Genomic DNA, 144,179 nt, shown 5'->3' on the forward strand with positions numbered 1-144,179 from the left:
CTCCTTTCACGTACTGTTTTCGCCTATATAGTAGGAAAGTAGGCATATTCGAACGCACTATAAGTATACGTATGTCCGAATCTCGCGATAATTAGTACATCACCCAGGTAATTCTCGCCTACTCTTTTATGATTCGTACATACTTTTCGCTCGCCTACTCTTTTCCCATACTATATAGTAGGGAAGTATGCGGTTTCGGACGCAGCCCCTGTTTATTTATAGCCCTTGTGTTTCACTTGTTACTTTGTCAGTTGTTGTACATGTATGGTTGCTTCTAGTTCGGTCCTTCTCGTGCTTTTATTTCTTTGTCCTTGGAGTTCTTTATTACTTGTTCTATGTGTTATTTCATTAAAAACCCTGATGATAGATCCTCGCCTTCGCCTGCTTTCTCCAGCAACGTTACAAATATAACACAATAAAAATAATTTAATGAGAAGGCTTATATTGACCGATTTAGATTTTGTTTTAGTTAGATTTACCTTGTAAATATGCTTTTTGCTATTTTATTAAAAAGGTTACAATTACAACAACAATTACAATTTTAACAATATTTCAAGTGTAATCTTTCTTTGTAAGAAGTATACATTTTATCATACATATTTCAAAGTTAAGGATTCATTAGTTTGAATATTGGAACAAACACTATAATAACATCTTAGTTGATAATTCAATTTACCTACTTTATTATTGACAAAACATCCCATACTATATATTTAACATATGAGCAGAAATTGGCGAACAAAAGCTTATTTGATGTGGCAGTAGTCTTTTTTACAGTAAAAACCTTATAATCTATCCAAAACTAATCAACGAAATCTTGTCTAAACATTCATATTTCGTCTGTAACATATCGTTTTTATGATATATTAGCATATAAATGTTAATTTTCAGTTTAATACATTGCTTATACAAAGACATTTTATTTCAAGATATTTCAGTCTATTTTTACTCATCTCAGTATAGCAATATACAGTAGTTTGGTAAAAGCTAAACTAGTAGATGTGTTCATGTAAAAATAACATGTTTACTAATGTAAGTGTCAGTGTGAATGAGCGGCACAGATGCGCGCTGTTGTTTACTACAGCTAAAGTAAACAACAGTGCGCATCTGTGCTGTTTATTCATTCACACACAGACATGCGATTCATATTTAAACAGTCTTTTTGTGGTTTACAGACACTATTCCATATTGTGATTAGAACAAAGCACTTAAGAATAAAGAACTTACTATTCAATCCTCAGCTGGATCAGTTGCTCCTCGAAGTGAAACTAAACCGGCACTTCTGAGTTAAATTCCCCAGGATTATTATTACGATAGTATTATTCCTCACAGCGTAGCAAGATGACGTAGAGTACATTAAGCTGATTAAACTTGATGTGTTTTATCGAGTTGATGTGGGCGTTCACAGGTTTGCATGGATTGCCTCAGATAATTTGTGTTTGAATAGCGTGGCGTGTTTACATTAGCAAACTTAATAAGCCATAATGAGCTGAAATGAGAACGACTGACATCTCTCTATTTTCATACATATTACATCAACTGAGAATATTTGTTTTTTATATAAATCACTTAATTTAAAAGAAGATAATTCAAGCTTTATTAAGACATATCTTTTGTGCCTTTCAGAATGGACTTCACTGACAGAGAGAAGGCAAAACTCGCATCGTGTCTATTTTTCTTTATTTGGAGAAAAGCACAACTTTGTTTTTATTGTGAGTATACACAAACAAATAGACACTTAACAGGATCGAATGATTTACAACACTTTATATGTAAGTATATGTAAGATCAAAATTAACAGAGTATTTTGAGTATTTTGAAAAGCGATTTTAAGTGGTACAAAAAATCCAGGGATAATAGAAACGAATAGTCAAAAAGCCCACATACCACAGCCATAGAAAAACAGTTTAGAGGAACTGTATAAGAAGCACGCACAGGCTCATGAGAAGACCTGTAAAGACAGACGAGAACGTCCTGGAGGGAACGGAGGACGTAGTCGACGTCGACCGAAATGGGATCAAGCCAGGGAGCCAGTCATTTTTGAGTACTATTGAACAAGCCAATGGAATTGGCGTGCGTGACTCACATCACACACTCCGCCCCCGCGGCGCGGGTATAAATACGGAAGTGGATGCATGCACTAGTTCCTTTTCGCTGAGGAGCCGAGCTTAACTCGGCGTCAGAGGTGGTCCAGCGGTAGTGGCAAGGGGACTACGTCCGCCGTTCCCTCCTTGATGGAACGGTGGGTTGCATACGCAACCAGGACGTTCCTTTTCAGTCGTGAACGTCAGACGTAGTCGACGTCGACTGAAATGGGATCAACCATTGAAAACGCCACTAAAGCTGCCACCTTCCAGTGCCTAGACAAAAGCCACCTGATCCCCCCGCAATTTAAGGCGGAAAGGGGACAGGGCTTAGGCCAGGGAAGTCACTGCTGTTCCTACAGGACCACTGGGAAAGCGTTCCCTGTACATGGAAGGAAGGAACGCTGCGGAAGCCACATCCTGCCCAAAGGGAGGTAACATGTGGAAATACACATATGAACTGGGCGGATAACCGGGCAGTACAACATATGGAATGTCACTGGGGTGGCTCCAGCCTAAGACAGGGGGAGACTCAACCGGCAGTGACGGCAGAGCAGGCTCTGCCAAGGGAAGACACGGGCTCGCCGCAGGGAGCCGTACAGTGGAAGAATACACATATGGGATCGCCGTAGGGATCACAGCATATGCACAGGTTCCACCAGTGCATACGAGTGATAGGCCTGGCTTCGGACGTACCACCACGTCCGTTGCCGAAGGGTATGGAGGAACTCGACAGGGTTTGGCTAAAAAAGGGGAACTCAACTGGAGCAAGAATTGTGCACGTATCCAGTCGAATGGAGGGGAATGGCGCAGCAAGCCGACACAACGAACCGGGCTTACAGTGAAACTAGCTTCATGTGAAGGGAGCCCACAGGAAGCAGTGGTTCGAAAAGGTGTCGCCCAGGCCCCAACTCTAGAATATCTGTCAGCGAAGCACTCTGTGACAACACCTAAGCGGGAGCACACACTCATTTAAGAGGAGCTCACCACCTAAGTGGACATGTGCATCTCGGGATATCACAAAGATGAAGGCAGCCACATTTCAGTGGGCCAACCTCGCTTGGAAACAGCCTTCCCTCTCTGCTGATTTCCTTAACAGATAAGAGCTGGTCTGAGGTCCTAAGGCTTGCGTTCTGCACATATAACCGCAACGAAGCGGACGGACAGAGAAGCCAGGGCTGGGTCTGCCTCCTCCAGGCAGCGCTTGCAGGCTCACCACCTGGTCCCAGTTTAAGGGAAAGGTAGGAACCTTGGGCACATATCCAGGCCGGGGTCTCAGCTCCGTGAGAGTAGCCGGCCCGAATTCCAGGCACAAGTCATTGACCGAAAGCGAGCAAGTCCCTACCCTCTAGTAGAGACCATGCGAGCAGGAGAACTGTAAAAACAGAATTTTTACCTCACTGCCTGCAGTGGTCTCGGGGGCAGTCTCTGCAGTAGCACCAGAGATAGGCCCAAGAGGATAAAGAGGGGCGCAGGGATGACCCTTGCTCCCTCAGGAACCTGACGATCAGGACGTGCTTCCATGCTTCTGCATATGATGTTTGTATAATAATGAGGGTGGAGGACAGCCTACTCACCCATTACTTGCAGGAAAAAGAGCACTGAAATGACCGAACGCTCTTAGGATCTCCTCACGGAGAGAAGACTCATTCAACGAATAGGTTCACTTCTACTTAACAAAGCACAACTGCCTTATTCTTAAGGGGGTGCTACAGAAGTTATGGTCACTACCACATACACTCACCTAAAGGATTATTAGGAACACCTGTTCAATTTCTCATTAATGCAATTATCTAATCAACCAATCACATGGCAGTTGCTTCAATGCATTTAGGGGTGTGGTCCTGGTCAAGACAATCTCCTGAACTCCAAACTGAATGGGAAGGAAAGGTGATTTAAGCAATTTTGAGCGTGGCATGGTTGTTGGTGCCAGACGGGCCAGTCTGAGTATTTCACAATCTGCTCAGTTACTGGGATTTTCACGCACAACCATTTCTAGGGTTTACAAAGAATGGTGTGAAAAGGGAAAAACATCCAGTGTGCGGCAGTCCTGTGGGTGAAAATGCCTTGTTGATGCTAGAGGTCAGAGGAGAATGGGCCAACTGATTCAAGCTGATAGAAGAGCAGCTTTGACTGAAATAACCACTCGTTACAACCGAGGTATGCAGCAAAGCATTTGTGAAGCCACAACACGCACAACCTTGAGGCGGATGGGCTACAACAGCAGAAGACCACACCGGGTACCACTCATCTCCATTACAAATAGGAAAAAGAGGCTACAATTTGCAAGAGCTCACCAAAATAGGACAGTTGAAGACTGGAAAAATGTTGCCTGGTCTAATGAGTCTCGATTTCTGTTGAGACATTCAGATGGTAGAGTCAGAATTTGGTGTAAACAGAATGAGAACATGGATCCATCATGCCTTGTTACCACTGTGCAGGCTGGTGGTGGTGGTGTAATGGTGTGGGGCAGTGCCGCTGCTAGCCATTTTGGTGCCCTAAGCATAATTCCTTTATGATGCCCCCCCCCCCCCCCCCCCCGCCCTGTCACGGTATACAAGTTCATTGCTTCCTTCTCGTCTCGTGTTTATGTTGTTGTATGAGAGCACGTGTGTAGTGGGCGTGAATGTGTGTCATTCCTTGATCCGCTCCAGCTGATCATCATTTCATCACCAGCTGCAGCCGATCTCATCACACTACGTATTCTCACAGTTTTCTCATCCCCGTTGTCAGATCGTTGGTTGATGTTTCCCCGTGTGGTGTTCCAGTCCAGTTTCCTTGCCTGTTCCTGTGTTCGTGTTCCTGTGGGTTCGTTGTCTCGGTGTTGGATTGTCGTTTGGGTCTCCACTTCACTTCACGGGTTTGTCTTCGACCATCGAAGTCCCTGCGTCATCTGTCCACACCCGTGTCCCTGCTTTGTGTTCTCTGACCAGCAATAAAGAACTGAGTTTTACCTGCAACTGCTTCTGTCCTATATTGACGACCATGACACGCCCCCCCCTAAAAAAAAAACATTTTCCTTTAGGATTTTCATTTAGGGGGGCTAAGCCCCCAATGAGGGTATGATTTATAAAAAAATTAAAAAGCTAAAAAGTAACACTTTAGATTAGGGTTTAATGCTTACTATTAACTAGTTTCATTACCATGCAATGGCATGGTTTTATAATCACTTGGATCCCGAATTTGAGGCAGGTTAGTTAGGGGTGTTCGGGGGAAATTTTGGATTTTTCTGAACTACAGATGTGCATTTTAAGATGTTGTGAAGGCAAAAAAAAAAAAATCGATAACAACAGCTTTAAAACCATGTCAGTGGGCAGCTGATTATTTTTCTCTCCTCATCAGCATCACACTCTTTTTCTCTTTGTTTTTATCTTGCCCTGTCTCTTCCCCTCCTAAAGTTGGCTTTTTTAATTTACTAAAGGTTACAATTTGTATTTTATTCTCAATATGTACACATTCATTATAAATCCTGTGCCTAACATGATGAAAACGGCTTTGTTCATGTTTCTTGTCCCCTCACAATGACAGTAGCCTAAACTATTACACTAGGCTACATGTTACATAGGCCTATTTTCAGTTCAAAATGGCGAAATTAGACAAAACTATATTAGTTTGCCTAATTATTTTTTGTCATTCGTTTAACATTTATGACCTAAAAAAAACTGTCAAATAAAGTTAAGTTTAGCTACTTACATCTTATTTCGCACTTGACCGTACACTGAAGCGTCGAGTTGCACTGTTAAAATTCGCGCTCAGCGTCTGTGAACATAAAGCCCGCCTACTTTGATTTGATTGGTCATCTCAAATATTCTGACATTGACGAGCAGTGACAGACCAATGATGCTCAGATGAACACACACATGAACACACACACACACACACACACACCCTGTCCTGTGTTTCTGACGTGCTCTCTGTCTCTGCTCGGCGCCGCTGCGGAATGAAGAGGAAGAACGCGCTGAATCTGATTATAACAAGAAGTTTGATGATTGGTTTTTCATTAGGCTATTTTTGGTGCCCCCTCAGCACTTGGTGCCCTACGCACAGCGCGTGATGCGCGTGGTGGGAGCGGCGGCGCTGGTGTGGGGGATGTTTTCATGGCACACTTTAGGCACCTTAGTGCCAATTGGGCATCGTTTAAATGCCACGGCCTACCTGAGCATTGTTTCTGACCATGTCCATCCCTTTATGGCCACCATGTACCCATCCTCTGATGGCTACTTCCAGCAGGATAATGCACCATGTCACAAAGCTCGAATCATTTCAAATTGGTTTCTTGAACATGACAATGAGTTCACTGTACTAAAATGGCCCCCACAGTCACCAGATCTCAACCCAATAGAGCATCTTTGGGATGTGGTGGAACGGGAGCTTCGTGCCCTGGATGTGCATCCCACAAATCTCCATCAACTGCAAGATGCTATCCTATCAATATGGGCCAACATTTCTAAAGAATGCTTTCAGCACCTTGTTGTATCAACGCCACGTAGAATTAAGGCAGTTCTGAAGGCGAAAGGGGGTCAAACACAGTATTAGTATGGTGTTCCTAATAATCCTTTAGGTGAGTGTATACTTGTGGTAGCCACCTGAACCTCCCGTCCATTTTTTTTTTTACGTGGGTGCCATCATGCCCCGTCCCTGAAACGTATTCAGGGGAAATCAGGAAGGCTGTCAAGGGAACTAGATCTGGTTGGGCCAATAAGGGGCAATTATCAAGACCTGTTCCACTCCTGACTTAGCACAGTAGGTGCCAGCGACATGCGCACACAAGACAGGAGCATTGCTCAACACTTAGATGTGAGGATCACTGAGCTTCAGGAGCATCTCTGCTCAACACTTGAGTGTGATAAGTTCACTGAGCCCAGGAGCAACTCTGCTCAACACCTAAGTGTGATAATTCACTGAGCCTCAGGAGCATTTCTCCTCAACACCTGAGTGTGATGAAATTCACTGAGCTTCAGGAGCATTTCTGCTCAACACCTGAGTGTGATGAAATCACTGAACTTGAGCAGTGCCAAGCGATAATGAATCGCATAGCCGCTTTTCTTAGAAGGCTCACTGGGGAACGCATTTCTGCGGGGCCCCGGGGTCTGCTGAGAGCCAGTGTCTGTCCAAGGGATGTCCGCTTTGACAGAAACAACTGGCAGAGGGACGAGTCCAGAGAGGCAACAGATGTAACTGTGCGGCCGCGAAGTGGTCCCTGCCCAGCTGGGCCACCAGGGGATGGAGTCTCCAAAATAGACTTAAAATACTCCGTCATTTTTGGTCATACAGACTTAAGAAATATATATATTAAAAAAAAAACTGTTAAATGTCTTCTTTTTTATGTGTCCACTTACAATCGAAATAAAACATTGTGCTTTTGTAAAATAAAGAAAATAAACAGGGGTTAAAACAAAAAGACTGTTTGAATATGAATCGCATTTTTGTGTGTGAATGAATGAACAGCTTTTACCAAACTATATTGCTATACTGAGATGAGTAAAAATCGACTGAAATATGTTGAAATACAATATTTTTGTATAAGCAACGTATTAAACTGCAAATTAACATGTATGCCCTAATATATCATAAAACGATATGTTACATATGAAAGACAAGATGTCGTTTTTACTGTAAAATACTGCCACATCAAATAAGCTTGTTTGCTAATTTCTGCTCATATTATATATATATATATATATATATATATATATATATATTGTTTTGTCAAAATAAAGTCATCAACTAAGATGTTATTATAGTGTTTGTTTTATTGTATGCTATATTCAAACTAATTAATCCGTAACTGTGAAATATATATGATAAAATGTATACTTTATTTTATACAAAGTAAGATTACACTTGAAATATAGTTAAAATTGTAATTGTTGTTGTAATTGTAACCTTTTTAATAAAATAGCAAAAATATATGTACATATAAATAAATCCTATGTAAATCTTAAAAGGTTAATATAAGCCTTCTCTTTAAATTATTTGTATTGTGTTTTATTAGTGACACATTTGGGATATATTCCAAAACTTTCTGTAAATACAGTATGAGAACTAACTGTACAATTACTAGAAATGTTTACCTTGGATATTATACAATTTGCAAGCACAATTTGAAGAAAAAAATTTGGAACTGTGAACCAATTTTGTATTATATATATATATATATATATATATATATATATATATATATATATATATATACACACCTGAATGAAAGGGTCATTAGTATGCAGCCTGTGAGGGACCGAGAGGTCAGGAACAAGGAACACAAGCCTTATAATGAAAAATGGGTCTTTATTTGAACCCAAAAACAAACAACTTTACAAACTCATAAACTTCTTACAACAAAAATGAAATAAACTAAACAAACAGAAAGTGAAGTCAGAAACAATTAGACAAAAACAACCAAACAAACTAAAAACTGACCTGCTCAAATGAACAAAGCAACCGCTTATAAAGGAAAGGATGGGCCCATTACAAATCAAGAGGGAAAACAATTTAACTACACATTCAACATACAACCTTACATAAATCAAAATCAAGTCAAAAATAGAGATATATAATAAATAAAGATAAGGAAAGCAACATGAAGTCAAATACCATAAATGTATAACTAAAGAAATCAATTAATAAAGATATTAACATTTCTTCCTCCCCCGGACCACTCCCAGCAATGGTATGTCCGGGCGGAACCAACAACACTTAACCTCTTAACCGTCTCCAGAGCGTCGGCGCACTGAAGCGTTTTTTTTTTTATTTAGTTCAAATATACTATCAGATTTAATGTTATACCTTGACAAACTATACATCATTAAAAAGATATAAGACTCAAGATTCAGTATTTGACCACTATTGTATTCTGAGAAACTTATAGTGACAGTTATGTCTTAATTTGTGTCAGGAGTTATGAAATTAAAAAATGAGTCGTTACCTTTAATATGAATTATGAGCGTCAGCCGGTCTCATTCAGAAAAAAACTCCCGTGCGATCGTCATGACAGCGCTTGACAAAACAACGTCCCTCAGGGCTTTTAGCTCAAACATGTGCAGATTTGGAGAAATATTGATAGATTCTCATAGCTTTACATCAGACTTCTATAGACAGGAATAATATTTATTGAATTTATACCCAAATGCGTCGATGTAATCATTTTGAGCGCTGTATACTCTGTACTGTGTTATCAATTCATCCTGAAAGTGAGGGCGCTGTTTGCACAGAAGTCCATATATGGATCACATGAAGAAGAGCCATAATCATGTGACATTCAGGAAGTCCTGCCACAACAAAGCTATCCGAGATCGCTGTAAAGTGCAGATAAAGATGTTTTGAAGACAATAAACATGATTGCAATGATATTTGATTTACCTGTGTTCTTCGAGTCATGTCAGGTATTTTCATAATAATTGATTATATGTATAATGTAATGCTAATCGAGATAGACTTTCAAATTGTGCAGAATACAATAAAATAATATATTTTCTATCTGATTTTTTTATCTGAAGCCAAATCAGATTACAGAAAGTTATTTAAAACACTCGACTTGCGCTATAAAGTAAGTTTGGAGAACAAACATAGTTTTATTCTCATAAATTGTCGTGTATTGATGGTGTGCTAAGCTAACATGCTAGCTAGTACTGAGCACCTGCTACCTTACTTCGGTGTAATTTTTATGATTTTTTTCTAAATAAGAATGCTTACTGAAATGTTTCGTTTTTCAAAAAGGGCATTTGATACAGTTTCACTGTGAAGTGAGAACTTTTATAAAATAAATGAGGGATTGAAACAGTGTGAATTGCTAGTCGTTAGTGATTATAATGCAGACAAAAGAAAAGCATATTTAGAGCAATAAACTGGCTGGAGAGGTGTGAATATGTGCAGGGGAGCCTGAGACTGAATGGGACTCGTTTTTGCATCACAAAACAATAGAGGCAATAGACTGAATAGATGCTTATAAGAAAACAATAAACACCAGTCTAATCAAAATAAAGTCATATGACATGATCTTGAAAAACATTGAACTAAATACAGAGTTTTAGACTTATCATCTTCAGATTTTAAATATAACATGGTTAGACATGTGGCTTTAGCTGCAGTGCATTTCTAGATTGCTACAATGCCAACTTCAATTTTATTTTCATGAAGATGTTTCATAAAAATAAATGTATAATAACTTTACAAAACTTTGAAGCTATTTATAACTATTTTTTTTCATTATGATAATAATTAATTCTACATTTACAATAAACTTCCAGGTGTCAGCTTTCAAATGAGATCTTACTTGTGCTTTTAGTACAAAGGGTTCATGAACTGTATCTGTTTAAGTTTGGGAATGCCATATCTGGGGATTTTTCAAAAATGGGCTTGAAGCTTAACAGGTTAAAATCTCCGTTCCTGCCCGGACTCTAATTCTCATCGCGCCAGGATGCGGCCGTCGCTTTTCCCACGCCAGGATGCGGCTGCAGTGGACCATGCCTGAAGGTCACCGGTAAACTCAAAATAGAAACAAATATAAGTGACAGGTACAATGTAACTAATTTGCGTGCACTTCAAATCAGTAACAAAGTAAAACAAATGTGTTGTAAATGTAAACTTAACAATAAAGAATAAATAGATGTTTGTTTGTTCCCTGTGGTTATTGTCCCATTATACTAAACAAATAAATGTGTATGACAAAATAAGGAAAGAAACTTAATAATTCTTAAATGAATGCATGAATGTCGGTGTAAATGAATGTGTGCGTGTGAGAGCTGACACAACATTACCGCTCTTGTGCGGACTCCACTTGGGCCGTCACACAGCCCCATTATGCGCTCATTATTTGGGCCATTGTCTTCTCAGGTGTGAATCACAGCAGGTCACGCCCCTACGAATATTGCCTTTCCAAACAAAAAGTGTCATACAAAATTTAAATAATTGTATTGTTTTATGTGAATGATTAGGCAGGATGATTTTCAGATCATTTTGAAGAAAAAAATCTAGGCGACAACATCCATTAGTCAAAAGTCTTGTGGACACATATTTAGTATGTGTTTTGTGGTCTTATTTCAGAAACTTTAAGTTTTAGTTTTTTCAATAACCACGCATAAACAATATTCTCTCAAAAATACAAACATGTACATACATGTTGCTCACATATTATGGTAGCCCTGTTTGTGCTAAATAGAGTGTAATTACACCTTTGCCAGTAATTTGTTTATAAGCAACTGAAAAAAGCACAAATGTCAGGGCATGTCCAAACATCTCAAGGACCCCAAAAACACCTCAGACCCCAGAGGGTTAAAGCATGCCCTTTGTACATGGCCCCTCATTTCGGTGTAAGTGGACCTGAAGGTCTGAACACGAGCTGAGAGTTTGGCGGCAGGCCGGGGTGATCTTTTATCACACCTTTCTCACTTCTAGCACTAGCCTAACACACTCTTCCTGAAGAGACGTGTTGGACCGAGTCCTTCTCCTGAACTGAAAAAGAGATACTTAGTCCGTGGGCGAGATTACTCTCTCCTAGTTGACCTGAAGACCCAACTGGCTATGGAGCACTCGAAGGGTAGGACTTGTACTGATACTTCATACCCTCGACGCAAGAACATGGAATGGTCTGTGGAGCGGAAGGATATAGATCTGAAGTTCTGTCCTTCAGGTCAAATGCTGCAGGCCAACCTTGGGGACGGAGCATTTGAAAATGAATTTCTGTGTAGGAATTGAACGGAGGCTTTCGAAAAAGGGCCAGTTTCAATTGACACAGGTCCAAGATGGCCAAAACCCACCACATATCTAGGGTACAATGAAGTACGGGTTTATAGAAACCGGTCTTCATATCGGCTGGAGGAGAGGCTACATCGCGTCCTTCGCCAGTAGGACTGCGACGTGCGCACACAGGACAGGAGCAGCATTCAACACGTAGGTGTGATAGATATCACTAATCTTAGGAGCATCTCAGCTCAACACCTAGGTATGATGAATATCACTGAGCCAGGGCGAAGCCATGCGAAATGAATCGCAAGCCGAGTCTGCTGGTAGTTTCGGGGCCAGCTGGAGCGGTAGGAAGCATCTACACACACCGTGCCAGTGGCCAGGGAGCCACCGACGTACCCGAGGGTGCAAGGCTTTACAGGGTCGCACACCGCCAGACTTGCCCTCTTGGGACCCAGGAACAGAGGAATTTGCTCTTTCTTTAAAGTGTGGGTACCGCTTGCTCCACTTCTTTTGGGAGCAACGGTGGAACAGACACACACACAAACAAAGACTCCACCTGGCCCTCACCCGGGGGGAAGGAGTGGATCGGTGACCAACTCCAAGAGCATCCTCCTCCATCCCTGAGCGGCCCGCTCCGGAATGCTTTCGTTGTCGCCTGCCACCTGGCTTGGCAGCGCCTGGAGCAGGCTGGGCGTCCCTACTGCGGCCGGCTCCATGCTGAGGCCTGGCTGGAGGCTGCTGCGGAGGCCCAGCGGGAGCGGCGGCAGGGGAACACCCTCGGCGACGAGCAGGTGGAGGAAATGCCACCGGCGGCGGGTGGAGACAGCAGCGGGCCGCCGGGGCAGGATGTGCCGGATGGCCTCCGTCTGCGCTTGGGTGGCAGAGAACTGTTGGACGCAGTTCTCCGCCGCGTCGCCAACCAGCCCAACCTGGGAAATTGGGGAGACCAGGAACCGAACCTTGTCCGTATCCGCCATATCAACCAGGCTGAGCCAACGATGGTGCTCCTGGACCACTAAGGTGGACATCGCCAGACCGATCGCGCACGCCACGACACTCGTGCCCCGGAGGGCGAGGTTGGAAGCACTGCGGTGCTCACCTATGAGCGCACGGTCTGGGCTACCCTCGTGCATGTCCATGGGTGCCCTGGCCTGACAGACCTGTAGCAACGCCATGGCACGCAAGAGGCGGCTTGCCCACACGCTTTGTAAGCTCTGCCCGTCGGAACGGACGAGAACTCACAGGCCTTAGGGGGGAGACGAGGATCCCTCCAAAAAGAAGCGGCTGCCGGACACAGGTGCACCTATGTCGCGACAGACCGCTCCACTGGAGGGATAGCCTCGCAACCCTTCACCGCTCCACCATCAAGGGTAGTGAGGGGGAAAAGCTATTCAGGCAGTTTCTGGCAGAGAAAGGTGCCGTCCACAACCTGATAAACTCTCCATGCAGTTCGGGAAAGAAAAGCACTGGGGCGGCGAGCTGAGAACCAGCGCGGCCCGCACCGAGATACCAATCCTCCAACCGAGACTGAACGGGACACGGTGGAGTGTTCCATTCGAGCCCGGCAGCCTGAGTGGCCCATTTCAGCATAGCTGACATTTCTGGATCTGGCTCGGGCAACATTACACTCCCAGAGGGAGATAACACAGCCGAGTCGTCATTTCCAGAGGTTAGCTCACCCTCCGATGCTGCTATCGACATCTTATCCTCTGGGGGAACCCCAATTGAAACGGCTGATCGGTGCATTACAGAGGGACCAGCACGTCTAACAGGAATTCCATCGGCTGCGGTGTGATGGAGGAGTGAGGAGCCCACAGGGAATGGTTACCGGGCGAATGACCGCGGCAACACTGAAAAGTGAACTGAAACAGTAAAGCACTCACTTTTCCGTCCTCTAACCAGCCGTTAACACATACAAACCCTTAGAAATTTGTTGCTGTTAAAACAGCAGTTGAGAGCTCAAAGCTCGCGATCACCGCTGCACTCGCGCTGTAGAAACCACCAGCACTGGGAGAGTCTTCCAGAAAAACACAGACACACTCGCTCGTTGTAAACAACAGCACTCTTCAGAGACATCAATCGATCGGCTCCGAAGCAAAAGGCAACTAGTGCGTGCATCCACTTCCGTATGGCGGAGTGTGTGATGTAAGTCAAGCACGCCAATTCCATTGGCTCGTTCAATAGTACTCGAAGATGACTGGCTCCCTGGAGTGATCCCATTTCAGTCGACGTCGACTACATCTGACATTCACGACTGAAAGGGAACTCAAAGTCCCTCAGTGGAGGGTGAGTTAGTCTAAAAATGTAAACCGGTTTAAAGTGAAAACTGAAACGTGATGCCTGTGAGCAGAAATGAGTTGCGAAGTTGCCTCTTTTTGAATTTGACATACAATTCATACCTGGCCCAAACAATGTGGTGGCTGATGTCTTGAGCCGGGAACCTTTTGCCACTTTAAAAATTTTTGCACAGACTTACCAGAATACCATATGACATCTCGAAGCATGAAGCGGAGACTGGGTATGCTTAAAGTTGTGTGCGTCCAGAGAGAAAGTGAGTATTGTAAATTTCACTATGTTACTCGAGCTGAGTTGATTGTTGTTTACTGAATAGAGATGTTAAAAGAGTGATGACACAAAATGGATGCTAATGTGAAGTATAGCAGTATTTGAGTTCTCTTCCAGTACAGTGTAATCATGTAAGCTGTGCATTTTGTTTAATGTTCTGCTGCATTCAAAGGCAACATTGTGTTGATGTTTGGGGGAAGCCAGTAGTTTTAATGCCATTTATATTATTATGAGTGTGATTGTGATAAGAAAGAAGCATTGTTTGTTAGAGCATATCTTTTATTTGTTTGTTACAGACCACACATATGCTGACACACTTCTAAGGACATAAAGCACAAGACAATGCAACTCAGCGCCAGTATTCATGCTTATCTTTGATACGTGCACAGAGAGCACTGTTTAATTCAACCCACTATGATCTGGGTCCCCTCTGCATATGCTTGTACAAATAAATCGGTTGAACTGGATTCCTTCTCCGACTTTGGTGTTCTAACCCACACACCCGGACCAGCTCCACCTCATTAGCAACAGCTAGCACCTTACAGTCCTTAGCCCCTCAGCTACATTGTGCACAATCTTCTGTCTGTGTATCTACTGGTGTGTGTGTGCGGAGTGCACAGGAACCACCATAAAGAGAATCAACTAATTTGCATTGTCACATGAACTATTTCTATTGTTCCCAAAGTTTTCTAATTAACTTTACTCACGTTTGTCACCGCAATTGAGTCTTCCATTTATCTGATCTCGTTGACAGATTGGGGATTAGCTACCCTTGATTTATCTGAATATTTAACAAGATGGCTTTAAAGCTGTCAAACCTAAGGTGGTTTATATGAAATGGCATCACTGATATGTCAAGATGTTGGTCTGTCCAATAATCTAGTGTAAAACAGTGGGGGTGGATGTGACGAGTATATGTTGTTACACTAGATTATTGAAAGAATTGTTAACTAATGGTATTCATTTAAAGGCATTTTATTTTGAAATAATTTGTCATGGAAGAAATTACAATCGAGTAATCTATGGTCATGTGACCATTGCAAAATATGTTGATATTTTGTTGATATTTAAAAATATGACAAAATATGTTGATATATGTTGATATTTTGAATTGATGTATAATATGTATTTTGTAAATTTATGTAGTGTATTTGTTGTTTAGTGGTTGCTTTGTGTCTTTTGTTGTTGTTTTGTCTACCTGCCCAGGGACAACAGATGCAAATTAGCTAACTCTGGTGCAATTGTATAAATTGTGCGCTGTCCCTGTCAAATAAACAGTAAATGAAATTAAATTAAATGTTGTTAATTTAGTTCGTTTTATATATATATATACACTCACCGGCCACTTTATTAGGTACCCCATGCTAGTAACGGGTTGGACCCCCTTTTGCCTTCAGAACTGCCTCAATTCTTCGTGGCATAGATTCAACAAGGTGCTGGAAGCATTCCTCAGGGAGTTTGGTCCATATTGACATGATGGCATCACACAGTTGCCGCAGATTTGTCGGCTGCACATCCATGATGCGAATCTCCCGTTCCACCACATCCCAAAGATGCTCTATTGGGTTGAGATCTGGTGACTGTGGAGGCCATTTTAGTACAGTGAACTCATTGTCATGTTCAAGAAACCAATTTGAAATGATTAGAGCTTTGTGACATGGTGGAAGTAGCCATCAGAGGATGGGTACATGGTGGCCATAAAGGGATGGACATGGTCAGAAACAATGCTCAGGTAGGCCGTGGCATTTAAACGATGCCCAATTGGCACTAAGGGGCCTAAAGTGTGCCAGGAAAACATCCCCCACACCATTACACCACCACCACCAGCCTGCACAGTGGTAACAAGGCATGATGGTTCCATGTTCTCATTCTGTTTACGCCAAATTCTGACTCTAACATCTGAATGTCTCAACAGAAATCGAGACTCATCAGACCAGGCAACATTTTTCCAGTCTTCAACTGTTCAATTTTGGTGAGCTCTTGCAAATTGTAGCCTCTTTTTCCTATTTGTAGTGGAGATGAGTGGTACCCGGTGGAGTCTTCTGCTGTTGTAGCCCATCCGCCTCAAGGTTGTGCGTGTTGTGGCTTCACAAATGCTTTGCTGCATACCTCGGTTGTAACGAGTGGTTATTTCAGTCACTGTTGCCCTTCTATCAGCTCGAACCAGTCTGGCCATTCTCCTCTGACCTCTGGCATCAACAAGGCATTTCCGCCCACAGAACTGCCGCTCACTGGATGTTTTTTCTTTTTCGGACCATTCTCTGTAAACCCTAGAGATGGTTGTGCGTGAAAATCCCAGTAGATTAGCAGTTTCTGAAATACTCAGACCAGCCCTTCTGGCACCAACAATCATGCCACGTTCAAAGTCACTCAAATCAACTTTCTTCCCCATACTGATGCTCGGTTTGAACTGCAGGAGATTGTCTTGACCATGTCTACATGCCTAAATGCACTGAGTTGCCGCCATGTGATTGGCTGCTTAAAAATTAAGTGTTAACGAGCAGTTGGACAGGTGTACCTAATAAAGTGGCCGGTGAGTGTATATATATATATATATATATTGTATTTCCGTGTTATTGTCTTTGTTTTACCCTTTTTATAAATGTGTTATTCTGTATAAAATGTTAAGGAAGCACCATTGCATAAGTTACGAAGTGTAAGCGTGAGTGTAAAGCTGATGTAATTTCCGGGCGCCCTCTCTCTTTCGCAGGATGTCATGGCGATGAGAGGCACGGACCAGAGATTCTCCCTGTTAGAAGTGTCTGATGGGGTCTGGTATATTTTGATACAGAAACTGAGAGAAGCCGAGAGTAAATCACATCACAACTGCATCATCGTGTGGGATCTCTTTTATTAAGAAGAAAACACAACGCAGACGGAAACCCACTACACTTGGAGTGAGGAAGCTGCTTTACAGATTTGCAGACACATGTTTTTCACACATCACTCAAACACAGAACCAGGAAACAGGAAACTCTTCAGTTCAGAGAAACTGAAACTGAAGTGCAGTTGAGCTGTTGTGTGTTTGTGTCTCTGTATTCAAGCAGTAAAATGGCAGAAGCCAGAATTTCTCAGGATGAGTTCCAGTGTTCAGTGTGTCTGGATCTCCTGAAGGATCCAGTGACCACTTCCTGTGGACACAGTTTCTGTAAGATCTGTATTACAGGCTGCTGGGATCAGGAGGATGAGAAGAGAGTCTACAGCTGCCCTCAGTGCAGACAGACCTTCAGTCCAAGACCTGTTTTAATTAAAAACACCATGCTGGCTGAAGTGGTGGAGAAACTGAAGACTAAACTTCCTGATGACTGTTACGCTGGAGCTGGAGATGTGCAGTGTGACATCTGTGATGGAAGAAAACGCAAAGCCATCAAGTCCTGTCTGGAGTGTCTGGAGTCTTATTGTGAGAATCACCTTGAACAACATGAGAGTTTCTTTAAAAGAAAGAGACACAATCTGACTGATGCCACTGGACGACTGCAGGAGATGATCTGCCAAACACATGATAAACTCCTTGAGGTTTTCTGCCGCACTGATCAGAAGTTTATATGTTTGCTGTGTACGATGGATGAACATAAAAACCACGACACTGTATCAGCTGCAGCACAGAGGACAGAGAATCAGGTATGAACTTTAAACTAGACACTGATGAAATAATGTTGACACTATTTATATTGGCACTCATATGATCAGGTAACATCATTCACACTGCAGACTTCAGCAGAAGTGAACAGAAGCTGCAAGTGGACTTTCACTGCTGAGCGTATTTGTGCTCCACACTGAAATTAAAAGAAAAAATAGTGAAATGTACTGTAAACATATTTACTAGGGGTGGCTCGATACCACTTTTTCATGTCCGATACCGATACCACCGACTTGAGTATCTGCCGATAACGATACAATACTATATTTTTCTCCCTCTTAATTAAGCTGTTAATAACACATTTGTCAGGAGGATGCACGGTGCTTAACCTAGTCATCTAAAAAGCATCATGCTCAAACAGTGCAATAAATGTTCTACTCCCCTAAAGGAAGAAATACGTAGTCCACAACATGACTCAGTAGTGCAATACCGCTGCTGAATTTTTATTAAAACAATTTTTAAACAGAACTTGTAGCAGCATTTTTAATTATTCAGCACCATTCAATTAATGAAATTTAAAGTGCAACTGTGCAAATTAAAAAAAATTATAATTCCAGTGCCAAATACTGGATGTAACACAAAACTCTATGTAGTCATAACTTAAATAAGTATAACCTACCATAAAAATAATGGTATCTCCATTATAAAATGTACAATAGAACAGAATAGTACAATAAGGCACTGACAAATTAAACTCTAGCCCACACCTGATAAAGGAAAAAAATAAAAAATCTAGGGTAGACAGTCCAAGCTCTAAAGTTTTTCACATGTAACATCTGGGGTTCATAGGTGTAATTTGCTGGTGGGACGGGTGGGACATGTCCCCGCCACTTTTTCTCAGGATCGATATTGCCCCCACCACTTTTGAAACATTATGAGGCACAGATGTAATACAAATAAATAAAACATCTCCATTTAACAGAGCATTAATTAACATAGTTAGACGATCTAGCGCTAAAATCTGTTGTTTTTGAAATCAAGCTGAACGCTCGTTGCCGCTGCTATCAGTTGCATGGATACAGTGCACAGTGGCTTGTGCACAGTCTTCACTCGGACGCGCTCCAAACTATCGCCGTTGTGGAGACTCACAAAACAAAATGCACACTTTTTTAAAAATAACTCCACACACCAACTGTAATTGCAAAATTATTCACTTAAACAAACATCAATGCGTAAGAGACAGTCTGAGAATTAAAATGATTTATTTCTTATAAGAAAGGTTCAATTGGCCCACACAGTGTACAGCCCTGTGAGGCAAGTGAGACCCGGAGAGGAGGGAGAGAGCGGTTTTTATACAACTATCTCAAGGTCTGTTCTTCTGCCCATAGATAGACTAAAGTTCAGTTCTCTACTGTCAGGAAATAATAATAATAACCTGAACGTTAGGGTTTGGTCATGCTCTCTTGCTTGCTCTAAAACAGGACTGTCCTTTGACCTTTGGGGTCAAAGTCCATCCTTCTCTTCCCGTCCACCCAGCTCACCTGCTCACATCAATCAGTAGCAGCAGCAATTATTGGTTTGAAAGAGAAAGGATAAAAAATCCCATAACAGCTGAGATGATAATTGCTGACAGGTCTCACTTCACTCTTCTTCTTCTTCTATTCCTTTCCAGCAGACTAGGCACTGTTAGTGCATTGCTGCCTCCCACTGGTGATAAAGACATTTAGGCTCCCCCTTAGCCTATATTTTCCAATATAGGCCCATAGCCTTTAGGAAGTGAAATAGTTCCAATGCTCTTTCTGTTTGATTAGGACCATCACCCATCAAAGTTTTAACAGAGAATAGATCAACTCCCAGAACATTTAGACCAATGAATAACTTTCTCCTTTCCTCAGCATATCTCGGACAGAACGTGATGACATGCTTGACAGACTCCTGGACTCCACAGACTGGACACTTGCCGACCCAGTCTTAATCGGGCCAACTTAATCTGATCCATCCGAGGCAGGATAATTATATTCCCAGGGTTGACTACTGTCTATGACACTGTCTTACATGAAAATGTGGAACATAAAATCCAAAGCCCACTTTATTACTCTCAGGGTCTCTAGATCCATTTGTATAAATATCTATGAAACTATTCCATAATTTCCTAAGATGCTCCTGTACATAGTTAGCAACATTTCCTACACTTCCTTCCTTTATTAAAATTTTAATAGATATCTCTACATCAGCCTCAGGCAATAACCAATGAGGGATAGATGGCCAGTAGACAGAAGGCACCATTTTCCTTTCATTAAGCTTAAGCTCCTCTGCGTATGTCTTAACAGAATGTAAAACACTATATCTATTAATTCTACTCTCACCCTTCCTAAACTCCCAACACTCTGCTAACAAAGAAACTGAAGGAAGAGCTGACCCAAAGCTTTTAATTTTTACGAAATAATTTAATGCCAATTTTGCACGTCGCAGCCTTAGCATCATGCTTCCACTAGCAGCAACAGAATCAGCGTTGTTCGGAATGCCCCAGTACATATCCTCAAAGCCCTAGATTGAACCACATCTAACTTATTAAGCGTGGACCTAGCTGATGATCCATATACAAGACACCCATCAGCATAAGATTCCTGTCTGCACCCCAAGAGCACCCTGCCAAACACCTCAAAATATTAATAACCTTTCCACATTTATTCACCATTCTACATACATGTTCTTTATACGTTAGCTTTTCATCTACCCAGACCCCAAGAAATTTAAAGGTCTTAACTCCCCCAAGAGGCTCCCCATACAACTTAAGACCTAGACTGTTTAAATTCCTTTTCCTACCATATACTTTGTTTTTGTCAATGATAGTCTAAAGCCCCACTTATCACTCCAAGCCTGCACCTTATTCAAAGCACACTGCATTTGTTTAAATAAATACCCAGTATTACGGCCTCTTTTCCACAATGCTCCATCATCTGCAAACAAAGATCGCTGAAATCCACTTCCTACCTCATCAAACATATTATTAACCATCATATTGAACAGGACTGGACTGATTACACTACCCTGCGGAGTCCCATTATCTACAGACACAGAGTCAGAAAAGCTCCCTCCTACTCTTACCTGAATACACCGTGACCTCAGAAAGTCCTTAATCCAATTAATCATTCTGCCCCGAATCACTGCATCATACAGCTTAATGATTACTCCTTCTTTCCACAGCATATCATAAGCCTTCTCGATGTCAAAAAACACACCTACCACCACCTCTTTATTTACAAGGGCTTTCTTGATATCATCATCCAACACTAAAACTGAATCCATAGTCCCACGACCAAGTCTGAAACCATTCTGATATGTAGAGAAAAAAATCTTTCTTTTCCAATCTATATACCAACCTGTCAGTAACCATCCTTTCCATAATCGTACAGATGACAGCTGTAAGAGCAATTGGTCTATATGATCCAGGGCTTTTAGCTTCCTTACCAGGTTTTAAAATCGCCACAATTACTGCATGTTTCCATTCAGCTGGAATTGATCCTTCCTCCAACACTGTACTAATCAATGCCAAAACCTCCTCCAATGCAAAGTCATCCATATGCTGAAAGATCTCATATCTCGCCTCACTCAGTCACGGCTCGTTCTAGCTACCGTTCACATGATGCCAGTGTTGCCAAGTCCGCAGTCCCTCTCACACCCCGAAATGCGTTGGCTATTTTTTTAATTCAATTGGCGGGTTTTGTTGTGAAAATCTGGCGACCCTGCATGACGCATGTTGCTCATCTCTCTTTACAGCATGTCTCTCAGGTGTTGTTAAGAATTTGTATGACAGTTTAGGACTAAGGTCCGTGATCGTATCGGATCGGATTATACTCCCGCGATTCATACAATATCCGATCCAGTGATTTTGGCCAGTATAGGACTAATACCGATACCGAATATCGGATCGGCGCACCGCTAATATTTACCACCACAAACTTTTGTAAAACAGGCTTTGATGAAGCAACATAAAATAATAGAAAATATTCACAGATTGTTTGACAAAATATATCTCTGTAAAGAATAACGCAAGTTAAATGCAGCGACAGACAAAAACACATTTTATTTTCAGTAAATCTGTCTCAGTCCATATGAACTCAGTCGTTTATAGCTTCATTTCAGGCTTTGGCTTCTGTTCTGTTTTCAAAATCCATTTTTGATGGAAATGGGATGCCCATCTTCATGTAAATTATGACTGATTCCTGATCAACATTTTATAACTGATGGCAGTTATTAACAGAAATACTGTTATGCAGCAGAAACACTGTCAGTGTGAAGCTTTACATCTGTGTCAGTTTCACTTTTATGATACTTATGCTTGCAATGTGAAAGAAGGCTTTTTTCAACTTTTGTCAGTGTGAAATATTTGTAAATGTAAATTTTATAACCATTTCATTTATATACTTTTAAAGATGTTTTTTTTTTTTCAACTCTAGTCAGTGTAAAATATATGAGATATATATTCTCCTCACTTCCACTGTCCCAGCAATGAGCTCAGGAATGCGAAGGCTATCATTCGTCTCACACACACACATACACACACACACACACACACACGGAACATGCCTGTGGGTGCGCGATAGAGAGAGAGAATCACTCCTTTTTCAACTCCCTAAAATCTTTTAATTCTTCATCTCTCTAAAACATGTCGGTCGATTTTTTATTTGAAAAAATTGGCTCAGTAAGATATTTATTTTTAAGAACTGATTGCTTTTTTCAACTTTAGGAAGATATTATTTTATATACTTTTAAATGAACTGAATGGCTTCAACTTTAGTCAGTGTGAAATATACAACATTATTAGAAAAATCTCTTTTTCTCACTACCCCAGCAATGCGGAGGAAGGGGGATTCCGTAAAACTGGCTGTCAAACCATTGATCACCACTACATGACACATTATATCCCAGGCTTTTCTAACCATCCGGCAAAAACTAAAATGTTGCCGCTACATGACATATAATAACCCCGGATCAAAGCCAACCGACAAAATGACGTATCATGTCCAGATCAACAGGTCAAAACTAACTGTCAATTTGACGTATCATACCCCAGATCAAAACCAACTGACAAAATGATGTATCATGTCCCGGTTCTCAATCCATCAAGTCAAAAACGAACTGTCAACTTGACGTATCATACCTCGGATCAAAGCCAACTGACAAAATGGCGTATCATAGGAAGTTCAGTAGGTCAAAACTAACTGTCAACTTGATCGATCGCTAACAAGGGCAAAGGTTAATCCCTGACCCCCTACACCGGTAGGTCAACCCCCGGGGGGGAAGGGGTGGGGCTAGGTCAAAGGTCACCATCAATCATCTCGACACAAGGTGCCGGGTAATAACTACTATCAGGTAACAAAATGGGCGCATGCTGCTCAGCATAAGACACAACATAACATGACAAGTTGATGGAAACACGAATTGCATGCAAAACAGAACAAAACACCACACGCGGACAGAAGAGCGTATGGCCAGAGTAAACTCACATAACAAGTAGTCCATGGGCCCAGGCCACAATTTTCACTAATTGGTACCACCCAAGATGGCAAATTCTAGTTTGATTTTTTTTTCAGTCCATATCTCTAGATGATATTTCAACATGATAACCTTTTGTAAGTGGTAGCTTTGTCACAGAAATTAGCCTTCAATGACCGTTGAGCCAAAGAACTGTTGAGCCAAAGAATGAAAAAATCTTGTACCTTTATTTGAACAGAACATGTCATACAAAGAAAAACTAAATAATTATACCTTATTCATGAACTTATTTGGCCATTGCAAAATGTTTCTGTTTATTCATCATCGTCATCATCATCATCATCATCATATTCAAACAGTTTCATGACATCAGTATTCTCCTCCTCCTCCTCCCTCTGATTGCTGCAGGTTTGTAGCTTGCACTTTAATTTATTGGCAAGACGGGAACAGTCGGGAAGCTTGCAGGTCCGTGAACACTTGCAGGCCATTAGCTCCAGAACAGCCATTGGTGCTGGGGGTCCCCGCATTCAGTCTAACATGAGCATACCTGAACAAATAAGTGGGAGATATTTCTCATCCATTTCGGTGAGGTGTCCAAATGTCAAGATATTACTTATAGATATTTATATAAGACATAAGACATCCAGAAGGCAGACAGGGGACCATTGTTATCTCTAAGGTAGCTGAGGAACTCATTGAATCGTGTCAGAATGCGTTGACATGAATCTTGCTCGAGGGTTCCCTCAAATCTTGTCTTAGATATTTCTTCACACAGGTTATGGACTGCTTGCAGAGTTGCTTCCAAATGAATAAGATCTTCCTGACCATGGATTCTGTTCTAACCATGGATGAAAACCTTTCCATGCTAGTCTCAGGAAAGCCTCATAGAGCAGCTTGTGGAGCCTTACTCCTCGATTATACCTGTGACCATCAGTAACCCCTGAGATTGAGGCTACGTTTACACATAGCCGGGTATTTAGAGAAACGAATATTTTCCCCCTCTCCGTTTTCAAAAATAACATCGTGCAAACACCCGAATAATAACGCCGTCGAGCGCCATCATAACTATGCCAAACCTATGGGCGGCAGTGTAGGGAGAAGGATAAAGCCATGCAAGCCAATCAAAATCCTCAGAATCGACAAGAGAGAACCTAAAACCCCGTTTCTCCCAGTTTACACGGCAACACATAACTGGCGTTTTCAGAAATCTCCACTTTGCCCGGAGTTTTTAGAAATAATCATTTTCTGTGATAAAAACGGCATTTTCGTGTAAATGAGAGGGCAGAACGCAGAGAAATATCTGCGTTTTCCCATCGTGTAAACGGGGCCTGAGCCATCAGCTATCACTCCTGCCTCTACACAAAGGTCTCTTAAACCAGCTCCTGCAAACCGTTTTCCAATTGTTGCCATGAAAGTACAGGTGGTATGGAAGACCCCCATTCTAAGGATGATGTTCTTGAATACCTCCTGGTGTTTTCATGTAATTTCTGCAGCTTTGGCATATAATGCCTGGTCAAAAACAACAACAATGTTGTTGAGCTGCAGAGACTTCATGATGCTTATTGGTTAAGTACCTCATGTACTGTTGATAACTGTGTAGCAGGAGCATTGATTGTGGGCAAATAGCCTATACTATATTCTTGTACAATTGTATCATTGTGGGTGAGGATGTTTAACCCAGTCCAGCTGCAAACATCTTTGTTGGAAAGACGAGCCATTAGCCACACGTGGTTTCTGTCTGCTGCATCCTGTAGAAAGGAGGCATGATTAGTCTCAACTGTCTGTATAACAGGAGGATTGGCACGTTCTCCTGCATTGTAAATGGGAAGTACCATCTCTACTGCTTCAATGCTTCTCTTCTTGGTTTTGGGGATGCAAGGCAAAGCTCTGGTCCCAGCATTATGATCAGCAATAGGCTTTGTTTGCACAGCAATTCCGTTCACTCCAAGTGATTTCCCTTCACCACTGATTGTCTCCTCTAGTCTGTCTATATCCACTTCCTTCCAAGCACCTCCACTTGCTGCTTGCTTCTGAAGGCAAAGGTCTGTGTCAATTTCTTCTACCTGAGAATATGAAACACCATGGCCAAGTCTATTCAGTATCTTCATCAGTTCCACATTTCCGATGAGTGACTTGACAGCTCTGGGATGGGTTATTACCTACTTTGGATAAACCTGTTAGGAGTGTCTGGAGAAACTCCACTAGAGATGTAGGAGTGCTGTTCATCATCTCAAGATCTGACGCATGTGGTGGCCATGCTTGACTAATATCTTGGTTCCGAATATCACCTGTGATCTTCAGTGCCACTTGCGATATGATGTCTTCGCTAATGCTTGAAATTTCAACCGTCTTAAACTACTTCGCATCTCCACACACTCATCAATCTATTTTTAATTACTCACAAAGTTCTTATTTTATAAAATAGGTATCAAATGAAAAAGTGGACCTTCTGCTTCACAGTGATGCTAGTAGATTGCTGGTAGAACAAAGATGGTCTGAGTAATCTTGATTTGAAAAATCTAATTAAAATAAAACAAAGTTGCAATCATCGGTCATTTCTTCACTCATTTTCCCACTGCAGAGTCATAGCTGAATAAGTTGAGAAGTGCTTGTAGCCTCCAAGGGTAACGCATATCAAAATAAACAGCAGGACTCACCTTTTCAGATGAACATAGTGGCTTATCTGTACAACGAGGTATGGAGGAGTAATCTGAAACTTTTGAAACTAGCACCAGTCGTTGTTGTTGTTGCATAATATTATTTCATATACAGTACATACATATTTTTTCAAATTGCTAGGTCATGGATTGTCCCACCATCATGGTTCTGATATCACCAGATTACAGACAGTCTTGTCTATCCATATCTGAAAAGATACCCCCCTTAACATCAATATCTTTTGAGATAGATTTACAAATATAATAATTTAGTAGATGCAAAAATATTTTTCTTTAATATGAAGGCTAATACAAAACGTATACCACATATATCATGTCAAATGATGGCAGATCTGGATAGCCCTGACTGTGCTGAAAAAATAAACATATAGCATGTATGGCTACCTCTTATAATAGACTTCATAGAACCTGCGGGGCAGATACTGTAGGACGATAATGGCAATAATAATGATTGTCCCAAAATATTAGTAAAGCTACTCATTTGAAAAGGTTATCATGTTTCAAAGTACTTATATGGACTCAACAAACAAACTGGTACCAAAGAGATTTTGCCACCTTAGGTGGTACCAAATTCTGGCTTGGCCCATGGACTAAAGACAGAGTGCATGAGAACAAGCGAATGCTCATCCGGTGCACTCACAACAGAATAATAACACACAGAGCATTAATGTCTGAATCCCAACACAGAACCAAAACCAAACTAGACATGAGTGCTGTTATCTGAACACCACGCTTTGAACATGAAACAAGGCACACAGACAAGAGAACGCACGCTCACACAAATACAAGACAATACCGAAGTGTCAGGGCTCTGGCACAAAACCAAGAATAAACTAGACCAAAGTGACAGAACCCTGACAGATATGTGACAGCATTATAAACTGACATCTCTGTTATTGATTTGTGGTGCAGAAGCAGCTGAAGGAGACGCAGAGGTCGTTCCAGCAGAGGATCCAGCAGAGAGAGAAAGATCTTCAGCAGCTGAGAGAGGCTGTGGCGTCTCATAAGGTGAGTCTGGAGAAGAAGAGAAGTTTGAGAAGTCTCATTCAGGACTCACTGAAGCTCACTGTGTGATTGTGATGTGTGTCCTAACAGCGCTCTGCACAGACAGCAGTGGAGGACAGTGAGAGGATCTTCACTGAGCTTATCCGCTCCATTGAGAGAAGCCGCTCTGAGGCGACACAGCGGGAAAAGACTGCAGTGAGTCGAGCTGAAGGACGACTGGAGCGACTCGAGCAGGAGATCAATGATCTGAGGAGGAGAGACGCTGAGCTGGAGCAGCTTTCACACACACAGGATCATATCCAGTTCCTGCAGGTAACAGAGATCTAGAAGAACAGGATCATAGTGGACTTGAGCAAGAGACTCTCAGAGAAACATTTCATGAGAGCAGAATGAGCTGTGGACTGCAATGTTTCCAGGAATTCTATTTGTTGTGTTATATAATATCAAGGTAGATTCTAATCTGATCATCTTGATTTAAAATAGACTGCAATGTTGCCAAGAATTCTGTTTGTTGTATTATATAATAATATGGTAGATTATCATCTGATTATCTTGCTTGAAAATAGACGACACTTGTGAATGCATTTCAGCCCTGGAAATCTCTTAGGAAACATTTTCTGAGCTCTTTCTTCTGGGAGATATATTTAGCTGCCAAACTCCACTAATGCAACAGTTAAAAACGTCTAGAACATATTTTTAAAACCTTTTTAAAAACAAATTTTCCCTTCTGAAATCTTACATAATGGTGAAATTGATGGTACCAATTTTGAGTAATGTTCACCAAAGTTTCTTCAGGTGATCTTCAAATCTGATGGATGTGCAGTTTCATAATTGTTTGACCGTTCCCTTGAGGATCGCACCCATGAGTATCTCAATCTAGATCGCATGGTACACTACCCTGATTCCTTATATTATGCCGGGCTCAAAGAGCGGACAGAGGGGTCTTTGCCTGTGGTTCCCCCTGCACAGTGGGTGAAGAGGAGGAGGATCCCTAATACGGTGGTCCCGGTGCTAGCACTCATTGACCTACATATTCTAGAATGGACTCCTACCCATGCTCCCACCCTTGAGGTCTTTTCTTCTCCACCGGTCCCACCAGGCCAAATTAACTTTCTGGTTCCCAATAATTCCCTGGCCTTTCCTCTGCTGGTCCCACCCAGCCTCCTGGCTCCTGCGTTCCAACCATGGAGTGTCACGGTTGATGAATTCACTGACTGTTCCTTGCGCTGTGTTTATGTGTGTGTATGTGCACGTGTGTGGGCGTGGTCGCTGATTATCCTCCCGGAGAATCAGCGACAGGTGATACTCGTTTCCAGTGCCTATTTATACTCACCTCATGCGTCTTGTGTTTGTCAGATCGTTGTTTGTGGATTGTCTAGCCTGTTCCTGTTCCTTGGGTCCCAGTCTGTTCTTGTTGGATGTTCGCCTCGTCTCTTCGTCATCGTGTCTCGTCTTCACGGAGGATTCGCTACACACTGACCGTGCACCTCTGAGTTACTCACACAAGCCTGCGTTGCCAACGCTTCTGTTCCTGCTCTGTTTCCATTGGATTCCGTGAGTTCGTGAGATCGACTACATCAGACTGAGACTCTGTTCCGGTTATCTTCCTTCCTGTGTCTGAGGCTGGCTATCTTACTGTTCAATAAAGACCAGTTTTACTTGCACTTGTCTCCTCTGTTCACTACCCGTAACAGAACGATCTGACCGTCATGGAGGCAGCAAGTACATCCGAACTCGCGGATTATCTCTCTCACAACTCGGCACGGATGGATCAGCAGGAGGAGAATCTCACCACCACAAGTCGCGCAGTTCAGCCGTTGGTAACGCAGGTGTCTGGGCTCACCCAGCAAATCCAACAACTAGCCATGCCCGCTGCGCCAAACCCACCGCCGCCCCCACCCCCCGCTCCTCCCGCACCTAACCGTCCACAAGAGCCCCGTTTACCGACGCCGGAGAACTATTCGGGTGAGCCTAACTACTGCAGAGCCTTTTTAATCAAATGCTCTATGTTTTTTGCCCTACAGCCCCAGACATTTTGTATGGAACAGTCGAAGGTGGCGTTCGTACTTACCCTGCTGTCCGGGCGTGCGGCTCTGTGGGGGACGGCGGTGTGGGAGAGTCAACGAACATGCTGTTCCTCGTTCGCGGCACTCTCGGAAGAAATGAGGAGGGTATTCGACCGAGCAGTCGCAGGGAGAGAAGCGTCTCGTCGGCTCGTGGACCTCACTCAGGGAGAAGGATCTGTCGCGGAGTACTCCATTGAGTTTCGTACCCTTGCCGCAGAGTGTCGCTGGAACGAGGAGGCGCAGTGGGATGTCTTCCTGCATGGGCTGGCTGACCGCATCCAACGCGAGATTTACTCCCTGGATCTACCAGCAAGTCTCAACGGATTGATTGACCTGGCTCTGCAAGTGGACGCTCGCCTGCATCGTCTGGAGCAGCGCAACCGTTCCATTCCGATTCCCAGAGATTATGGATTCCACCAAACAAGTGGTCGTGATGCGGTCAGCCCCGTCATCAATCATTCCGAAGAATTGTCTTTTCTGCTCCTTGACTCCCCCACCATCCCCATTGTCCTCGGTCATCCCTGGCTCGTGCAGCATAACCCCAGGGTTAACTGGGGACATAATTCCATTTCTGCCTGGAGTACTGAGTGTTATGGGTCTTGTTTAATGTCTGCTGGTTCGTCTCTGTCCAGTTCTGTCTTGCAGGAGGAGCCGGTGAATTTGTCAAACGTGCCCGCTGAGTACCTCGACCTGAAGGAAGTGTTCAGTAAGTCCAGAGCTACTTCTCTTCCTCCGCATCGTCCCTATGACTGTGCTATAGATCTTCTGCCAGGTACGTCTCCGCCTAAGGGCAAGTTATACTCTCTTTCTATTCCCGAGAGGGAGGCCATGGAGAAATACATTTCTGATTCTCTGACATCCAAGTTCATTCGACCTTCCTCTTCTCCAGCGGGGGCGGGGTTCTTTTTTGTGGGGAAGAAGGACGGTTCCCTGCGACCGTGTATTGATTACCGGGGGCTGAACAACACCACGGTAAAGAATACCTATCCTTTGCCGTTGATGTCTTCAGCCTTCGAGCGGTTGCAGGGAGCCGCGGTCTTCACCAAATTGGATCTACGTAATGCTTATCATTTGGTCCGCATCAGGAAGGGAGATGAATGGAAAACCGCTTTTAATACCCCCAGGGGGCATTTTGAATATTTGGTCATGCCTTTCGGGCTGTCCAACTCCCCAGCGGTTTTTCAGGCACTCGTCAATGATGTGCTGAGAGACATGGTAGACCAGTTCATATATGTCTACCTGGATGACATATTGATTTTTTCTTCGTCTCTCCAGGAACACGTTCAGCACGTCAGACGAGTGCTTCAGAGGTTGTTAGAGAATGGGCTTTTTGTCAAGGCGGAGAAATGTGCTTTTCATGCACAGTCTGTTCCTTTCCTAGGTCACATCGTCTCGTCTGAGGGAATGCGTATGGACCCCGACAAGATTAAGGCCGTGGTGGATTGGCCAAGTCCAGATTCCCGTAAGGCCCTACTGAGGTTTCTGGGGTTTGCCAATTTTTACCGACGTTTTATTCGTAATTTTGGCCAACTAGCCGCGCCTCTGACAGCCTTGACCTCCCCCAGGACGACGTTCAGGTGGTCCGATGCAGCCGAGGCTGCATTCGCTAACCTAAAGAGCCGCTTTGTTTCCGCTCCTATTTTGATAGCCCCTGATCCATCACGTCAGTTCGTGGTGGAGGTCGATGCGTCAGAGGTGGGGGTAGGTGCGGTACTCTCCCAACGCTCTCCCTCAGACGACAAGGTGCACCCTTGCGCGTTTTTTTCTCATCGCTTGTCGCCTACCGAACGTAACTATGACATTGGTAACAGGGAGTTGTTGGCGGTCAAGCTTGCGTTAGAGGAATGGCGACACTGATTAGAGGGGTCGGGGGTACCTTTCATAGTCTGGACTGACCACAAGAATCTGGAATACATTCAATCCGCTAAAAGACTCAATTCCAGGCAGGCTCGGTTGGCCCTTTTTTTCGGTCGTTTTGATTTTACTCTCTCGTACCGCCCGGGTTCTAAAAACATCAAACCCGATTCTTTATCTCGTATTTTTTATCCATCCGCACGCCCGTCTACTCCCGAGTGCATTTATTCATCCGAGACTCTATTCATCTCCACACTCTCATGGGAGGTCGAATCGAAGGTCAAGACGGCCTTAGAAGGGGTAACGCCTCCACCCGGAGGCCCACCGAATCGATTATTTGTGCCGGAGGGGTTGCGGTCCGACGTTATCCGGTGGGGTCATTGTTCTAACGTAGCATGCCACCCAGGAGTAAACCGCACTAACTTTCTGGTCAAGCAACGATTCTGGTGGCCGTTGATGGCTCGCGACATTCGAGATTTTGTTTTGGCTTGTTCGGTCTGTGCCATTGGTAAGACTTCCAATCGACCCCCAGATGGGTTACTCCAACCGTTGTCTGTCCCTTCGAGACCCTGGTCCCATATTTCGCTAGATTTTATCACCGCCCTCCCGCCCTCTCAAGGTAAGACGGTTGTTTTGACCGTAGTGGACCGGTTCTCGAAGGCGGCTCATTTCATTCCCTTGGCCAAATTACCATCTGCCAAGGAGACAGCGGTGACTGTCATTGATCACGTCTTTCGTCTACATGGCCTCCCGACGGACGTGGTCTCTGACAGGGGGCCCCAATTTGTGTCCAAATTCTGGCAGGAATTTTGTAAATTACTGGGGGCCACTGTCAGTCTGTCCTCGGGTTACCACCCCCAGAGCAATGGTCAGACCGAGAGAGCCAACCAAGATTTGGAGAGAATGTTGCGATGTGTGGTATCCAAGAATCCTTCCTCCTGGGGTCAACAGCTTTCTATGGTGGAGTACGCACACAACTCGTTGCCAGTGTCATCTACGGGCCTATCACCGTTTGAGTGTAGTTTAGGGTACCAGCCACCTATTTTTCCCAGCCTGGAATCCGAGGTCGCGGTTCCCTCCGCTCACGCCTTCGTCCAGAGGTGTCACCGTACATGGACCAGAGCCCGTGAGACTCTGCTCCAGGTAAGGGCACGCACCAAGGTTAAGGCCGATCGCCACCGGTCAAGACCTCCCGTCTACGTCGTCGGTTCCAAAGTGTGGCTTTCTACCAAGAATATTCCTCTCCGTTCCGTGTCGAATAAATTAGCTCCTAAATTCATTGGCCCGTTTCCTGTCACCAAAGTCATTAGTCCGGTGACAGTCCGACTCAAACTGTATCCTGCGTACAGGAGAATTCATCCCGTGTTCCATGTATCCAAATTAAAGCCCGTAATTTAATCTCCCATTAATCCGCCGGTCCCGGTTCCCCCACCGCCGCGACTCGTAGATGGGGAACCTACTTATTCGGTAAGTCGTATTCTGGACTCAAGGCGGAGGGGACGCGGATTTCAGTATCTGGTGGACTGGGAAGGTTACGGTCCAGAGGAGAGAAGTTGGGTCCCTGCTAGGAACATCCTGGATCAGTCCCTTATTGATGATTACAATCAACAGGTAGGTTCTCCTGGGAGCTCCAGGAGGTGCTCCTAGGGGGAGGGGTACTGTCACGGTTGATGAATTCACTGACTGTTCCTTGCGCTGTGTTTATGTGTGTGTATGTGCACGTGTGTGGGCGTGGTCGCTGATTATCCTCCCGGAGAATCAGCGACAGGTGATACTCGTTTCCAGTGCCTATTTATACTCACCTCATGCGTCTTGTGTTTGTCAGATCGTTGTTTGTGGATTGTCTAGCCTGTTCCTGTTCCTTGGGTCCCAGTCTGTTCTTGTTGGATGTTCGCCTCGTCTCTTCGTCATCGTGTCTCGTCTTCACGGAGGATTCGCTACACACTGACCGTGCACCTCTGAGTTGCTCACGCAAGCCTGCGTTGCCAACGCTTCTGTTCCTGCTCTGTTTCCATTGGATTCCGTGAGTTCGTGAGATCGACTACATCAGACTGAGACTCTGTTCCGGTTATCTTCCTTCCTGTGTCTGAGGCTGGCTATCTTACTGTTCAATAAAGACCAGTTTTACTTGCACTTGTCTCCTCTGTTCACTACCCGTAACATGGAGGTCATCCAAAAGCCGCGCAAGTTCTGTCCAGCTCCTTCCTTTCCGCTGGCTTCATCCAGCTTCCATCCAGGATTCACCACAGACTTCCGGACCTCCGGCTGTGCCTCAGCCCTCCACCCCTTTGGCTCCACGGGGCTCCCACCGGATCTGCCTCTGTCTTTTCTATAATTCTATAATTTCAATTTACGCAATAGAGCTATGACTTATGCATATGATTTAGTTCATGGGTAACACTTTATAATAACATTCAATTATAAGTCATTTTTAAGTTATTAATTTTGTTTATTTAGTTTATTTAATTTTAGTATTTAGTTAATGATGAACTAATCATTTTCAAAACATGACTATACTTCTTTATACTGATTAATAAAAGATAAATATGTTGTAAATTATCTTAAAAAATAGTAAATCATGAAATAATCAAACATCAATAGTAGATGATTAAAGGGTGGGTTCAGAATTTTGGACATCGGGCCTAATTTACAAGTTAGCCTGAGTGTTATTTATCCGTGGAGTCAGTTTAAAAAAAAATCATCCCGTCCTTCTAATTGCATAGTTTGCCGGTGCTAGGCTAGCGCGAGTCAACGGTATCTGTTAGCCTGCCATTAAAAACAGTTTTACCCACTCCACAGTCCACCAAAAGCAAATAAATTATAACGCCAGACTGTCGATGTACATGTCTGTTGAGAGAATAATGTTAGAAATCAAAGTACCCTGTCATCTCATTGCAATAGTTATACTTTGTTCCCTTTATTTATTAGCACAGTCTACAGCAGCGGCGGAATGATATGTAGTTACCTAGGCAACCTAGAGAGGTAGTGAGAGAGAGAGGTAGAAAGAGGTAGTACAGGTAGTCCCGACTGTAGTGCGCTTCGGTTCTGTCTTTACTTTTCGGCGTAGTACTACTAACCGGAGCAAAGTTAAATTCCGCTGCTGCCGAGAAACTAGTTCCTGTAAATGTAATGGGATCATTCAGATGCAAGAGTACTTTGATTTCTAACATTATTCTCTCAACAGACATGTACATCGACAGTCTGGCGTTATAATTTATTTGCTTTTGGTATACTGTGGAGTGGGTAAAACTGTTTTTAATGACAGGCTAACAGATACCGTTGACTCGCGCTAGCCTAGCACCAGCAAACTATGCAATTAGAAGGACGGGATGAATTTTTTTAAAACTGACTCCACGGATAAATAACACTCAGGCTAACTTGTAAATGAGGCCCGATGTCCAAAATTCGGAACCCACCCTTTAATGTTATAAAGATGGTATTAGTTGATTTAATAATCACTTACAAATTATTTAAATATTTATGTTAAAATTGTTTTAGTATCATTATCTCAATAAACAATGGGTAATCATGAACAAATGATGAAAAAAACATCAGTAAATGATCAGTATATTACGGTGACCAGGTGGGGACATGTTCGGTTCATTTAGTTTTGTTGTAGCCACATCATATTAACTTGTGGGAACGTGTATAGTGTAAAGCCTTCTTCATCCCTTTCGGTCAATTTTGTTGTTGGCAACATGTGGAGTGCCTCAGTAGTCCTATCCTTGCATGGCAGTCTCTGCCGCAATTCAGGCAGACAAAGCTGGATGGCAGGTTGGAGTCATGGCTTGGTTTTCTCTCCTTCCTGTGACTTCTTTTGTCCTTCAACTGCTGGAGTCTCTTCACTTCTCCCCTTTGGATTCCATCACTTACGCAGTTTGACAAAATAAGAGGGATTGTACTGAGCCCCCCTAGTCCCACTTTGTCAAAAAAATGTATTATAACTATCTCGTGGCCTCAAGATAAGTAACTCGTGGCCTCAAGATAGTAACTCGTGGCCTCAAGATAGTAACTCGTGGCCTCAAGATAGTATCTCGTGGCCTCAAGATAGTATCTCGTGGCCTCAAGATAGTAACTCGTGGCCTCAAGATAGTAACTCGTGGCCTCAAGATAGTATCTCGTGGCCTCAAGATAGTATCTCTATCTTGAGGCCACGAGATAGAATCTTGAGGCCACAAGTTACTTATCTTGAGGCCACGAGATAGTTAAAATAATTTTTTTTTACAAAGTGGGACTAGGGGGGCTCCGTAGGATTGTACAAAATGCATGTTATTTTTTATATAGTACTGTCCTAAATAAGATACTGTATTTTACATTTCATTTTCCTTTATTTTATGTGTTCTCTTTTCATGGTAATGCAACTGTCACGCTGTGTGTGGGTTGAAGAAGGACTCACAGGCAAAAGCTCCAATTGCAACAATTTACTCAAAAATAATAACAGGCAGGTACAAACAGAAGGGTTCAGGCAGGCAGATAACACACTAACACGACTATATAAGACTAACAACCGACAAAGACTGAATGAACTGAGGGAACTAAATACAGATACAAATCAAACATAACAAGGTGAAGACAGGTGACACAGATGATGATAACGATGAACAGGTGGATGATTGAGGGAGTGAGTTCAGGTGTGGAGACAAGAAGGATTCTGGGAAGTGTAGTGCAGACAAGGACAGACAGGTGCAGACGAGGACTGTGACATTACTCCCCCCTCCCGGTAGGCGTGTCCTCACGCCATAGAACAGGGGTGGGAGGGTGGGCATCCTGGAGTCCGTGACGGGAAGGCGGACCGGGTGCAGGAGGATGGACTCCAGGATGGACCAGGCGGCCATGGCGGAGCAGGACGTGGGCGTGGCCAGGGCGGAGCAGGACGTGGCCAGGGCGGAGCAGGACATGGGCGTGGCCAGGGCGGTGAGGACCCTTCGGGCGGCCACGGCGGAGACGAACCCTCGGGCGGCCACGGCGGAGACGAACCCTCGGGCGGCCACGGCGGTGAAGCCCCTTCGGGTGGCCACGGTGGAGAAGCCTCTTCGGCTTCGGGTGGCCACAGCGGAGAAGCCCCTTCGGGTGGCAATGGGTCCTTGGGGCACCCACGGCGAGGGCCTATGCCCCCCCCCCAAAAATTAATGGGGAGAGTGACAGAGTCATTACTAGTCTCTGGACTGGACGGAACCAGCGGTGAAGGGGTCTCTGGGCTGGACGGAACCAGCGGTGAAGGGGTCTCTGGGCTGGACGGAACCAGCGGTGAAGGGGTCTCTGGGCTGGACGGAACCAGCGGTGAAGGGGTCTCTGGGCTGGACGGGACGTGAACAGACTCTGGCTGGGCCGGCGTGTCGTGAAGCTCTGGCTGGACGGTCTCTGGCTGGACGGTCTCTGGCTGGACGGTCTCTGGCTGGACGGTCTCGGGCTGGACGGTCTCGTCTCGGGCTGGACGGTCTCGGGCTGGACGGTCTCGGGCTGGACGGTCTCCGGCTGGACGGTCTCCGGCTGGACGGTCTCCGGCTGGACGTGGAGCGGCGAAGAGGGCCTTGAGCTGGGCGGAACCAGCGGTGCAGGAAGCTCTGGACTGGACGGGACCAGTGGCAAAGGAAGCTCTGGGCTGGACGGGATCAGTGGTGGAAGCTCTGGATCTATGCTGGACGGGACCAGCGGTGAAGAAGTCTCAGCAGGATGAGACTCACGATTATGCTTCAACGCCCACTGCACATACTTCACAAAGTTCCCCCGAGGCCCATCTCCGGGCAGGCGTGCCTTGGTCTCAGCATTGAGACCTGCCCGGAAGAACACACTGAGGCTGGTGTCATCATAATGAACATATGGTACTAAGTACAAATACCTCAGTGTGTGGGCCTCGAGGGATAGATCCTCCTGGGAGAGAAGCAGAATCTCTACTGCTGCAAAATCCATTCTCTTTTCTTTTTCTTGGTCGGTTGTTCTGTCACGCTGTGTGTGGGTTGAAGAAGGACTCACAGGCAAAAGCTCCAATTGCAACAATTTACTCAAAAATAATAACAGGCAGGTACAAACAGAAGGGTTCAGGCAGGCAGATAACACACTAACACGACTATATAAGACTAACAACCGACAAAGACTGAATGAACTGAGGGAACTAAATACAGATACAAATCAAACATAACAAGGTGAAGACAGGTGACACAGATGATGATAACGATGAACAGGTGGATGATTGAGGGAGTGAGTTCAGGTGTTCAAGAAGGATTCTGGGAAGTGTAGTGCAGACAAGGACAGACAGGTGCAGACGAGGACTGTGACAGCAACACGAAATGCCACAACAACAATTTAACAAATCCAACAAACACGACAAAAAATACATTCCATGACAAGAAGAACAGGAGTAGGATGAAGAAAAAAAATCTTAGAAACTCCTACCCCATTCTTATAATAAAAAAGTTACAAATTAGATGGCCTTACCGACATGACAAAAGATAACAACAACAAAAAATAACAAAATAGCCCAGACCAGATATAATCTACTTTCAATTTTAACATTTTTTTTTAATCCTTTTTTATTATTATTATTAATTCTGCTTACACAACACTAAACAAACAAAAACAACAATGATGCAATGATGACAACTCTGGCAATGAAAACAACAACTAGACCATCATTGTTGTTATAATTTTAACAATTTTCACATTCATCTTTATAACAATTAAGTATCTTCTGTTCATACTTGTATTTAAATTGTAGAATATTTGAACAACATTTAAGATAATTTTCTAGAAAATTTCATCTTTTCATACCAGAAACTGAAACACACATTTGTTTGAGGGTATTTACAGCAAAAGGTTGTTTAAAGTCATTATTTCTTCTGCTTGTCTCACTTTACAGTAAAAAGGGTTTGCAGTCCATGCGGTAACAGGCAGTGTTTTGCTTTATAAACAACTAATAAAGATTGTAAATCAACCAAATCCTTCAATTTGAGTAGGCCTGACTCTAGAAACAGTCCTGTAGTATGTTCTCTTGGAGCATAACATAAAATATGTTTACAAATAGTCCACAAGAAAAATAGCTGACTTTATAAAAATGACTCAAAAGTTGTATGTACCCTTGATTCTTCATACTGTGTGTCGTTACCTGGATGATCTACGACTGTTTTTTTTTTTTGTGATGGTTGTTCTTGAGTCCCTTATTTGTCCCGAGCAGTTAAACTGCCCAACATTCTTCAGCAATATCTTGCACATTATTTGGTTTTCCAGCATCTTTAACATATTTGAACCCTTTCCAACAGTGACTGTATGATTTAGAGATCCATCTTTTCACACTGAGGACGATTGAGGGACTCAAACACAACTATCAAAAACTTTTTGAATTTGAAGATCAAGGTAAATTGTACTTAATTTGTATTCCGCGAAGCATGTACGTATCTTCTGTTGCTTCTGAAGGGCAGTACTAAATGAAAAAAAAATTAAATAAATAAAAAAATAGGAAAATTTGGATATCTTCATCCGGATCAAAAGTTTTCACCCCCCATATGTGAGGTGATTGACGTTACCTCGACAAAATGATCTTGTGGCCACAACTTATTACCATGTTCCCACAAGTTAATATGACTTTCCCACGAATTAATAACCCGTGGCCACGACAAAACGAAGTGAACCAAACATGTCACCTCCCGGTCACCATAGTTTATAATTTATTGATGTATCATGAATTTGTAAGACAAACATGCAGGTCTGCTAAAGCACTATTTTTAAGATAAATAATTTATTTGATTTCAAGTGAATAAACATTTTTGAATGACTTACAGTCAGGAGATTATTTCATGATTTAGTGAAGTTCACAACGTAATTTCGGTAGGAGTGAACCCATCTAATCTTTCAATTAACTGCCGGGGCATATAAGCAGCCGCTCACCTTGCTCTGGCATCAGCTGTTTTGGAATCCCTTTACCTCTCTAAATCCACCAACATATTTTAGGCATCTTGCTACCATACTCATAATCTAAGCATTAGTAGTCCCACTGGGGGGTATATTTAAGTTCAAGTTGAAACTGCTTCCTCGAGCCCCTCCACTGCGGAGAGCAAGCCAAATATGCTTAACCTTATTACACTGAACAAAATTATAAACGCAACACTTTTGTTTTTTCCCCCATTTTTCATGAGCTGAACTCAAAGATCTAAGACTTTTTCTATTTACACAAAAGGCCTATTTCTCTCAAATATTGTTCACAAATCTGTCTAAATCTGTGTTAGTGAGCACCTCTCCTTTGCCGGGATAATCCATCCACCTCACAGGTGTGGCATATCAAGATGCTGATTAGACAGCATGATTATTGCACAGGTGTGCCTTAGGCTGGCCACAGTAAAAGGCCACTCTAAAATGTGCAGTTTTATCACACAGCACAATGCCACAGATGTCGCAAGTTTTGAGAGACCATGCAATTGGCATGCTTACTGCAGGAATGTCCACCAGAGCTGTTGCCCGTGAATTGAATGTTCATTTCTCTGCCATAAGCCGTCTCCAAAGGCGTTTCAGAGAATTTAGCAGTAAATCCAACCGGCCTAGTGTCGGAACTCGTATTATATGGGTAAAGGAACTTGTGAACTAATTTTTAAAGATAATTTACATCACATTTGTAGATTGATAGCATACCACTTATTAATCATTTATGAATATATAGTCATGTTTTGTAAATGATTAGTTCATCAATAACTAAAAACATTTAACTGAACATTATTGTAAAGTGTTAGCAGATTAAGGTTATTATTATTTAAAATATTTCATATAAGATAGATGTTGGTTATTTTACTGTTACAGTTACAGTTACATGTTACAGTTTATACAGTTTATATTACTGACCTTTAGATTTTATTTATATATATAATTTCAATATACACTAAATATTTGGATTCATGATAGAAGTCTTTCTAAAATTGTTTAAAAATGATATATTTCTGATGCTAATATGTGTCTTATGCTTAAATGTTCTTAGCACATGGTGATTTTCTGCTAAAATGCAGTGTCATTATGTTAACTATTTCACCTGTGTCTAGAAACAACCCTCAATGTGACACCACTGATGCGCTTGATCTGTTACATTTATGTTATTGGTAGATGCTTTATCATCCAAATGATTTCCTAGAAAGTTCACACATAGTGTAAATGGCAAACGCTAGAATTTGTAGCTCTAATGTCATACAATGAATATGAGAAGGGCTGGATTGAGGAGAGTTACTAAAGATTAACAAGAGCCGCACAAATCTGACCGTAGAGCAGGTTATTGGCTGAAGTGTGGAGGTGATGAGCTATGATTTCTTTTTTCTTTAGAGTTTCCAGTCTCTCTCAGCTCCTCCTGAATCTACAGACATAAATGACAATCACTTCAGTTCTCTCTCTTCTTTTGATGGCGTGAGAGAATCTGTCCGTCAGCTGAGAGACAAACTGGAGAATTTCTGCAAAGAGGACATCAAGAAGATCTCTGACAGAGGTAAAGTCCTGGAGATTCTGCTCTCAGAAATGATCCTCCATCATCTCAGATCAAATTAGAAATGTCTTATGAACAGATGCAAGGATCATTTTCTCTTGACATGATAATCACACTCTTCATGTCTGTTGATTTCCACAGTCACTTTCACCAACATTGTTCCCAAGACCAGGAACGATTTCCTACAATGTAAGTCACTAAGAAAACAAGCAGAAAAACTCACTGAATGTGTTCATGTTCTTCCCGTTGAAGGTGAAAGAAAACATGACAGAAAAGTTTTAGAGTTGTTCATGTAAATGATGATTTGCACAGGATATCTGGTAAACTGTACTAAGACACTGCTGATATATTGAACATAAAGCTTCAAGAGCATCGACCATGCTCTAAGCAATAACAGAGAGGCTTCAGAGGAGCCTGCAGCATGATGTTACTCTAGGAAGCTAGGACACTGATTTAGCTAAAAGTGCTAAAAACCTAGCTTGACCCGGAGGATCCCCTTCAAGGTGGCCTGCTTGAGGGCCAACTACTCGGTAACGAATCTAGAGGCAGCAATTGAATGGATATAAACTAGAAGAAAGTTAAAAAGTACAGGACAAGCGGTCAGTCTGTGGACGCGGCAAGAGCGTGCAAGTGGTTTTTCTCTTAATATCCAGTTCTCCTGTTACTCAGTTTTGTATTTGCCACAAGGTAAGGCTATCTTCGATTCTCTGCTTATTTTTAAATTTTAGAATCGCAAAAATCTGTATTTTACAGTTTTTCTCGATTGCTAAGACACATTTCTTGAAAGCTGCTCTCCTTTTCTCTAAACTGTGAACACAAAACCCAATTTTCAAGCTATATTCACAAAACCTCAGACTCTTCTTGCAAAACCAAACTTTCACCTCAAAACAGTTCAATCTGTGCTCAAAACTGAACTATGTTGTCAAATCGTGCCCCAAGTCAATCAAAATTAAAAACACTACTGAACAGTCACTAAACACTTCGTAGAAAAATAGAAAACACAATGCTCAGGACATGAAGCTGGAGAAATAAATGTTTAGTGTTCACGGCTAAATGCATGTTGCAAAACAAAAAAAACTGTGCATTTAGCACTTGTACAAAAAGACAAAACAGAAATCTTGTGCATTTACACGTAGCACTTGTAAAAACAAACAAAAATCTTATGCGTTTGCCACTTGTGTACAGTAAGCCCATGTAAAAATAAAGTACAAAAAAATACAAATAAGTGCATTACTCAGCCACAGCATCATGTCTCCGTACTGGGTCAGGCCACAGGACTTCATCCACATCACAGGCCACTTTTGTCTGGCCAGGCAACGGGGAAAACCCCTGGCATTCCGTATCCAGGCTTGGCATGCCTCCACACCTGTGTCTCCACAGGCAAGTCCCATGGCTTGCAGGAGATTAATCCTGGTGTAAGGTTGGCGTTCATATACCTTCCACCGCCATGAGGAGAAGAATTCCTCAATGGGGTTTAGGAAAGGGGAGTACGGTGGAAGGCAAATATTACTGTACAGTAATACTGTAAAACCTTGGTTCATATTGAACCAGTCTCTAACCTGGAGGGCTCTGTGAAAACTCTCTCAGAATCCTCTCAGATTTATATCCATTGTAGGGCCTCACAAACCAGTGCCCTCTGAACTGGCTTACTGTATATGTTCCCTCACATAATTAGCCACAAGTGTGATCAATTTTGAGTTGTTGTGTTCAAGTGGTGACAACTGTGCTTTAATTGTGTTTGACTTTTGTCACCTGTGCTCACCATTATGCAGCACGGGTGCATCACAATGAAAATGTGTTGGCAAGTTGTGTCTAAACAGGTGAAAAGTGCTTATGGTTTTGCCAAAAGAGTGATTGATTCAATCAGTGGGTTCAGGCAACTGAGCATTTGGTTCAGACAATAGGGTTTAGTGTTTTAGCAATTGAGAAAAACTGTAATAAAAATAATAGCCGCGTCTGATAAGTGTTGCAATTTGAACTTTATTGCACTTAAGTGTAGCGCTGTCAATAAGCTAGTTTCGATTAATTGAGAGGGCAGAGGCAGCTGTCCTCACTCAAGTGATTTAAAGCATTATATCTTTGTAGTGTGCGCGCTGTCGCGGAAGTGTTACTCGACTCAAGGTCCAAGACAGGTTGATGTCTGAGATAAGTTTGTGAGGAGTAGAGGCCTCAGCAGGAAGAGATTCCATGGAAGAGGACTAACCACTCAACCCCACGACTTGATGGTCAAAATCAAGAAGCTTTCACAGGAGAGTCTGTTCTTAAGGCCACAGGCTAGATAATGCTACTACCAAAGCTCTAGAGAGAGTGGCGGCTTCAGCATAGTGCTTGTCACTCTCTAAGCGAGAGGAACCTGACAACACCCAGGTGACAACCACAGGGGACGCTTTCCAAAGAAATAGCCTGCAACACCTGGCTATTTGTCTGTGCCAAACACCGCTATGGAACTGTAGCTCAGCATATCGCTTCTACTCTAGTATAAAGAGGAGTCAGCTCAACCTAGGCAGTTAGAGGAGGCCACAGGATCTGCGACTCGCATTATTAGCCTAATACAGAAGGCGGCCCCTGGCTGGGTTACTCCCACAGTGAGTGGAGGCGTACCAGCATCACTAGCTGCCAATCTTAGGCTGGAGAGTCCTATTCTGAGATACTGCAGGCTAAGAGGTTTCGTTAAGGTGCGAGGGGATAATGCTAGGCCGAACGGAAGAACACAATATTGGTACGCTTTTCCCCCAAAGGCGAACCTCAGGAACTTCATGTGTTGAGGAAGGATGGATATATGGAAGTAAGCGTCCTTGATATCTATCCTGACAAACCAGTACTCGGACCTTATTTGACTCACGGTGGTAGGGATAGTTAACATTTTCAACCTGAATCTCCTTAGAGAACGATTCAATATCCTGAGATCTATAATGGGATGCACCCCCCATCCTTTTTGGCTATATGAAGTACCGGCTGTAGAACCTGTACAGTACATTTGGCTTGTATTGTTCAAATGAGGAGTTCTTTTCCAAAACGCTATAAATCCATTTCAGTAGTTTTCAGGAAAATGACATTTTTTACCTAAACCCACACATTTTGTGAATATTCATTTTATTCTGCTAAAATATGTTTTTAGGCTCAGTCTGAACATGTTGAACAATGATTATTAAATCAAACAACAATATTGTTTATGATCAATTCAAAGTTAATTTTATTTTTTTCCAAAACGCTATAAATCCATCAATTTTTCCCAAAAACGCTATAAATCCATCAATCTTTTTTCCCAAAATTGTATGGTTTGTCTTTAAAAAAAAAAAAAGAAAAAAAAAAAAAATAGAACATGCAACATATTATCAGGGACTCATATAAATTAATATGAATAAAATTTTGTAACACATTTAGGCTAATAGTCAATTAGTCAAGCCAACATGACACGAGTACTGTATAGTTGTACAAGCCTACTGATAGATAAACTGCCCTTTTATTGACCATGATAAGGTGCTATGGCTTGTTGCTTGAGAGAGAGAGAGAGAGAAGGGCTAGGGGAGCAGAGAGAGAGAGAGAGAGAGAGAGAGAGAGAGAGAGAGAGAGAGAGAGAGAGAGAGAGAGAGAAGGGCTAGGGGAGCAGAGAGAGAGAGAGAGAGAGAGAGAGAAGGGCTAGGGGAGCAGAGAGAGAGAGAGAGAGAGAGAGAGAAGGGCTAGGGGAGCAGAGAGAGAGAGAGAGAGAGAGAGAGAGAGAGAAGGGCTAGGGGAGCAGAGAGAGAGAGAGAGAGAGTTGAGTTTTAAACACTTTATTAAAAAACCATTATTTCAAAACAAAAAGAAAAAACAACAACAACAACAACAAAACGAAAATACAAAAAACAACAACAACAACACTACATGACTTAACTACCTTAATTCACATATGAAAACCAACTCATTATTAAGTATAGAATACATACCAACATCACAACACCATTCAATCTCAAAAACATTGATTGCATTCATCATCTTGTAATAATTAAAATCAACAAGAATTCTTGATTTAAACATATTCTTAAAAACTGATACAATGTGTTGTCCATTTCTCTGTTCTATTTCATTTCTTCTGGAAATGTAAACCGCTAATTTGGCTTGACCAACAATAAAGTTCATTAATTGACACTTATATTTCTGTAGTCTACTATACTTGAAGCCAAGTATAAAACATTGCTTTGTAAAAAAAATCCCTAATAAAGAAAACAAAAATTCTAAAAGATCAAAAAGTGGAGAAAGTCTGTCACAATTCATAAAACAATGGAATATTGTTTCTCTCTCTGAACAAAAAGGACAATTGTCATCTACAGTGGGATTCAATTTCGTCACGAAAGCGTTAACGGCGATTGCACCGTGCAGGATTCTCCACTGCAGATCACCTGCCCTTTTAGTCAATGGTGGTTTGTAGAGTACTCTCCACTCTGGTTTTATTTCCTCTACTACTCCCAGCTTATCCCTCCATACTGTGTCAACTCTGTCTTTTAACGTATGTTTATTTATTATCTTCACAATACATTTGTACAAGATCTTTCCTTTAATTGTACAAAAATCTACATTTTCATTTTTATTCAAACACAAAAGAGGACTATTATATGAGGATTCTTCAAGATCAGGTATAATTCTGAAGTCTGGTAAAAAGTCATCAACGTCAGGGAAAATATCACCCCTACTATATCTCTCAAGTAGAGTTTTTTCTCTGGAGTTTAAAACCCCCTCCAGTTTGTTCAGAAAACTTCTAACAAATCTCACTGATCTTATACCCAGATGTATAGCAGCAGTTTCTGCGTTTTTTAGTCCAGGTCCGGCTTTGTCAACAATATCTTTCAATTGCAGTACTTTCTTTGACACAAGCAAGTTTTTTAGTCCTGGAAAATCATCACCTGACACATCAAGGCGACTTCCAAACACCACAGGCTCCTCAAGCAACCAGAAAAGAGATGTAGCTAGCTCTGTCCACTTGTGTTTGAAAAGACTCCACACTTTAAAAAGACTTTTATAAAATGAAGGTAATCTAGTCAAATCCAGAAGAGTATGATCCATCAAAAAAAGTGCAGCATGAAGTCCCATTCCATTCACCCCAGATAAAATGGTTTGTGCTAATGGTCTCCACACTAGGTTCTGGGGTCCCATCAGCAGTCGCTGGATGAACTGTAGCCGATAAGTCGCTCCTCTGCTGACCAGATTTACCAAGCCTTGACCTCCTTCATCCCTTGGCAGGAAAAGAACACTTTGAGGTGTCCAGTGCAAATTGTCCCAGAAAAAGTTAACCATTTCTGCTTGAAGCTTTGGTAACAGTCCAACAGGCGGATCAACACACGCAAGTTTATGCCATAACGAGGAGCCCACCAGATTGTTAATTATGAGTGTACGCCCTCGATAAGACAATTTGGGGAGTAGCCATTTCCATTTCTGTAATCGTCCTTTAATTTTTTCTAGCATACAATCCCAATTTTGTGTAACAAAATCATCATTACCTAGAAAAATTCCAAGATATTTTAGTCCACCTTTTTTCCAGATTAAACCTCCAGGTAAACTGGGAGGACCTCTATTCCAATCGCCCATTAAAAGGGCCTCACTTTTCCCCCAGTTAACCTTTGCAGAAGAAATTTTTTTAAAACTGTTAACAATAATCTTCAACTTTTCAACATCATCAGCACCAGATATAAAAACAACTACATCGTCAGCATAGGCAGAAAGGTGTAGCGTGACATTACAGTGTGGTATAGTAAACCCACTCAACTCAGTTCTTAATTTATGAAGCAGAGGTTCAATAGCCAGGGAATATAGCATACCCGACATAGCACATCCCTGCCTAACTCCCCTCTGAATCCTAAAAGGAGCACTCAAACCACCATTGACTTTGAGTACACTCTCAATGTCACGATACATGGCCTCAATCATATTTTTAAAAACCTGACTAAAACCAAAAGCTTCCAAAACATCTCTCAAATATGCATGTTCTACACGGTCAAAGGCTTTTTCTTGGTCTAACGAAATTAGACCACCATTTACACCAAATAGCCTCGCAACCTCTAAAACATCTCTAACCAATGAGATGTTATCGAAGATCGACCTATCGGGTATGCAATAATTCTGATCGGAATGTATAACTTGACTCAGAACTTGACTTAACCTTGTAGCTAAAGCCTTTGATAGAATTTTATAGTCTGCACATAAAAGAGATATCGGTCTCCAGTTGCTTATGTTCTGGAGATCTCCCTTCTTGGGCAACAGGGTAATAACAGCTCTTCTACAGCTTAACGGTAACAGTCCTTTGTTCAAACTGTCGTTAAGAACTAAAAAGAAATCTTCACCAATCACTGGCCATAAAATTTTATAAAAATCAACAGGAATCCCGTCAATGCCAGGAGTCTTTCCATTTTCCATATTCATCATAGCTGTGTATAATTCATTTTGTGACAGAGTTTGTTCAAGCATAGTGTTAGACTCTTCATCAATCTTTGGAAGATCATTAAGAAAATTAGAATCTTCATTTTGTCTTTGAGACAATTCGCATTTGTATAAGTTTGAGTAGAAACTAACTGCATGTTTGCGTATTTCGCTAGGCTCAGTAAACTCTTCCCCTGTGTCAGAGCGTAGTGAATGAATAATACGACTTTGGCCGTTTTTTCTTTCTAAATTGAAAAAAAATTTAGATGGCGCGTCCATTTGTGAGATATTTTGAAAACGCGAACGAATTAACGCCCCTTGAGCTTTCGTACCCAATAAATCTGCAAGCAATTCTTTTTTGGATTTACTGCTTTCAAAACACTCACCATCACCTGTAGAAGCTGTAGTATTTAAAAGTTCTATAATTTCATTTTCTAAAAACTTCATTGATTGGGCCATATCTTTAGTGGCATTAAGAGTGTACTCCTGACATAACTGTTTAATGTGAGCTTTGCCACAATCCCACCATTGCTGTAAGGAAATATAAAACTGCTTTTGTTTCTTAAAATTTTCCCAAAACAAATTAAAAATTTCAATAAACTTTTTATCATTTAAAAGGGATGTATTAAAATGCCAATAGGCACTCTTTAAATACACAGAATTAATAAAAATAGTACAAACAACAGAACAGTGATCGGAAAAACCAACTGGAATTATTTTACATTCTCTAGCCAGATTTGCTTTATAATTAGACACATAGAGCCTATCCAGTCTTGCCATAGAAATAAGATTATCTCTACTATGTGCCCAAGTGTATTGTCTATGGTTGCGATGCACATTCCTCCAAACATCACATAGATCAAAAGTTCTTATCAATTGCGTGAGCGCTTTTTGTGAGGCAATATGTGGCTCTAAATGATTTCTGTCTAATTTATCATTTTCAGTACAGTTAAAATCTCCACCGAGGAAAAATAATTCTTCTGAGTTTAGGTCTTTCATAACAACACTAATTGTATCAAAAAAAACAATTCTTTCAGCCCCTTTTGTGGGGGCATAAATATTTAAAAAAGTCATTATAGTGTTTTCAAACTTAGCTTTAACTTTTAAAAAACGGCCTTTAACTATTTCTTCTATTTCACAAGAAATTGGTATGGATTTCTTTGAAAACAGAACAGCCACTCCTCCACTATTAGAAGACAAATGACTCAAAACAATTTGTCCATCCCATTCCTTTTTCCAGTCTACCTCATTTTTTAAGTCACTATGTGATTCCTGAACAAAAGTAACATCAAAATGTTTCTGTTTAATAAATTCAAACAAACACATTCTCTTCTGACTGTCTCTGGCACCATTTAAATTGAGAGTTCCAATTTTAAAGTCTCTCATAAAAAATGATGTTTTAAAAAGACATAGGTAATTAAAAGAAACAGTCAGCAAGGCAAAGACTTCTATCAGAAAAAAGAAATTATACCATATCTCGTTTTTCATCATTAAGATTTTGCTTTCTAAGTTTACTCACAATTTTCCTGAGACGGTAAACTTCTTTATATGCAAAAGCACCTTCTTTCATTAGAATTCTTGCATCATTAATGAAAGTTAAGCAATCAGGGAAGTAATCTTCAACCTGAACTCCAGGTAAGCCCTTAGTTTCTTTCAAAAATTTGCTAATGTCCTCAACTTTATACACTGTAGTTGAATTTTCATTTTCATTTTGCGATGAAAGATAAGAACAATCAGAAATATTGGAATCTGTAGAATCACTGTCATTATCTGAGACTGCACTTTCAGCCTCATTTTGGTCTTTTTTTACTTGTTTAATGACCTTGCTCTGATAGACTTTTTTTCTTTTAATAGGAACTTTGAAGACTGCCTCTGTTTCCATCTCCATTTCAACAACACCCTCACTGACCCGTTTATCAGTAGTTGTCGTTTTATCTGTATTGATTTCACTGTTTGAATTACCCGTCTCATAAACCATGAGATCAGGTACAGAGAACAGACCTGCAGTAACCTCAGCCATAGTGGGTTTATTCCCAACCGGCCCACCAGAACCTGACTCTACAGCAGCAGCAGGGGCCACAGCCTCCTCTGTGACAGACACAGCTTCAGCACGATTACTCTGAGAGTTTGTCTGTACAGGAGCATTTTCGTCCAGTTTGTCAGGACAAGCACGTATCAGATGGCCAATTTTGCCACAGCCAAAGCATTTCATTATACTTTCAGACGTTGCATAAACTGTATAGTTAAAGTCCTCAACTTTAACATTAAAGGACAGGTTCAATTCGTCAGCATTATTTTTCAGAATCATGTAGACCTGCCTCCGAAAAGATACTACGTGTTTCAGCAAGGGTGATTTACAGCTAAGAGCAATTTTCCTAATGGGAGAGACTATCTTACCAAAGGAAGACAATTCTTTAGCAATACTTGCATCAGAAACAAAAGGAGGAATATTTGACACAATAATCTTTCTAGATGGGCTACTAAGAGGCAGTACATGTGTAAGCTCGTCATTAATTACAACTCCCGTTTGAACAACCTCATTGGCTTTTTCGATCGCGTTTAAAAATAAAACAACCGCGTTGTTCATTTTAGATGCAGAAACAATAGAGTTGTAACCAACTACGTTGCCAACCGCTAAAGCACATTCTTCTACACTAAATTTGCACAAAATCTTAATCCCATGACGCCGAGTTAGACCATCACTACTCGTGACACCTGAAGCAGCCATGCTTCCCGGCAAAAAAAGACGCCGGGAGCAGACTCCCACAACTTTCTCTAAAGAAAACTAATCCCCTACACAAAATAACACACGAAAAACATACACAAACAAACAAAACACAAAAAAGTTAGAAAACACACTCAGGCGTCACTCACCACACGCTCTTCTCACTCGCTCCGCAAACGCTCGCACATGCGCACAGAGAGAGAGAGAGAGAGAGAAGAGGTGGTGCACGACACAGTGAGGAGCATGCAAGAAGAAGGCAACTCGTTGTTGAGCACATACAGACTTTCACCTTCAGGGCCAGCCATTATGGCCGGAGAGGAGCAGCAGGCCGCAAGTATCTCCCCAGTGACCTGAGTGCCCATGCTCAAACCAGCTATTTCCTCTTTTATTCAGTGTTTTCAAAGGAATTCAATCTTGGCTTCGGTCACCCAGCTACAGATGCATGTGCTGATTGTGCCAAGTACAAGATCAGGATAACAGACCCAAACCTGACTGACACAGAGAAGAAGATGGAATCAGCATCATTTATCTTGCATCGTCGCAGAGGGCGCTTTTTTTATGACATGTTAGGCAGGGTTGCTGAAGGTCATATTACCCTTTGTTTTGATATGATGCAAAACCTGGTCCTTCCAAAAACCGCAATAGGACAGGCCTATTACTCACGGCAGATGTATATGTACCTGTTTGGTGTGGTTGTGCACCACGGGGAGAACAGCTGTCAGGCAAAAGATGATGTCCATCTGTATTGTGGCAGGAGAATGAGGGTAGCAAAGACAGCAATATGATTACTTCTGCGCTGAATGACTGCCTCAAGGTTCAACTGCAGGACAAAGTCAGCAGATCCAGGGGGCTTCGGCTGTTTAGTGACTCTTGTTTTGGGCAGAACAAGAACGTGAGCATGGTGTCCATGCTGATGGAACTTCGGCAGCTTTTCCCCAACCTCAGCATAGAGCACACATTTCCAGTACGGGGCCACAGTTATCTACCTGCAGACAGAGTCTTTGGTAGAATTGAGCAGAAGGTAAGGAAGATGGACACAATTCTGCTACCACAGGAATACCACGCCATCCTGCAGCAATTCGGCAATGTTCATGTTTATGGCACTGATTGGGAGGCGTTTGATTACAGGTCAGCCTCAAAAGACTGTGGTAAGGCTCAGAGGAGCTTTAAAATCAGTGAAGCACGAATGCTGGACTTGAGTACCAACAAGCTGGGTGTAAAGACGACTTACAATGGGGAGTATTGTTTCCATAGTGTGTTAAAGGGTGGCAAGCGGTGGGCTGACCTGAAACCTGAGGTACTTCCTATTGCGGTTTTTGGAAGGACCAGGTTTTGCATCATATCAAAACAAAGGGTAATATGACCTTCAGCAACCCTGCCTAACATGTCATAAAAAAAGCGCCCTCTGCGACGATGCAAGATAAATGATGCTGATTCCATCTTCTTCTCTGTGTCAGTCAGGTTTGGGTCTGTTATCCTGATCTTGTACTTGGCACAATCAGCACATGCATCTGTAGCTGGGTGACCGAAGCCAAGATTGAATTCCTTTGAAAACACTGAATAAAAGAGGAAATAGCTGGTTTGAGCATGGCTCTGAGCTTCAAAGAGCTCATGCATCTTGCGCACACTCAGGTCACTGGGGAGATACTTGCGGCCTGGTGCTCCTCTCCGGCCATAATGGCTGGCCCTGCAGGTGAAAGTCTGTATGTGCTCAACAACGAGTTGCCTTCTCCTTGCATGCTCCTCACTGTGTCGTGCACCACCTCTTCTCTCTGGGCGAGCCTCAGCAGTCTCAGCATAATTTTGAGCCAGCCGGGACACACGGTCTTTGCTGATGCCTGTGAAAGTAAATTATTTAGATTGTCATATACATTGGAGCCAAAATGAAATAAACAGAATTACACACAACTAACTAGCTATTACTCCCTCCCCCATTCCCCCCCCCCTCTCTCTCTCTCTCTCTCTCTCTCTCTGCTCCCCTAGCCCTGCTCTATAGCAATGACATACCATGTAACAACAAGCACATCATGTCCTCTGTAACAATACGCACAGCTTTTTACAGCACCCACTGTTTACTGCGTAATAAAAATAAATATGTAAATAAATAAAAGAATCCACCGTTAACTGGCCACATTTTGTACTTTTGCACTACCATCACTACACACAATCTACCATAGCACCTTATCATGGTCAATAAAGGCCAGTTTATCTATCAGTAGGCTTGTACAACTATACAGTACTTTTCATGTCACGTTAGCAGGCTTCTTTGCAAGAAAATATATTTTTTCGCGAGGGAGAAACATACAAAACAATATTAAACTCGCCTATTCTGAGGCGAAAGTTGTAACGATTACTCACCAAAAACTTTTATGAAGGTCGCCTTGCAAACGGGCACCTTCTCCGGATGACTGTTGCACAAAAGACTGTACTTAACAGATATGTTCCGGTCTTTTTGTTTGTTTACGTCCTGGACTTTCGGACGCTTTCTTGTCACTTGCGTGATGTCCAGGAGATGAAGTATGGCCTGGTCCTGGTCAACCTTGATTGGTTTTTCGTAAAAATAGTTTACATTTTTTATCAGATCGTCCAGCGACAGCCTCTCGGCCTGACAGAAACCTTTTGCGGCAGCTTTGTGTTGACATCCTATTGTCGGTATTATCGCGGCACCCGAGTGACGAGCCTTCTTTTTTTGTTCTTTTTGGTGATTTTCTTTGTCCAGTCTGCGTTTTCTACCCCCAGGAAAAGGTCTCACTGGCTCATCAAGGCCATCAAAAGTGTTATCACTCATTTTGATGAATGAATGAACATAAACAAACCACTGCTCAGAGCGCCGCCGTGTTGGATTGCGTAGAACGCTCACTGAATTCTGATTGGTCGAGAGGATGTATCGCGTTTAGACTAAAAATAGGTTTGGCGCTTATCGCATTTTGGAAAAGAACTGCATCTTGCAGTACATTTTAAACAAGGAAATATAGCGATTTGTCATGAAACGTTGATGGAGCAGTGAATAGGTTCAGTACACAGCAAAATGATATGACAAACTCATTTTTTTTTTAAATGGCGTTTATCACGTTTTGGAAAAGAGCTCTTCAAATATCATGTCACCTGCTCTGTTGGGGGGTAATTCATGTACGCTATATTCTACAGTAGCAGCATGTCTTACTTGCTCACAGCAGCGTGTCGTGTATGTATTGGCAGTAGCAAGTACTACTTTGTAGTCGTACTTGCTCTGTCGCAGCAGCAGCAATAACCTACAGCACCAGCAACAATAAAAGCAGCAGCAGCAGCGTAGAAGATCTATTCCACCAACACCAAACATATCAACATTGTCATATCTAGGGTAGGTAAAACTGTATCGGTGCCTAAACGGTGTCTGAACCGATGCTTTTAAAAAAAGAGAGCCTCAAAACGATGGTGAATGACATTAAAGAACTTTTTTTTTTTTTTATAAAATAAAAAATTCTTAAAATTGAATATAGTTAATAGTAATAGTAAATATATAAGTATAAGTAGTATAAATACAAAACACAACACATTTACATAACAAATTCACAATAAAACCCAAATACAATAATTTAACACTAAATAACACTACAGTACTTATAACAGCAAAGTAGTCTGTAGCCTATTCGGTATGCTTCAACCCAGATTTAAATTTCAGCAATTCTTTTCACATTTTTTGCCCTCTCTGGCCAAATACGACACCTCTCATGACTTATTGCATGTCCTCCACAAGGTGAGCGTTATTTTAGAATGCATCACCTTAAATGCCGTGACGCGAAACCCATCGTGGAAGAACGCCGTCATGCATCACCAGCCAGATCCGCCATCGCGTATGCCCTGCCATTTCAGCGCGATGTTAGTTTAATAGGCAGGGCCAGAGCAGTGTGTACACATACCCGTGTTCGTGCATCCTCTCAACATCAGCATAGTTTGCTTGCTGATTGCGATGGATGCACGCTAAACACGGGTTCTTCAATGCCTTTTCGATCTCATTGTATAGGCAGGCGGGGCGGACTGGCCATCTGGAGCACCGGGACTTTTCCCGGTGGGCCGCTGGCCAATGTGGGCCGGCCCGGTACACATATAAAAAATATATATATAAAAAAAATGACGGAAATCATAATATTACATTTCTTTTCTACGCAAATGGATGAGGGAATCGATCGCGCGGGCGCGGCCAACAAGGAGTGTGTTTCGTGTGCATGCATGTGAGTGTATTGCCCTCCCTCCCTGTTAAGTTTGGTCTACTCCAGATTGCGTATCTTGAAACACGCCCTCTTTCACGTCCTGGAAACACACCAAGCCAACGCCGATGAACTAGCGCAGAATCAGATGAAAGCCGACTGTGTGTTGTCGCCTCGCGTCGCCTGTGTCGCGGGAAAAAAGTTGCACTTAAACACACCGAGAGAACTACAGCCGACTGTTAGCTAGAATGCGCGTTCTGCGCCTGCGTGTAAATGAGATAACTGTCTATTTCTGCAGATATATTTGTCTATATTCGTCATTCAAAAAGAGAAACCGACGCTGGCGGCTGCAGATACACACCGTAAACAAAGCAGTGCGTGCTTACCGTTCTGAATATCAATCCTGCTAAACACTTTCTTTATTCCCCTCCTCTCATGTTAATATTTAAATATTCGCCAAGGAACACTCAGGTAATATGACTTAAATTAGAACAGCCTTCCATCAATCCCGTTTTGACTTCTTTGCTCTCTGTTTTGCTATTATTCTCGTGCAGTGCACTGACTCATTCACTAAGCTGAACAGCCAATCAGAGCTCCCTCTTTCACTGACATGTCGAATCGGCCGAAAAAAAGCCGGCGAGGACTATGGAAGTAAAATAATGCCAAATGTTTTTGAAACAAAAAGCCTGTTGAATTGTACTACTTGAAAAAAACATGCATTGCATTAACCCTGCTTGTATGTTAATGCATTGTATTTTTAGGGCTTGCATTTTTATAGACTGAAATGTAGCATGGTTGAATATTTAAGCTGTGAATATTTCAAATCAAAACATTTCAAACACATTTTCATTAGTAACATTTCAATAATCCATATTCACCTTTCATATTTCACTTCCAAAATATTCAAACTGATTAAAAATACAACCTATAATATTCAACAAGCGGTTTTCGGTCCATTTTATTTCGCTTCCACAAATTCAGTGGTTCAAATTCAACAGTAAATTCAACGTTGACATCCAGGAGCTGCAGGAAAAGCAGTCGATTACCGAGCATGATCTCTCCATCTGCTGTTAGTCGACCTCACCAGCAGGAGGTGCAAGCGCGTGTTGTTGACGAAGACCAGAGCAACAGTTAGCGCAAGCCATTCATTAAAAACTTATTTACAAAAATTTAAGTGTATTTGTGATTATTATGACGTCTGTTTTATGTGAAATTCAGTGTGTTCACAATTACTTTTCCTGTGTAGCCTACATGCATCTTTCTCTACCATGAACGATATTATAATGTTATTCCCCCGATGCGGATGTACAGATCCAGTGTTACATTTGACATATATTTCTCTTGGTTGTTTAGTTGCCTTAACCTTATATTGCAGCGATGTGCTGCATGCAGTAGTAGGCTAGGGTTTCCCTCAATACGTCAGGATTCCCCTGCTGGACATATAAAACGCTTAACGTAGCTTGATGGACTAATAGAGTGATATAAAAGACCAAACTCACAGGCTAGCAGATGGACTCAGAATATGAATTTAACGCGCAAAGTTTAATGCTGAGCGTTTCCCAGTGATATAGAGCTGGTAAGTCCCGCCCATCCGTAAAACTCCAAGTGGACCTCTAGGTTGAAAAAGCGTCAATGCAAGTGAATGAGAGAAAATAATTATTTTCTGATCCCGTTTGAACTGTGCCATGAATGTGAACATAATTTATGTTGTCTGTGAATTTTTTATATAATTTCTCATGTAACGAGTTTGACAGTATATTGTATGATTCTTTGGCTAGCAGTTGTGGAATAAACATAACGAGAAAGACTACACGTCGCATATGTGACGTCACCGCATAACACATTTTCCCTCCACAAATCACGGTGCGATAATCTAAGGAATTAGATCGAGATGCCTGTGGTTTGTACCCAAATGTCACCATTCAGACAAAACAGGCTGTTTAGCGGGATCCGTGTGCTAGTGGTGGTGACGTATATCAAACGCGTCGAAAGCAGCGAAGAGTTGTAGTCCACAAAGTGCTCTCACACAAAGTCTAACCGTATGAAAATTCTACCCGCTAAATTGTAGCATTCTTTACACGAAAAATTATATAAAAAATTCACAGACAACATGTTCACATTCATTGCAAAATTCGAACGGGATTAGAAAATAATTATTTTCTCTCATTCACTTGCATTGACGATTTTTCAACCTAGAGGTCCAGCGGGGTAAGCGGAAGGGGTGGGACTTACCAGCTTAAAAGTTGGCTTGACATTGGACATTCGCACATTTAGGGACCGTCTCTAAAGTTACATACGACATTGTTTCTAACTACACTATTTGAAGAGAACGACTTACAGTCATAAAACCAACTGTAAAGTGTTCATGTATGTGTCAGGCATAATGCGCAATTTATTCAAATAGATTGAAGTTTGCTATTGAAGTTAGAAACGTTTAGGCCTATAGGATTTGTTACTTTAGAGACGGTCCCTAAATGTGCGAATGTCAACCCAATTTTACATTTAGTCTTTTAGCAAACACTTTTATCCAAAGCGACTTACAGTTAAACTAACAATATAGATTAGAACAACAAGATGAAAGTGCTACTTCCTAGTTTAATCTAATGCAGTACATGTACATGTACAATACATACTTCCCAAATAAGGTGCGAGTTTGGTCTTTTATATCACTGTAGTCCATTAAGCTATGTTAAGCGCTTTGTCCTGACGGAAGGGGAATCTTTGAGTATGATGAGGTATTGAGGGAAACCGATTATAATCCCGTTCATTGTAGAAAAAGCTGATAACATGTAAGGCTACACAGGGAAAGTAACAATGAATGAAACATAAAAACAGCTTTTGTGCCTTTATCATCTTTTCCGCATACTGACAATCGTCACAAAAAACTTAATGCATGCTCAATTGTTGTAAATGAGTTTTTATGAATGAATGGCTTGCTCTAACTGTTGCTCTGGTCTTCGTCAACAACACGCGCTTGCACCCCCTGCTGGTGAGGTGGACTAACAGCAGATGGAGAGATCATGCTCGGTAATCTACTGCTTTTCCTGCAGCTCCTGGATGTCAACGTTGAATTTACTGTCGAATTTGAACCACTGAATTTGTGGAAGCGAATTTGCAAAGCGAAATAAAATGGACCGAAAACCGCCTGTTGAATATTATAGGTTGTATTTTTAATCAGTTTGAATATTTTGGAAGTGAAATATGAAAGGTGAATATGGATTATTGAAATGTTACTAATGAAAATGTGTTTGAAATGTTTTGATTTGAAATATTCACAGCTTAAATATTCAACCATGCTACATTTCAGCCTATAAAAATGCAAGCCCTAAAAATACAATGCATTAACATACAAGCAGGGTCAATGCAATGCATGTTTTTTTCAAGTAGTACAATTCAACAGGCTTTTTGTTTCAAAAACATTTGGCATTATTTTACTTCCATAGAGGACCAATTTCAGCCGACAGTTAAAAAAAAGCATTAGAGGTAGATGCTGTGAAATGCTTCAAATTAACAGATTATACATTTGGCACGAAGAGTAGCAGTTCAACAGGCTCTGATGGCTATACCTAGCTCCCCCTGACTAGCTGATATGCTGTCCTGATAGTTTTATATGTTGTGTTTTTTAATGTTCTTCTGTTTGTTTCCCTTTGGTTTTACAAATATATGTTGTGTTACTTAAAATAAATGTTTAAATAGCATTTATTTTTGTATTGAGTTATGTTTTTATGCTATAAGTGGTGTTAACACATTGGCCCATTAATGTGCAGAATATTTTTTATGATTTGGGATGTGGTGGGCTGCTGTGGGCCAGAAAGTCCAGGGCCACTTTTTAGTCCCAGTCCGCCCCTGTAGGCAGGAATGGAAGGCTCACGGGAGCTGAAGTGGTATGGCTGGAAAGAAACCATTCATAAAGTCTGCCACGAGCAGTCTCTTCCCTCACGCGCTCCTCTGGCAGCAAAGCCTGCTATCTGAATAATTAGCGCGTTACACAACACTCACAACTCATCATACGCGGGGCAGGGTGGCTGTGAGTGTTCGGGTTGTAAATCCTCTTCACCCTCATCAGCCATCTCCTGCCTTCTTGGGCTGATATTAGTGACAACACATCCTCATCCAGCAGCTCAAACTTGTGAGCCTCCGAGGGGGGTGAGAGATAAACAACTCTCTCAAACTCCTCGGCGAGCTCGCTCTGAAACCCCATGATTCTAGTCTCTGCTCTGCCTCAGCTCAAGCGGGACCTGAATCGCCTGGCACAGATGTCTGTCTCTTTTCCCTCAAGAAGAGGGCCAGACGAGAGTGGAGTTTTCTCAAGGGAAAACAGTCCCTGAGGACGAAAAGAGGATGACATGTTCTCTAGGCGCCCCTCTTATACTTCCGGGTCGCACTAGTAGTAACGTCATAGGCTGTCGCCGGTCAATATCGATTGCCGTGATTGGATAGCTTTTCAGACACCGGTACACGTGTTGGGCGTTCCCCATAGTGTCATCGACGCAGTGCAAGTTCCCTTTCGAAAAGGGAACTAAAAATCCACTGTAGAAGTTAATTCAACACTAATTATTCAGATAGTTCAAATGGATTAAGTAAACTTTAATTTTACATATTCAAGTGGATTTTACACAATACAATTAGGTAAAGACAAAATGTTCAGTAATTGTGTGGTTTTAACTAATTTTAATTGTTTAACAAGCACTCAAAAATATTTTTTGCAGTGTACATTAAAAGATCAAATTCATAATTCTGATTCTGATATGTTTTTATCTCCATCAGATTCCCATCAGCTCAATCTGGATCTGAACACAGCACATAAAATCCTCCGTCTGTCTGAGAGGAACAGCGTGATTAAATTCACTAGCAGAGATCAGTTGTATCCTGATCATCCAGACAGATTTGATGTGTATCCTCAGGTGTTGTGTAGAGAGAGTGTGTGTGGACGCTGTTACTGGGAGATTGAGTGGAGTGGGAGAAGTGTGTGTATATCAGTGTCATACAAGAGCATCAGCAGGAAGGGACGGGTTAAGTGTGTGTTTGGAGATAATGATCAGTCCTGGAGTTTGTTCTGCACTCCTAAAAGATTCTCATTCTGGCACAATAACATAGAGACTAAACTCCCTGTAGAGCCCATCAGCAGAAAAATAGGAGTGTATGTGGATCACAGTGCAGGAACTCTGTCTTTCTACAACGTCTCTGATACAACGAGCCTCATACACACAGTCCAGACCACATTCACTGACACACTCTATCCTGGGTTTAGGGTTTATTCTAGATCATCAGTGAAACTATGTTGATGTATCAGAATAGACTGTAGAGAGATTCTACCCAAAATACTTTGAACTGCATGATAAATCAGTGACTGTCACACACTGGCTTGATTAGATAATCCGAGATAAGAGGCTTGATGCTGAAAGACGATGAACACTTATATTTAATAAACATCAGGTATAACACCAGCAAGAAACATTAAAACAAGACAATTAACATATAATGACTGAGGGTTTAACCCTCTGGGGACCAAGGTGTTTTTGGGGCCCTTGGGATGTTTTGACATGCACTGACATTTGTGCTTTTTTCAGTTATTTATAAACATGTTAATGGCAAAGGTGTAAATTCACTCTATATAGCACAAACGGGGCTACCATAATATGTGAGCAACATGTATGTACATGTTTGTATTTTTAAGAGAATAATGTTTATGCATGTTTATTGAAAAAAATTAAAATGAAAGTTGCTGAAATAAGACCACAAAACACATACTAAATATGTGTCCACAAGACTTTTGACTAATGGATGTTGTCGCTTCGAGTTCTGGGGTCAAAATGATGTGAAAATCATCCTGCCTAATCATTCACATAAAACAATAGATTGCTTAAAATTGTGAAAAACATTTTTTTGTTTGGAAAGGCAATATGCGGAGGGGCGTGAATGGCCCAACCCCATCATGAATAATTCAGTGGTTTACACCTGAGAAGACAAAGACCCGTATAATGAGCCTTTCATTCAGGTGTGTCACACAAGAAAGAATGCAAGAATGTTTCCAACACTAGCTTTGAACCAATTCTATAGAATGGCCCATATAACCTATTTGAACAGGATTTGTTTCCAGGTATGACTAAGATTGTGCTTTTGACTTTCATTTATATTTTGATTTTATTTATGTGTGTGTGTGTGTGTGTGTGTGTGTGTGTGTATGTGTATATATATATATACAGGGTGCGATTTGTGAAAAAAAAAACAGAGGGGGGGATGTTTTGAAAAAGTTTTATTCATAAAAATAAATCACGAGAACATGAACTTCATCACTGCATTTGCAGGAATTGTAAAATCTTTTTTCTTATTAACTCATAGCCTAACGCAATATTTTTACTCTAATAGCTTATATGAACTGTGATCACGCACAACGAAAAAACACGCAATAATTAAATCCCCCTCCCAGTACCATGGATAGTGCCACTCGGCTTGACATGTCAAAACACTTATTTATGAATGGCAAAATTAAATGTCACAACGTAGTGTCAACTTAAACATAAATAGGCTATAGTGTAGGCCTTTGCATCATACTAGGAAAACAGTCTTTTTCTGCTTTCCTGTGGGAAAATCCGCAGCTTTCCAGTGGGTGGTCCTTTTCGGATTTTATTGTTCTATCGCACTGACAGTTCACATTACATCGCTTTACTTAGTTTAGGCTAGCCTACTTCTATCAGTCTGCTGAACCATGGATTGATTGCAAAGTTAAACCATCACAGTAGAAACAGTTGTACTGCTGTTAAAGTAACAACGTTAACGTTACATCGCGATGCTGAGCTACAGTGAAATGATAGAAAAGACAGATGCATTATCTGTGTCAATTCGCGTCTACCGCGCCGCGCTAAAAACCTCAGTCTCGCAAGTGTTGATTGGCTATTACTCGTGAGGAGTAACCAATCAGATAGCGCCATGGGCGGGACCATTGAGCAAGTCTGCAGAGAGGTGATTACAGAGAGGCTGCGGCCGCTATACCAGAGCCAGCCGAAGGAGCGCATTTTAAAATAAAATTGACTTTAATCAAACCACGGACCCGTGATAAGTTTTGTGATCCGTCTCGCCACTAGTGTAGTAGCACTGATCACTTTGGGGGGGGGGGGGGGGGGGGGGGGGGGATAAAAATAATTAAGCAGAGGCAGGGATACTTTGACCAGAAAGGGGGAAATCCCACGCATCCCCTCCCCGCAAATCGCACCCTGTATATATATATATATATATATGTGTGTGTGTGTGTGTGTGTATGTGTATATGTATATGTATATGTATATATATGTGTGTGTTTATATATATATATATATATATGTGTGTTTATATATATATATATATATATATATATATATATATATATATATATATATCAGAGGTGGGCATAGATTAATTTTTTTAATCTAGATTAATCTAGATTAATATTGAAATTAATCTAGATTAATCTAGATTAAAATAGCTCATTTGAATTCTCCCGAAGGCATTCAGAATATGTGTGCTACCCAAATAATGACTAAAAGTAAGTCTTTGAGAATAGTTTGCCTCGCGTAGGGATGTGCATTTCTGCCAAAAATGCCATTCGACAATCGAGGAGCAAAAGTTGAATATCGTAAAAAACAAAAAAAAACAAAAAACAAAAAAAAAAACGCAATGACAGAGAGGGAGGCCAATTTCATCTTTAGCGATTTGTCATCAAACAAACTGTTTATTAATTGAACAAGTAACATGTTTTCGTCCTTTTTTTAACATAGTAGGCTAATTGGAAGAAGAAGAAAAAACAATACGCACGACAGTCCGTTTTTGCATCGCCAATGCTCGTTAGATCAAAAAATAATGTCATCATATGTCATAAGAATTTTATGTGAACCTACCTTGTTACTGCAATAGCCTCATTTTTAAACAAATTAGTTTCAATCAATGTAAACTATTCGTGTGATTATGCCACTGCGCAATACACGCGCAATACACACACAATGTATTACCTGAATGAAATGAAATCGAATGTATCGTCCTGTGGAATCATTCATTCACAGACAGCTTACGAAGATGTTCAACTAATAAAGATCTTCATCGCTGGCAAAAATATGATGCATTTGCAGATTTGCATTCACTAGACTAGACTGTAGATCCACTTCATCCAACGCTCTTGATGCTCTTAAATCTTCCTGTTTCGACTCCGAGGGTGCTTCTCAATATCCCTCCTCGTCTCCTCGCTCCTCCGTCCTCCATCCTATGACCCGGAAACCAATCGAGCTCAGCCATCTTGAAGGACATCTCAATTCTCTAATTGCACCGCGAGGAGGCGAGGATCGAGGAGTGAGGAGGCTTCCAGGGGAGCTATGAGCGAGGATACACAGGTGTACCCTTTGCGGAAGAGTTTTATCGACTAAACATGACGCACGTATCAATTCTCCTCCCCCTTCACATCTGTCACAATCATTTGAATTTATACTTTACTTTTGTAGTTTACATAAACCACACAACTCACATATTTCAACAAGGTATCTTGCTTTATTATTATTTATTATGAATGTCTTAAATAAACTAACTTTAACAACATAAGGGCAGATCCTTTGAGCACTGCCGATGACGCAGTGAAGTGACGCTCGAGTGATCAAGTATTCCAATGTATTAAAAAAGCTTTCATTCAATTCCTCCGTCCTCGTTTTTTTCCCTTGCAGCCTTCCCTCGCGTCCTACAGGGGGTGGAGCTGAGACGAGGAAAGGAAGCGAGGAAAGGAAACGAGGATGCACAAATAAGAAATGAGAAGCACCCCTTGTGTCCCTGACAGGAAAATACCCTACTGCGCGATCTGTGACAGTAGGCGCGGCGTCATACTACACATTAGAATTGCGCGAAAATATAACGATATTCGAAAAAGCTATTTATGATCCCAACCCAACTTTGATTAACGGCGATATTTTTTTTTATCGCCCGATAAGAGTCTCACGTTAACGCAGCACGTTAACGCCGATTTCCATTACACGAGAGTAGATGTTAAAACTTCATGCTGATTTGTACTCGGCTTTCGCCAAGATAAGCAAAACTAAGACGTAGCTTTACAGTAAACTATGCTTCTCCATCCATTTACGCTTCTTTCCATAAGGTAGTGTGACTCCCCTTCTGTCCGGCGTTAACGGCAGCAGTGTACTTGGCGCGTTAGCGCACGCGACGGCTGCAACTACAGGACCAGCACGACAACCGTCTGGATTGAACCGAGTAGGGGACATCTCTAGGGTCTTCAAGTGGGCACCTTCCGTCCTCAGTGTTTCGTCGACTAGCCCACGACACCTCAAGAGGGCTCGACAGTGACTCTGGCGTCCCAGAGTCACCCCCCTCCGTCCCCCACTCAACTCAGCTTACTGACCTCTACATCCCTCCTGCTGCTGAGATCTAACCACAATATCACAATCTCTCCGCGACCCAACCATACGCGCCAACCCGTTGACTAAGGCTGTCGAGCCCCACTGGTGCGTTAATATGCAGTTTCAGTGGACAACGGTTCCGTATGGCATACCACCTACCGCAAAACACAATATCTACCCAACCACCCGTCATTCACGCAATATCCACAGGAATGTATACAAACAAACCAACAGACTCTTCAAGTTTTCAAGAACTCTACGAAACCGTAGCGTGGCGGCCTGTACACAGCCAGCTAGAATCTTTCCGTCTCAACCACAGCCAGTTGCTGCTCCTTTCTGCTGCTTCAGATAAGTTCTTTACTGTGCGACGCAACTCTTGGCCACTGAATCCGACGTCTCTGAGGAACCGGGTTGTAGAGTGTGCCACAAAACCTCGACAACCCACTTCCACTGGATAAACCTGGACTCTCCATCCTCGCTGTTCTGCTTCAGTGGCCAGATGAGCATACCGCAGTTTCTTCCTCTCATATGCCTCATCTACCGCTTCCTCCCATGGCACTGTTAACTCTATCAGTTGAACAATGCGTGCTGATCCAGACCACAAAACAATATCTGGTCGTAGGTTAGTGGTGGCAATCTCAGGTGGAAAAATAAGCCGTTGGTCAAGATCAGCCAGCATCTTCCAATCCCTAGCAGCTTCCAGTTGTCCTGGGCGAGAATTGGTGTTAACACCTTTTCTTGGTGGTTGCTCGCCTGGGCGGAGGAATATTGTCTTCTGCGTGTAATGTTTTGCTAGAACAGGTGGCAACTTATTGGTCATGTTACGCTTGCCTTCTAATGCTAAAGCCAAACATCGCAGTACTTGGTCATGGCGCCAAGTAAACCGACCTTGGCTAAGAGCCACCTTACATCCTGTCAAAATGTGCCTTAATGTGGCAGGTGATGAACACAAAGGACAAGAGGGATCCTCTCCTACCCAGAGGTTTAGGTTCTGCGGTGATGGGAGAACATCATATGTTGACCTAATAAGGAAACTGATCCTACTCTCTTCCAATGACCAAAGGTCTTGCCAGCCCATCTTACGTTGTTCCACACTCTCCCATCTCATCCACTCTCCCTGCTTGGCCTGTGAAATGGCCTTTATACACCTCATCCTCTCCTCCTGCTGTCGCACCTCGTTGACTACCAGCTTCCTCCTTTGAGCTGGGCCTGCCTTGTGCCATTTAGGAGGAGCTAAACTGAGCCCAAAACCCCCTCTTCCATGCTGTACCTGTCCCACGATATCCCTAATTTGAAGGGCAGCCTTTGCCTCTACTACAGATTTCTTTGCTGACCACTTTCTACCAGTTTTTAACACAGGGGCTGCCTCCCTTACACATTTGTCGCGTGACTCTACTAAGGTCATTTCCAGTCTGACCTTGGCACACTTGAACTCCTCGGTTAAAGCAGAGACTGGCAGCTGCAATATTCCTTTACTATAAAGTCCTACTCTGCTGAGGCAGCGTGGAACTCCCAACCATTTCCTGATGTATGAACTTACCAACGCTTCCAGCTTATCCACTGTTGTCAAAGAAACCTCGTACACGGTCAGTGGCCACAGCAACCTCGGCAGTAGACCAAACTGAAAGCACCAGAGTTTTAGTTTACCAGGTAGAGCACAGCTGTTTATGCTCTTCAACCCTTCCACTGCTTGTCGTCTAACTTCTCCCACCCGAACTGTGTCCTTTAGATCCCCATCGTACCATCTCCCAAGACTCTTCACTGGCTTCTCAGAAACTGTTGGTATTGCCTCACCATTAATGAAGAATGTTTGATCTACTACCTTTCCTTTAACTATCGAGATGCTCCTTGATTTAGAGGGCTTAAATTTCATTCGTGTCCATTCAATATTATCTGTTAACTTCCCCAATAACCGATTAGTGCAGGCTACTGTTGTAGTCATGGTTGTCATGTCATCCATGTATGCTCTGATTGGTGGTAGTCGCATCCCAGAAGCCAAGTGCTCTCCTCCTACTACCCATCTTGATGCCCTCATGATTACTTCCATCGCCATGGTAAAAGCCAGTGGAGAAATGGTGCATCCTGCCATTATTCCAACCTCTAGGCATTGCCATGCAGTGCTGAATTTTGGAGTTGAGAAACTGAATTGCAAATCTCCAAAATAGGCTTTCACTAAATTTGTTATTGACATTGGTACTCTGAAAAAATCAAATGCTGCCCAAAGAAGCTCGTGTGGCACTGAACCATATGCATTAGCCAAATCCAGGAATGTCACATGGAGCTCCTTCCTCTCCTTTTTAGCTGACTGAATTCGTTGCCAGATAACATTGATGTGTTCTAAGCATCCTGAGAACCCTGGAATACCCGCTTTTTGAACTGAGGTGTCAATGAAGCCATTCTTTAACAGGTAGGTGGACAATCTCTGGGCAATAATGCTGAAGAAAATCTTACCTTCAATGTTTAATAGTGAAATAGGATGAAACTGACTGATGCTTGTAGCATCTTTTTCTTTAGGTATAAAGACTCCACCTGCTCTGCGCCATGCTCTAGGTACAACCTGTTTTTCCCATGCCACTTTTATCAATTTCCACAGAATTCGCAGAACTCCTGAAGCACTCTTGTACACTCTGTACGGAACTCCATTAGGCCCTGGAGATGATGAAGCCCTTGCCTTTCTCACAGCCTGCTCTACCTCTTTCCACTGTGTCCTCCAAATATCTCTCTAGCTCAATCCTAGATGTTTTTACAGTGCCATTCTTCTCACTGGTGAATAACTTCTTTACGAATTTGAATGGGTCTTTATAGAAATTAGCCCTCGCACGTTCCTTCTTTTTGTAGCGTTTCCGTAGGCGCTCAGCTCTGCGTAATGTTGCCAGCTTATCTTTTATGGCCCTTTGTAAGAGATTGAGTCCCTCCTTCTGATTTTGTTCTGCTCTTTTCCATTGCTTCCTCAGCTGTCTCCTTTCTCTAACTAACCCTTCAATTTTCTGCTGCCGTCTAGACATTCCAGGAGTAGTTTGTACTTTTTCCTTCCTTTTTTCCACACCAAACCTCTCACTTCCATATGCGTAAATGATGTCCCCAAATTTATCCAGCTTCTTTTCAACTGTACCAGTTAATCTTTCCAATGCAAAGCATAGATCTGTGTTTACCGTGTCCCATGCAGTTTTCTCACAAGCTCTTGGCCATCTAACTCCAGGCCTATGCCCGTTGAGGTTCTTTTCTCTCTTATGCTGGTTAGCCTGACCGGGTTCACAAGTATGAATATGTTCATCACTAACTGTGCAAGCCCTCCTTTCGTCAATGACAGGGGTGCTGATATCCTGCGAGCTGTGGTTTGCTTCCTGTCGCTGGATTTCATTCGACTGACTTGACTGACTTCGTAAGAAGTACTGATCAATGCGAGGCCCTTGTCCCTTCTCCCTCAAGCATTTCATTTTCCCTTGATGAACCTTCAAACCCCTGACCGTTGTCACCTTGCTCCAGCCACAGACACAAACTTGGAGTTCAATGACGGCCCGATAACGGCCCAGCACTAATATATATATATAAACACACACACACACACACACACACACACACATATATATATATATATATAAATGAAAGCCAAAAGCACATTTTTAGTCACCTGGAAACAAATCCTGTTCAAATATGTTATATAGGCCATTCTATAGAATTGGTTCAAAGTTAGTGTTGGAAACATCTTGAAAAGAAAATTGTCTTTTTTCATAAAAAATGTCTTATAAAGTATTCTTTTTAAAAGTAGGCTAATACATTATTATACATATTTCAAAGTTAAGGATTCATTCGTTTGCTATAGCTTGCATTGGAACAAACACTATAACGTTGATTAGTTTATTTTTGACAAAACATACTATATATTTAACATATGAGCAGAAACTGCTAACAAAAGCTTATTTGATGTCTATTTTAGAGTAAAAACTTTATAATCTATCCAAAACTAGTCTGTCTTTCATATTTCGTCTGTAACAGCGCCCATCTGCGCCGTTCATTCATTCACACACAGGAATGCGATTCAAATTTAAACAGTATTTTTGCGTTTACAGTCACAATTCTATCACGATTAGAACAAAGCACAAGAATAAAAAACTTACACAATTCTCAGCTGGATGCTTTGGATAAACCAGCACTTGTTCTGAGGTAAATGCCCCAGGATTATTCCTCGCAAGACAACATAGTAAATTAATCTGATGATACTTGACATGTTTTACCTAGTTTATGTGGGCGTTGTCACGTCTGAATGTGTTGCTTCAGATCATTAGCATTTGAAAAGCGCGCGTGCTCCGTGGGCGTGTCACATTAGCAGAATAATGAGCTGCGAGAACGATAATTAGAACGGCTGAAATCTCTCTTTTTATATAGATTACATAAACAGAGAATATTTATTTTAGTTTTGAATTAGATCATTTAAAAGTACAAACTTAAATGATTATAAAGATATATTGCTCATGTCTGGGTGAATAGTATTCGCTGAGTTTTGTTTAAGTTTAGAGACGTGCTCCAGAAAAAAAGTTCACGGAGATGGAGAGGCAGAAAGCACACCCTGTTTATTTTCTTTAATTTACAAAAGCACAATGTTTTATTTCGATTGTTAGTGGACACATATAAAAAATAGACATTTAACAGTTTATTTTCTCATATATCTTAAGTCTGTATGACCAGAAATTATGGAGTATTTTAAGTCTATTTTTCTGCTATATGAAAAAAATCAAGCAAAACGCGCCAGCGCGTTTGCCGTCCCCAGAGAGTTAAATACACAAGATAACAGGAGACTAAATGAAGGACTGGTGATGGTGAGAAGTTGTTAAGTTTACAAGGTTGCTATGGAAATGGAAACACAGTAACCAGGAACTAAACCACAGGAACTGAAAACCCGACACAACAAGACAAAAGGAATTCAAAATAAGAGTCCATGAAGATAGAGACATACAGGTAATCGTGATAGTAGCAGTCAGATGTTATAGAGAACTGCATGATAAATCAGTTACTGTCACACACTGGCTTGATTAGATAATCCGAGAAAAGAGGCTTGATGCAGAAAGACGATGAACACTTATATTTAATAAACATCAGGTATAAACACCAGCAGGAAACATTAAAACAAGACACTTAACATATAATGACTGAGGGTTTAACCCTCTGGGGACCAAGATGTTTTGGGGCCCTTGGGATGTTTTGACATGCACTGACATTTGTGCTTTTTTCAGTTATTTATAAACATGTTAATGGCAAAGGTGTAAATTTACTCTATATAGCACAAACGGGGCTACCATAATATGTGAGCAACATGTATGTACATGTTTGTATTTTTAAGAGAATAATGTTTATGCGTGGTTATTGAAAAAAATAAAAATGAAAGTTGCTGAAATAAGACCACAAAACAGGGTCTTAGTTCTGACTAAGCTTCGAGTTCTGGGGTCAAAATGATGTGAAAATCATCCTGCCTAATCATTCACATAAAACAATAGATTGTTTTAAATTGTGAAAATAAATTTTTTGTTTGGAAAGGCAATATGCGGAGGGGCGTGAATGGCCCAACCCCATCATGTATAATTAAGTGGTTTACACCTGAGAAGACAAAGACCCGTATAATGAGCCTTTCATTCAGGTGTGTCACACAAGAAAGAATGCAAGAATGTTTCCAACTCTAACTTTGAACCAATTCTATAGAATGGCCCATATAACCTATTTGAACAGGATTTGTTTCCAGGTATGACTAAGATTGTGCTTTTGACTTTCATTTATATTTTGATTTTATTTATATGTGTGTGTGTGTGTGTGTGTGTGTGTGTATGTATATTAGGGGTGGAACGGTACACAGAAGTCACGGTTCGGTTCATACCTCGGTTCAGACATCACGGTTCGGTACGATTTCGGTACAATGGAGGGAAAAGCAAAACAAAAATGCAGAAGGCATTGTATTTTTTAAATTAGTTTTATTTCAAGTTCATCCGAGCGAATTCTCTGATCACATCAACAACTTAAAGATAAATGATTTCTTAAGAACATGTGGATAGGAGCGTGTTACGTTTTGGGAGAGTAGTAAGCACGACACCGTATATCTTCAATGACTCGTGTTTATTTCCATCTTAACTCCTCATGTGTTCGACCGTAACTTCACATGTCTAACCCTCGAACATCCTTCTTCTTCTTCCACCCACTCCTCTATCCTCTTATGACACAGCGTCTCTAGAGGTAGCATTAGGAATTACAGTATGGGACACAACAGAGCGCTTCCTGGACTCAAATCTGAGTTTGAGTTTCTTTTTGAATGGAAAAGGTACATAATAAGAGAAAGCTCAAACTACTAATTTTTAACTATTAAAATAGTTGTATTGCAAGTTCTTTTAGTTTGTTCTGGATGACCGTGCCACTTCAATAAAGGCCTATAGTACCTATGTAGGATCGACAATGATGTGGGACAGTGGATACCACCCACTTCCTTCTCATGTGGTTTTTTTAATGGTTTGGTTAATTTGTGTCATTTGTGTTTATTCACCTGCAAGAGCAACTGTATTTCAGTAGGTTTATTCTGTGATGTTAAGTAAAGCTAACACAGGCAGCTGTGGGTCCTTTAGGTAGGCAGCGAGTCAGTCAGTTACAGAAACAGCTGATAGCATGTAGCAACGTTGAGCTTATGTGCAGCAATATAAATGTATGTATAATGAGTATGTGAATAAGTAGTGAAATATCTGCTAGTAGTTTTATCAGTTTTGTGAATTAAAGCTGCCGTCGGCAACATTTTTTTGATCATATTCAGTGAAATCGACACTATAATCTGACAGAACAACATAAATAAAGTGGTTTTAGAAAAAATCCCGAGCTTTTAACTCCACCTGGAGCGTGCTATTTGTTTTGCAAAAATCCACAGCTTCCGGTTCATCATGTCCAATCAGCGCAGGGGGGGTGTGAGATCTGACTGTCAATCACAAATTGGGTACACGCCACCCTCGCGCCTGTTACAATCACACATGCACACGCCTGAAGTTCACGGAAGTTCGTGCAGTAACGAAGAGTGATGGCGGAAAATCAAGTAAGCTCATTTAGAGTATAAATGACGTTAGCAATTGCAATCTATCGGTAGATTAGCCAGGACAGCATACCTCCAAATACTCCATGGTGTTGATGGATGCTGATGAGACGGGCGCGTTCACAGATAACCTGGTGCACACGCACTGACCAGCACGAACTCGGTGGGAGGGTATCCATTGATAGTGGAGGAGGGGCATGAGAGTTGTAAACATTCAAAATTTTCCTAAATCCACACAATCTGCCAGACTTGCCGACTGCAGCTTTAAATGAAAAAAAATAAAAATAAGATAATGCACTTTACCTGGTAGTGAAAGCACTGTAGCCCAATTAAATATGAATTATTATTATCATTTCCAGTCAAGAAGTAAAGAAATAATTTCAAACCATGCAAGCCTGAAAGTTCCTTTGTGTCCAAGTGTGCAACACCTACCTTTCATCTTCCAGTTTGTATTTGGGAGTACTTCGATTTTGTGGTTCAAAAACCTGAGAGGAAACAGATAAAATGGTCAACAACTTTCAACAGCTTACATTATTTTTCCATTACGACATACAGTATATATATCAATGCTGAATGGTTGTCTGTGTTATGCTTAAAATCCAATGTACATCTAATAAATTATATGAAAATGAATAAATACAAACATACATAATTGGTTTAAAAAAGAGAAATAACTGATGTACCAGAGTGTCAGCTCAATTGAATTCAGCTCTGCTCCTTGTTGTGATGACAATTTCAGAATCAGAATCAGAATCTGAGGTATCGTACTCTGAAAAAAAAAATCAAACAACCATTATTTATCCTCCAGCAGAGTATCTAAATATGTAAAAATATTGAATTATGAGATCCACTAACCTCTTTTAAAGTGTTTTTCTAGGCAAATGAAAAAAGTAATCCTGGAATATGCCTTTCCTATTTCCTTTTTATATTCTGCCAATTTAAATGGCCTTTTGACCCAGGCACATGGACCACCTCTGAGCAATCTGGATACAAAAGGACATAAGGTCCTTTGTGCATGTCCTTGTTAAATGTTCTCATTTTCTGGACAGCTTGTTTCAGTAGATCAGGTGCTGCTACCTCTGGGTCTGTAAATAACGGGAGTGTTTTCCCTCTTAGAGGTTTTAAATCAGTTCAATCAGTTCCATGTGGCCCCATCAATCCTACGTTTATATAGTAAAATAGCAAAGATATAATTAATGTTTAGGTAAGATAAATATACACACACACATACATATAGAACATTTCAAAATTGTATAGGACGGTCAGTACAACTTACCTGGATGTGTTTTCTTTCTTTAGGCCTAGATCTTCCTTTTGGCCCATAGTTAAAAGACTGTCTTTCTTTTGACTTCGAGCTTCTGTAGTCCATGAACTGTTTGAATGATGAGCATGGTTGTTCTGCTGAAATGGACAGAGTTCCGTTTCAAAATAGAAAGTTAGAAGCATAGACTGTAAAGGTTAGAAGCCGCTCGAAAAATCATTAGTATTACTACCCACTTTTATCCACATGTCCTCAGATAGCTAGCGTTTTGCTACACTTACTTTGCTTAGCACTGTCCGGCTGTCGAGAAGTCCCCTGTGTTTCCGTCTGGTCCGTGTCCTTTAAAAACTCCAAACACTGACCACACGTAAAGCAAAACCGCGTTAAGCTGTTCATGTGTTTGCCACAAAACGGGCAAAACATCCCTCGGTCGCAGTCCATGTTCGGTCACCATAAACTTAATTCATGCCATATACTCCACATTGACAACACGAATTGAGCGCACTCACCAACAACACCTATCACCCGCGTTCACTCGTCACTTCCGGTATGCGGTACATTCCCTTTCCGTGAGGAATCGATCATTTGTAAATTTGTTTCGGGAATGGTAAAAGTGTTTTGCGTCTTGTTAATTTGTTTTCTAAAATGTTAATTTGCTTTCTAAAATGTTAATTTGTTTTGTCCTTGGTAAAAGTGTTTTGCCCATGTAATTGTGTTTTATGGTAGGTAAATTTTTTTTCCAAAATGTAAATTTGTCTCGAGCTTTGTAAAAGTGTTTCAGTCTTTGTAATGTTGCATTGCACTTCTCGGCCACCGTACCTTAGAGTGGCCTTTTATTGTGGCCAGCCTAAGGCACACCTGTGCAATAATCATGCTGTCTAATCAGCATCTTGATATGCCACACCTGTGAGGGGGATGGATGATCTCGGCAAAGGAGATGTGCTCACTAACACAGATTTAGACAGATTTGTGAACAATATTTGAGAGAAATAGGCCTTTTGTGTACATAGAAAAAGTCTTAGATCTTTGAGTTCAGCTCATGAAAAATGGGGGCAAAACACAAGTGTTGCGTTTTTAATTTTGTTCAGTGTAGAACAAAAACAATTTGAAGAGAAATGGGCGACAGTAGGGGCCCTGTCAGCCTCCCAGGAAATGGCACAGAAAGGTGTAGAAGGGCTCCTGAAACATATTTTTCGGGGGGTAAAAAGAAACGCCCTAATGGGAACCAGGGAGTTCCTCCTATATGGACCGGAAACAGCTCCTGAAGAATTAGTAAAAGCCCTAATCAGATATGATAGGAAGACTGAAATAATTCATGCAGAAAAAGAAAAGCCTAATAACAGACAACAGTAGCCTAGGGACCAACCTAGAAGAACAGGCCGTAAAAAGAAACCATACAACCGCTATGAGACAGAGAAAATACCCTCATCACGCCCCAATTGTAAGACAGACCTAAAATGGAATTTGGGGGAAAATAGAGTAGAGAAAAATAGTCCAAGAAGCATTAACCGTGGCAATAATAGATATAGAGACCAATCAAAGCCCGAAAATAATAAAGGAAAATCAAAATATGTTGACAATGAAAAGTGGAATAAACTTAGCTCAGAAGAAAGAGCTCAGATCATTGCAGAAAGAGGAAGAAACAGGCCCAAAGCTAGAATAGGCAGGAATAGGGTTGATAAGACTCACCCCAATATAGAAACTAAAGAAGCAGAAGTTAGAAGGAAGAAAATTAGAAAGAAAACAGAAGTCTCAGAAGAATGGGAAAAGACGGCTCCCCTGAAGAAAGCCCTGCTAAACACAGAAGAGATAGATAAAAGATTGTACAAAGAATTTGATGAAACCATATTTCGAATTGATACTGGCGCAGATATATCAGTAATAAAACCCACAGAAAAAACGAAATTATTAAAGGAACACTCCACCGTTTTTTTTAAATTGGGGTTATTCGCTGTCTCCCCTACATTTAGAAAGGTGGGCAAATGCATTTTTGTCTCAGTGCAAGCATTGTCTTAGTCTGGCAGCGTCGCCACTAGCTTAGCTTAGCATAATGAATGGAATCCTATGTTGCCAGGTAGCATGTCGTGAGTAAAAGTGATAAAAAATAAATAAAAATAATTACTTCTTGTGGCCTGCTTATTCACAACGAGTACAAATAGCAATGCAGATTAAGACTAGGTGATTTCCTAGGCAGAAATAGATTTGGGACTATATGGGGGCGGGGGGGGAGCACTGCTACTTGGGCGCAGAGATATCACGCAACACCTGAAATAAAGCTTGCTACAAAGAACCGGCTTAAGTAATGATTATGCATGAAACATTTGAATTGTTGATAAAGTTGATAAATTGATAAAGTTGACGATGCAGACTCGCCATCTTCGCAGTAGTGAACGCACCTATAGATAGAAATGCACACTTCATATGAATTAGCCTACATAAGAGAGTAGCCAATTTCTTTTAGTTTTTAATTGTTTTGTTTAAAAGTACACATTTCAAGCTTTCTATAGATATACAGGTCTGTGAGGCAAGTAGTTTATATGCTGAGTTTCAGTTCATTTACGCGCTCCAGTTCACGCGCCGGCGCCTCCATGTCCTTATTATATTGTCCATATTTGCTTCTTATTTATTAATCCAGGCAGATATGTTGATGAAACATTGATTAAAATGAAGATACAATTTATACAAAACGAAACTTTCAAGCAAAGATAATATTCGAAGATCGCTGGGTATTATTTGATTATTATTCGAAAATCGCACCCCTCCACCACATGCCACACACATGCAGGTATACTATACACACCAGAGCATGAGCAAAGCGGTTATAAGTTAAAAAACTTAAACATATGTTTCATATTTATGTTTAACCCCCTGGGGTCCAAGGTGTTTTTGGGGTCCTTGAGATGTTTTGACATACTCTGACATTTGTGCTTTTTTCAGTTGCTTATAAACATATTACTGGCAAAGGTGTAATTACACTCTATTTAGCACAAACAGGGCTACCATAATGTGTTATCAACATGTATGTAAATTTTTGTATTTTTGAGAGAATATTGTTTATGCGTGGTTATTGAAAAAACTAAAACTTAAAGTTTCTGAAATAAGGCCACAAAACACATACTAAATATGTGTCCACAAGACTTTTGACTAATGGATGTTGTCGCCTAGAGTTTTTTCTTCAAAATGATCTGAAAATCATCCTGCCTTATCATTCACATAAAACAATAGATTGGTTTAAATTTAAAAATGACACTTTTTGTTTGGAAAGGCAATATGCGCAGGGGTGTGACCTGCTGTGATTCACACCTGAGAAGACAATGGGCCCGCATAATGAGCGCATAATGGGGCTGCATACTAATGACCCTTTCATTCAGGTGTGTCACTGAGCCACAAGAATGACAAAATATATATATATATATATATATGCCTATATAATACAAAATTGGTTCACAGTTCCAATTATTTATTTATTTTTCAAATTGTGCTTGCAAATTGTATAATATCAAATGTAAACATTTCTAGTAATTGTGCAGTTAATTATCATACTGTTTTTACAGAAAGTTTGGGAATATATCCCAAATGTGTCACTAATAAAACACAATACAAATAATTTAAAGAGGAGGCTTATATTGAGCTTTTAAGATTTACCTAAGATTTATTTATATGTAGCCTACATATATTTTTGCTATTTTAATAAAAAAGGTTACAATTACAACAACAATAAAAATGTTAAATATATTTCAAATGTAATCTTTCTTTGTATATACTAAAGTATACATTTTATCATACATATTTCACAGTTGCGGATTAATTAGTTTGAATATTTGCCTACAATCGAACAAACACTATAATAACATCTTAGCAAACAAGCTTATTTGATGTGGCAGTATTTTACAGTAAAAACGACATCTTGTCTTTCATATGTAACATATCGTTTTTATGATTAGGACATATAAATGTTAATTTGCAGTTTAATACGTTCCTTATACAAAAATATTTTATTTCAACATATTTCAGTCGATTTTTACTCATCTCAGTATTGGAATATAGTTAGGTAAAAGCTGTTCATTCATTCACACACAAAAACGCGATTCAAACAGTCTTTTTGTTTACAGACACTATTTCATATCGATTAGCACAAAGCATAAAGAATGTACCTATTCCTCGGCTGGATCCGTTGCTCCTCCAAATGAAACGACCTGTACTTCTGAGGTAATTTTTTCCAGGATTATTATTAAGATAGTATTATTCCTCACAGCGTCGTAAATATGAGTCTCTTTCGGTGGGTTATCCAGCTGATGTGGGCGTGGATCGCCTCAGAGCATTTGTGTTTGAATAGAGCGCGCGCTCCGTGGGCGTGGTCAAATTAACTTTAATGAGCTCAGACGAGAACGACTATCATCTCTCTCTTTTTGTACAGATTACATAAAATGAGAAAATTTGTTTTTTATATAAATTACTTCATTTAAAAGAAGATAATTCAGGCTTCATGCCTGTGTGCCTGTATACTTGTTTGACTGAGTATTTACAGACTTACAGTTCATTTTTCGGACGCATTTCAGAATGGACTTCACTGACAGAGAGAACGCAGAACGCGCATCATGTTTATTTTTTTTTATTAGGCGAAAAGCACAACACTTTGTTTTTATTGTGAGGTTCCACAAAAAAAATACAAACTTAACAGGATCGAATGATGTACAACACTTATATGTAAGATCAAAATCAACAGAGTAATTTGAGTCTCTTTTGCACTGATAAGGAAAAAAGTGAGCTGGTATCGCCGGCGAGACCGCCGACCCCAGAGAGTTAATCATGGCTGGAGTGGCAGATTTATCATAAAACAGAGGAAGGAGTGCACATTGCTTCCACCAAATGGTTGCATAGAAGCATGATATGCAGACCATGCAACTGCATCATCACTGTCTAGTTCTCTCTTCTCTAGAAGTGGCAGTGCATGATTGACCCACCTGTTTTCCTCTTCTCTAGCATTATCCAATAAACCCATAGCTGTAACTACATTACACTCTGGCACTGAAACAGAAGTATTTTTCAGAGCTACAGCGGGGACAGTGGCAAAAGTGTCAGGAAGAGCTTTATTTTTATTTTCAAAAGGTGGTATCATAATGGGTGGTCTCTGTACACCACAGTCATCCTTAGTTGGAAACTGAAACATGCTGATTCATGGTACTGGAATCAGCATGTTTCAGTTTCCAGGCTCTTCACAGTTGGAAAGGGCTCTTCACAGTTGGTGCCCTTGATAACCTTGACTATGACCCAAGGTTATCAAGGGCACCAACTGTGAAGAGCCCTTTCCGGAGACAAGCTGGAACCACAACACCATCAACTTCAAAGCGTTCACATGTGGCTTTAGCAAGCCAGTCTTCAATTTGAATAACTCTGTCATATGAAATGCTAATACCCATTTGGTTTAATTGCTGGACCAGTTGCTTGCTTCTGGTTTGTACATGTACATTAAGGCCTATGTAAATAAAGAGTGGTGGTTCACGTTCAAGGCTGTCTGGTCATCCTAGCAGTGGGTGTTGCCCTTTTCTTTGTGTTATAAAGAATGCCTTGTCCCATTGTGAGGCAAGCCTGAGACTCACATTTCTCTTGATCTTTCAAGTTGGAGCCATTCATTATCATTGAGATAAGAGACTTTAAGCTTGAAGGAAGTGAGGTTTCTTGACATCTTTCTGGGAAGGAGCCAGTGAATTTGAAGCCTGTATGGTTGAATATGTCATTTCTAATAATCTTCGCAGCTTTTGCCAGGATGAGAGCATCTTCATCAAAATCTCTCTTCCGCAGAGCTTCCCTTAGCATATTTCTCATGCCCTCCTTGAAAACAGGAACTGTATTCCTTCCATCAAATTGTTCTTGTGCATCTGGAAAGCATTGAAGCAAATGATTTTTCAATCTGGTTTTGTTGACTTGCTTACTGACACCCAGTTCCTGAAGTCGATTTACATACAAAGAGTGGAGCTCAGATAGCATAAAGAGAAGGACTCCAGAATCAACACATTTTTCAATGTAGTCCTGAAGTTCAACGAAAGCGCGAGACTCATTCATATTTTCATCTATGTTTTCTGGACATTGGTAGCTCTTACTAGCGAGTCCACGGTAGCAATTTCTTAGCTTTACAAGGCATGGTAAATGGTATTTTGCCTCAATTGCAATCAAATCTCCTCCAATTATCCTTGTCATAAGCCTTGTGTCCTTAAGTTCAGTGATCATGGTTCGGATATTCTTGTCAGTATCAAATGTTGATACTTCATGGAGCACCTTGATCTATGCCACCCTCACAGAAGAAGCACTTTCGAACATCCAGTCGTTGGCGTTTCATTGGCTTTCCCCGTCCAGATTCAACAGCATTCCGCATGTTCTTCTTTGTCGCTTTCATAAGCTTTGAATTGTTAAACTTTAGGTGGCAAGATTTGTGCCAAGAAGCAGAATGTGAAGCAAAATTGGTAGCAGTTTCATCATTCCCAAAATAGAGTTTAGTAGGAAGATTGTCAATCGCTCTGAATTGCTCGACATTAGCAAGAAATTATCTATAGGCATAAGATTTATTACCACTTGTCCCAGGTGTCTGCAAGGTACATCTCAGGGGTTCAGATGTGTCTTTCTGGCAAATAATACATAGAGCCCAGTTCAGCTCCATGTTGAAGTTTCAGAAACTAATGTTATGTAAGCATAAAAGTTATTATTATACCGTTGTTTAGAATGTGTCACTGTATGGTTTCCATGGTGACGCGCCATTGCTTGTCACGTGACACACCGCAGCAACAACAGAGAATGAATGATGATCTGCTTTTATGTCATTTTTCCTTTTTTATTCAAAATATTCACACATTTGTTAGATATTGCATGAAATATCTGATATTCCGATTGTCAAATATATGCAAGTGGAAGTGTTTTGTTGTTTAAACACCTTTATAACGATCGCGTTAGTTGAGCTGTATGCGCGATGGGCGGCGTCATCTAGTTTGTGCCGCAGACGCAGTTCAGAGAATCGGATCTTTTGGATTTTACAACACGTGAATTCATCCACTTCACCCGAAATACATAAAAGTAAGTGGCTGGTGAACTGGTAGACGAATAGAGTAAACTTTAAAGTCACTTACACAATGTGTATCTAAGAATTAATAAGACATTTCTAATTATGGAAAGGATTATTATTGGCTCTTCCTTTGACATCAGTGTGTATTTTACAAACTCTAAATGTATTGTTTTTTTTAGTACTTAAATGTCTGAAACCTAAAATAAACATTATGTGGTTGAAAACACTGAAAAGTTGTGATATATGACAGCTCTAAGCGCGCCTGTCTCTGGCTCAGCGCCAGCCAACGCGGGAAAGCACATTTGAATTTAGCAGTGCATGCACTGACCGTTCTAATCACACCGGTGCAGTACGTGCGAAAGGGTTAATGTGATGTGATGCAGCCTAACATAAAACTAATGACCAAACTATGAACTTAGTAGAATAGCTATGAATGACCTAGTTGAATTGAAAAATAAAAGAGAAAACCAAGATCTCTTAACATTTAAGCATTTTTGCTGACTTTTTAAATAATTCTGCCTATATTATACAGGGCTTTTTAATTTTTTTTTTAGGTATAAGGTGTCTTGGCACTCTGTTTTACACTTATAATTTGGAAGATCTACTGGCCTGAGCACAAATTAACAAAAGGAAGCTTATTCAGTGGTCTTAAAAGGCCATTATCCTGAAAGTTTTACTTGAGATAAAAAATAAAAAATAAAAAAACGTTTTTCATGAATATTGTTTTTTAAGTGATTTGACACTAAATTTCAATATTTCAGCTGGGCTCCTAGGCTGAAATCATTCAGGAGGTCCTAAAGAATCTTCATGTAAAATTTGGTGCTTTTATCACCTCGGTAACGGTATTATTTAATATGTGCACTACCCAACTGGACTATATGAAATTTTAAAAGTGTCACTTGGACATTCATAATAATAACATATTCTTTGCGTATTTCTAGATGCCGGAGCTGGTATTTCAGGGGAACATGGAGTTCTTCTAAAACATTTTTCTGTAATTGATAGGACTCCGTTTGTAGTGCCCTGTAACAACTTCGTAATTGTACACATTCAGATCTAACATTTTCTAAACATTAGCACCTACGCCTCAACATATATCCACGGGTCTGTGGAGATTCAGGGCTTCCATGTTGTTGACCAAAGGTGTTCTGTTGTGCATCCACAGGTGAAAAAAGTAAAACAAGTAATGGAATTAAAAGACAATTTTATCTATGGAATTTTGAAGATGTTTATCAAGAACTTTGCAATCACTTCCGTTAAATTTGATACATTAGGACACTGTGAAAATGAAAACCCCACAGGGACATACTTCTGGGTGCAGCCGCCATTCATAATAATACGTCCAATGTAATAATCCTTCATGGAAATATTACATTGGACGTGTTAGTTTTGGAGCATTTCACTGTTCAATTTTTCTATTACATGCTATAACAATAAAATGTATGTCTTATGAATTCACATAATGGAGGAGGGAAACTATTATCTGAAATCAAAGCTAACAAACAGTATATTGCATTCAAAACTTGCATGCCTGCTGAATGAAGCGTTTAAAGTACTTTTAAATTTGCCAAGGAAGGTGACATTATTTACATAACCCATTCATGAATATAATCATATCAACTGAGAATAATTCACAGTAATTTGTGGCATACCTGTTCTTTCCTCCTGGAAGTGTGACAGCCTACCTGTTGATTAAATTCAAAAAGTGATTATTTTTGACTGTGATGTGGAAAATGTGCAAATGACTTTAGATTTCACATACTTGCTACTGGTGAAGGCTTGAATGTTGGTAGGTTTCTACTTGTAGGTGTGATATGAACATCCACTGAGAATATACAGAGTAACAATGGTTAAAAGCTAAACCGGCCGTGTTGAAGTAGGCGTTGATCTTCTTCTGCGGGGGTGGTGTTTTATCCTCTTTGTCGTCATAGTTCCCCACTTTGAAAAACGAGTCGTTTGCTGAGCCTGGTGTCAATAAAAGCTTTTATTGGACTAACGAGGACGTTTTCAGTTCTGAAACTTACAGGATATTCTTATAATTTGATGACGTCTTAGATGTCAAAAGCTCAAGGAAAATTTGATTTCTCAGTACATCACCCCTTTAAATGTGGTTATTATGTGACCATTATTATCATTATTTGTGATATTCATACATTTTTTCTTTTAACAGGTACAACGGTTAAAAAACTAGTTGTGCCATTTTCAATGGATGAGAGAGCATTTCATCAGAAAATTAGGGAAGCTTTTCCAATAATAGGAGAGGGTGGAATTGAAATCTGCAGAGCTGACCGGAGGAGAAGGGTAATACCTGTTGTGTTGAGCTCAGTTTGCCCTGCAGCTATAAAAGCATGCCCACAGTTTGGCAGGTCAGTGGTGTATGTGAGGCTTAAGGTAAGAAAGAACAACAAATGATTCTACCAAATATATATCCCAAACGAATTATTATGCTATAAAAACAAACATGTTTTTTTTTTGCTGATCCTGCATTGCTTTTGCTGGGATGCCATTACTATTGTTATATTAATATTCAATTAAAAAGAAAAGTTGTTTGAAAGACTATGCTGCCTTTTTTCTTGACAGAACACATCCAGAGGGGAACTGTCAAAGCAGTACTACTGTAAGTTTTTCTCACTTAATGATTCTTCAGATATACAGTATCTTGAACTAACAGTAATAATCATTGTGTGCTTGCTTTCATTTGAGGTGCTCTCTACACGCAGAGTTTCCAGGTTCACATTTTCAGCCCAGTCCCAACAATTTTCACAGTAAGTAATATTTAATTATGGGGCATCATTCAATAGAGTAAACATTCTGTTGACTGGTTACAGATGTTTTTTGTTGTTGTTGTAGCATATAGGTTGACATTGGACATGAAGTTGCTTGTTTTTTACAAGATTTTTTAAGAAATAATTCATCTCTGTGAGCCCATATAATACAGTTTGACTTAATTTTCATTTTAGGGTGAACTATCCCATTAAGTCTTAAAGTAGGGGATGATTGTAAAAGGGTTGTTTTGAGGTGAAGCAGAAAAATCCTTGATATAAGAGGAGAGACAACAATATGATATCTTTCTCTGTCTATACTTCTGAGTACAATAGATTGGTGCTGAATTCCGACGAATTGCAACCATCCCCCTTGAAAACACCTTTATGGCACAATTGGACAAATATGTTCCACAACTCACTGCTGTTCTCCAGAAAAAGGAGGTCTTTCTGGACAGAAAATGGTCAAATATTTTAGGATTTTACATGAGGTATGTATACAGTAAAATTACTGCCTGTCATTTCTGACAATCATCAGTGTTAAGGTGGCAGTAAAATAAATGTGTGTGGTCACATGACCAAATTACCCAATAAATGTTAGATCTGCCCAGAACACATGTAGTCATCTTAAATTTGCATTATAAATTAACGTGCTTCACAATAAGAGTTGATTTTTAATACTACACTAAAATATATGAGGAACAATTGTGATCACAATTGTGACCAGTGGAATTAAATGGGTTAAGTATTTGCCTATTTAAATGACTTTTTGGCCGGGCAGCATATCGAGTCCTTCACATTTTTCCTGTCAGCTGTTTATGGATTGAAATAATCAAATTTGTAATATTTACAGACAAGTGATGTCCATATAAAGAAAGAGGCTATCCTCAGAGCTCTTTGTATCTACCTAGGTGAGGATGAGGAATGCCTACTTTACATCTTAAAGTAATACTCCATCCAAACGTTATTTCAACGTTATTGCACATGCGCAGTCCTTTCAGTTTCGGTTTTCAATCCGATCAAGTGTTTTACATGTCCTCTCGGTCGGATTAGAAAAGGAATAAACCACCCCTCTCAATTCGATCGAAATTCATTCGGATTGAGCTCACTCGGATCGATTAATGCTGGGTACACACTAGAGATGTGACGGTGAAACAATTCTCCTACCGGTAAATCGACTTGTGACAACACCGGTAATACCGGTTTCATCGGGGGTGGGTGTGTATAAAATGTAAAAATAAAATAAAAAATTAGCCGGGAATTTGATTGACAGGCGATCTGATCAATCATAATGCGCCATTTTTGTCCGACAAAGTAGTCAGGAGAGAGAAGATTAAAGGGTTAGTTCACCCAAAAATGAAAATTATGTCATAAATGATTTACCCTCATGTCGTTCCAAGCCCGTAAGACCTCCGTTCCTCAGAACACAGTTTAAGATATTTTAGATTTCCTTTCTGGACAAGGACAGTGTACCGTACATACATTTTCAATGGAGGGACAAAAAACTCTAGGACTAAATCTAAAATATCTTATCGAGTTCTCTTTCGGGCTTGAACGAACCATAACACACACAAATTATGCCAAACTGTCCGTTTTGTCGAGTGTCTTCATAAGAGCAATAGGCGATGTAAACGGTAGTAACCAGACCGAATAAGAACGAAAATTTCGGTGCCTGAGTCTCTGTGTCATGAGGCGCACACACGCAAGGTCTCTCGCTCTCTCCCTCTCCCTCTCCGCTGTGCGTGCACTATACGGTTTGGAGCACAGTCTGTTCTGTCTCGTATGCGCGCTCTCGCTCGCTCGCTCTAGATTCCGGGAGATTTTAACTAATTTGCGGGCATCAGGGAGCCGTTATCAATATGCGGGAGACTCCCGGAACGTCTGCTGATAGCGAGGGGATTAATGAAGATGCCGAAGACAAAACGCTCCAAGGTTTGGCTGCATTTCACGTGTAAAATTACGCGTCAGAACGCCCTCTAGGTGTGCCGATTGTCTGAAGCCCATATAGAATCACGCCAATCCATTGGCTGATGGCGCGGGCGCCGCCTTGACGCTCTTACGTCGTCATATTATATTAGCGCGCGCATCATCTGCTCCTCAGATTTCTCTGCCGAAAAAGGAAGCTTGTCGGCAGCGCGAGGAGTTTGCCAGCGAACGCAGCGTCTCGTTCCCTATTCAGAGAACATGGGTTACACCAGTAACCAGAGACGTCCTCTTTCATAGGTTTACTCAAAGCTGCAGGGCTAAGACGCAGTGGGAACGAAATACCAAACTCGCCAAGCTAAGCGCTGCGTAACTAGTACAATGACCAGATAACTTACATGACTGGTTCAAGCAGACAAAACATGGGAACCTGTAGCCATGTCGATATTAGATTACCCTGGTAGTAATCTCTATTAATCTCCAGTATTATTACATTGTTTGATACAATATTGTTCAATTTGATATTATGTAAATGTGATTTTTTTTTTTATATATTGGTTTATTTATTTTTATCATATGTTACTTGTATTTATATTGTTTAAAGATTTAAGTTAATATTGTGTCCAGTTTGGCCCTGTAAATTAAAGGGTATTATTTTTTGACAAAGTGTGTGCGGTTTCGTTTTCTTAAGTACCATTTCAAGAACCGTTTAAGCACCGGAACCGTTTAACAAATACAGAGTAGGTACTGGTATCGGATAAAGCCCAACCGATACCCAACCCTACTCCTCATTGCTTTAAACCCATAATTAGAAGTTAAATGTTTTTCGATAACATGCAAACTAAAGATTAGTGGCCTTTCACACAGAACACGTTTTCCATTCCATTATCTTTCTATGTATACACACGCTAAATTTACGTGTTTTGACGTTTTACCCCGTGTGTTCACCGAAGTGTTTTTCAGCCACTGAAAAACGTCAGGCACTTGAGTGCTTCAGCAGCATAGTAACGTTATTTAATTTCTAGCACTGCCCTCCGCCAAAACAAATTGCTCTACAATAATAGACTATTAAGATAAAATATTACCCATCCAAATCTATTTATATCTCATCATGTGTAACCTCCAAAGACACATTAGAAGCCGCGGCAGATTCTTGAAGGACTGTTCTCGGCGGGTCCGGCCGATGACGGCCTGGAGCTCAGAAAACATCGAAGTAATTTTTAAATAGGAGCTATCTTTACACACAAACAACATATTTGAAGTTTACAAAGCAACATTCTTACTTAAAAATATCTTAAAAGTACATTCCGTGACATAAAATTGGGAATATGTTTAAAAGTAGGTGCGCGTGCGATGTAGGCCTAACGTTAGGTGACGGTTGGTCACTGTGAAAATAGTCTGTGGAAGACGTGTTCTGAACCTGAGCAATTTATATTCTTTGTACAGTCAACAAACGGTTTATTGTAATAAATAGTGATACATAATATGAAATATTACTACTTACTGTGCAAATCGATGGGATGATAAAATCTTCAACTCACTCGCACTGCATGAAGCTTTCTGTCTGGAAACGGCGGCAAAGAATCTGTGCATTTGCGCGCATGCGCAGAGAACCAACTTATTTTTTTTTAACTGACTTTAATTCACATAGCTTGGTTCAAAACGCATGTAATTCCCATAAAACCAATGATTTTTTTAAAAAAATTAAAATCAACAACTAAATTGAAATGTTTTAAATGAGCAAAATTTCATTGTTTATTTAATTGGGGCCATTTTTGGATCACTATAGTGATCCAAAAACAAACATTTGTTTTTGTTACTGAGCACAAAACCAGCATCTGCAATGGCCATCCCAGTCCCTGACCTGAACACAGAGAATGAACTGAACAGGAGAAGTACCAACATTGATCTGGGAATCTGCAGGATATGGAGAGAGTCTGTATGGAGGAATGGGTCTCTGATCTCCGGTCAGGTGTTCTCCAAACTCATCAGGCGTTATAGGAGAAGACTCAGAGCTGCTATCTTAGGAAAAGGAGGTTCAAAAAAGTATTTAATAAAAGGGGACAAATATTTTTTCCCAATGTGTTTTAGAGAAAAACATTTATTTCATTATGACCCCCCACCCCCTCAATTATTTTACTTAAATCAAAGGTTAGATTTTTGCTAATTTTATTGGTAAAATATCAAAAGGATTAACAATGTAGATTTTTATTTTTTACAGCCATCTTTGATCATATTTACCAAGGGGGGGAATCATTCTGACCAGCACAGTATATACACTTTGTCTATGTTTAATTAATTTGTCTCTTTTGTCTCTTTTTTTCTTTTCATAGGTGGTGAATTGTATTACCTTTGGAACAATGGCAAAAAACAGATAAAAGTTGTGTGTGGGGCTGAAGAGGCAATTTTGAGGAGTTTCATGCAAGCAGCCTCGGAGCTCACACAGGACAAAAAACCACGAGACGCAATATCTATACGATTTTACTGGCCTGGCATGTCACAGGACATTGACACCTGAGTAATAAAATGTACAGAATTAATACTTTTGCAATATTATAAAATGCTAATGATTTCCAACATTAAACTGTTTTGATCACAGGTGGCACAGTGTGTACCATGTCAGGCCAGCAGGTCATCAGTTAAGGAGCAAAATGAAGTCATTCCAATTGTGGTATTCCTTTCCATCACACATTTATTTATTGTTATTTTTTAGAATTAAATTAGAAATAACAATTAGGTTATATAACTAATTATTTTGTTTCTATTTAATGAACTCTAGGTTATACAGCCTTTCGAGCTTGTGGGGATGGATCTAATTGGCAAATTAGCACCAACAGAAAATGGTAACCGATATATTTGTGTCATCATTGACCACATGACCAAGTGGGCCCAGGCTTATCCCCTCAAGTCAAAGGCTGCCAGGGAGTGCTGCAGTTTGAGGCACCTAAGAGAGTCCTCACAGACCGGGGGAAAGAGTTCGTAAACACAGTGGGTCATACATGTTCACTGATAAAACATTGATAAAAAATTATTAAATGTCATCTTTTTTTCAATATACACACCTTGTGTCTTTTCCCTGAGAACTTGAAGAGTCTGTTTTCTTCTATAAATTGCAGCTGAGCAGTAATATCTGCAAAGTGTTAAACATTAAAAGATCCTTGTGCGCACCCTACCACCCACAGACGAACGGCCTTGTGGAACGGGTGAATGCGACAATACAGAGGTAACAATAATTTAATTCTAATTCTCTTCACACTGACAATAATTTTGCAAAGAACTAGCCATTTATGTATTTAAGCAGAGCATGATGATAGAAATGCAAAATTCATTGGTTCAGTTCCTAGAAAATGCACATAATGACTATGTACACACTGAATACATTTTTATTTAAATGGGATAAAAATGTGTACCAGATCCATGATTGTAAATGCTCCTTCCTGACTGCTTTGAACCTGAAAATAATGTTATTATATTACCAGATCCCTTTGCAAGCTTGTCAAAGACAAGCCCAATGAATGGGACAAACACCTAGATGCCGTAATGTTTGGGCTTCGGACAAAGCGGCAGGTGACAACTACTCACAGTACTTTTTAATGTTTGGAAGAGAGACCCGTTACCCTTCCGAAATAGCTGAGCACTATCGGGTAACTGCAGATTGTTAAAATTTTCAAATAAATATCATTAATGATAAATAGGTAGCACTTTTTTAACAGTATTTTCCTGCACTTTTTGGGACTGAAGTCTTCATCACCATCAGTTTCAGTTCCTGTGGTCTTTGCATCCCCCTCCTCACCAGCATCTCCTCCACCACCACCAGTGCCAGTACTGACTTTAACCTGTTCCTCACCGGCATCTCCACCACCAGTCCATGCCACAGCATCCTCAGGAGTTGTGATTTTATCAGATATAGAATCCTGTATGTTCTTAAACAACAATTTAGACAGTTATAATAATAATAATAATAATACATATTACAGTAGTAACACATGGATTCACCAGTTGTGAGTAACACCATTGCATAATTTAAGATAGACATCTAACCTCAATTGTGATTTTTCTTTAGAGTTTCATATTCTGTCTTGTCAGGACTTTGCATTGTTTTGCTTGTTTTTGACATTTTACAGGTGTCAAAGAAGCCTGCGAAGGAAAAAACTTGTATGTGCTGATCTCAAAAATAGGGCCTTTCAAATAGTTTTACTCGGACATTCATCAGACTGCACCCACACGACATTTTGAAAGTGAGGTGAGTTGATCCTTTTAGAAGCACCAACTCATAGGAAATTGTTATCTTGCTTCTAATTTCTAATCTATGAAGTTTTTTCCATGAAACTAATTTTGTGTGATTTATATGCCTATACAGTTATATATTTCATAACTAAATACATAAGTAATATATATAATATAAAAGTTAGTATTGAGAATTAACAGTGGTTTAGCTTCGTTTATGCTTATCAGATTGAATTCACCATTATGTTGTTTAGTATTTATTTTAAATTGGCCTCTTGTCTCTTGAGGTTGTTATTTTTTTTATCTAGCCATTATAATAATGTGTTTGTACGACATGTTATGTACATTTTTTAATTTTTTTTCTGAAATGGTTTGTGTTTTCTTATTGGTTTCCACAGTGTACAGATTATTATACCTTAAGAACACATCTTATAAGTGTGTTGGATTTCATTAACAGTTTGTGAATGAAGCCACTTATATCAAACTGTTTCAACATTTCATTAATTTGCTAAAATAATGTAAATAAAAAATTTACAAATACATAATGTCCAAAGAAAAACTATCCAAAGTTCAAAATGAAAGTGTCCATCTAAAGTAAACATTAGACATAATTTAACAGATCATCTGTGAATATTATTTTCTTATGGGAAACTAATATGTCTTCATTTATTCCTGTCAGGTCATGAATGCTTATATGTACCTTTTGGTAAAACAATACAACAAGGATTCGACAAACAAGGCTGTGTGCATTGATTCGTATGAAAAAGCAAAGGTCAAGGTTAGTACACAACTTTTTGCAAACTGCAATATAAATGTGATTAGCATAGATGTAACTTATGTAGTGATCTTCACACAAACATCAGTTGTGTATTATATCATACAACAGACAATAGAGGTAATGTGAGTTTTGGTCCCACGTAATCTTGTGTGTGTGTGTGTGTGGGTCAAGTAATATCTCCTTGCTTTTACCAGTCATGGAGTCACCTTGACAAAATAAATGATCCAATTTGTAGAGCCTCTTACTGCATTGTCAACACAAGGAAGTCACAGTTGTAACAAAATATAATTGATTTAAAAATATATATACAAGAAAACTAACAACACTATTAAAAGATAGTAAAATGATAAAGGTCGGTATGATTTAAAGTAAAGTGCAGAAAATAGAAATCTAATTGCTTGATGGATGGTAGAATGTTAGTTGTTTACTTACAGTATAAGGCAAAAACCTTATTTCTGATTAATATATTAATTAATTATTATTATTTCAATATTAATTACATATTAATTTCTGATTCTAAATAAACAGTCTGGTGTGGCGATGTCTTCCTGGGTGTCAGGCTGGGCCATGTCACATTGGAGACAGCAATTAAACTTGGGTCATGGGATGCTTTTTTGTTTGTTGCTCACTACACCTCAAAATACTTGTGCATTAAATTTTGATTTTATTTTTTCTGAAATTTCAGATGGATCCCAAAAAACTCAGATACATAATTGGGGTCATTAAGGAGAATCAGCACTGGACTCTGACGGTACTGTTTCTATGTTTTATAAGCAGTCTTAATTATATTTTTTTAGCGTTTAAGGTTTTGTTGTAATCATTTGCAATATCTGTATTATTAAGATTATGATTCCTCAAGAGAAGAGGGCTCTGTTCCTTGATCCTCTAGGAGAGACCACATCGGAGGTGACAATCAACATTTTAAACAAGATCTTCTGAAATTCTAAAGGTGTTTCTTGATATTCTATCTCATTTAATAAATTCCAAATTCAAGAGATTTATTGTCATATGTACCTATGTACAATGAAATTCTTATTTTGTTTTTACCCCATAATCATACATATTACAGGTCCTTAATGATACAGACGGGCTACAACGTGCACTGTGTTGGCATGTGAGACATTACCAGGATGGCAGTTCCTGTGGGCCTTTTGTCTTGAAAGTAAGTTAAATGGATCCTTATGCCATATATGACTTTCTTTCCTTAGTGTAACACCAGAGGTAAATATTAATGGAGGTGGTTATTCTGGATGGTAAATGGATATCAATGATAAATATTGAAATGAATGGTGACTTCCATTGAAAAACAACACAAGGAGATATTAGGAAGAGTGTTACTGTTGACAATAGAAGTTAAAGGGACTTTCTTGTAGTTATCATTCTAGTATTGACATAATTCTTTAGAATTCCCTCACTTCTATTTTAGGACAGAAGGACAGTCTTGCAGCCTTAAACAGAGAGAGAAAATTAAATAGATAACATATCATTCTTAATAATCACTTTTCTTTTCTGGTTTGCAGAATGTTTCTTGAACAATGAGTCGCTTCACTTTTCCACGTCTGGGGAAAGCGTGGCTGCCCGGAGAAGGGATATTGCTGCTTGTGTCTTGCAGAACACTGGTAAGTCTCAAATTTCCAATATTCATTCATTCTTTGGTACCCTAACTATTAAACAGTGTTGGTAAAATATGATTATTCATTTGCTTGTAAAAACTTGTTTTATGATAACATTGTTTAGTCTGCCTTGGCGTGATCCTCAGCTAACCTTAAGGACCTGTGCCATCGACAAACACAGTGGCAAAAAAGTGGGTAAGCATTCCAATAAAGACTGTTGTCTTTTATCAAACCTTTATTGAATTTGTCATATGAATTCGCCTTTGGCTAAGCCACACCCTAGAATGTAGATTGACCAATCACAGCGCAGCCGAGAACGAGCTCCCACAGAGGTCCGACACTTTTTCACAGCGCTCCATTGACTTTAACACAGGCGTCTCATATTTTTGGTCTCGGCAGGCTATTACCGTCGTAGTTTTATCAAAAATATGGTTAAAGGGATAGTTCGGCCAAAAATGATATTTAACACATGCATTACTCACCCTCAAGCCGTTCGAGATGCATATGTCAATCTTGTTTCAGACGATCACATTTTCAGTTATTTTAGAAAATGTCTTAGACCCTTCAGTGGATATAATGTGAAGCAATGGGGTCCACCTCCTTCAAGTCCCAAAATGTGCATACATCCTTCACAAAAGTAATCCATCCGGCTCCAGGGGGATAAACGAAGGCCTTCTGAGGTTAATCCGTGCGGTTTTGTCGTAAAAATATACATATTTAAAACTTTATAAATGAAAATATCTGACTTCCGGCAACGATCGATGCGCGTTCACGGGTGAACTGAGTGTAGTTTTGTTTTGCTCTGCTCTTTGGCTGCGCTGGCGCGTTCGTTCTACGTCACGACGCTACGTCCTACCTCGTACGCCGACTTCCATCACCCGTGAACGCGCGTCGATCGTTGCCGGAAGTCAGATATTTTCATTTATAAAGTTTTAAATATGTATATTTTTACGACAAAACCGCACGGATTACCCTCATAAGGCCTTCGTTTATCCCCCTGGAGCCGGATGGATTACTTTTGTGAAGGATGTATGCACATTTTGGGACTTGAAGGAGGTGGACCCCATTGCTTCACATTATATCTACTGAAGGGTCTAAGACATTTTCTAAAATAACTGAAAATGTGTTCGTCTGAAACAAGATTGACATATGCATCTCGAACGGCTTGAGGGTGAGTAATGCATGTGTTAAATATCATTTTTGGCCGAACTATCCCTTTAAACGTTGTGCCTGGGGCATTTGTAACACAGATATGTGTTTCCCAGAGAGGTTGGAGAGGGGTGTGCGTTTTTTCCCTTCCCAAAACCGAAGTCAAATCCTGACAAGTGCCGTCTAGCACACGCTGCTAATAAATACAACGTTATACTCGCGTAGTCCGTTTGCTTCGTAATAACGATTATAGAAGTGAATAGAGACCTACCCAGCTTTGCCTGAACAGTGTTGCTCCTTGATATTGTTAGTCCCAGCCTCCGTCTCCATTAGTAGGATATGCGGTGGGTCATATGTTGACTGAGACCGGTGTGCTTTTGCCTCTATTTGGATGTTGTTGTTCCTTGCGTTTCACCTGTATGTCGTGAATATAGCCTTCGAACGTATATTGCAGCCCCTTTTGCCTACTTCTATCGGACACTTTATTTGCTGTTTTATAAAAGTTTGATATAATTTCAGCAGGAAGAGCTGTCACAGCATAAGCCATGTTGATACCAGAGCCCAGATGAAGTTTGTTTGTCGGACGTAAACAGTAACTAAGGGGGGCGGGGCTTAGCCAAAGGCGAATTGAAGGTGATATGATAATGTTCATCTAAGTATTGTTTGATATGGATTACAGAAATACCTATGCTTGACTTCAACATTAGTTTGTCGAGATGTTTAGATTGGCTGTGATGTGTGCCCGCGTTGGTTTCACTGCAAATGTGTTCAACGTTCAAGGAAACACAAAACCTACATCTGCCCAGTTTGTCAACCTTAAGGACTAAAGTTGCAATTATTTATTGTGAACATTCATTTTATTTAATGTAAGGTTTGAGGTGGTAATTTTCGTTCTTTTTTTCTGAAAACTTCATTGTACATTTCTTAAATATACAATTTGTTTGCCAGGTGATATAAATATTTTTATTGTAAGTCAACAAAATGTATGTAAATAGTAAATAAGAACCCAAAACAGAAATAGATGTTCCAATGTAAAATGTTAATAAAAACACTTAATGATTTTCCCATCACATGTTATTCACAATAGAACAGTGAAATGATAAAAATATGATGATTAAGTGGTACTAAAAGTAAACTGATTAGTATAACTGGCAACTGATCAGTAACACAACATGATTTGGGGTTGTGTAGGTCTGCGAAGGACAGTATCATTGTTAGTGGCAATGCAAATAGTGTTTGCCTGAAATCAGTTCTAAATAGTTACAAAATTATATACATTTACCTAAAGGCACAGGGTCACCAGGACACTGTAGTCTATTTTGACTATTTACTATTTTAGTACTGCTTAATTCATACTTTAGCTGGGTCAGAGACCTAAGAAACTCATTCTGGAGACACATCTCATCCTGCAAAAGAGCACAAGTGTTCAGGTTCAATATTAAGTATTTTTCATAGGGGAGTATGATTTTGGCAGCTCCCCAATGTGTTTATTTTTATTTGTGTACACTCAAAATAAAACATTTTGCTTTTGTAAAATAGAAAACAAACAAACTGTCGTCTCGGTTTCCTTTCCGTCAACTTGTTTGAGGCTCACAATAATGAACCAAACTCAGCAGCACACTGTCACACTGTTTTTTCTTTCGTTTTATTCAATCAAATGCATTTAGCATATTTCTTTTATATAGGCCTATAGACTGATTTTATAGAAACAAATTTAAAAAATTTAATTCATTTTTTAATGTAGGCCTAAGTCATCCTGGCGAGTCTTGCGACCCGGCACTGTTAGACATGTCAAGGGGTTTTCACAGTAACTTACTGTAGCCAAAAACTTTAAATCAATGTTTAAGAGCTCTAAAGCAAAAACCTCTATGATAACGTCTGGAAAAACAATACATTTCAATACAAAAAAATAGAGAAAAAAAAATACACTAATAAATAGCTTAAGTAAATGAATACATATCCTTGCCTAAATACATATAGAAATGCATAAATGTGTAGAGCCATTTACAAAAAGTATTATATCACATAACATGAATGATTGTGGAAAATCCAAATATAGCAAAGGACATGTATAACTCAGGAGGAGCTGTCAATCAAACATCGTTAGCGTCTTCTGTCATTGTCTGATTGCTGGAATGAGTGATGAAGAGTATAGAAACAGCACAGGAGGAAGGCTCTCTTTAAGCAGTGTTTGCTTGTGTCGGGATCTCTGGTACACCTGACTGGAAGAACATCAATAGTAATGTTATGTTAATGCTTTCACAACGACCAGACAATGTTTTCAATTCCAGTTTAAGCTAAGGACAAGGAGAAAAAGTAAAAAAAGTTCAGAATTTTTCCAGCCATTTAGTAATTTGTTTCTCTCATCTCACACACGTATAAGTATTTATTTATGCAGCAATGTGTGGATTTGTGTATTCGTTAATGTTTTGTAAGTGTCTTTATTTATTCAGTGCTTTTGCAGGATAGGCCTATTCCAGTTCTCACTGATGTGAAGGACGAGTACACACAGGTCAGCATCCAATCCACCAAACTATCGAAACTGCTGCGTTTACACAAGTCAGACAACGACATTTGTCAATGTGAATAAATGTTGTTATTGTACAGATGGTAGTCAACCAAAACCTTTGATAGAATGACTTATTTTGTGCGGATTATTAGAGCATCATTAACATTTAGGTTTTCTCAAGCAACAAAATATGGACACATGATGTAAATAAGACTTTCATTGTGTAGCCAGCTTCAGTGGTTATATTAACAATAAACGTTTTTGTCTTTCTCTACAGTCCATTTATGATTTGCATAAATTCTTTCATTTCTTTTTTGAATCTGCTAAATTATCACTCACAAGATTTAAGACTGACAGTGATAACCAACGGATGAAAAATGCACATATTCACGTTAAAATTTGATTTATCTAAATATTTGTGTCCCTTTAATGATTAAATGCATTTATCTCTGTAGTGATGTGAGCATGTTGTATTTATTATGTAAGCAGTTTTTTTTTATTCAGTTGAATGAATAGCAACAATTTATGAGGCAGTGTTTTGTAAATTTGTACAATAAAAATAGGAATTTTAAAGGTGTTTACTAGTAAATGTATTAATCTATAAATTAATGTACTAAGTGACAAAGTAATTTATGTTTGGATATTTTAACGGATAATAAAAAGAGCAAATTTAAAATGAATTAATAAATGAGATATTAAAACATCAAAAACAGTTCAAATAAAAAAATAATACAAAAAGGAAAACAAAACAGAAGTACACCCTTAAAAATGCATGAATGCATTCATAATTAAATAGTGGAATTTAATGTTGAAAATGCATTTTCAAAATATAAATAAATAACTGGATTCTCAAAATGAATGACAATTTCTTTGTTTGCTCTGCGTATTGATAAATACATGCATTTGTATATAAAAAGGGACATATGATCACCCTATGTATGAACAGGTCCTTGCACAGTTATGATTTATTATTATACGATTTGGTGTTAACTTATTAAGAGGCTTTTCTGTGGTATCTAAATGATTCTGTCTCACAGCAGTAAACTTAATTGTCCATATTTAAATATTACAGCAGTTTGTACATGTCCTTCCTGCAGTGCAAAACACTTTGTATTTGCCAGTGGGAGACAACCCAGTGAAGATATCTGTGCTACAAAGAGGAAAAACTGCACACAAAAAAGTGACAGAAAATTCCAATATTAACCAACTGCAGAACCACAGAACCATGTGAGGACGACAGCGCCAGCCTAACCGTCTGATGCCGGAAGTGTGCGGAGTTCATGTTAAACGCGGAGCACACAGAACCATAGATATATACAAACAGAACAAGGAAAAGAAGAATATAACAAGTTCTATCTCTGATGGATGCAATATACTTAACATTATACAAAACGGCTCTAAGTATTTTTTAAGTTAAAGGGGGGGTGAAATGCTATTTCATGCATAGTGAGTTTTTTACACTGTTAAAGAGTTGGATTCCCATGCTAAACATGGACAAAGTTTCACAAATTAAGTTGTAGGTTTGATTGAGTATTTCTGTTCTCAAAATACTTCTTCCTGGTTGTCACAAGTTTCGGAAAGTTTTTTTTCGAGTATGGGCGCGTATGACGTCAGATGCGCCGGAATTTCCTTATACGGTCCTAAGGGCACTTCTCTCGGAAGGGCGCGCGCGCAGCTGTAGAGCGATAGCCGTAACCTGTGCCCATCAAAGCGCTGTGCATTATGGAATTACATTTGTGTCAATAATAATGAACGTAACTTTATAAAACTGAACGTAACTTTTTCAGAAACTATCAAAATATTCCATTACAAAAGAAGAAAAACACAATTAAAATGAAAATAATTAACTCAGTCGCACGAATTTAACAGGCTCTTCAAATATGCTTCATTTTTTGTTATTGGTTTTCAAAGATTAGTTTTCGCAAATCGTGGAGTCTGAATACATTGCTACAGATTTCGTTTACGCTTCTCAGTTTTTCGTTTGCTGCCACAGATTTCGCTTACGCTTTGGAGCTTTTCGTTTGATGTTTTGAGACAAATCTCTCGTGGGGGTGGGCTTAACAGTGATCTACTCTGATTGGATAGTGAGCTTTTGATGGACAGGCGCTCTCTGACCCGGAAGTACAGACGTCACTCAGTGGTGCGCACATTGGAAAGCTCTCGCGGTTAGACATTCAGTTACGCAATACTTCGTGCTTTGTTCTATTACTAACAATATATGTAAATAATACTTGACCTACAATTATATAATTTAATATTATATGAGACCGTCGGCTTCCTTCGTCTCAGTCTGTGAGGATGAGCTCTCAGGAGAGACACGGAGCGGCATCATCTTCCTCCTCAGCTTGCTCTTCAAGGCAGCTTGTAGTAAGTTCGTGTCACTGAAGTAACCAATAACATTGATACAAGTTTTATCCATGTAATGTTACAGTGTGCAACAGTTCTGGCTTTATTTTACAAATGTATTGTTTAAAAAACTGTTTCATATATCAAGATACGGTGTGTAGATATAAATAAAATAAATAATATGTTTGCCTAATCTTCCTTTCTTTTAATGCTAACGTTTCTCAGGACCAAAGACAAATGTCTCTTTTCCAGGTAACGTTAGGCACTGAATGATGGTATATAAATTATACAGCTTAATTAGGGTAAAACTGGTTTGCTAATCCTTATGATAATGGCTGACTTTGTAAAAATTAACTGGAGGAAGAGAGAGAAAGAGAAAAAAAGGATTGTCTTAACTAACCTTAAGGGGCTGTTTTTTTGTTGTTTACCTTTAGGAACAAGTGCAACACGACATTTTACAGCATATGCTGTCAAAGTTTAGCTTGATTATTCGAAATGAAACATTAGATTTGGATTACCTCTTGGATACTGCGCGGCAAGAACTGGATTTGGCAATTACTGCTTCAAATCATGTCAACATCCCAGAAGCTTTAATTGCAGGTCTACAGGAGCTAATCAGCATAATTCATGTAAATGTAAGTCCGGAAGAAACTTCAACACCTACATCTGATATTTTAACCTGCACTTGGGGAAACGTGGGACGCCCACGTTTAGATATCAGCAGGGATGACCTTGTGGAACTCCTTCGTATGGCTCTCCCTGTAGAACATCTTTCTAGGATCTGTGGTGTTTCAAGAAGCACAATGAACAGAAGATTGAAAGAACACACCCTGTCTGTCAGAGCCTGCTATTCCAACATTTCAGATAAAGAACTTGATAATGTTGTAAGATCAATAAAAATAAGAATGCCACATGCAGGCTACAGACTAATGAAAGGTGAACTTTTGGCAAGAGGGCACCGGATACAGTGGCACAGGATGAAGGCCTCTATGCGACGGGTGGATGGAGGTGGATGGAATTTTGGCCAGAATGGTTCAGCTTGGTTTCATAGCTCGCAGAAGCTACTCTGTTCCTGCACCATTGTCCTTAGTTCATGTGGACACCAATCATAAGCTAATCACGTGGGTATTTTCTCTCTTACACTCACATATACAGAAAATCTTAGTTGTTTCTTTACATAATGACACATGTACACATTAAAAATGCCTTAAATAATAAAAAAAAGATACCCTAAACTAAATGACTGCTAACAAACAGTATAGTCTTATGTTCATATTTTTGTTTTTTAGATTCAATATTGTGATATTTGGTGGGATTGATGGTTTCTCAAGGAAGGTACTGTTTGTCAAGCTCTGAATTTGTTCTGTTTTAAAACTTAAATAAAATATTTTCCCCAAAAACTAAAACTGTCATCACTTGTTCCAAACCTATATACATTTCTCTCTTATGCTGAATGCAAAAGAAGATATTTTGGGTAAACAGTTGATGGTAGCCATCTACTTTGGATTTGGATTACCACAAGGATACTACTCGGCAAGGCCTTTAGAACTTTCAAGTAGATTTTATAAAGGGACCATTATACCATTACTCGAGGTCAAACATGCATTTTAATCTGGGATTAGGTTTAAGTCTTGTCTGAGAAACTGGGCTATATATATATATATATATATATATATATATATATATATATATATATATATATATATATATGAAATACTGCTTGCAACATGTCCATTTAAAGTGAAAATTATTTTAAGAAATATCTTTCTCCTAAACCCCTTTTTTCATAGATCCTATACCTTGATGCTGCTGAAAACAACAAGGCATCAACTGCCTTCTCATTCTTTCTGGAGGGTGTTCACAAACATGGGTGGCCTTCAAGGTAAGAACACTGTTAACATGTGATGTCTTTTTTTTTTTTGGAGTCAACATCTTAACTACATTTCACAAGTTCACATGTAATTCAATAGAATAAAGATTACTCCCAGAGTACTCCCCCAGTGTGGTAAAAATAGATAGAACTATAAGTAAGGAGATGGGTGGTGGAGGCGTGGAAGAATTGTGTAGTGCACACAGAAGAGGTGTAGTTGATTTGATAGATCAAGCACTCCATCTTCTACCATTGCATGTAGGGTTTCGTAGTATTTTGATGTGACGGCTGACCACACATCACGCCACAGGCGCTCAATTCTTAAAAAAAAAAAAAAAAAAAAAACTGTACTGTAATGCCTTAAATACATTTTGTTCCAAAAATAATAAAAACTACGACTTTATTCAGCATTGTATTGTCTTCCGATTCTGGAAGTTGTAGTTTTTGTTATTTTTGGACCAAAATGTATATTCGATGCTTCAAAACATTCTAACTAACCCACTGATGTCACATGGACTACTTTGATGATGTCTTTATTTCCTTTCTGGACAAGGACAGTATACCGTACATACATTTCCAATGGAGGGACAGAAAGCTCTCGGACTAAATCTAAAATATCTTAAACTGTGTTCTGAAGATGAACGGAGGTCTGACGGGCTTGGGACGACATGAAGGAGAGTCATTAATGACATTTTAATTTTTGGGTGAACTAACCCTTTAATGTTATCTGTGTATAATCAATATAATTAATTTCCTTACCCTTATTTCATTAAACCTGTGTGAATTACTTATTTACAATGATAACTCTTCAGGAGCATAGTAGCCGAACCCTTTGTAAATGTGCCTTACTTGACAACTTGATTTTTATAATTTAAAATGCATTTTAATAATAGATCTGAATATGAGTAAAGTTACATGAGTTTATAACAACATGGATACAAGTCATTGACAATATTTCAAAACAGTTGGCATTTTGACCTACTTAATGTTTCTTTGATTTTGCAGATAATCGAGCAACTGTGTCAACAGCAAACGTCTGATACTGACCCAGAAGATGGTGTGGTGATTCCAGAGATCCAATGCCCTTTATCTGAACAGAGCTTTGCTGTTCTGCAGGGATTAATTGATCCCCTGACATCATCACTGAGCTACCGAGATCTCTATGTCCAGTCACTTGATATTATTCAAAGACTGAGCTTTACTAACATTTGACTTTTGTAACATAAAAAAAGAAACTTGGACAAAAAAAAACAACAAAAAACATATGTTGTTACATCAGAAATTTAATTCACAAGAACATCACATGTAAGAGCGTTTTGGCAAAACTAACTTCATCACACTGTTGTGCAAATCTAAAACTTTGTAAGCCACTCTTTTGATAATAAATGATAAAGTAGGGTTTTTTTTTTTTTTTTTTAAAGAGGGGAAATTAATTAAAAGGACGTAAGTGCATTAACAAATCTATTCTAAACCCTGTAAAAGTAAGCTCCCTGCTGCACTGCAATTTTCATGTTTTCTTTAAATTCATTTAAACTTGTTAAATGTGCAGTGGGAAATGTGATTGTCTGGGTGCATGCACTGACAACAGGGTAGCAGATTCTGTGGTTTGGCATACGTTCCATGCATGTATGGTCAAATAGAACTGTGATTTTAAAAGCTTGTCTCTCTGAAAGGAGCAGATGTCTATGTGCTTGACCAGACAGCCACTGCATTACTTTTGACACAGAAAGTGCCTCCTCATCCTCAGAATCTCCATCTAGGGCAGTAAACATACATGCATATATTTAAAGTATCTAAAAATAGACATTGCCTTAACACTCGAGTTACAACAAATTTACCTTCAAGTTCCATTAAAAAATCTTGGAAGTTATTCAAGATTTGCATTTCTTTGCTGTGCTTTAGAGTGCCACTCTCACTCATTTGTGGGTCAAGATGTGACGCAATGTAATCAGAGTCCACCTGGAAAAACATTCCAGAAAATAAAAAAAACAAATATCATCTAAAGAAAATGCCATATTCAAAAATAGGAGTTCAAAAGAGTTTCTCTAACACAGTGGTTCTCAATTCTTGTTCTGGGGACCCACTGCTCTGCATATTTTGTATGTCTCTTATCTGAGATAAACTGTTTAGTTCATGGAGCTGTCTTATAACAAGCTGATGACCTGAATCTAGTGCTTAAAAAAAAAAAAAAGACAAAATGTGCAGGGCTGCGATTCCCCAAAGCATTGTAACCCTAAGTTGATCAACTTAGGATAACAATGGTCTCAGGACTTCAGTTGAGAACCACTGCTCTAATGATTTTTACAAATATATGCACCTTACCTGATCATTGCCACCTTCAAAAACAAAGAGGCCACGGCACACTTCTTTGTTCTTCTCCATGATGTCCACTAGACGGTAAAGTTGAAGGCCCTCACGGAGCGGCTGAAGCATTGGAGTTCTTCGAGCAGCGGCATGCATTGCAATTGCCCTTTATAGAACAGAAACAAACATTGTTTTACAATCTAATAATTATTACTTGCATTGTTTGTAAAAAAAGATTTAAAGGGATAGTTCATCCAAAAATGAAAATGTGATGTTTACCTGCTTGCCCCCAGGGCATCAGATATAGGTGACTTTGTTTCTTCAGTAGAACACAAATGATGATTTTTAACTCAACCCGTTGCAGTGTGTCAGTCGTATAATGCATGTCAATGGGAACTTCATCTATAAGAGTAAAAAACATGCACAAACAAATTAAAATTAAACCCTGCGGCTTGTGACGACACATTGATGTCCTAAGACACGAATCAATTGGTTTGTGCAAGAAACCAAAGAGTATTTATAAAAAAGCATCCTGTGTGTGAGGTCTGAAAAAAGCATCCTGTGTGAGAGCTCTTACGCATATACATCAATGAGTGCGAGGGATCATTTCCGGCATCAGAGAGTGTTCAGACCTCACAAACCAATCGCATCGTGTTTTAGGACATCAATGTGTCATCACGAGCCACAGGGTTTAATTTGGATTTATCTGTGCATGTTTGTTTTTTTACGCTAATAGATGGAGTTCCAATTGCTGTGCATTATCCGACTGACAGACTGGATCGGTTGGAGTTAAAAATCATCATGTGTACTACTCAACAAAAAAAGTCACCTATATCTTGGATGCCCTGTGGGCAAGCAGAAAAACAAAATTGAAAAAAATAATAATAAATTGAGTGAACTATCCCTTTAAGAAATGCATAAAGTGATACCTCTTTATATTCTCCTTGTTTTGGTCATTTATAGGGCCAGTGTAGCCACAGCTCGTAATTTGCTCACAGTAATTCAACAGGTCTGAAGTCTCCTCGATCTAGAAAGAATTTTAGGTTTTCTTGAAACATTCATAAAAGGTACATAGCAATAGAACAGGTGGTAATTTAACAGGTAATCATAACACCACTCCTGTAGAAATCGTGGAGCTGGACCACCTTGAGCGAGACTTACGGCAAATATTTCCCCAGCAACTCTATGTAACAAGGACAGAAAAATTAAATACAACTTCTACAGTCAGCGACTACATTTAAAACTCATGTTCAAAAGGAATTTGCTCTTAATTGGAATTGAAAAAGGAATTTATTTTCTGTTTTTACAGAATTTTCTGTTTTTATAGACTCCTTATGCAAGTCTAATCTAAACAATGTTTGATGAACTATTTTCTTAATGACTTAAATTTCTTTAATGACACTTACCGAAACAGGCCATTGTCAAGGTCATTTAGTGAGTACTTAGGCATTTTTCCTTTACCATTTTCTCCTTCAAAGAGCCGGGTCTCTATGGCACTAATCATTTCTATAGTAAAAAAAAAAAAAAGCTTAATTCAGCAACATTCCAACAACAAACAATCTATCTGAGCAGAACAAATTAATTACATTGTAAAGGTTTTGTGGTCAAGGCTATCAGATGCAAAAATCCTCACCTGTCAGGAATTCTTTACGGAGAGCGCCTGTGTCGACTCCAGCCTCTCCCATGAATGTCACCTTTAAAGTGTGGATTGGGGAGCTAAGCTTTTGTCGCTTCCACAGTGACATTCCTCTTTCTAAGAGGTTCATTCTAGACACACAGATACTTAATTCTTTGGAGGTGTCAACTTGAGCAGCAAGCCATCGCAGTACATCCTCTTCACTGTCAAATTGTGATTAAAATGGAGAGTTTGAGACAGCATTATGATATACCAGTTATGTTTATTAAAGTACATTATTAAGTAAGAATACTGTTGATACTTTTCTTAAGTAATATACCATGACATTTCTTCTTTTTGTGACTCCATTATATCAGGGCTTAGAAGGCCAACTGGACTAAAGAGAAAATGCATGTACAAGTGAAAATTTAAACCATAATCGTTAAACAAAAAACAAAAAAAATTACTTTAGTGTATAAATAACTAATTTGCACAAAATGTCAGCTGCCATGTAAACATAATTTCAAAATGCAATGTTTAGAATCATGCCACATAATGCACCACAAAATTACATTGTTGATTTTGTTCATAGTAATTACCATTACCTATCTAAATCGCCACAAAAACTTGCATGGAGCTCCAATTCCTTCGCAGGAAAACTTTGCTGACAAACAGGACACTTTGCCTCTGGTGACTAAAAAGCAAGTAATGATGTAAAATACACATTATAAGAAGTCAGAATAATGTCAGTCCAAGCAACAAGGTAAATTACCTCTTCTTCAGTAACAGGAGGTAATTCAGGTGAATCAGGAGGTAGATCAGTCAGCTAGAAATAGACAAACCATTTTACATACATTAACACCACACATTAATCTTAAAGAATAATCATGAAGTTTATTAAAAATCTTACCTCTGGTTCTGAGTCAGAAAGCGTCTCATATTCAGCAGTGTTGCATTCCTTTACGTGCAGAGCAAGAATCTGTAGTGGCATAGATTTGAAGCATTTCTTACATTCTGCTTTAGGCATTTGAGAGAACTCCGGGGCATCAGATGGTAGAGGTGACAGGTCAAACTCATCTTGTAATGGAACAATGTACAACATTGTTTTCCCCCCTACAGTTGCACTTCTAATTGTGCTCCCACAGTAGCCTTCAGACTCCGGAGGAACTAGATTTAACCGCCTTCTACCCTGTCCACCTGGATAAATAAATATTATGAAATTGAAATGCCATCCAATTCCATTAAAACTGTATATGATGTAATTGTAAGTTTAAAACACAAAAACACAGTCAGTGCCAATCTATTGAAATGCGCAAAAATAAATGAAATGACATTCACAAAACTATCGGCACTGTGCAATAATGTAAAACTAGTTCCTGTTGTGTTAGTTTACAGATCACACCAGTTGCTTTGTAAAGAAGCCAGCCTCCAGATGCAGAGTTCATTTTTGGGTATGCATCACTGAACAAGCTAGAGACCTAAAATCCACATTTAACTCAAGATTAGAAAATAATTCTAACAAAGGTTTTTAGTCGTTGATAAAAAAGGAAGGCATAGCTGTTTAATAAAGGAATGGTGTGTAAATATACATCACCTCTGAATGTTTCAAGTCATCAGGCATGGTAAGATTCGGTTTTCCCAAGCCAGCTTGCAAAAGCTGCACCTCATCAGCTGGTGACGGGGCCATGTCTGTATTTTTGTTTAACAGAAAAACTGAAAACACAAAGGGTTTCCATATTTTGTTGCACTTTGCTGGTCTACTACAGCTGGGTAGCCGTCTTTTCGAACCACGCTTAAAAAATCCAGGGAAAGACCTTTGAAAATAAAATTAGTATTGCATTATTTTTTGTTACATTAATGTGTTTATTCGGGAACACAAAGAACCTCAAAATGGCCCCTGACTACTACCACTGCTCTAATTATAAGTGCTCAAATGTATTGTAAATACATGCTAAATACAATGTGGCTGTTTTGTCCATTGTCGTGACTGCAAAACTGAAACCTGGCCATATCTTGGTCCACTGTATGACTCTGCCCCGACTGCTGCTGACCCTGCCTTGTGCTGGTATTCCCGAGCGACTGGTTAAGGACTTCAATGATGTTTTGAACAGCTGCAGATGATGCAGCATCTGCACCAAGATTTCTGTCTTGCTGTAGAATAAAGACCAGTTTGATATATGCATTGTCTACATTGACAAGTCCTTGAATATAATAACTGTGCAAAAGAGCAAACAATCAAGCTACAAACATCATGATATGACATCAGTGCATTGCAAACTTGTGAATGACAATAATAACCCGCAACGAACTGTTGCACACTGTAACATTACATGAATAAAACTTGTATCAATGTTATTGGTTACTTCAGTGACACAAACTTACTACAAGCTGCCTTGAAGAGCAAGCTGAGGAGGAAGATGATGCCGCTCCGTGTCTCTCCTGAGAGCTCATCCTCACAGACTGAGACGAAGGAAGCCGACGGTCTCATATAATATTAAATTATATAATTGTAGGTCAAGTATTATTTACATATATTGTTAGTAATAGAACAAAGCACGAAGTATTGCGTAACTGAATGTCTAACCGCGAGAGCTTTCCAATGTGCGCGCCACTGAGTGACGTCTGTACTTCCGGGTCAGAGAGCGCCTGTCCATCAAAAGCTCACTATCCAATCAGAGTAGATCACTGTTAAGCCCACCCCCACGAGAGATTTGTCTCAAAACATCAAACGAAAAGCTCCGAAGCGTAAGCGAAATCTGTGGCAGCAAACGAAAAACTGAGAAGCGTAAACGAAATCTGTAGCAATGTATTCAGACTCCACGATTTGCGAAAACGAATCTTTGAAAACCAATAACAAAAAATGAAGCATATTTGAAGAGCCTGTTAAATTCGTGCAACTGAGTTAATTTTTTTCATTTTAATTGTGTTTTTCTTCTTTTGTAATGGAATATTTTGATAGTTTCTGAAAAAGTTACGTTCAGTTTTATAAAGTTACGTTCAGTTTTATAAAGTTACGTTCATTATTATTGACACAAATGTAATTCCATAGTGCATCGGCTGCGCTGCAATATGGCACCAAAGAAGTGTGTTTTCGGTTGCCAAGGCAAGACAACACTGCAGAGATTCCCAAAGAATCAAGCGTTAAGGGACCAGTGGATGGAGTTTGTTTTTCCAGAACATCAACACAGTTGTGCAAGTGTTCTTGTTTGTTCCATGCATTTCGAGGATGATTTTTTTATAAACAAGGCCCAGTTTGAAGCCGGATTTGCTAATCGTTTAGTTCTCAAGGATGGAGCAGTCCCAACACTACAGGTTAACGGTCTTGCGTTGGAACTGCAGGCGGTGAGTAGAACTGCTTCAAATATCATCTGTGTGTGTCTATCGGCGTGTAACTTCAGCACAGCAAGTAGGCTAAACAACATGATAACGTATAGTTAATGTATCTATGGAGCATGTGATGTATGTTGTGTGTGTGTTTAAATACATTTGTTTAGGTGGCTACTGTAGTAGGTGTCTGTTTGTTTATTGTAAAACCAAATCATGTCTTCATAAACCACGAGTAGACACACACAAATGTTCTAAAACTCGCGCATGACATGGTGTTCTAAAAACACAGTGCTCAAGTTCAAATCATTTATAATTTTTAAAAACACTCGATCTGGTTCTGGATAAAAAAAATGTATGGCTGAATTTGATTGTTAGCCATTGTTTGTTTTAGGATGTCACAGCTTCCAGATGCTCTCAACGTAAAAGCTTTGCGCGCTCGTGATTATTTAGCTCCGCCCACACGGCACGCCTCCACCCGCTCGGCTTTTTCCGGAAAGACTCGGTACAGCCTATCTTTCTTTTATAAATATAATGAAACTAAAGACTTTTTGGAGATATGATGGATGCAATATTACTCTATAGGTACTCAAGATTAACATGAGATTGACTGAAACTGAGTGTTTCACCCCTCCTTTAATATGCAACAATAGGCCTACTATTGATCTGTCATTAGGCGCGTTTCCATTACAGATATGTGCAATTGTAGCAGTTTTACTCTGGTTGTGTTTATTTTCTGTTCAATGAAGACAACGCCGATTGAAGAGGTCTCAGGATCTTTATTCTGCAGAAATACAGGGCACAATTAATATTCTTTTTCGTGGGATACACGTCTCTCCCCCTCAGTCATAACAGCTCATAACAGCACGGAGAAAGCAGCACGCTCGTCAAATGAGCGAGAGAGAGCACACCCGACCCCGTCAGCGGCAAATGTGCTTCTCAAGATGTTAATTTAATCAACTAAGAGTTTCAAAACATACAAAACACAAATAATAAAATTAAATAAAATAAAACAATATAGTAAGCCACAAAACACAGGTCCCCCTTAAATGGCATACAAAATAATATACAAGGGAAAATATAATTTCTTCACCACTTACTTGCAGTAGTAAAATACATTAAATGGAGAAAAATGTCAAATTTTGGGTTAATCACACAAATCACAGGTTAATTGCACAATCACATCACTTTTGCATACAGACCTCACTTTTTTGTATGTATCAAACACATTTAAACCTGATATCAAACACATTTCAAACATTTCTCAACATAAAACACAAACAGTTTAACATACCTGCAGAAATACAGGGCACAATTAATATTCTTTTTCGTGGGATACACGTCTCTCCCCCTCAGTCTCATACAGCTCATAACAGCACGGAGAAAGCTAGTAAGCAAAACCAGTCTCGGTAAAACACTCAAGCAATTAACTACATTCAATTTCATGACATCACAGCTTTTCATTTCACTTAAACATTGTTTATCTCACGAAATAAGTCGATTACATAGCTTAATACACTTCAAAATGTTCTTACCAGCACGCTCGTCAAATGAGCGAGAGAGAGCACACCCGACCCCGTCAGCGGCAAATGTGCTTCTAAAGATGGCGCTGTTCGCACATCGCACGAGGTATCGTTGCGTCACCAATATGTGCCCCATATACAACAACATTCTGCATAATTGGTTCCCACTAAAACTATGTACATTTTCGGATTACAACTCAGCATACAAAATATGAAAACAAAAATAATTAAGTTTTGATGAAGTTCACAAACAATCTTAATCTATTCACAATTTTTTTAAACCAGCTACATACTCCCCGCTGAACTTCACAAAACTAGTTCAATATGGATAAGTAGCTGTTCAAAAAGCTACACACAGAATCAACAGTTGACTCTCGACACACTCGACACAGCAACGTATGCTTCCCAAACCACAGGGAAAGTGACCCAAGCAGGCTGATCAGACCAACAAAGGGAACACTTGTAAATAGGGTGCCCCAAACACCACTTCTTAAGCATCAATGTGACAGTTACTTGTTTTTTAAATTGTGAATTACGGCTCTGCCAACTCAGTAGGATGATTTAAATAGGTTCAAAGGAAAGACTCTCATACTACTCATGTGACTGTTCAATCCATTTTATGACAATAAAGACCCTGCAACTCCATTAACTGAACTGGTCATAGTCATTTTTTGGGTCATGTTCTGAATTAATCTGTTCACAGGATTCACAAGCCTGCCAAACCTGGTTCTGACTTGAGTAACCACCTGATTAGGAGGCGAACCCACGGGGTCAGAGGGCCGTATATCGTCAAATGAACCTCCCACTGGTGCTGATATCACTGTGTCACGAATCAATCCTCCATTACTTGAATGTTCAGAAACATTTATCACATCCGAAAGAATCATCCATAGTTGTTGAAAGCACAGATTGAGCAGAATCAGGATCCACTGCCACTGTAGGGAAACTCTCTGCCTTAGAGGATGTTCTGCCCAAGTCAGCATTTGGAGCCACAGCCCCTGCTACCCAACTGGCAGTTCGGTCAGCGTTGCTGTATTCAGACATGGGTGTTAGAACATTGCTCAAAGCTACTTCACTGCAGTCATCAACTGATTCAGTGCCTCCACTGAATGAGGGTTCAATCTCCTCGAACTCGATTGGCAGAAAGCTCGCTTGGAGGAGCAAGTTTCTATGAACAGTCTTTTCCTGACCAGTGTGGGTGTTGCAGATTCGGTAGGTGTGACATTGAGGATTAAAGGCAACGACTGTATATGGAATGGACTCCCACTTATCTGCCAATTTCTTGTGACCACGCTCACCCTTGTTGGCAAGCAGTACTTGATCCCCAACTTCAATACTGCGACCTTTAGTCCTCTTGTTGTACAAGTCTGCCTGGCGTCGCTGACTGGCCTCAGCATTCTTCTGAGCAAGTATCAAAGCTTATTTCAAATCATCCCTCAATCTCTTCACGTACACATCATAATCAATGAGGACGTCGTCCCTCTCCACACTGCTGAACATTACATCCACTGGGAGTCTCGGAATCCTGCCAAACATCAAATAAAAAGGTGCAAATCCAGTAGACTCATGGGCGGTGCAGTTATAAGCAAAGGTCAACGATTGCAGCATCTGCGGCCAGTGTTGCTTGGCCCTAGGTGGCAGCGCCCTGATCATACCGCCCAGAGTTCTGTTGAATCGTTCAACATGACCGTTACCCATAGGGTGATATGCGGTTGTTCTAGACTTCCTCACTCCAGCAATCTGTAGCAATTCATGAATCAGTTGGCTGCAGAAATTGGCACCTTGATCCGAATGGATCCTTTCTGGGAAGCCATATACACAGAAGTATCTGTCCCACAATAGCCGTGCAACTTGTTTCGCCGATTGGTCTTTACAAGGGAAAGCATGGGCCATCTTAGTAAAGTGATCAGTTAGGACCAGGACATCCACGCTGCGACCACTGGAATTCTCCGCAGACCAAAAATCTATGCAAACCAATTCCAGGGGGCTCGATGTTTTGATGCTCTCCAGAGGAGCTCTCCCTTCAGGTTCTGGAGTTTTGCTAACCACACAGCGTTTGCAACATTTAACATATTCACGCACATCCCGTTCCAAACTGACCCAAAAGAACCTCTGTCTCGCAAGGGATAAAGTCCTACTCTGACCTTGATGCCCAGCTTCATCGTGAATGCCCTCAAGAACCTGCTTCACCAGCGAACTTGGAACAACATATTGTAGCCTCCGTTTTTTCGTCAGGACATCCTTGGACACTCTGTAGAGTATTCCATCAAGCATTTTGAACTTCTCCCACTGTTTAAGTGTCTTTATTACCTTGTGAGTTTCCCCAGTTCTCTCACGTCTAGATGGCTTCCGTCCTCTACTCACATAGAACAAGACCCTTGACAGCGTTGAATCATCCTGCTGCTTCTCCTGTAACTCCCTCAATGAAAAAACAGGCAGGGGACTAAGACCTGGAGACCATAACTGGTGTGTATCCTGAGTGAGCCACTGGGCTGCTTGATCTCTTGTGCCTACTTCCCACTCTGTGTGAACATCAAGGATAGCTGACACCTCAACACTGGTAAGTGAACATGATTCCGAGAATGCAGAGGGACAATGTTCAACGTTACAGGTATTTGCGCTCAGCCTGAACACTTCTTGAATGGTGTTATCATGGACTTGCTCGGCCTCCTCAAGTAGCGCACTATACGGCTCTGACATCATCCTCTGACTGACACAATCATGGATGAAGGGTTGCCTACTCAAAGCATCTGCGACCACATTTCTACTGCCGGGTATGTATTGGATGCTGAAACTATAGGGGGCCAGCTTGGACACCCACCTCTGCTCGCACGCATCAAGCTTTGGCTTTGTCATGATGTATGTTAAGGGATTGTTGTCCGTCCAGACAGTAAAGTCATGTCCCTTCAACCAATGACTGAACTTGTCGCAGACGGACCACTTCAGGGCCAAAAACTCAAGACGATGAGCAGGGTATTTAGCTTGTGCACGAGTGAGAGCCTTACTGGCAAAGGCAATAGGACGTGCCTTAAATTCCCCTTCTGGTACTTGTGACAGTACAGCTCCTAATCCATCCATAGACGCATCTGTACATAGAACGAATGGTCGGCTGAAATCAGGGTGAGCTAGCACAACAGATTCTAACAGCGCTGTCTTTAGTTTTTGAAACGCCACACTCTGCTCATTTTTCCAATCACTGGGATTCAGTCTCCTAAATGATGCAGTGCCTCTCACAGTGGCCTTTTTTCCTCTGGGTGCAGCTGTCAAGGTGAACAAAGGCTTCGCTATGCTGGAGCAGTTTGGAATGAAGTTTTGATAATATAACACCATTCCCAAAAAAGACCTTATCTTTTTTTGCGAAGGTGTCACTCCATCTGGCATCATCAGGTCAGATTCAGATATGGCAGAAATGGCACTAACTTTGTCAGGATCCGTTGCCACTCCAGTGTTGTCAATGACATGCCCCAGAAATTTCACACTTCTCCTCAGAAAATGACACTTCTTCGGGGCTAACTTCAGTCCGTGTGCTCTGAGCCTAGCGAACACCAGCTCAAGCCGCTCAATGGCTGCTTCCTCACTTGGAGCGTACACAAGAAGATCGTCGAGATAGCATAACAACGTGAGGAAGTTCTGATCCCCGAAGATGTTGATCATGAGCCGCATAAAGCTGGCTGGGCTGTTACAAAGCCCTTGCGGCAGACGGTTGAATTCATACAGACCCATAGGAGTCGTGAAGGCAGTGAACTTCTTGTCTTCTTCAGACATCATAACGTTATAAAAACCAGAGGTTAAGTCCATCGCACTAAAGAAGACATTCCCTCCTAGAGCTGCTAAACAGTCTGCCTGATGAGGCAAGGGGTGGGCATCCTTAACAGTTCGGGCATTCAGCCAGCGGTAGTCCACACACACTCTAAGGTCCCCATTCTTCTTCCATACCAACACAAGTGGAGAGGCCCACTCACTATTGGACTTGCGTATGATTTCCTGTTCCTCCATGTCAGAGAGAACGCTCCTCAGCTTCTGGTACTGTGCAGGTGGAACACGGCGGTAAGGAAGTCTGAATGGACGATCGTCTGACAAACGAATATGGTGGACAAACTCATTAGCTTTTCCGCAATACAGTTTGTGTTTGGAAAATACGTCCTCATACCTCCCAATGAGCTGTACCAGCCGACTTTTCCAATAATGGGATACTTCACATGACTCAATGTCTAGATCACCAAGACCAAGTCTCTGCAGACTTTTACTTGGCCCGAAGTCAGTACAACCTCCCTCATCAATTCCTCCGATGCTCTGGCTCTGCACACTCAACATCTCATTACTGTTGCGAGTAGAATGCACACTGAGATCCTCAACAGCTATAACAGGGAAGACATCGGCAATTTTCGAGTTCCTTCTCAGTGTAATAGCCTTATCAAAGGGATTCATGATTCTGACTGGGACCCACCCATCACCAGACATAGAGGCTATGACCCTTCCCACCATGATGCCTTTCTTGTGGGTCTGTGATTTGGGTGGCTCAATCACAATAGTACTTCCCATGGAAATAGGTGTGTTCGGCGGAAGTTTGCCCCACACGAGGTGTTCTTGTCGGGGCAACAAAGTGACGGCCTGAGCCAGTTTTGCAGTGCCCACAATATCAGGAATTACACGACCCTTCCACCTGTTAATTCCTGACAGCATGTTCAGAAACTGCTCAACTTCAGGTTCTCCAGATGACTCAGGGCGATTCATGACGTTCCAATAGCTAGAGGTTTGCTTGAGTTGAGTGAGGATGAATTTAATGACATTAGTACCCAGAATCAACTGATCCCTCTGTCCCGGGACAACAAACGTGGGTACACTCACCAATGTGCCACACACATCCATCTGCAACTGATAGACCCCCTTCGGTCTGACTTGAACACCTCCACAGCCAGCAAGAAGAACGTCCATGTGCGACTGGTCAACCTGTGCACACATCCCTATTCTCAACAGTTCATGCTCTGTGTCCTCATTGATTGTGCACGCCATAGATCCACTATCCAGTAGCGCCTGAACTGGAACTTTGTCATTCAATAGTACTGAAGTATAGAACAGACTGTCTGCCTTCTCCAACTTCGTGACATTCTGAAACAAGACGATACCATCACCGGAGACAGACTTGCAACATTCATCATAAACAGAAAAATCATCGTCCACATTGAGGGTTTGATGCTTTGCACTCACATAATCCCCTCCCATACGTGAGTGAATTAGTTTCCCTGAGCGGGTGGGTCAGAAGCAGATGGACTAGCAGAGCTGACAACGTTGATGCATTGCTTCTGCTGATGCCCAATCTCCATGCATGACAAACATCTCCTTTCTCTCATACAATGTGAACGGGTGGAGTGATTCCTATCACCGCAGACTCTGCACGGGGAAAAACTGTGCCACTGAGTTGTTCTCTGCCGTGAGGCAGGAGCAGTCTGACTAGTGCGCTCCAATACCCTTTCCAACATACTCAAGACGCGTTCCAAAGTGCCTGACTCCGAAGTTGCAGGAACAGCAGTCTTCGAACAATTTACAGGGACATTAATGGGTGCGTCCGATTTCAAAGTCTCTCCCTCTGTGACAGCATTAGGGTAGGTTGATAATTTAGCTGCAGCGACTTGAACCACATTAACATTATGTGCGACTGTAGACAGCTTTTTAGACTGGACTTCCCTCTGGTGCTCGTCAATGGCTTCTTGGATTTCTGCAACTGACCATTTACTGATAGGTTTACATCGAAACATGCTAGAAAGGTTCGGCTCCGAACAGTTTCTGATGAACATCATTGCTATTTCAGAACTCATGTCTTTCATCCTTTCACCTTTTTTCTGCAAATGGCTGCCTGCTAACTCAGCAGCTGCATTCAATCTTACCCAGTAATCAACAGGGCACTCATTTACCATGAGTCGTGTCGCGTAAAAGTCAGCTAGTGGTAGACATGATCCAGGACTTTCACTGAAGTAACGCCTCAACACCTCATAGATGGTTACAGGGGAGACGGCTTCGTCAGGGCTGCTTTTGAGTCTGACCTTGACAATGCTCTTAGCTCTGCCTAGCAGGTGGCTCAGTATCTCGTCTACCTGATCTGTGTCAGAACAATCAGCTTTGCGGAGATACAATTCCATCAACTCAATCCATTCCTGAACTGTATATTTGTCTGTTCCATCTCCTCTAAACATTGGGGGCTCTTTGACATCTGGCTTGACCATTAGGGTGAGATTAGTGAGATTGCGGCTAGCGATAGAGGGTTCTGGCGCAACAGCACCTAATGGGACTGAACTGGAAGGTGTGACAGGGCTTTGGCTAGCTAACAGCCGTGTGGCGATGGAATCCCCTATTTGACTGCCTAATTCACCGATAAGATCACGTAACTGCTGTGCAACGTTATCATTAGCATCATTAGCATCACTAGGAGTAGAGGCAGTCGGCCCAACAGGATGTTCAGGTACGGTATCAGGCGATTGGGGACTGTAGACTAATACTCTTGGTTTAACAATGACAGGTTCGTCCACCCTCAACAACCCTCTACCCCTCCCAAGATATGGAGTTATCATATCATAGTCTTTCCTTACACCAGCCATAGTATCAATTTACAACAATGACAGAGAAAGAAAAAAAAAAAAAGAAAAAAAAAAACGGAACCAGTGAATGTCCAATAAGTATGATGAGGAAAAACAACAGTTCAATAAGTCAGTCTGCAAAAGCACAAAAAAAAACGTTTTCTTTTTTCCTTTTACAGTTACCAGTTCAATGGTGAAATTGATTCCACAGCTTCCGCATGCAGCATCCAGGCATCACAAACTCGTTGCACCACTCCGGCGATCGGCTGCGGCCAATCCACTTGATCCAGTAGGTCACGGCACCATTTTTATGTAGCAGTTTTACTCTGGTTGTGTTTATTTTCTGTTCAATGAAGACAACGCCGATTGAAGAGGTCTCAGGATCTTTATTCTGCAGAAATACAGGGCACAATTAATATTCTTTTTCGTGGGATACACGTCTCTCCCCCTCAGTCTCATACAGCTCATAACAGCACGGAGAAAGCAGCACGCTCGTCAAATGAGCGAGAGAGAGCACACCCGACCCCGTCAGCGGCAAATGTGCTTCTCAAGATGTTAATTTAATCAACTAAGAGTTTCAAAACATACAAAACACAAATAATAAAATTAAATAAAATAAAACAATATAGTAAGCCACAAAACACAGGTCCCCCTTAAATGGCATACAAAATAATATACAAGGGAAAATATAATTTCTTCACCACTTACTTGCAGTAGTAAAATACATTAAATGGAGAAAAATGTCAAATTTTGGGTTAATCACACAAATCACAGGTTAATTGCACAATCACATCACTTTTGCATACAGACCTCACTTTTTTGTATGTATCAAACACATTTAAACCTGATATCAAACACATTTCAAACATTTCTCAACATAAAACACAAACAGTTTAACATACCTGCAGAAATACAGGGCACAATTAATATTCTTTTTCGTGGGATACACGTCTCTCCCCCTCAGTCTCATACAGCTCATAACAGCACGGAGAAAGCTAGTAAGCAAAACCAGTCTCGGTAAAACACTCAAGCAATTAACTACATTCAATTTCATGACATCACAGCTTTTCATTTCACTTAAACATTGTTTATCTCACGAAATAAGTCGATTACATAGCTTAATACACTTCAAAATGTTCTTACCAGCACGCTCGTCAAATGAGCGAGAGAGAGCACACCCGACCCCGTCAGCGGCAAATGTGCTTCTAAAGATGGCGCTGTTCGCACATCGCACGAGGTATCGTTGCGTCACCAATATGTGCCCCATATACAACAACATTCTGCATAATTGGTTCCCACTAAAACTATGTACATTTTCGGATTACAACTCAGCATACAAAATATGAAAACAACAATAATTAAGTTTTGATGAAGTTCACAAACAATCTTAATTACATTTCACAATTTTTTTAAACCAGCTACACAATACTTTAAACCCATTTAAAGGCACACTGTGGAACTTTTGGCCACTAGTGGCGCTCGACCTGTAATTTTCCCCTAGAGGCCACAAGCGCCGCAGCACTGTCGCAAAAGTCAACAAACAGTCAACCGGTCAACCTCCCGTGTCTTTAGATTGTGTGTGCAGACAGTAGTTGACTTGTTGGTTGAAGAAAGATAATCGATTCACTATTGAACAAAATAATGATATAAATATAAGATTAATAATATAAATTAAACAAAGAAAATAAATTGAACAAAAGTACACAGAAAACATGTCTGATCAGGTAAGTCGCATAGACAAGGGTTGCCCAATCCTGCTCCTGCCGATCGTCTGTTCTGCACAGTTCATCTCCAACCCTAATCAAACACACCTGAAGCAAACAATGGACCACTTGCACTGAACTTCGTGAAGCACTTCCGTTTGGAAACAATACATATCACTTATTTCCGGTTATGTTTACTTTCAATGTACTGTGGTCAATGAGTTGAACAAACGCCAACTAAAAAAGTGTCTATAATAATATTTTATATTTTGGACTTTTTTATTGACAGAAGAAGGGATGATCTGAAGTTTACTGTGTGCAGAATTTTCAAAACTCATCGGAACATGAAGTTTAATCCAATCCAAGCCAATCTGAGAAAGCTGCGGCTGTTAAAAATACGCCATTATTTCACCACAGGGTGTCAGTGTTCGTCTAAACTAGTGACCGCGACGCTGAAGTGTGTGAGAACAGATGAATAACATCAGTACGAACCACGAACATTTATTTATTTGGATTAAATATTGTAATCATTCAGTGTCATTTTTCAATGTCAATCGTTTTACTATTGACATGTTCATGCCCAAAATGCTTAATTAATATTCAAAGAAGTTGACTGTCATTCTCCTCTACGCTGCGTGCGGTTCTGATCCATGGTTCTGATCGTAGGCACCTCGAGTATTCATACATTCAACTATTTTAAAAAGACAGGAATAAAGCACCAATGCACACAAGAAATACTTTTTATTAGTCAAATTCATTAAAAAATGTGAACTCAACAGGTATAGAATATAAGTAGGCCAAGAGAAAAATACTGTTAATGAGAAGACATAGGACTGCTGCAGGTTAGTGAATAAATATATATTTATTATTCAGAATGTAACAGTTGGAAAGAAAATATATTTATAGGAACATTTCAGCAGGCTCAAGATAATTAATACAGAGATCATTATTCATTGTTTTAATCAATTGGCATCCATAAAACGTAGTGATAATCTGCATTCTCATGTATGGATGTGCGATGAACACTCAGACCGGAAACTCCCGATATGTAATAAGTAGAACGCGGAAATAGTTGTGCAAGTAGTGGATTAACGTCTTCAGGATCTCTTTAAAATTAAAGTCAGGTGTGTTTGATCAGGGTTGGAGATGAAATCGTGTAACAAAACTGATATAACTCACAACATACTGCCGTTATTTGTAGGCTTCAGTTTGTTTGTCTTTTTACACACATACAAATATGAGCTGAAGGCAAAAAAATAACGGCAGTATGTTGTGACTTATATCACTTATAGCATCCTACTAGCTACCAGATTGATAATTCGCTACTCTACTAGCATTCCTTGATACTTGAAGTTAAATGGAGGACAAGATAGATTCCGTAACATGGCCAGACAGACAACAAATAAAAAAAAATAGAGATATTGTGCAAGCAATACATTTAACTTACTAAGTTAGTCCAAAAGCATGACGGCCAGGTCAGCATCGGTCGGGCACCCCTCCTCCTCCTTTAGCCAGCGAGCGAACGCTGGACCAATGGTGATCTTCGTCCTGGCTTTTAGTTTATCACTCTCCCTTTTTCTTTTTTTTGTGTCCTCTTACAAAATCTTTGCCTTCTTCCGAGTAGCTGTTGGTTCAGCCATGACGACAACATACAGACGGCAATTAAATGCGAGTTGAGCACTCACGTCAGAATTTGGGGAAGTGACGTATGCCGTAAAGCGGTCGAATTTTGTACTTCTTTTTGTGCTCGGGTACCTACCCGAAACCCGAAGTTACATAGTGCTAGGAAAAGCGATACAGACACCTTCAGGCTACGGCAGACATGTCATTCAACCTATTGTAAGTCGATGTACCATCTCAATGGGTTTTGGTAATATATTATAAAGGTTGAAAAGTTCCACAGTGTGCCTTTAACCCTTAATTAAAAAACGAAAAATGAACGGTTGTTGTATTTTTAAAACGCAAAGTTGAACACCAAAATTTAATTTGAACTGTACACCAAATGCTGCGCAAAAAAAAATGTTTATGACTTTTTGCCCCTTCATTAAACATTTAAAATATTCACAAATGAATATGATTTTTTCTTTCTCTCGATTTTACTGGTTTTCTAAGGCCAAATTAGAACCTGGAAATTATGTTTTTCCCGCAGTGCTGAATGAGAAGAGCCATATAACCACAGCCTACAGAAAGGTGATTTATAGGCGAGTTATAGGCTATAATAAATGTGTCTGAAAAAATAACGAGGTTTTTTAATTGTTTATTAATAAACTATTGTTTTCTAAATCAGTGTACATTTCAAGCTTTAGCCTACGGAGGCTATATTGTGTTTCAGTTCTCGCGCTTCAGTTCACGGAGATCATGAAACCGTGGCTGATGGTTTTATTTTATTTTACAAAAGCACAACGTTTTCTTGTTATTGTGAGTTTACACAAATAAAAGTAGTTGCGAATAATGTATTATTATTTTCTGTATGACCAGAAATGATAGAGTATATTAAGTTGTTTCCACTGTTGATAGGAAAATGCAAGTGTTCGCGCCCGCGCCTCCCTGCCATCCGTGCGCACTCCACACTCGCACAAACACTTGGATATGGGTCAAAATCTTGTTTATTTGGGATAATCTTAGCCCTGTATTATGTAGCCTAATAAATGTTATAATAATGATGATAATTATTATTATTATTTGCGGACCGCGTCTTCTAGGTGACTGTAAATGCGCAAAACCTGTTTCCATTGCAGTTTTGCGAAATATTCCTTTTTCGAATTGCCTGAAAAACCACCTCATGCGAGCGTAAAAGCTTGTTTACGATAAACGAGAGTTTTTGCGAAATGGCCGTGTTTCCATTGTGCGTATTTTCAATTCACTTTTTCAAGGGCATAATGGAAACGCGGCTACCATTATATGAGAACTGAACTGAGCTGGACGAAGACATCAGAATGGCTATATAGATTAATTAACTGAAATAATAACTTTCTTACAACAGAAATGAATCAACACTGAACTTACTTAAGCTGAATTATGACACTATTTTGTTCTAGATCTACAGAGATTTAATTTGTTTTTGGCGTAGTATTGTGCAGCACTTGTTACATTTTATGACCATGAGAATTGCATTAATTGTATTTTATTTCACCTATGAGCACATAACGATCTTTTGATATTTCAGAGGAAAAAACTCATTTTTTTTAAATTAATCATTTTTGTTTTTTCAGTCTCTCATATAATTGTTGTGTATGGTCTATGAAAAAAATTGTTGGTTGAGTATTACAAATTATTTTCAATTAAATCATATGTTCAAATGCTCAAGCTTTGTTTTTGTTTTTTAAGCTTTGTTCAATTTATATAGTTAATCTTTTGACTCAACAAAACAAATGGATAAAGTATAATTTTAACTTTTAAAAATCTATTAACATTTGTTAATAGTACTATATTATCTTTTGTTAATAGGACAAAACATAATTCTTATCTTTTACAGCCTACTATTTGATTTATATATATATATATATATATATATATATATATATATATATATATATATATTCAATTAAATCGTTTAAAAAAGTCTTTATAATAACGTTGTTTTAAACTTTAAAATATTCCAAAACACAGAAGTAGCGCAATGCCTTGCCGCGCGCACTTCCGGCATCTGACGGTTAGGCTGGCGCTGTCGTCCTCACACCGCTATGACGTATGGTTCTGCGGTTCTGCAGTCGGACCTATCTCCAAAAATCAGACCACCATCAAAACACAAGAAGAGGGAGCATTGCCATAGCCCTACACAAAGGAGTTAGCCAATTCTTCTACAGAAAACTTTTTTAAAAAACACCCGTTCCTGAACTAATTTCAGGAAACATAACCCGAAGTCTGAACAAAAAAGTTCTAAAAGTGATAAGTTCAGAGTTTAGAAAGAGTAAATGACAACATGTTCATTGAGATGTACCTCACTCAAAATATCATGAAGGAATGTGACATCAAATTTCACAAAATGCCTGTGTACATACAGCACTTTCAAGCCTTCGGTGTGCACACGTACACTGAAACAGGAGCAAGCACGGTTGTGCAACACCTGAGAAAGAAGACTCCACTAGATGCATCAGGACATGTTGCATCAAAAGGCCCTGTGTTTAGACCAAACGAGTCCTCTCTCACTCTGCCTGATGTGGTCATGATGTGCAATCACAGTCTGGAGGATCACAGGACAGACTTCATCAGATAGAAACAGACTATAGCTGGGCACTTCTCCAAAGAGTTCTTCTGGCATTCAACAGGGAGAGCATTGTCAGCTACTTGGACACAGGGCCTTTGGACATTTGTTCAAAACGAAAGTCATGGAAGGATATCAGAGCGTTTACAGTGTGTCCTGCACATGTGCTCAAAGCTTCAAAGTCTCTCAGTCATTTGGGAGAAAAAACGGCAGACGGGTTTGAAGGATTTTTGACATTTGCATTTGCCAGTTCAAAATCTTTACGCTCACTGTGCACTGTATTAATTGGGAAATACAACACCAGTACTCTAATCTGAAGGCCATGCAGGACTCAATAAAAGATGCAAAATTCCCGACATGGAAGAGACTGACAATTTACAGAACAGCCCCTTAACTTCATGATGAGGACAGAACAATCGCAGGAAGAGCTTGAAAAAGAGGATTCCAGGACTGCAAATGATGAAGTAAATGCGTACTTCCGCCCAGGCATTGTTGATGTCCTTTGTGACAACTATCTTGGCATTTCTCCACTTTGGAGTGGTCTGCTGTTAGGGGGTTTGAAGAGCTATGCAAATGGCAAGGAAGATGACAGCTCCGTGCCAAGTAAAACAAGGGACATGTTGAGCGATGGTTCGGAATCGTGAAACACTCAATCCTGAAAAACAAGGCGATTGAGACCAGGAGCATCTGTCAGTAAAATGTGTGGCTCTTTACAGGGGAGGCCCAGAGAACACATACTGGCTCATAACTTCTCTGAACAGTTGCTAGTTAGACCCATCTCAAGAAAAGACATAACTCAATCTCAGGAAGGATGGGCAAAGAGAGATGGTTCAAAGCCTCAAACTGCAACTCCAAATGTTACTCACTGTTCCAAAGGAAACAAAGTCAACCAAGGAAAAAAGCAAAGATGTCAATAACAGTAGTAGTACAATGCACAGAGATGCATCACTGAGTGCAAGAGAGGATCTGAATCCAGAAATGATACTGGACTATAATTCCACGTAAGGAGGGGTTGACAGTTTGGACAGTCACATCAGCCTACAGCTGCCAGCACAGGACTGTCCGTTGGCCTCTGGTGGTCCTCTGCAACATCTTGGATGTGTCCGCATATAATGCCTTCGCCCTGCGGCGTGAGATCAACTAAACCTGGAATGAGGGCAAATTGAACAAATGTCGGATGTTCCTGGAGGAGCTGGGAAAAGCTCTCACCACACCTGAGATCCAGAGACCTCGATCACCAGGGGCTGATGATGGGAAAACCCGGAAGAGATGTGAGGTGTGCCCATCCAAGCGCGACAGCAAAACCAGCACCGTGTGTGAAGTACAAGAAATTCATATGCAGAAAGCACACACTTGCTGTGTGCTCATCATGTCAGAAGTAATTTATGAAATTAGTCTACAAAACAAAACATGAGCATTAGTAAACATTATTTTCATTATACAGCTAAATTTAATTGTTCAGATATGATGTTCTAAGCATAAAATGTAAAATAAAAATTAAAACGTTAAAAAAATGTATATGCAAAAAAAGTCTGTTTACTGTTTCTTTTAAAATTGTCAAAACAAAACGTTTTAAAAAATGGTTAAAAAAAGAGTTTCATAAATCATATGTTCAGATATCAATTTTGTAATGTTTGACACATGTTGATATTAAAAGTTTACAGTTTGTACCTGGATCTTTGTTGTTTTTCATAGTGTGATTTTTGAGAAATTGAATCCAATTAGCGTCAATTTGACCCGCTCCATAAAGGGTGTACACAGAAATCGAACAGTGCACGAGGGGTAACCTATTGATAACCACTATGACATTTTAAATCTTATAATTAATAAATTCATGAATTCAAATATTTCTAGATGCTGGAGCTGGTATTTCAGGGGAACATGGAGTTCTTCTAAAACATTTTTCTGTAATTGATAGGACTGCGTTTGTAGTGCCCTGTAACAACTTCGTAAATGTACACATTCAGATCTAACATTTTCTAAACATTAGCACCTACGCCTCAACATATGTCCACGGGTCTGTGGAGATTCAGGGCTTCCATGTTGTTGACCAAAGGTGTTCTGTTGTGCATCCACAGGTGAAAAAAGTAAAACAAGTAATGGAATTAAAAGACAATTTTATCTATGGAATTTTGAAGATGTTTATAAAGAACTTTGCAATCGCTTCCGTTAAATTTGATACATTAAAAATGAAACACTGTGAAAATGAAAACCCCACAGGGACATACTTCTGGGTGCAGCCGCCATTGCTTCCTGAGATGTGGGCCTTTGCCTCTGTCATGGAGATCCAGAGGCCTCAGAGTAAAATGTCCTTCATGGAAATATTACATTGGACGTGTTAGTTTTGGAGCATTTCACTGTTCAATTTTTCTATTACATGCTATAACAATAAAATGTATGTCTTATGAATTCACATAATGGAGGAGGGAAACTATTATCTGAAATCAAAGCTAACAAACAATATATTGCATCCAAAACTTGCATGCCTGCTGAATGAAGCGTTTAAAGTACTTTTAAATTTGCCAAGGAAGGTGACATTATTTCCATAACCCATTCATGAATATAATCAAATCAACTGAGAATAATTCACAGTAATTTGTGGCATACCTGTTCTTTCCTCCTGGAAGTGTGACAGCCTACCTGTTGATTAAATTCAAAAAGTGATTATTTTTGACTGTGATGTGGAAAATGTGCAAATGACTTTAGATTTCACATACTTGCTACTGGTGAAGGCTTGAATGTTGGTAGGTTTCTACTTGTAGGTGTGATATGAACATCCACTGAGAATATACAGAGTAACAATGATTAAGGTTCAATAACTATTAAGAGGAAAAAATCCTTTTTGAAAGCTTGATTCTTTTTTGTAATATAAGCAGTAAAAAATGTACAACTTAATGTAGTGTTGAACAGGTCAGGGGTCTGGTACGTTTCATCCAAGTGTTTTGGCCACAAATCTAGACCTTTGGCACAACCAATGACATATGACAATTTAACACGTTTAGACCTCTGTACTATTGAGCCTTATGCACTTAAATGTGCATGCCCGGACATGTACCGATTAATGTGCGATCGTTTGACAGATAAACAAGATGTGTAACGTGATTTCTGCTAAATATAGTCAAATGTGACCGTTTACGTTGTATATGTCCAGGGTTCTCAAGTTTTATCAAAAGCTTGGAGTGAGATCACATGCGGTTAGGGGAGGAGCCTAAATGGAGCCCCGCCCCCAATTTTACCCATTGTTCATAATTAACCAGCAAAAATTGAAATTATAACAATTGGTAAATCTGATAAATGACAGAGCAATTCATCACATCAAATATAGGCCTACTCTTTAATGTTATATTTCAAAATTAGGCTACAAATATATAACAAATTGCTCCAAAATGTTTGGAAAAACAAATATTTTTGCATTTTTCCCTGACATCTTAGAAAAATACAAATGCAATGGCAATGATTAGGCTAATGTATGTTTTGACAGGATATACAATATTACCAAGAGCACTCTGCTTTAGCCTTAATGTAGCCTAACTAGAAATACTATTAACAGGGCCGTTTGAAGGAATTTGGGGGCCCCAAGCAAAATGGACACACACACAGTGCAAATACTGCTGCTGCATACTGTGCATAAAAAAATAAAAAAATTACAGTGACATAAGCTATGAAGAAATCATGTTCCCCTGCCTTTTTCAGGTTAAATAATGTTTATAGATGGGTAAGGTTACAAATTATTTATTAAGTAAAAAGACTGTTTGCTAACAGTTAAATGACAATTAACTAAATATTAAATAACTAACAATTTACCATCTATTAATGATTGTTATTATAAAGTGTTACAGAAAACTTAAAGATATGTTAGCATTTCCATATTTTGATATTAGAAGGGAAGGGATGCTGCTTTCACTACCAATGCTTAAAAACATCCCAAGCTAATGTTTGATGCACGGAATTTATTGTGTGGTTTTCCTAAGCCCCATTGGTAAATAGATTATCACGGTGGAATAGTTATGCTATGCCACTTTCATCAAAACCTATTACAAAGCTATAGCAATGTCATGTCATTAAATACGATAAACAGTGATTCTGGAACTCCTTAAACCGTTAAAAAACATATTACAGTATGTAACGTTAACCATATTCCGTCCGTTCGAAAAAAAATTTGCACTAACTGTTCGTTACAAGCAGCATTTGCCGTCAGGCAGGTAGCTAACATAAACATATTTTTGCTAGCCTAATGTTACCTGCTGCAAAATTACACCATTTGTACAAGACAAGTAGAGCTATTTTTATGCAGTGTAATTTATTACTTTACCACTATCTGGTATTTTTCTTAACCTTCTCTTCCTTTCTCTTCTTTATTTTCTGGCTTCCTGAAGCATAATTCCGCTTCATGATAACTCCCGAGGAGGTTTGTATTTTGCCGGCAGCAGAGATCGCGTGGTTGGCTGGCTGCTGTCAGCGACTACTGAGGGGGCCCCCTTGAGGGGGATTCCGATAACAGTGTCATTGCACTTTACTGGATTGACTATCAAAGGGGCGCTCACAGTTTGTCGTTGCATATCAGTGCAAAAGAGACTCAAATTACTCTGTTAATTTTTATCTTACATATAAGTGTTGTACATCATTCGATCCTGTTAAGTTTGTATTTTTTGTGGAACCTCATAATAAAAGCAAAGTGTTGTGCTTTTCGCCTAATAAAGAAAAATAAACATGATGCGCGTTCTGCGTTCTCTCTGTCAGTGAAGTCCATTCTGAAACGCGTCCGAAAAATGAACTGTAACTCTGCAAATACTCAGTCAAACAGTTATACAGGCACACAGGCATGAAGCCTGAATTATCTTCTTTTAAATGAAGTAATTTATATAAAAAATAAATTTTCTCATTTTATGTAATCTGTACGAAAAGAGAGAGATGATAGTCGTTCTCGTCTCAGCTCATTAAAGTTAATTTGACCACGCCCACGGAGCGCGCGCTCTATTCAAACACAAATGCTCTGAGGCGATCCACGCCCACATCAGCTGGATAACCCACCGAAAGAGACTCAGATTTACGACGCTGTGAGGAATAATACTATCTTAATAATAATCCTGGAAAAAATTACCTCAGAAGTAGGCTACAGGTAGTTTCATTTGGAGGAGCAACGGATCCAGCCGAGGAAATAGGTACATTCTTTATTTTCAAGTGCTTTGTGCTAATCGCGATATGGAATAGTGTCTGTAAACAAAAAGACTGTTTGAATCGCGTTTTTGTGTGTGAATGAATGAACAGCTTTTACCAAACTATATTCCAATACTGAGATGAGTAAAAATCGACTGAAATATGTTGAAATAAAATATTTTTGTATAAGCAACGTATTAAACTGCAAATTAACATTTATATGTCCTAATCATAAAAACGATATGTTATATGAAAGACAAGATGTCGTTTTTACTGTAAAATACTGCCACATCAAATAAGCTTGTTTGCTAAGATGTTATTATAGTGTTTGTTCGATTGTAGGCTATATTCAAACTAATTAATCCGCAACTGTGAAATATGTATGATAAAATGTATACTTTAATATATACAAAGAAAGATTACATTTGAAATATAGTTAAAATTTTAATTGTTGTTGTAATTGTAACCTTTTTATTAAAATAGCAAAAATATATGTAGGCTACATATAAATAAATCTTAGGTAAATCTTAAAAGCTCAATATAAGCCTCCTCTTTAAATTATTTGTATTGTGTTTTATTAGTGACACATTTGGGATATATTCCCAAACTTTCTGTAAAAACAGTATGATAATTAACTGCACAATTACTAGAAATTTTTACATTTGATATTATACAATTTGCAAGCACAATTTGCAAAATAAATAAATAATTGGAACTGTGAACCAATTTTGTATTATATAGGCCTATATATATATATATATATATATATATATATACAGTATATTGTCATTGCATTCTTGTGGCTCAGTGACACACCTGAATGAAAGGGTCATTAGTATGCAGCCCCATTATGCGCTCATTATGCGGGCCCATTGTCTTCTCAGGTGTGAATCACAGCAGGTCACACCCCTGCGCATATTGCCTTTCCAAACAAAAAGTGTCATTTTTAAATGTAAACCAATCTATTGTTTTATGTGAATGATAAGGCAGGATGATTTTCAGATCATTTTGAAGAAAAAACTCTAGGCGACAACATCCATTAGTCAAAAGTCTTGTGGACACATATTTAGTATGTGTTTTGTGGTCTTATTTCAGAAACTTTAAGTTTTTTCAATAACCACGCATAAACAATATTCTCTCAAAAATACAAACATGTACATACATGTTGATAACACATTATGGTAGCCCTGTTTGTGCTAAATAGAGTGTAATTACACCTTTGCCAGTAATATGTTTATAAGCAACTGAAAAAAGCACAAATGTCAGAGTATGTCAAAACATCTCAAGGACCCCAAAAACACCTTGGACCCCAGAGGGTTAAACAGTCGTTGTCTTGGGGCCCCAGTCCAGCTCGGGGCCCCAAGCAATTGCTTGGTTTGCCTGTCCTGTTCCGACGGGCCTGACTGTATATATAAATATATGACCTACCCCAACCCCGTCCCTAAACCTACCCGTCACTGGGGTTAATACCATTTATGAGTCTTCCCCTACCATCCTAGGAAAAAAAATATCGCTCCCCAGATGTAGATCTACATTTTGCTTCGTTTCGCTCGGACATTTAACGGCGTACACATACACGCGGAATCACTCGGACATTTAATGGCGTACACATACACGCAAAAGATGATGGTTCGTTTCGGCGTGGACATACACGCGGATAGCTCAAAATGCGTATAGATAACACGCCACTTGACTTGAAAGTGGCGTGTATGTTTACGCAAAGTCATGATGTCATGTTGGAAGAAGACTAAACTTCCTGATGACTGTTACGCAAATTAGCACATATTTAATTAGATTATGCACCGTTTGTCCATGTTAACAAACAATTAAAAAAAAACTTGTAATACATTTTGTGTTTGTCTTCATGTAAGTAATCAACCTAGTAATTTTCATGGTGATATCTAAAGGTTAAAAATATTACCCTATTCACGTGAGAAACAGAATGAATAGGCGTATGAATAGGCTATATGTGGGTCTTTTTCAAAACTTTCCGCCACCTTTTTTTCTGCTGTCCGATCTAAAAACATTATATCCCTATGTAGATTTACAGCTACGCTCTGACTTTCGGTGGCTGACAGCTTTTACAGTGAAGGATGGACATCCTCTTCCTCACCAGGCATACGTACTAGCAACTTTGGTAGGGGAATGCTTTGTTTAGTACCATGGATTTAACATCCGGGTACTACAACATCCCTTTACATCAGGAGGATAAGAAATTTACAGCCTTCAGCTCTCCTCTTGGGTTGGATAAGTACAACCGCTTAACACAGGGTCTTTGGAACAGTCCTGCAACGTTCATGGGTATAATGTTAACTATTTTTGTTGATGAAAATTTCATGAGTTGGCTCTGTTACTGTAATGCTTAATTTCCAATGAAGACCAAGATGAAGATAGTATAACACCAGGTTAATTTAAATAGATCCAATAGACAGCCAACATGCAAGAAAGTGTGCTTGTGCACAGACAATACCAGACCAGGAGTGCAGGAGAGGGAACAACTTAAGAAGGAACACAAACTAGGATAATTAATCACACACAGCTGACACATATGAATTATTGTAATTTTTGTATGTACCAACACCCCCTTCCAAGTGTTGGTTTTTGCACAGGTCAATGAAATTTTGGGCCAAATTGTTTCACAGGACGGAGTGGCAGACGTAAACACAATGCAGACGGAAACCCACTACACTAATATTGAGGAACCTGCTTTACAGATTTGCAGACACATGTTTTTCACACATCACTCAAACACAGAACCAGGAAACAGGAAACTCTTCAGTTCAGAGAAACTGAAACTGAAGTGCAGTTGAGCTGTTGTGTGTTTGTGTCTCTGTATTCAAGCAGTAAAATGGCAGAAGCCAGAATTTCGCAGGTTGACTTCCAGTGTTCAGTGTGTCTGGATCTCCTGAATGATCCAGTGACCATTCCCTGTGGACACAGTTTCTGTAAGATCTGTATTACAGGCTGCTGGGATCAGGAGGATGAGAAGAGAGTCTACAGCTGCCCTCAGTGCAGACAGACCTTCAGTCCAAGACCTGTTTTAACTAAAAACACCATGCTGGCTGAAGTGGTGGAGAAACTGAAGAAGACTAAACTTCCTGATGACTGTAATGCTGAAGCTGGAGATGTGCAGTGTGACGTCTGTGATGGAAGAAAACGCAAAGCCGTCAAGTCCTGTCTGGGGTGTCTGGAGTCTTACTGTCAGAGTCACCTCGAACAACATGAGAGTTTCGTTAAAAGAAAGAGACACAATCTGACTGATGCCACTGGACGACTGCAGGAGATGATCTGCCAAACACATGATAAACTCCTTGAGGTTTTCTGCCGCACTGATCAGAAGTTTATATGTTTGCTGTGTACGATGGATGAACATAAAAACCACGACACTGTATCAGCTGCAGCGCAGAGGACAGAGAATCAGGTATGAACTTTAATCTAGACACTGATGAAAAAATCTTGACACTATTTATATTGGCACCCATATGATCAGGAAACATCATTCACAATGCAGACTTCAGCAGAAGTGAACAGAAGCTGCAAATGGACTTTCACTGCTGAGCGTATTAGTGCTCCACATTAAAAATATGGTTAAAATCTACAGTAAACATATTTACAACCAAAAACTTTTGTAAAACAGGCTTTGATGAAGCAACAGAATAACACAAGTTAAACGCAGCGTCAGACAAAAACACTTTCTTTTTAGTAAATCTGTCGTTTATAGCTTCACTTCAGGCTTTGACTTCTGTTCTGTTTTCAAAATCAATTTTTGATGGAAATGGGATGCCTGTCTTCATGTAAATTAGAATGACTGACTGATTCCTGATCAACATTTTATAACTGATGGCAGTTATTAACAGATGCATGAATTGAATTGGCTAGGCAAATAGGATCTGGCAGGGCAGGACACAAGGGGATAATTTGACGACGATCTGGCACAGGACTGGAAACACAAGGATAAATATAGCTGCAAGCAGCAATTATAGGGGCCAAGCACAAGCAGACGATTAGACTTGCCAACATGGCTGAAAGTGTCAGACCAACTGCAACAATGAGCAATTAAAGACATTTAAACAGGATTTTAGGCGAAATGGCTGACAAATCATATAAACAGTAATTAAAAATATGATTTAATGGATTAGCACTTTCGACCAATAAGTGGCGCAGTTACGAAATTGATGTGATGTTGTCAGAGTGAGGTGACAATGACACATACATAGTTTGGTGTCAATATGTCAAGGCATTGCAGAGATAAAGACTTAATAGTCATTTTGGCATCATGCCTCAACTTTGCTGCTGCGGTATACGAAAACATTTTTAATCTATCAACACGAAATCCATAACTTTTAGTCGTATCATCTCACGGTCTGGAGATGACACGGTTCTATTTTGGTGAAAATCAGACAAACGGTCCAGGAGGACTTTGAAAAAGTAGGTATTGAATGAAAATCAAGATGGCGGACAGGAAGTTTGGCTGACTATGGGAAAAGCGGTATCTATGTTTTCGGCATAACCGATGGAATATATTAAGACCAGTGTCATTACATTAGGCAAATTTATTCAAAAGTTATTAGCATTTTTGGAAATTTAATTTTAACTTTTGACCAAAAGGTGGCGCTGTCTCAAAATATTTTGAGTACCTTCAGGGCATGCTGCTGATGGCACATACTGAGTTTCGTAATGTTACACCAATGCATTAATTAAGTATAGCATTTTAATCATAATACTGTGTTGAAGTCAATGGCAATTTCATGTTTTGTTCTATTATAGCACCAACAAGTGGCACAATCCCACCATTGTTTGCACGTGTCCTCAGAGTGAGTCCATACATGTTTGTGTCAAATTTGGTGAAAATATCTCCTTTCGTTTTGGAGTTATAGACATTTATATAAACACATAAAAAATGATCCACACATGACTTTGTTTGCATTTTCATGCCACTTACTATTAATATTTTGACATTTGGGCAGTAACATATAGCCAACGACCTATGTTTCCAAACTTCTGACGGTGGTTACGTCTCGACGGTTTCAAAGATATTGCTAAATGCTTTTTAAAGCGCTAAATCTCAAAGCTACACAAACCGTAAGGCAAAACCTAGGATGTTTGATATCTTTGGACTCGGCAAGGATTAAGGAATCTAAGGAGATGACTCCCGTGACAATCAGTCAACCGGTTTCAAAGATATTGCTAAATGTTTTTTAAAGCGCTAAATCTCAAAGCTACACAAACCGTAAGGCAAAACCTAGGATGTTTGATATCTTTGGACTCTGCAAGGATTAAGGAATCTAAGGAGATGACTCCCGTGACAATCAGTCAACCACACCCAGAGTAATAAGCATTTGAACATTTAATTTTACCACTAGGTGGTGCTGGTCGAAACTTCTCAGGCTCCTTCAGGGCATCGTACTGATGACCAATACCATTCATGCATTCAGAAAATACAGCATTTTGGTACTAAATTCAAAATGGCCGATGCCTAAAATGGTCGATATGGAAAAAAAATGGATATCAGTCGACTCGATATGACGCCTTGAATCTAACGAGACCACTTTTATGATTTTTGGACAAACTGTTCAGAAGTTATTAGCAAAAACAACCATTTTTCATATCTCCGGAGCAGTAGGTGGCACTGCGCCGAAATGCAAAGTCATGCTTGTGATGACATGTACCAAGTTTGGTCAGAATACGATAAAACATTGCAGAGATACAGCCTTGCGTCTGTTTTTGCAAGTGCTAAGTAAAAATAGTTTGCCCGGTATTCAAGAACGGTTTGATGAGTCGACATTAATTCCATGACTTTTTGTCTGCATGTTCTGGAGATAATCTGGTTCAATTTTCGTGAAAATCGAAAGTGAAACTTTGGACAGTTGGTGATGCTAGAGTAGTTGTTCTCAAAGGGGGTGTTGGAAGCAAGATTTTTTAATGGGGGCGTTCAGGTGTTTACGAGTTTAAATATAACGCAAATTTTTGTTCATTTACTTTTATTAATTTTAAGCATTTAGTAATTTATTTGTAATAAACACTTTAAGTGGGCTATTAAAAAAGTGTTAGGACTATTTATGTTAAATTATGTTGTAAAACATAGGCGCAGAGTGTGAGGTCATATTGTGTGTGAGCGTCTATGGTGCGCATAGAAAAAATTTGTCAGCAGCCGCTCAAAAAACAAACATTCGTCCGGAGGCGCTCTACTCCTGACCACATGTCCACCGTCAGTGTTGTAGGTAGGCAGTAGGCAGGTTTTTTTCTGTTCATTTCTATTGCATTACGATTGAAAGTATCAATTATGTCAAAAATATGATGTGCAGCCAAGTTCGGGTGTGTGTATGCTGTTAAAATGAGTGTTCTCACCGATACGCTTGCTGTGATTCGCGGAGTTTTGATGAGTTGTATTTTAATGACTTGATATTATTTCTTATTCAAAAATGCCCCCCCAAAAAAAACAGCACCCCCAACCTAAAACATTTTCCCACGCCCCTGCCAAAGATCGAGGCAAGACAAGATTAAACATGCTTGCAAAATAATTGTCTAACATTCTAAAATCTTCCAGTTTAATGTGACATGTAAGCTATGTATAATTTCTTTTGCAACGACAATATTATTTTTCCAGTAAAGCACTGTCTAGAATTCATGACTAGAATCATGCAGCGGAGAAATGGAAAGTTGACAAGCCATTAAAAAGTATTGGCTTAAGAAACACTTATATATTTTCAATAAATCATGTTCCCATTCACTCAGGCGACAAATTTTTAAATTAAACTAAATTCTATTTATAAGGTAAAACTTTTTTTATTGTATTTATTTTTTGGCATTAACTGTCATGATCCTGGTTCTTTCTCTCTTCTTTTCTGACTCTGCCTCCATCTGCTGGTTACACGCACTCACACACAAACACCTGTTATTACCCACTCATCTCTTTCAGCTGTTCCTTGTTATTTCATCCCCCTCACCTGCTCTCAATCGCTTGTCATTAGTCACTCTATTTCTAGCTTTCTCTTTCACCTCTTCTCTGTCGGATTATTATTACCCGTCACGTATGTTGCTAAACGCTTGTGTTTCATCTACAGATGATCAGTCCTGTCCTGTCTTGTCTGGTGCTGTTAATTATTTAGTGCTGTACGTTACCTGATTTGTGCTGTGTCCAGTGCCGTGCCGTGGAGAGTTGCAGAGGGCTCTACGCCCCACCAGCAACCCTGCTCTATTCTCTCACGATCCTTCTGGACCTGCCACTTGAGCATCACTCTGCCTACCAAGAATCTTTTGTGAACTTCCTTTGTTAAACGGCCGTGGCGGCTTTGCCTTGTTTCCATTAAAAGACTGTTTTACCTGCTTTAAGCCTTTTGGAATCTCTTCTTCACCGCACGTGACAGAATAATCCGACCAACATGAACCCAACGGAGGAGCATCCTATCCAAGCTGCTGTGGAGATCCAGGGAGCTATGCTGGGTAAGCACGAAGAGGAACTCTCCGCTGCTCGTCATGCTATGGAGACGCTGGCTTCCCAGATGGCTGATCTCACCAAGCAGTTTCATTATTTCCGTATGGACTCCGCTAGATCTTCCGACGGCCCAGAGCCCCGTGTGAACAACCCCCCCTGCTATGCGGGTGAGCAGAACGAGTGCATGTCATTTTTGACCCAGTGTGAAGTTATTTTTTCGCTTCAACCTCTCACCTATGCCAAGGAACGCTCTCGGATCGCTTACATCATCTCGCTTCTCAAGGGACGGGCTCGTGAGTGGGGAACGGCTGTTTGGAGCTCTGATGCAGACTGTTTAAGCCACTACTCCCTATTTAAAGAGGACATGTTAAAGGTTTTCGACCGATCTGTGCATGGTCCCGAAGCCTCTCGTCTGTTATCCACCCTCCGCCAGGGAAGACGCTCGGTCGCAGATTTCTCTGTTGAGTTCCGCACTCTCTCCACCTCCTGTGGGTGGAATGAACCCGCGCTAGTGGCACGCTTCATCGAGGGTCTTAATGCCGAGATCAGGGATGAGGTGTTGGCTCGTGAGACTTCTTCTCATCTCGACCCCCTTATCGACCTGGCTCTCCGCGTGGAGAAATGTTTCGAGTTACGTCGACGCACTCGCAGCACTGTAGCTTCTCCTCTCCCTTCCTCTATGGTCAGCGCTTCCTCCGCCCCCGTGGCAGACCAGGAACCGATGCAGCTGGGCGGGATCCGTATCTCCGCTGCTGAACGCCAGCGCCGCATCGTCAATCGGCTATGTCTCTACTGTGGTTCTAACAGTCATTTTGTTACCACCTGTCAGTTAAAAGCCAACGCTCACCAGTAGAGAGAGGGTTACTGGTGAGCGCTTCCTCTCTGCACCCTCCGCTGCCTTCTCGGACTACTTTTCCGGTTCACCTCCACTGGTTCAACTCTTCCGCCTCCTGTCAAGCCTTGATAGACTCTGGCTCTGAGGGGAACTTTGTGGATGAGACCTGGGCCCTCGACCACGGTATTCCTCTCGTTGATCTTCAGGACCCCACCACCGTCTTTGCCTTGGATAGACAGGTCCTTGCCAGGGTTCACCGTGCTACTGCCCCTATGAGTCTCACCGTTTCCGGTAACCACCGTGAGACTATTTCTTTTTTAGTTTTTCACTCCCCTAATACCCCTGTTGTGTTGGGCCATCCTTGGCTTGTTGAACATAACCCCCAGATTAACTGGTCCCTAAACTCCATTCTCTCGTGGAATCTCTCTTGTCATGTTAAGTGTTTGATGTCTGCTGTTCCTCCCGTGTCTTCTGTTTCTGTTTTCCAGGAGTAACCAGGTGATTTGTCAGGAGTTCCCGAGGATTACTTCGATTTGCGAGCGGTCTTCAGTCATTCCCGAGCCGCTTCTCTTCCTCCGCACCGCCCCTATGATTGTAGCATAGAGCTTCTTCCAGGCTCCACCCCTCCCCGGGGAAGGCTTTATTCCCTCTCTATTCCTGAGCGTCAGGCGTTAGAGAAATACCTCTCCGAGTCATTGAACGCAGGTACTATTGTCTCCTCATCCTCTCCTGCCGGTGCGGGGTTCTTTTTTGTGAAGAAAAAGGATGGCTCTTTACGTCCCTGCATTGATTACAGAGGCTTAAATGACATAACGGTTAAGAACCGCTATCCCTTACCACTTATGTCATCCGCCTTTGAAATCTTGCAGGGAGCACAGTTCTTCACAAATCTGGACCTTCGCAATGCCTATCACCTTGTTCGCATTAAGGAAGGAGATGAGTGGAAGACCGCCTTCAATACTCCCCTCGGTCACTTTGAATATCGGGTTTTACCTTTCGGTCTGGTCAACGCTCCCGCAGTCTTTCAAGCACTGGTCAACGACGTTCTCAGAGACATGCTTAACATTTTTGTTTTCGTTTATCTCGACGATATCTTAATTTTTTCCCCGTCTCTCCAAGTTTATGTGCAACACGTTCGTCAGGTTCTTCAACGACTTTTGGAGAATAAATTGTTCGTTAAAGCTGAGAAATGCACGTTCCACGCCCAATCCGTTACCTTTCTCGGCTCGGTCATTTCAGCCCAGGGTATTAGTATGGATCCGTCCAAGGTCCGCGCTGTCACTGATTGGCCAATACCTGACTCCCGGATTTCGCTCCAGCGCTTCTTGGGTTTCGCCAATTTTTATCGACGGTTTATTCTGAACTTTAGTCAGGTGGTGGCTCCCCTTACCGCACTTACCTCTACCAAGACTCGTTTTTTTTGGAGTGACGCCGCGCAGGCGGCTTTTGATCGCCTTAAATCCTTGTTCTCGTCTGCACCCATTCTCATCTCCCCCGACGTTTCCAGACAGTTTATTGTGGAGGTTGACGCCTCGGAGGTGGGAGTGGGGGCTATTCTCTCCCAGCGATCACCCGCTGACGAGAGAGTCCACCCCTGTGCTTTCTTTTCACACCGCCTGTCTCCATCCGAGCGCTATTATGACGTGGGTAACCGCAAGCTTTTGGCCATTCGTCGGAGAGTGGCGCCACTGGCTGGAGGGGTCTTTAGTTCTGTTCGTCGTCTGGACAGACCATCGTAATCTTGAGTATATTCGTACGGCTAAAAGACTTAACGCTCGTCAAGCTCGCTGGTCACTTTTCTTTGCGTGTTTTGATTTCATAATCTCCTACCGCCCCGGCTCCAAGAATCAGAAGCCTGACGCTCCCTCGCCAGTTTACCTCCCCCGAGTCCAAACCCACTGATGAGGGGATTCTTCCTCAAGGATTGGTGGTGGGTGCGGCGGTCTGGGGAATTGAACGTATTGTTAAACGCGCGCTCTCCCATTATATCACGCCTCGTCTCTGCCCTAGGGGGTTACTATTTGTTCCCCCTTCCGCTCGCCGCGCCGTTCTCCAGTGGGGTCACTCCTCGAAGCTGTTTGCGCATCCGGGAGTTAGGGGTACAATTGCCTCCATTTCACAGAGGTTCTGGTGGCCCACACGGGAACGAGATATTCGTTGCTTTATTGCGTCCTGCTCGGTCTGCGCTCAAACCAAGGTCAGCAACAGACCGCCTGCGGGTCTCCTCAGACCCTTACCTATTCCGTCGCGCCCTTGGGCACAGATTGCACTTGACTTTATTACAGGGCTTCCTCCGTCCGGAGGAAATACTGTTATCCTCACTGTTATCGATCGCTTCTCTAAGACGGCTCGTTTTGTCCCGCTGCCTAAATTGCCCTCCGCCAGAGAGACCGCTCAAAATGTCGTCGATCACATTTTTAAGATCCATGGTCTCCCCGAGAACGTCGTGTCGGATAGAGGTCCACAATTCTCCTCCCTGTTTTGGAAGGAATTTTGTCGCCTCATCGGAGCCTCTGTTAGCCTCTCCTCCGGTTTCCACCCTCAGACCAATGGACAAGCTGAACGCGCAAATCAGACCATTGGACGCATTTTACGCAGTCTTGTCTTTCGCAACCCCGCTTCGTGGTCCGAGCAACTCCCGTGGGCAGAATACGCTCATAATTCCGCCCCCTCATCTGCCACCGGGCTGTCGCCGTTTCAATGCTGTCTGGGTTACCAGCCTCCCCTTTTTCCCTCCTCAAATCCCGAATCTAACGTTCCGTCAGTCAACACTTTTATCCAACGTTGCAAATCCCGCTCTATCACTCGCCGAGCCGCTAACAAACGCCGTGTCAAGAGCCCCCGCTATGTCCGCGGTCAGAAGGTGTGGCTTTCCACTGTTAATCTCCCGCTCCAGTTCTCTTCACGAAAGCTGGCTCCCAAGTTTATCGGACCTTACCGCGTCGTTAGGGTTCTTAGTCCTGTCTCTGTTGAACTCAGGTTGCCATCCAATCTTCGTCGCGTCCATCCCGTGTTTCATGTCTCCTGTCTTAAACCCGTAGTCCGTCCTCCATCTTGTCCGGTATCTGCTCCTGTCCGCGTTGAGGGCTCCCCTGTCTATCAAGTCCGCAGACTCCTCGATGTTCGTCCCCGTGGTCGTGGCCGGCAGTTTCTTGTTGACTGGGAGGGGTATGGTCCTGAGGAGAGAAGCTGGATCCCCGCCCGGGACGTCCTGGACCACTCGCTCATTGACGACTTTTACCGCTCACGCCAGTCCTCCTCCTTAGGTGGAGGCCAGGGGGCGCACTTTGAGGTGGGGGGGGGGGGGGGGTACTGTCATGATCCTGGTTCTTTCTCTCTTCTTTTCTGACTCTGCCTCCATCTGCTGGTTACACGCACTCACACACAAACACCTGTTATTACCCACTCGTCTCTTTCAGCTGTTCCTTGTTATCTCATCCCCCTCACCTGCTCTCAATCGCTTGTCATTAGTCACTCTATTTATAGCTTTCTCTTTCACCTCTTCTCTGTCGGATTATTATTACCCGTCACGTATGTTGCTAATTGCTTGTGTTTCATCTACAGATGATCAGTCCTGTCCTGTCTTGTCTGGTGCTGTTAATTATTTAGTGCTGTACGTTACCTGATTTGTGCTGTGTCCAGTGCCGTGCCGTGGAGAGTTGCAGAGGGCTCTACGCCCCACCAGCAACCCTGCTCTATTCTCTCACGATCCTTCTGGACCTGCCGCTTGAGCATCACTCTGCCTACCAAGAATCTTTTGTGAACTTCCTTTGTTAAACGGCCGTGGTGGCTTTGCCTTGTTTCCATTAAAAGACTGTTTTACCTGCTTTAAGCCTTTTGGAATCTCTTCTTCACCGCACGTGACATTAACTAATGCTAATGCCAAAATTAGACAAACATTTGACCGTCATTTATTTTTCAGTGCGTTTGTTTTACAATATATGGCTATTACTGTCATGGGATTAATATTATAACTATTATTATGTAGTAGTGTAATGTAGACAGACACAACTAAAAGAGGTTTGAATTTTCCTTTGTTTAATTTGCACACTGAATATGGGTTGGAGCTTTTAATTTAGAACTCTCAAAGTGCACCAGATTGATGGATTTAACATTAAAATGCACAAAATTTTCTTTTGGGGTGGTCAGGGACCTGGATATTGGATAGGGGCGCTGGCCCAAAAAAGGTTGAGAACCACTGCGCTAGAGGGATTAATTTGGAGACTCCAAATTTGCTATGGTGACAGATCAGACTGTCCTCTATATGTGTGCCTAATTTTATAACTTTCCCGCAAGCGGTTCTATGGGCTGCCAAAGACTCCCAGAGCGGAAGAAGAAGCAGAATAATAATAAGAACGCCAACGATTTCAATAGGTGCCTCCGCACCTTCGGTGCATGGCCCCTAATAAACAGTGAGCAAACAAGGCAGGTGATTAGGGAAAACAGGTGGGGCAAATTAACCAATGATCAGATAACAAAATGGGTGCATGCTGCTCAGCACAAGACAAAACATAACATGAAAGCACGCAGCCGATGGAAACACGAGTCACGTGCTACACAGAACACAACATCTCACGCAGCCAGAAGAACGAACGGCCAGAGTGAACTTGAAACCGCATGCTCACACAACAAGACGGAGTGCACGAGAACGAGCAAATGCTCATCCTGTGCACTCACAACAGAATACAAACATGCGGAGCATGAATGTCCGAATCCCGACACAGAACCGAAACCAAGCTAGACATGAGTGCTGGAATCCGAACACCACGCTTCGAACATGAAACAAGGCACACAAACAAGAGAAGGTGTGTCAGGGCTATGGCACAAAACCAAGAATAAACTAGACCAAAGTGACAGAACCCTGACAGATATGTGACAGCATTATAAACTGACATCTCTTTTATTGATTTGTGGTGCAGAAGCAGCTGAAGGAGACGCAGAGGTCGTTCCAGCAGAGGATCCAGCAGAGAGAGAAAGATCTTCAGCAGCTGAGAGAGGCTGTGGCGTCTCAAAAGGTGAGTCTGGAGAAGAAGAGAAATTTGAGAAGTCTCAGTCAGGACTCACTAAAGCTCACTGTGTGATTGTGATGTGTGTCCTAACAGCGCTCTGCACAGACAGCAGTGGAGGACAGTGAGAGGATCTTCACTGAGCTCATCCGCTCCATTAAGAGAAGCTGTTCTGAGGCGACACAGCGGATCAGAGATCAGGAAAAAACTGCAGTGAGTCGAGCTGAAGGACGACTGGAGCGACTGGAGCAGGAGATCAATGATCTGAGGAGGAGAGACGCTGAGCTGGAGCAGCTTTCACACACACAGGATCACATCCATTTCCTGCAGGTAACGGAGATCTAGAAGTACAGGATCATAGTGAACTTGAGCAAGAGACTCATAGGAACATTTCATTAGAGTAGAATAAGCTGTTGACTGCAATGTTGCCTGGAATTCTGTTTGTTGTGTTATCATGTGATTTGTTGTGATCATCTTTCTTTAAGATAGACTACACTAGTGAATGCATTTCAGCTCTGGAAATCTCTTAGGAAACATGTTCTGAGCTCTTTCTTCTGGGAGAAATATTTAGCTGCCAAACTCCACTAGTGCAAAGAACAGTTCAGAACATCCAGAACATATAAACTTTTTTTAACCAAATTTCCCTTCTGATTTCTTGCATCATGGTGGTAAGATTTCCCTTCTGATTTCTTACATCATTTCTTACCAATTTTGAGTAATGTTCAGCAAAGTTGCTTCAGGTGATCTTCAAACCTGATGGATGTGCAATTTCATAATTGTTTGACCGTTCCCTTGAGGATCACACCCATGAGAATCTCCATCTAGATCACATTGTGCACTACCCAGATGACTCCCTGTAGGCCTTATATCACGCCGACCTCAAGAGATATTCTGTGAGTAAGTGGAGTTGGTACTCTCCAGCTGTGGTTCCCCCTGCACAGTGGGTGAAGAGGAGGAGGATCCCTAATACAGTGGTCCTGGAGCTAGCACTCATTGACCTACATATTCTGGAATGGACTCCTACTCATGTTACCAACCTTGAGGTCTCTTCTTCCCCACCTCTCCCACCAGGCATAATGGACTCTCTGGTTCTGAATAATTCCCTGGCCCTCCTTCCTCTGCTGGTCCCACCCAGCCTCCTGGCTCTTCCCTTTCTGCTGGCTTCATCCAGCTTCCATCCAGGATTTACCACGGACTTCCGGACCTCTGGCTGCGCCTCAGCCCTCCACCCCTTTGGCTTGACGGGCCTCCCATTTTTTACTCCGGTTCCTCCTTCGTCCTTGCTCCCACCGGATCTGCCTTTGTCTTTTCTATAATTCTTTCATTTCAATTTACTCAATACAGCTAAGATGATGACTGATGCATTTTATTTTGATAATGGGTAAAATTTTATAATAACGTTTAATTAGAAGTTATTTTTACATTATTAGTTAATGGTGAACTAATCATTTTCAAAACATGGCTATACGTCTATAAATGATTAATAAAAGATTAATATGTTGTAAATTATCTTTAAAAGAATAGTAAATCATGAAATAATCAAACAGATCATTACTAGATGATTAATGTTATTAAGATGTAATTAGTTGATATATTAATCACTTACAAATCATCATCATCAATCGGCTGCAAACGGGAGGTTTGCAGTCGGTCACCAATTTTCTCCATTCCCTTCGATCTTTGGCCACTTCCCTCAGTTTGTTTGCTGTAGCTGGTCTGTCCTTGTTAATGAGCTTGCCAATGTATTGATGGTACAGTTTATGTGGTCTTCCTCGGCCTCTTTTGCCGTGTCGTTCTTGTGGTGCATGCCAAACATATTTGTTTATTAAGTCGTTCTCGCTTCTTCTGAGGCAGTGGCCTACAAATCTCAGCTGCCTTTGTTGCACTCGGAGGACGAGTTGGTCGCGGTCGACTTGCTTGTAGATGTCTTCATTCCTGATTTTGTCTAGACGTTTAATGCCGAGCATTATTCTGTAGCAGTTGGTAGCGAAACTATTGAGCTGGTCTTTGATCTTACTGTTGATGATCCAACTCTCGCAACCGTAGAGAAGGATTGAGATGCATACGGCTTCAAATATGTTGATCTTAAGTTCGATTGGAAGAGTCTTTGCCTGAAATACGTTTTTCATCTTCCAAAAGGCCCCCATGCTTAGCCTTTTCGTGCTCTGACGTCTGATTCTGTAGAGGCTATTTGACAGCCGAGATATTTGAAGTTCTTGGTCCACTCGATGTTCTGACCATTTAGCTGTATGTACTGGTGACATTTCCATTTCTAGGCCAGCATATTGTTTGTTGCTTAGTGCTTTTGTCTTGCCTAAGTTGACTTCAAGGCCTAATCTCCTGGCCCACTTGGCTGTTGTTGTTACAAATCATTTAAATATTTATGTTAAAATCGTTTTAGGATCATTATCTCAATAAACAATGGGTAATCATTAACAAATGATGAACAAACCATTAGTAAATGATCAGTATATTGCGGTGACAAATTTTGACAAAATAAGAGGGATCATGCAAAACCCAAGTAATTTTTTTATTTAGTACGGTCCTGAATAAGATACACTATATTGCCAAAAGTTTTGGGACATCTGCCTTTACATGCACATGAACTTTAATGACATCCCATTCTTAATCCATAGGGTTAATATGGAGCTGGACCACTCTTTGCAGCTATAACAGCTTCAACTCTCTTGGGAAGGCTTTCCCACAAGGTTTAGGAGTGTGTTTATTGGGGTTTTTGACCATTCTTCTAGAAGCACATTTCTGAGTCGACAAGGCCTGGCTCGCAGTCTCCACTCTAATTCATCCCAAAGGTTTTCTATCGGGTTGAGGTCAGGACTCTGTGCATGCCAGTCAAGTTCCTTCACACCAAACTCACTCATCCATGTCTTTATGGAGCTTGTAACAACCTTTTGCCTAAGGCTGTGTTAACTAAAACGCACAATGGGGTTCTTTCTGAAAGATTGAACAGATTAACGCTAACAACCTATAACCAATGACAAACAGTATCTTTGGTCTACCAGCATCAAAATAAACATGCATCAAACAATAATCCATATATGCTCACAGTATGGTGCTTTATAATTTCACACATTAATACCCCACACAAACCCACAATAGTTCAATGTCCTTTTTCTTCTTACCCCCAGTCCCAAAGTCAACCTAAAAGTCCAAACTTACCGGCAGATATTTTGTCCTTTACCACGACGAGTAAGAGAGAGTGAGTAATCCAAGGCCGATGCCGGTAATTTGTCCCATGACGTAGCAAACACAAAAAATAGTAATCTACAAAAAAGAAAGTCTCACCAACTCCAGGAAATAATCTCTCCAAACTCCGATGAGTAAATCCAGCCAGCTGTCCGGGAAAGTTCTTTTGACGCGTCCTCATTTTGGTAACACGTTCGATTTCCCTCCCAATACAAACAGCGTTTCGCTCATATCCAGTTCTTTTTTCCAGTCAGGATCTTTCTTTTACTTTTTTCTGTTTTCCTCTACCACCACGAGAAATCAGTTTACAATAACTAATCGCATGCAGCACTCAGTACGGCCGCGCGCCTCTGCTCGATACACACACACTTTTTTCTCTCTTTTTCTTCCTTCAGCCCGCCCCCTATATATATAAGTTTGGGTGCGCGGTGATCAAAGGTAACAGGCGTCTAGGTCGAACAATATCCTCATTCAAAAACCCCCATTCTATACCATCACACACAGTGGAAAATACACAAGACAAATACATATAAATAAATACATATACGTACATAATCACTCCGATCTTATATGAAACCCACATACATAAATGCCATCAATTAAATACTTAAACTCTTTGATGAATTTTAAGTAATAGTACCTAAACTAATGTGGCAGTGTCACAAGCTTGCTTTGTGCACTGGTGCGCAGTCATGTTGGAACAGGAAAAGTCCATCCCCAAACTGTTCCCACAAAGTTGGGAGCATGGAATTGTCCAAAATGTCTTGGTATGCTTCCTTTCACTGGAACTAAGGGGGCAAGCCCAACCCCTGAAAAACAACCCCACATCATAATCCCCCCTCCACCAAACTTTACACTTGACACAATGCAGTCAGGCAAGTACCATTCTCCTGGCAACCGCCAAACCCAGACGCGTCTATCGGATTGCCAGACAGAGAAATGTGATTCGTCGCTCCAGACAACACGTCTCCACTGCTCTAGAGTCCAGTGGCAGCGTGCTTTACACCACTTCACCTGACGCTTTGCATTGCACTTGGTGATGTAAGGCTTGGATGCAGCTGTTCGGCCATTGAAACCCATTCCATGAAGCTCTCTATGCACTGTTCTCAAGCTAATCTGAAGGTCACACGAAGTTTGGAGGTCTGTAGCTATAGACTCTGCAGAAAGTTGGCGACTTCTGCGCACTGTGCGCCTCAGCATGCGCTGACGCCGCTCTGTGATTTAACCTGACCTACCACTTTGTGGCTGAGTTGCTGTTGTTCTCAATTGCTTCCATTTTGTTATAATACCACTAACAGTTGACCGTGGAATATTTAGTAGTAAGGCAATTTCAGGAATGGACTTATTTCACGAATGGCAACCTATCACGGTACCACGATTGGATTCACTGAGCTCCTGAGAGCGACCCATTCTTTCACAAATGTTTGTAGAAGCGTCTGCATGCCTAGGTGCTTGATTTTATACAACTGTGGCCATGGAAGTGATTGGAACACCTGAATTCAATGATTTAGAGGGTGTCCTTTTGACAATATAGTGTATTTTACATAATACTTGTATTATGTAATACATAATACTGTGTGTTGTTACCTGGATGATCCACGACTGTTTTCTTTTGTTTTGTGATGGTTGTTCTTGAGTCCCTTGTTTGTCAGTTAAACTGCCCAACGTTCTTCCGAAATATCTTGCACATTTTTTGGTTTTCCAGCATCTTTTACATATTTGAACCCTTTCCAACAGTGCCTGTATGATTTTGAGATCCATTTTTTTCACACTGAGGACGATTGAGGGACTCAAACACAACTATAAAAAAAAGAAATTATTTGAAGATCAAGGTAAATTGTAATTGATTTGTGTTCCAGGAACATGTTAAGTATCTTCTGTTGCTTCTGAAGGGCAGTACAAATTTATATATTTAAACAAAATAGGAAAATTTGGACATCTTCATCCTGTTCAAAAGTTTTCACCCCCCACATATAAGGATACCGTTACCTGGAAAAAAAAAAGATCTTGTGGCCACGACTTATTACTACATTCCCACAAGTTAATATGACTTTCCCACAAATTAATAACTCATGGCCACGACAAAACTAAGTGAACCAAACATGTCCCCTCCCGGTCCCCGTAGTTTATAATTTATTGATGTATCATGAAGTTGTAAGACAAACATGCAGGTCTGTTAAAGCACTATTTTTAAGAAGCATAATTTATTAGATTTCAAGTGAATAAACATTTATGAATGACTTACTGTCAGGAGATTATTTCATGATTTACTAAATTTTATTTTTAAAGATAATTTACATCACATTTGTAAATCGTTAGCATACCACTTATTAATCGTTTATGAATATAAAGTATAGTCATGTTTTGTAAATGATTAGTTCAATTAATAACTAAAAATGTATAACTGAACATTATTGTAAAGTGTTAGCAGATAAAGTTAGGATTATTTCAAATAAGATAAACTTTGGTATATTGCTGACCTTTTATTTCAACATGTGAATGGATCATTTTCATGGTTTCTGGACAAATGTTTTTCTTTTTAAATGTGGTTATAACCAACCCAACATGGTATTTTGCTGTAGCTGTCATTCATTTTTTTAATATATAATTTCAGTATACACTAAATATTTGGATTCATGTTGCAGTCTTTCTAATAACATTTAAAAATGATATCTTTCTTATGCTAATATGTGTCTTGTACTTAAATGTTTTTAGCAGATGGTGATTTTCTGCTAAAATGCAGTGTTACAGTGTTAACTATTCCACCTGTGTCTAGAAACAACCATCAATGTGACACCACTGATGCACTTTATCTGTTACATTTATGTTATTAGCAGATGCTTTTTCATCCAAATGATTTCCTAGAAAGTTCACATATAGTGTAAATGGCAAACGCTAGAATTTGTAGCTCTAATATTATACAATGAATTTGAGAAGAGCTGGATTTAGGAGAGTTGTGGAGGTGATGAGCTTTTATTTCTGTTTTCTGTAGAGTTTCCAGTCTCTCTCAACTCTTCCTGAATCTACAGATATAAATGACAATCCCTTCAGTTCTCTCTTCTCTTTTGATGGCGTGAGAGAATCTGTCCGTCAGCTGAGAGACAAACTGGAGGATTTCTGCAAAGTGGAGCTGAATAAGATCTCTGACAGAGGTAAAGTCCTGGAGATTCTGCTCTCAGAAATTATCCTCCATCATCTCATAACATGTAGAAGATCATATTAGAAATGTCTTTGGAACATATGCAGGGATCATTTTCTCTTGACATAATCACACTCTTCATGTCTGTTGATTTCCACAGTCACTTTCACCAACATTGTTCCCAAGACCAGGAACGACTTCCTACAATGTAAGTCACTAAGAAAACAAGCAGAAAAACTCACCGAGTGTGTTCATGTTCTTCCTGTAGAAGGTGAAAGAAAACATGACACAAAATGTTTAGAGTTGATAATGTAAATGATGATTCGCACAGAATATCTGGTAAACTGTCCTGAGACACTACTGATATATTGAACATGAAGAGTTCAGCTACACTGAAAAAAATAACACTGAGTAACACTTTATTTTAAGGGTCCATAATTATGTGGTAGTGAAGCATTAACACACCCATGATAATG

At 40.5% G+C, this 144,179-nt stretch overlaps 3 protein-coding genes and 1 long non-coding RNA gene across 4 annotated transcripts in view; 3 read left to right on the top strand and 1 right to left on the bottom strand.

The window, feature by feature from the left end:
* The first annotated feature begins 17,048 nt into the window (after window positions 1-17,048).
* Window positions 17,049-59,593, top strand: LOC130069986 (tripartite motif-containing protein 16-like). The gene is made up of 6 exons (XM_056234215.1): window positions 17,049-17,954; window positions 27,003-27,098; window positions 27,186-27,407; window positions 40,310-40,469; window positions 40,608-40,655; window positions 58,536-59,593. Exons 1-6 carry the CDS (start codon window positions 17,385-17,387, stop codon window positions 59,051-59,053), a joined length of 1,614 nt encoding a protein of 537 aa, XP_056090190.1. The 5' UTR covers window positions 17,049-17,384; the 3' UTR covers window positions 59,054-59,593.
* A 37,239-nt stretch (window positions 59,594-96,832) lies between these two features.
* On the top strand, window positions 96,833-97,771 carry LOC130070057 (uncharacterized). Its single transcript, XR_008803832.1, has 3 exons — window positions 96,833-96,933; window positions 97,102-97,147; window positions 97,603-97,771. It is a non-coding gene; the product is annotated as an uncharacterized LOC130070057 (long non-coding RNA).
* A 1,377-nt stretch (window positions 97,772-99,148) lies between these two features.
* LOC130070131 (uncharacterized) lies at window positions 99,149-103,288 on the bottom strand. Its single transcript, XM_056234418.1, has 11 exons — window positions 103,196-103,288; window positions 103,004-103,079; window positions 102,512-102,798; window positions 102,374-102,427; window positions 102,207-102,295; window positions 101,942-101,998; window positions 101,620-101,825; window positions 101,393-101,492; window positions 100,005-100,152; window positions 99,521-99,641; window positions 99,149-99,438 (listed from the first exon to the last, which is right to left on the bottom strand). The coding sequence occupies exons 1-11, from the start codon at window positions 103,286-103,288 to the stop codon at window positions 99,149-99,151; spliced, it is 1,521 nt and encodes a 506-aa protein (XP_056090393.1).
* A 23,498-nt stretch (window positions 103,289-126,786) lies between these two features.
* LOC130070029 (tripartite motif-containing protein 16-like) overlaps window positions 126,787-144,179 on the top strand; it is a 22,657-nt gene continuing 5,264 nt past the window's right edge. The window contains exons 1-5 of the mRNA XM_056234291.1: window positions 126,787-127,505; window positions 137,274-137,369; window positions 137,457-137,690; window positions 143,557-143,716; window positions 143,864-143,911. Coding sequence (XP_056090266.1) covers window positions 126,933-127,505; window positions 137,274-137,369; window positions 137,457-137,690; window positions 143,557-143,716; window positions 143,864-143,911 — 1,111 coding nt within the window. The 5' untranslated portion in view covers window positions 126,787-126,932. The remainder of the gene's footprint in view (window positions 127,506-137,273; window positions 137,370-137,456; window positions 137,691-143,556; window positions 143,717-143,863; window positions 143,912-144,179) is intronic.

This window comes from Rhinichthys klamathensis, unplaced genomic scaffold (assembly GCF_029890125.1).
Source record: "Rhinichthys klamathensis goyatoka isolate OS25496 unplaced genomic scaffold, OSU_Roscu_1.1 h1tg000018l_1, whole genome shotgun sequence".
Taxonomy (NCBI): Eukaryota; Metazoa; Chordata; class Actinopteri; order Cypriniformes; family Leuciscidae; genus Rhinichthys; species Rhinichthys klamathensis.

What these genes read in the sequence shown, in the direction of transcription:
- LOC130069986 (XM_056234215.1), top strand. Translation starts at nt 17,385, where the DNA reads ATGGCAGAAGCCAGAATTTCTCAGGATGAGTTCCAGTGTTCAGTGTGT. An exon ending in ATCATATCCAGTTCCTGCAG is followed by an intron (nt 27,408 to 40,309) that starts GTAACAGAGATC and finishes TTTTTTCTTTAG; the next exon opens with AGTTTCCAGTCTCTCTCAGC. An exon ending in CAAGAAGATCTCTGACAGAG is followed by an intron (nt 40,470 to 40,607) that starts GTAAAGTCCTGG and finishes TGATTTCCACAG; the next exon opens with TCACTTTCACCAACATTGTT.
- LOC130070131 (XM_056234418.1), bottom strand. Translation starts at nt 103,288, where the DNA reads ATGGCCCCGTCACCAGCTGATGAGGTGCAGCTTTTGCAAGCTGGCTTG. An exon ending in TTTTGTGGCGATTTAGATAG is followed by an intron (nt 101,999 to 102,206) that starts GTAATGGTAATT and finishes TTTTCTCTTTAG; the next exon opens with TCCAGTTGGCCTTCTAAGCC. An exon ending in CTTGACAATGGCCTGTTTCG is followed by an intron (nt 100,153 to 101,392) that starts GTAAGTGTCATT and finishes TGTTCTATAAAG; the next exon opens with GGCAATTGCAATGCATGCCG.